Genomic DNA, 144,179 nt, shown 5'->3' with positions numbered 1-144,179 from the left:
GTTGAAGGTCTTGGCAGAGTTCGGTACCACAGCCTGGAGCATGTCGTCTCCGTAAACCACGATCCTGAGCAGAGACGTACAGAATATGTTTCACTTTTATTACCAAGTTCTTGAGATGTTCATGCAACACTTTCATGCAAAAAATCATACATATACATTTCGTAAGACAAAAAGTGCAAACAAATAATGGAACGACAAAAAGCTCTTAATTTAAAGCAAACAAACTAAAAGACACAAATTTAGAAACATAACCTTTAAAGTATGAAGGATTTTTTGACTGTTACTGTTGTCAGGATATAATGCAAAGAGTGTTTGAATATAAAGCAGTTAACGTTTCTGCAAACCACAAATACATCCAAGATCTGCGGAAATTTCCAGCCTTTTTTATGGCGACCACAACAGATATTTTAAGTCCAACGATGATGATTTTCTAACCAAGTGGGTTTTTTGTGCCTAAACCTTAACGGAGCATTAATAAAAGTCAAGTTGCAACAGAAAGAAACATTCAGTCTTAACTTGTCTAACAGGTCAAGACGGTCCAAACATTCTTATATACTCACTGATTACAAAACTATAGCAAGAAGACTTTCACTCAGTATAAAGACTGGAAACAGCTGTTTAGCTGGTTCCAGTCTGTCCAAATTGTCAAACTATTCATTTAAGCTTTATCTCGGGGTGAAAATTTAAAATCTTCTTGTCCTTTAATCTTATTTTATCCAGGCACATGTGAACTTGTGTCTTCATCTGTAGTTAAAGAGATTAAAATCCTCTGATCAAGTAAAAGAATATTCCCCCTCTTGTGTGTTTGTGTGCGTTACCTGTCGTATGTGTGGTCGTTTTTGTTGCTCGCCGTGGTGTCGACATCATCTCCGATCAGCCAGTGGAAGTTCTTGTCGGCCCGGATCCGGATGGTCTTCATCTCCTTCTTGGAGACGTACAAGCCGTCCGCGTTGAAGTCGCCCAGGATCATCACGTTCTAGGGCGAAAGAGGTGGAGGAACATCAGCAGGTGTGTCTACAGGGAGCCGACGACCAATCAGATCTGCTCTAAGGTAAAACAACACACATGTTAAATGTTCTTAATGATAATCAACACCACAGCTCAGGAGCAGCAGCTTGACTGGTGCACAGAAGCAAACAACCACGAGGCGTTTATTCTAGTTTTATCGAAATCACATTGTTTTTCTCCAAATTAGTTCAGCTGCTCCATCTCCTGATATACGAACTACTAATATACTACATTGATTGTACTGTTGCTCCGTCAGTGTCTGTGATGATGTCGTGTTCTTACATCAGTCCTCCACTTCTTCTTCACGTGCTGGAAGACATCGAAGAGTTCATCCAGCTCCTTGTCCGAGTCGTCCGGCTTGGTGTGAACTGGGATCATCACCAGGTCCTTCAGCACTGTGGTAGACACACACACACAGACACACACAGACACACACACCTTTACACAGCTGTAACTGGAAGAAAGCCCCCTGCAACCAAATCCAAACGTTAATCTAGTGAGTGAGTGATTGTTGTTGCGTTTTCCTAATTGTTGCATCGTTCTGAAAGTGTTTCCTCCTCTTTAAAAACACTCGAGCGTTCTCTGTGTGCACGACGGACGTCTTCTACCTGTAGTGAGGCATCTGAACCGCAGGATGTAAGGATCTCTGGAGAAAACGTCTCCGCACTCAGTCTCCTGGTCATCAAACTGATAGGAGCCCACCAAGTCGACCAGATCATCCCTGCACACACATACACACACACATACACACACACACACACACACACACACACACACACACACACACACACACACACACACACACACACACACACACACACACACACACACACATGTAAATCAACACATCATACTGATTGTGCAGTTTCAGATCAGATCAGCTGAGTATTTCTGTCCATGTGATCAGAGATCTGTCGGTATGAGGGCCTTTTTCTTCCACGATGAATGAACAAGATCAAGATAATGAAAAGTTTGCCAGCTAACATGATAAATATATTTAATACGGTACATATTAGTATTAATCCAGCTGCCTGAGTTGTTTGAGGGCTGCTGAGCCGCAGGAGTTAATTTAAAGTTGACCCTCTGTGAGGCTCGAAAACGCCACCAAGAAATGAGCATTTACTGGTATTTTGGACAGTCGGATATTAGGACCAGCCTTAACCAGGAGAGACATGCAGGCTTTGTGTCAAATCGCTTCTCTAATCAAGCAAAATCAGGAATCTCCAAGCTGCTGGAGTTGGTGTGAATCTGCTGCAGGTGACCACTCACCTGTACAGGAACATGAACTGCTCCTTGTAGCGCGTTCGGCCCAGACGACTGCTGATCTTCAGTGTGTAGTGATGCTTCCTGTTGCTTCTGGAAGAGACAGATGTGATATTAATTTAATTCAGTTTCCTCTTATAGCTTCAACATTAACACACACACTGTCCTCTTGCACCACCGGGAGGTTGATGTTTGTGGTTTTGAGTGAAAAACGTCTGACTGACTCTTTTGTTTGTATTATTTTCCCATACATTGCAATACGTGATAGAAAATTGCAGGACTAGAAAACATACCTCCTGACGACAACAACAACAACAACAACAACAATGCAGTAAATATAGTAAAGACAGAAACAAACTGTCACTCACTTGTTGAGAGCCTCCAGGAAGGTTTTTACAGACTCTCCGCTGATGTCCACCACCTCCAGGATCACTATGATGTCATATCGGGACACGATCTGGGGGACAAGACAGAGAGAGTGACATCAGGGTGACATCAGAGTGACATCAGAGTGACATTAGTGCCCAACAAGCTTACTGTGTGTTTCAGTAGTCTCATCAGCTGCAACACTTTAAGATCAGATTGGCTCGTTATCAGGTGCAGATCAATCAAAAAGTCTAAAAGTGTGTGTGTGTGTGTGTGTGTGTGTGTGTGTGTGTGTGTGTGTGTGTGTGTGTGTGTGTGTGTGTGTGTGTGTGTGTGTGTGTGTGTTACCTTAGTCAGGATATTCAGCACATCTGGGTCAGACACTTTGTTTCTTCCAAACTTCTGGATGTTAAAAGATGCTATTTTCATGTTGGCTGCAGAGAAAAGGAGAGAAAGAGGCTGCTCAGGCATGTGTGGTATTACATCAAACAAGCTGTCGTGTGTGTGTGTGTGTGTGTGTGTGTGTGTGTGTGTGTGTGTGTGTTTTAACAGCGCCTCACAAAACTCGACAGCTCCTTAAGCTCTCCTCGCCTGAGGCCCGTCTGACAGGCTACAGTATTCACACTGTGCACAATGAAAACACGCTTGTTATAGTGATAAGTACACGCTATGAAAACATTGGCACCGTGTTTCATTGAGGCCGACTTTACACAGCAGATGTGTGTGTGTTCATTACTTCAGGGTAAGAAACAAACCGCGCTGACGACGCTGTTCATGTGAAAATAAGCACGAGGAAATATGAAGACGTTCAAAGACAGTTTGATTACATTAGAGGTGTTTTTAATGAAGAACAGTTTTTGGGGTAATTTCTCTCATTAATTGTTTAAAAAGCTAAATTATCATCAGAGAAGAAGAAGCCAGGAACAGCTGAAGATAAAAGATGAGGGTGAAAAATTATAATGGATCACAGGAACATATGAGAAACTGGTTTAGTGTGATTTTGGAAAATGAAATGGAGAGGTTCATGTTAAATTAGTAGTTATTAGTGTGTGTTCATCTCTCATCTCAGCAGCGAGCTCGTGTTCGGTTTGTCCGTTCTGGGCTACTGTAGAAATATGGCAGCGTAAGTAACATGTTGGACTATATATCATGAATAATCAGAACAAAATACAGAAGTAGATAAATGAATACAATTGTTAGTAATTACAGTAATTAGCTTCTTTCTAAATGAACTCCTGTTGAGATGCTTCAACAAACAGCTGAGGGGACGGTTCAGGACTTGTTCTAACAGGTCACCGTGTATTCAAGGGGCCTCTTCTCAAATCCCCCCCATCATCAGCCGGTCTCCTGTGATCTTTGTTCAGCCATCTGCTTTATGTTAACACACGATATGCTGCACTGAAACACTGTATATTGAGCTTTAAGCACCAGTCTGTCCCCTATAGACTCGACCCACCCTGGTATGTAGCTTTCATCTCTAAAAAAAAGTCTGTGTTGGTGAAAAAAACCCACACAGATGTACAAATAACAACCTTCAGTCTGTGAATACATGTGTTTCAGGACTGTTAAAAAAATGAAATTAAAGTAAAACTGGAAGAAAAAGAAGTCATACCTGAGTAAAAGTAAAGATATCGTGTCCAAATATTAATTTTGTGAAAGTGAAAGTCAACCAGAAGAAAAGTTCTTCAGTGAAAGTCTAAAAGTTTCTGATGTTAAACGTTCTGAAGTGTCAAATTTTGTATGAAAACTGAAAACTTTTTTAACGAGGGACCACTGTTGGAGATGATATTTTAACATTTGTAAGCATGAAACCACTGGATTTTTTTTTTAAAAAAAGAGGGACCAGTAGTCGACAGTGGTTCAATATTGGTAAGCATGAAACCACTGGATATTTTCTTAGCAAGTCCACTGTTCAAGATGCAGTTTTAACATCTGTGAAACCACTGGATATCTGTTTCAACGAGAACCCCTGTGAAAGATGCTTTCAACATTTGTGAGCGTGAAACCTCTGGAGAGGAACCACAGTTCAAGGCAGTATTTAAATATTTGCTTTTGCAGAGAGGCGACTGTTTGAGACGGCATTTCAACATTTGTGAGCATGAAACCACTGGATTTTTTTTTTGTTGGGACAAATCTGTCTGTGGCGTCAGAGCCGGTTATCTTTTCCGAACCCTAACCAAGTAAGTTTCAGTATATTTGTGGTTTGCATTATTGTAAATTCGAAAATATATTCTGGTGTTTGAGTTGAGATTGATTTAGAATAAACTTTAATTAATGCTGCAGATTAACAAATACTGAAAGTAAGTCTTAGCTGCAGCCTTGAAGCTACACGTCCGTTGTTTTTCCCTCCCTGTTGTCCCTCCCTGGTTGCTTGTTGCGGTTTGACACGTGAAAACTTATGAAAACAACAAAATGCCCTGTGGCGGCGTGTTTGCATGTGTGTTGCAGAGGTCGTCAGACTGGTTTGTATTTGTCCTGCTCCTCAGACGGGTGATTAGGAGCCTAATACTGCAGCTGACTCCAGCCACAACATGTCAACACACACAAAGTCAGATGACGTTTTTACAACACCGGGATCAGATTTCAGTGTCCGCCTGACCAGTTTAACCTCTTGTGTTAACTCAAGACTGTTGCAGCCGATTCTTTTCATTCGCCGGTGATTCACACACGAGTGACGTCCTGCAGGCTGAAACTGTGAACGTGATGTCTGAATTTTGATCTCTCTCCGGCTGGAGGAGGAACAGAACCAGTTTCAGGTTGTACTTTCAAGTATAGGTAGAGGTGAAACCAAAACCTGAAGACTGTTACGACTTGTGCAAAGCATTCCTTCAGCCTCTAAACAAACAAGGATTGGTTGGATCAGTATCAACATAAATAACTGGGAGAGTTTCTCAGAGCTGATGGTGTTGACTGATGACTCTTTCTGAAATGTTTTGTGACTTCAGGGAACCATCATTTTCCTCAGTCTGACGTCTAATTGTGACCCTTAAATCAATGTAATGGTCTGATCGTGTTTCTGTTGGTAAACCCACGATGAACAGCTCCAGAAATTCTTCTTTTTATGATCGATATTAACCAATCTGGATGTCTAAGTATGTTGGTATTTTAAAAGTCGGTCTTCATGATCCCCCGAGGCTGAATCCACATTATTTTAGCGATCCGTTGGCTTTTCCTCCAAACTAAACAATAAAATATAATTATTGTTGTTCTCTTCTGTAAAGGACTTTACACATGTTAAGTCTTAAGTCTCTTAAATTTGTCGGTAAACATCTCTCGCTCTGCTCCCCCGGGAGGTGAACTTATTCGGAAATATAAAATTCTGTTAAATAGTTGCAGACCGGGAAGTGTCTGGCAGACCTGGTGTGATTTTACACAGTGTTACTACAATTTATCAACACCTTCAGAATCAATATTGCAATTTCTGGCACTTTCATCCTCAGGAAAACAAGTAAAAATCAGTGTTTAAAGTGTTCAGTTTCTGATTTGACACTGTTAAGGTTTGGTTTGGTTTTGGCTAAAGAAACATAGTTAGTGTAAAAGAAACCAATGTTGACTGTTGGTAGGAAACACACGGCGGCCTCAGACACTTTGTGGTCTCCTCTGTCTCACACCTCCTCCTCGTTTGCACTTTGAGGCTCTGTAACGTCACACAACTTCTTCCTTCACTCCTGACGGACAAAAGTCAGGATTTGAACGGCGGCTAAAGAGATTTGTTAGCGACAGTCATAACATAAGTCATTTGTGATAAATCTCCACATTTCTACTCGTCCAGCAGCTCATCTGTCTGCCCTGCACAGTACGTTGATGATGATGTTAACAAGCTAACATGTTAAACATTACATTAACAATGGGCACTATGAGGATAAACCCTTCAATCAGACCTTTCCTCTGGCACCATTCTCAGGACAAACACACTAATATTTGGGATCAACGGATCTCTGAACTCCAAAGTTGTCTCTCCATTTTTAATCCACCTGTTTTCACAATGTAGTGACGTAAACATCTGATCGTCTGCCTGTCGCCAGCAGTAAAACTCAAATATCTGAACAAAGAAACACAGTCTGTGAAACGCTGCATACTGCAGCTCACCGGAGCTTCAGGTTTCACTGTTATTATCTCTTACTGTCGACCACATTCATTCAGCGGGTGAAGAAGAACTCAGGTCTTCAACAGTGAAGAAATACTTAAATCCTTCTTTGAATATTTTACTGTACTAAAAGTAAAAGTACTCGTACTGTGGATGGCAGATTTCAGAATATATATAATAGAACAGGATAATTATTTATAATTAAAGGGGAAGTTGGGTTCATTTTAACTGCTTTAAATACTGCAGGGTACTTTAAAGTATGAAATTACTTCATAATTTACGTTTTATTATATTCTGATTATTTACGGCAGCAGCAGTTTCTCCTTTTTGCAGTATGAATTTGACAGTTCTCACATATTGCACCAGAGACAGAGAGACCGCAGGCTGGATCCTGATGAGTGAAGTCACTCTGTCAGATTTTAGTGTATTTTCATTTTGAAAGACTTTCAACTTTTTACTTCACAGCTTTTATTTGATGGAGATTGAGGTCGAATTTTAACATTTGACACCAGATGAGCTCATTAAACATGTTGTTATATCTCCAAAACGTCTGAACTCAGAGAAAACAGCATCACTGACCCAACAACTCTGTCTCAGCTCGTCAAGACAAATCGTAATAATAATAATAATAATTCTTCAACTTTTTTTCTGTTATCTCCAAGTTGATTTGTATTATTGACACTGTACCACATCGATCAATTCACTCTGACACCCTTCTTAACAGTATCCGTGATGACTTTCTTTCTTTTAGTCCTTTGTTTTTTAAATTTACCTTCAACAGTTGAGGCACAAACTCAAATGTCTGACCCGAACAACAGCTGACTGCAACAATCAGACTAACAGACGCAAAAACAACCAGACAACAACACAAACATGAATCTTTATCCTCCACAGAAATGTTAATGAACACTTTAATATGATTTCAGCCTCGTCATCTCCTTTTAAATCTATAACGGGGCTCCCTGCAGAGGAAAACCCACTCACGCCTCTTTAAGAAGGCATGTGTGAGCCTCAATGGGAGAAGCTGTCGAACACAATAAAGACGATTTGAAACAGATGTCGTCATCTTCAACTCACGGTGCCACAGAAGATCCTCTGACAGTTTATCCGTTGAGTTCAGGTGAGGCAGCGTGTACGTCACAGATACTTTCCAGAGGATTAAACTCAAAAGGAAAATGTAATCTAGATGATACCTGGTTAATGATCTCATCTACCTGTGTGTGAATTTCTGGACTGAGCCACATTAAATGCACATAAGTACCTACGTGCTTTATGTTTAATTTCACAGCTGAGACACCTGAAGTTGGACTTTCCACTGCTGACGCTGAGTCACATTTTATTTCCACACGTTCAGTTTTACTCTCCATGTTTTAGTTTGTTAAATTAAGCATTTAAATCCTTCTTCCATGTCATGAAAAAAGCTGGTAAACTTCCACCACCTCACACCTGTACCTGAATGACTTCACTGCGATTGTTGTTGTTTTAGGCCCACAGAGGGATCTAAGCTGTTTCATTGTCTTGTAGACGTGGAAAGCCTCTCTGGTATGCAGCTCAGCGTGAGGACAAGAAAACAAGAGGACGGGTTGTTTCTCACCTGCAGGAGGAGGAGATCTGCTGCTGCTGCTGCTGCTGCTGACAGGACCGGCGATCAGGTGAGTCTGTGAGTCTCACTGAGGATTCAATGAAGTAGAGAAGAAGAGAGGACTTCACACTGAAGTCACTGCTCAGGGGGCAAAACATTGTATAGTGGGCGACCACAGGCAATATGATTGGTCGAGAGCCAACCAATAGTAGGGGCTGGACAGAGAGCGAGAGAGAGAGAGAGAGAGGCTAAAACAAAGTGAGGACACCGCCCTCCATGATGTTTGCATCTGTGAACATACCGTGTGTGTGTGTGTGTGTGTGTGTGTGTGTCAGAGGATGTCATGTGGTCTTTATGATCTCAAAACAACAAAACAACAAAAAGAGGCCATACATTGAAGCATTAAAACGTGTGTGTGTGTGTGTGTGTGTGTGTGTGTGTGTGTGTGTGTGTGTGTGTGTGTGTGTGTGTGTGTGTGTGTGTCTGTGTGTGTGTGTGTGTGTGTGTGTGTGTGTGTGTGAGAGGATGTTTGTCTGCTCTCGGTTGCTCAGCAGCGACCAAACAAGATAAACCAACAACACAGCGACACTTTATCACACCCACAGGAAATGTTTCCAAAAAACACATTAGACTCGTTTGACTTTGCTGCGACAATAAACAGTTTACGTTCCTCGGCCTTAAAGATATTAAGAAACAGTTGTGAAATAACTCAAAATGTGATATATTCTATATTAAATATGTTTATTAAACTGACTTTGCAGGGTAATTAACTTAAAGCTGCTACAGGAGACTTTCACGTTCTTGTTGTTTCTGGTGACACTTTGGACAAAAGACGACAAAGAAAGACGATGAAACAAATTAAACTTAGACTGCAGAGACAAATAAAATATGGGCCTCAAACACTGACTTTATGTGTTTTAATTACATGTACATCTTTCATCTACTTTTATTATATAGGCTCAACTTAAAGGTCAAAATGTCAAATAAATGTGACTGTAACTATCGTTATTTTAATGCCTTTATAAAATCCTCCTGCTGATGGTTTTGTTTGCTTTTTAACGTCATTAAGAGGCAACAATGATGAACTGAGACTGTTTCAGAACCATTTGAAAGTTCTTGGTAGTATGTTTAACTTATCAAATGAATGTAGTTGAGTATAAGGAGGAGTTAAATCAGTTAAATCAAAATGATCATTGAGATAATGAGATTTCATCAGTCGTTAACTGTAACAGAAAAGCTTTGATCAGAGTTGCTTGATCATCTGTCGGTTCGTGTTCTTCATCACCTGAGTTACTTTCACCTTCATCACCAACTTCTACTCTGCTCACAGTGAGTCTACTGAGATAAACCTGACTTTTACTCTCATATTTATTAAATTATTTTTACATTATTATGTGAAAACCCTTTAAACAAACCTTACAGTTCAATAAACACGGAGGGGAAGTGCAAAAGTTACCAGTAACACGTTTTCTTCATTCTTCACAGTAACTTTGAGAACTGAGACGCTCGTTACTTAATATTTTTGTGCCATTTCAATATTTGATTTATCCTAAAAAATAATTTATTAAGTGTTTGAGTAACAATTTCACAGTTTATTGACAATTAAGATTTTCTATCAAACATTAATCAGGATTTATGTGAAATCTCTCTGTTTCTTTCTTATTTTTGGACTGATTTGATTCTGATGGTTGAGAAAACTTCACATGGATTGAATTTGTAGTCATTTTAAAAAAGGAAGAAAATGTTCACGTTCCAGTGAAATAGCAGAAGGATACCAAGGAAGCGTGGAGAGGCCACAATCAACCAAACAGCCTGAGGTACGGGCGGAGAGACGCAGCACTGATGAGCCAAACCCGTTTTTTAACATAAGCGTCGCCTCCCCCGACCCCCGACCGCCCACACGTCTTATCTCACCATGAAACCACCCCGAGGGCTGAAAAACAACACTTATGTTGGTACTTGTTGGAGCTTTCTTACATCTTCATTCACCCATTCACCGCCTGAGATCCTCTGAAAAAGCTCTGTCACATGTTCCCAGGTCGAGGTTGAAGACCGAGGGTGACGGGGATTTTGCTGTTAGGGTCGTCTCTCAAAACTCACCTCCGTGTACAATATCAAACATGAATGTTGCCATGTGATGCAGTGCACCTCAGTTATCTCAGAGCTCATTTACATCTGCAGCCTGTCGGGAAGTCCCTTTTGTAACAGTTGTTTGGAAACGATACATTTTCCTGATCAGCCTCCCTGATGTCTCTCTGTCCTGGTGTTATGTGTTATTTCATGTCCTGTTTAAACAAGAAATTCATAATGTGGGAGTATGATTGACACGTGGAAACTTCAGGTGTGTCGCTGGTGTAGACGGGAAGAAGATGACTCTCAACCCAAAGGTGGAAGCTGAACAGCCAAAATAAACTCCAGCTTTTGTTTTCTCTAATGACTCCTCCTCACTTAGAGATTCACTGGATGTTGGGTTTGGTTCTGGGTCTGGATCTGGCCCAAGTCTGGCTCGCTCTTGGCTGACATGTGGCGGGTTTGGCCCGATTGGTGGCTCAGATACCAAACACCTATTATTAATGCACATGCAACATCCATCTCTACTCTGACCTTTCACAATCCACGTCAAACAATTTGCACTCCCACTTTTTTCTGTTTTTCATCTTTGTATTAATATTTGTATTATATCTTGTTTGTTGTTCTGCACCAACAGACCACAGAAAATTCCTCATATGTGTGAACTTGACATGAGCGAACGGCCCAATCGTTCCACACGGTGTGTTTGGTGGATGTGAGCCAGATCTGGGTCACAACAATTTTGCAGCCCACATGCCAGAACCTGCCATCTTTTTCTTGTGCCCTTCTCAGGAAAAGTATGTTGACATAATGAGGTGTGATAGATTGTATCCAGCTTGTTTATCGTTTGCTTTCATCGTAAATTCCCCATAAACTGTGACACACTGATGTCCCGACAAAGCTCCACCTCTCACCTGACATCATCTGAGACAAACAGGAAATAGAGTTTGGTTTCTGTTTTCTCCCTCAAAGGAGACACGGACACGCTGAGAAACACGATAGCATGAATCTGCATAACTGAGGGAAGAGAGGAACGTGGACGCAACACTGGAATACTGACTCCTTTCACTTCAACGTGCTGCTGACTGGAAAACAAACAGTGAAAGTAACTGAGGGAAGTTGTTACAGCAGAAGAGGAAACACAACTGTCTCTCTTCCTGCTCCGGCGTCCTGCACGGTGTGTAGTTTCTCGCTTCACACAAAGAGAAAATGGCTTCTTGTTCAGAGGAGGATTTCTCCTGTCCCGTCTGCCATGACATCTTTAAAGATCCTGTCGTCCTGATGTGCAGCCACAGCTTCTGTAGAGACTGTGTGCGGAGATGGTGGAGAGAGAAACAGATAAATGAGTGTCCGGTTTGTAAGGAGAGACCTTTAATGAGCGATCCACCTCGTAACCTGGTGTTAAAGAACCTGTGTGAGAGCTTCGTACTGCAGAGAGATCAGAGAGCTTCAGCTTCAGCAGAGGCTCTCTGCAGGCAGCACAGAGAGAAACTCAAACTCTTCTGTCTGGACCATCAGCAGCCGGTGTGTGTCGTCTGCAGGGACTCAAAAACACACAACAACCACAGATTCAGACCCGTCGATGAAGCTGCACATGATCACAAAGAGGAGCTCCAAAAATCCTTGAAGCCCTTACAGGAGAAACTGAAGGTCTACAGAGAAATTCAAGGAAACATTGATCAGACAGCAAAACACATTAAGTTTCAGGCCCGACACACAGAGAAGCAGATTAAAGGGCAGTTTAAGAAGCTTCATCAGTTTCTAGAAGAGGAAGAGGAGGCCAGGATCTCTGCTCTGAGGGGGGAGGAGAAGCAAAAAAGTAAAGTGATCAGGAAGAAGTATGAAGCTCTGAGTAAAGACATAGCAGCTCTCTCAGAAGCAATCAGAGCCACAGAGGAGGAGCTGAGAGCTGAAGACGTCTCATTCCTGCAGAACTACAAGGCTGCAGTGAAGAGAGTCCAGCAGCGCCCCCTGCTGGAGGATCCACAGCTGCTCTCAGGAGCTCTGATAGACGTGGCCAAACACCTGGGCAACCTGAGCTTCAACATCTGGAACAAGATGAAGGAGACGGTCTCCTACGCTCCTGTGATTCTGGATCCAAACTCTGCTCATCCAGAACTCCTCCTGTCTGAAGATCTGACCAGTGTGAGACGTGGAGAGAGACAGAAGCTTCCTGATAATCCAGAGAGGTTTGACTTTTATTGCATCGTCCTCGGCTCTGAGGGCTTTGACTCAGGGACTCACAGCTGGGATGTCGAGGTTGGAGACAGCACAGACTGGGTCCTGGGTGTGGCAGCAGAGTCTGCCCAGAGGAAGGGAGACATCAAGTCCGGGTTGTGGCGATTAGAGTTATCTGATGGTGAATATGCAGCCGTCTCCCCATCAGATCACTCCACCGTCCTCCCAGTGAGGAAGAAGCTCCAGAGGATCAGAGTTCATCTGGACTGGGACAAAGGAAAACTGTGGTTCTCCGATCCTGATGCAAACACACACATACACACCTTCACACACACCTTCACTGACAGACTGTTTCCATACATTAGTAATAAGAGTGAACACCAACTGAAAATATTACCATCGAACGTCTCTGTGACAACAAAACAAGCCAGTCGGTGAAGATGATGTGATATGAATATAACCAATCTGTAAAAAGAAAATACAGAAAAGCTTCTGGTTGTTGTTGTTTCTATGTTCAGTATATTGTTTCGACTGTGTAGCTACATTTTTACTCTTCATATATCAAATACTCGCCCCCTCTCTTCTTACAATGTGATGCCTGTAAGAGATTTCAATGTTACAGCAAGAACGTCGTCTTCTCAAACCTCCCGTGCAACTTCATCAGCTTCTCCACTGTTGACTTGTGTTTTTCGGAGCTGTGGTCGACTCAAGAAATGTTCACTGAGGCAAAAAAAATAAAAAAATTCACTTACATATTTAATTGACAGCATATTATTCAATTATTAAATCATGGGTTCAATCAGAGTAGGGCATGACCCGCCCTACTCTGCCTCTGATTGGCTGCATCCTGCCCGTTAAGTAACGTGCAACTCTCACCAAAGATTGAACAGAGGTGAGATGTCTCACTCTGCAGCTAAAACAGAGCGTTCAATACACAGTGTGAACATGTATGCTGCAGCAGCGATGCACCATGTGAGAAAATAACGTGTTTTTTGAAAATTAAAGTATGTAAAGCTTCTCTACTAGGACCCACAAATAAAAGTATGAACCTAAAAAATTTGCATAAAATGACCTCTTTAAAAAGGACTTTTCCACAGAAAACCCACTGAGGCAACATGATTGTGATTTTGGGCTATAAAAATAAAATTGACTTGATTTGATTTGAATGTTGAGGAATAACAGTGATGATGTTATAGTATGATGTCTATGTATTAGCCTATGTTGAAGAGATATTTACTAAAGTTAGCGTGCGACCCGGCCAGACCCGGCCCGTCCTGGTCCAAAGCTTCTTTGCTCGCAGCTTCAGCATTGGTTGGAAGCTACATGGCTCACAAGGGAACTTTCTACTGGTCAAGTTAATTTGGTAACTTTACCAAAACAAGCGACTTTATCTAATATACACCTCCTTCCTGGTTTTCTTTGATGCATGTGTTGCCTATTTGTATTTGAGACCCTACTGTGATTGTTAACTTTTTTAGAAGTTGTAACCTTATTTACCAAACAACAGCATTAGACTGTCTTTTTTTTATTATTATTATTACTTTCTTTATGAGTTAAATCCTGTCTGGCTGTAGGACTAGAACTGTGTCCTCTATAACAACATTACCCAGGAGGCAAGTGCATAAAAATACAAGTGCATAGTGTTTTACTGCCGTCCTTGATGAATAAAAAATCCTAAAATAGAGCTGTGAAAGGAAACTCATGCCTTATTCATTCCTTAATGGTTCTGCGTTTGACTTTGATTGCCAGACAAAGCTCCACCTCCAACTCACACGAGACAAACCAGGAAACAGATTATTTTTCCTCCACCAGGAAGCAACACGGACACACTGAGAGACGGACAATGAGAATCTCTTTCTCAACAGACTCATAACATCCCCTGAGGGAGGAAAGCTTCAGACGGGAAATACTGGGAGTTTTGCACCTTCAACACGCTGCTGGCTGTGAGTTTAAGGGCGGGGGGGAGACGACGACTCCCAGTTTATGTAAGTTTATTTCAGGGAGCTCTCTGGAGCCACGATAGACGACTTCCTGTTTACCATTCAGCCTGGTATGTTCAGCCTCACTCAGGGAGAAAATGTCTTTCCGATCAGAGGAGGATCTGTCTTGTCCCGTGTGCCAGGACATCTTTAAAGACCCTGTTGTCCTGACGTGCAGCCACAGCTTCTGTAGAGACTGTCTGCAGACATGGTGGAGAGGGAAACCTGTCCAGGAGTGTCCAGTTTGTAAGAGGAGATCATCGAGGAGTGATCCACCTCGTAACCTGGCGTTAAAGAACCTGTGTGAGAGCTTCTTACAGGAGAGACATCAGAGAGCTTCAGCAGAGTTTGAGCCTCTCTGCAGTCTGCACGCTGAGAAACTCTTCTGTCTGGACCATCAGCAGCCGATGTGTGTCGCCTGTAGAGACTCAAAAACACATGGATTCAGACCCATCCATGAGTTTGCACAAGATCACAAAGAGGAGCTCCAGAAGTCCCTGAAGCCCCTAAAAGAGAAACTGAAGGTCTTTGAACAAGTTAAAGGAAACTGCGATCAAACAGCAAAACACATCAAGGTCCAGGCCCGACATACAGAGAAGCAGATTAAGGAGCAGTTTAAGAAGCTTCATCAGTTTCTACAAGAAGAAGAGGATGCCAGGATCTCTGCTCTGAGGGAGGAAGAGGAGCAGAAGAGTCAGATGATGAAGGAGAAGACTGAAGCTCTGAGTAAAGACATAGCAGCTCTCTCAGACACAATCAGAGCCACAGAGGAGGAGCTGAGAGCTGAAGACGTCTCATTCCTGCAGAACTACAAGGCTGCAGTGAAGAGAGTCCAGCAGCGCCCCCTGCTGGAGGATCCACAGCTGCTCTCAGGAGCTCTGATAGACGTGGCCAAACACCTGGGCAACCTGAGCTTCAACATCTGGAACAAGATGAAGGAGACGGTCTCCTACGCTCCTGTGATTCTGGATCCAAACTCTGCTCATCCAGATTTTATCCTGTCTGAAGATCTGACCAGTGTGAGACGTGGAGAGAGACAGAAGCTTCCTGAAAACCCAGAGAGGAACGACTACCATCGCTCCGTCTGGGGTCGTGAGGGCTTTGACTCAGGGACTCACAGCTGGGATGTTGAAGTTGGAGACAATGCAGCCTGGTTCGTTGGTGCGGCAGCAGAGTCTCTCCACAAGAAGGGACGCATTAAATCTGGGTTTTGGCAAATAGAGTTCTTCAACGGTAAATACAGCGCACGCTCGTTAGGATGTCTCCTCGCTGATCTCCCAGTGAAGAAGGAGCTGCAGAGGATCAGAGTTCGTCTGTACTGGAGCAGAGGAAAACTGTCCTTCTCTGATCCTGATACTGACACACACATATACACCTTCACACACACGTTCACCGACCAGCTGTTTCCATGCATGGGCACTTTGAATGAACTCCCGCTGAAGGTATCACAAGGAAAGATCTACGTAGTCAAAGAATAACTCAGGTAGACGTGATGATGAGAAGAACGCACAGAGGTGAAAAACATTAAAGATAAACGCATGTGTGAAAAACAGCAGTCCACGACAGTAGAAACACTGACAGGTGAAGTGAACAACGCTGATCGTCTTGTTGCAACACAGTGTTCTGCTGTGAAACCTTTGGTCCCGGCACCGTCCGAACACCTGATGACGCCGACTTGGCTTCCCTCGATCCGAATCTGATCAAGCATATGTGTGATGCACTGGAACGAGTCTAATTCCTGGAGGCCTCACATCAAAACCCTCAGGACCCAAAGAATCCACCTCTAACATCTCGGTGCCAGCTGAAGCCAACTTTTTCTCATAAGCTTACATTGTGAAAGAAGCAAAAATGGTGAATACATTTTTTAAGCGCCACAACCACCGAGAAATGACTCGTTGACTAAAATAATTTGAGCCATTCGGTCCAATAAAATCTGTAAAGTTTAGAAGAGCCCCACGATTCAATCAGTTTCTCATTATTCAAGTTAGTTAGTCGGTCGTCTTGAGCTCAAACTCCACAACGCAGAAGATCCGGGTAATTTTTAAAGCCGGGAAGTCGAGCTTTTTTTTTTATTTTTTACTTCATGCACCTCCAACACTGTATCCAGTTTTTTAAAGGAGTAGTCTGTAGTTTTGGGGAAGAAATGTATTCAGAAGAGAAAGATCTTCATTGGCTGATTTTTTTTTTTCTGTCTAAACAAACTAGCAGTGAGGTGTGATGGGAGGGCTAAACTTGAAGCCACAAATAGGTACAAATAGCATCTCTACCTCTCAGTTCTTTTAATGTTCTGGCTGATCGGTGTATAATTTACCATTATAAAGGTGTTATATTACCACACAGTCGCCTATTTACACCTTCATCAAAGACATATCCTATATACGTAACATATCAGTCCAGTGGAGTGAATTTAAGTCCAATATTTATCTCCTTTTAGAGAAAGATCTGGCTTTTTAGCAACAAACATAACACTTGAACTTAAACCTCCAAAGTTTGGACGAAGAATTAAAAGTAGACTGTACTGTAAACTTAAACAAAAGTGAGTATAATGCAATATGAATGTAATTTAAATAAAAGTTATTTAAGCCGTGTTCTGTATTTACAGACTTCTTTATGTATCAGCCTGCTGCACTTGTGTCATACGACCACATGATGGCGCCACAGACTCACAGATGAGCAGCAGGTAAATGAAAATACAGAAAATTCCTTTTTTTAAAATGCCTGATTAAAATCTGTCTTTTTAATTCAAAATGTGAATCCAGCTATTTATTTCTCTTTTTGAACAACAGTTGTATTATTTACAAATTCATTAATGTATTTTTAAATGATCTTCTTATCGACTGTGAAATGTTGTTTTTAAAATTTGAACTATTTATTGATGGATTAATGTTTCATTTGTAATTCCTCTTTTTATTGCCCATTAAAATATCAAACAATGAATGACTTTGTAATCTAGTGTATTTATTAATAGATAAACAAATTAATTTGTAAACTCATTTACTAGTGTCTATTTTTATTGTACAATTAGTTAAATGCTTTATTACTATTTCCGTGACACTTGTGGTCCTCCATAGACTGAGGCCAATGCTCAGGTGTAGCTGAGCAGGATTAAAGTCCAGGTGTGAAGGGAGATAGTCACACACTTGGAGCTACATTATAAAAAATGCTTTAATAAATGACCAAAGTCTCAACAACACAGTATTTTTCAGGGTGCAACATACAACAAACATACAGAGAAAACACAGCCAGGAGTCGACAAGAGCAGCAAAGTCAGACTCAGGATATTTTCCTCTCTTCTGTCCATCAAATCTGTTTTCTCTTCTCATTACTCAGCACAACATCCTGAAATAAATCACAGCTTATGAGCCACGTGTTGCTCTTTACTGTAAGATGTAGTTGTGACTGGTCAACAGGTGTCACTGGATGTTACCATGGCAACAGGGCAGTAAGGTAGCCTGACTGCAGGGTGGATCATTTTTAGGATTTAGGTAAAATTAAAACACTACAGCCTGATCAGAAATATCAAACTGGTCACACATTTAAGAAAAAAGTCAGATCAGGAGTTTCGTTTCCCTGCTGTGTGTGTGTGTGTGTGTGTGTGTGTGCGTGTGTGTGTGTGTGTGTGTCATGTAAGATTTCTCGATCTGTTCACTAAAAGAGGAAATCCCGTCCGTTCATCGCTGCTCAGGATCTCAGCCGGTGAGACATAAAAACTCGTCTGGTGAGTAAAAATCATCAACGTTCGTTTCATGCTGACAGCTTTGTGTTTTGTTTATGTTGTTCTGTCAACATTACAACAACATGACACAAACATTTTGTCGTTTAAAGGTAATTTAACTAGAAGTCTGTGTCACGGATTATTTTTCTGCAGCGATCTTCAAACATCTTCCGTTGAAAAGGATGAAAATCTGTATAAAAGATTAATCGACGTGATTCCAGATGTGTTTATCAAAGATGCTTCACACAGATGTGTCTCAGATTGTGTTAAATTTTAGCTTTTGTGGTGTTGGCCACTGTTATTCAGTAACTGATGCTGGGTCTCAACTTGTTAACACACATTTTGTATTTTTAGATTGTAGTGAATTCTGTATATTTTGCAAACCAGACGAATAATCACAGGCGTCAGAGTTGAAATAAGATTGTTTTTCTGGTTTCTGCGACAGAAATTATATTGTGAAAAACAACGTGGCTTTGGGTGATTATCTGCTTACTTTTATCTTTAAATTATGTAACGTTTGAGTTATGTTTTGCCGTTAACGCTTCCTCGTTACAAAATCTGTAATTTCACTACTCCATTTCTTACATTTTAAGAATCTAGAATGAGATTATTACGTTTTCACCCTTGTTATGTTGGTTTGTCAGCAGGATTACTAAAAAACTACTCAACAGATTTCAACAAAACTTGGACAGAGGACGTGTCTCTGCCCAGAATAGACCTCACTGACTTTTGGTGTGGATCCGGATTAAGAGACGGATCCAGGAATGTTTTCTCACTTTCTTTAACATTGTGAGAACAATGCATGGACCTTGATGGTGTATTTAGGTGGCTGGTATGAGAAAAGTGTGACATTCTAGTTTAAAATTATTATAGATTTTTAATTGTCAAAAGTCCCGTCAACGACCACAACGCCAACAATTAACATTTTCATATTTTATCTGTTCAGTTAACGATTTTTATAATATTCACTTGTAAAATTGCCTCTTAACATGAAGATTTAATGATGTTTCCAAGAGTTCACTGTCTCCTCAATGAGAAATACTAAGTGCTCTTCTCCTCCTCCTCCTCCTCCTCCTCCTCCTCCTCCTCCTCCTCCTCCTCCTCCTCCTCCTTCTTCTCCTCCTCCTTCTTCTTCTTCTTCTTCTTCTTCTTCTTCTTCTTCTTCTTCTTCTATCACCGACAGTTCAATCCACTGTTTTGGACCATGGGAGGTTATTATGGGCTGTTGGTTCTGGTGGGCGTTGCCTTGCTTCTGACGACCGGCCAATGTGATGTGAGCTGCACGGGGACGGACGGCCGAGCGGGAGAAGCAGGAATCCCCGGGAGAAATGGACGGGCTGGAGCCAAGGGAGAGAAAGGAGAGCCAGGTAAAGGTCAAACACAGATCGACCGCCTGCTCTGACCTGCAGGTTCTGTTGTTCAGACGGCTTCTGCGTCGGACAGAACTTGATTTTGTTTAAGGTGTATGTGTTGGTTTGTTTGCTTCGTCCTTTATAGTGAGTTTCGGCTCATTGTTTTGCTGTTCAGCGCAAAACTTCACGGTTGTAGATCACTATCGCCATATCCACTTGTGTCTGCTGCCCACAAGTGGCCAAAAAAGTCAGTTATTCATTAATATTAATCATCCGTCTGTTCCTCCAGCTGTGATGGCCAGCGGTCCGGTGGATCCAGCCGTCCTGCTGAGGTTGAAGGGGGAGAGGGGGAGTCGGGGCAGGCAAGGGCTCATGGGTCCTAAAGGTTACCAAGGAGAAGTGGGACCAGCGGGTCACCCCGGACTCCCCGGTCGCCCTGGTCCAGAAGGGAAGAACATCGGGCAAGGTAATGATACGAGCCTACAGCGTAGTTTAAATAAATACAGGTCCTGTAAGTTACTGATTTTTTTTTTCAGAAAACATTTTTGTTTTCTCTGCACAGTTTCACAGTTGAAAAATAAGTTAAGGAACTTTGAACGATTATCCTGGCAAAACTTTTTTCCCACCAGATCTCAACTCAGAGGGGAAGAAAATTTAGACCAGACTTTGAAAATGGATCAGAGAAAAAAAATAATTCACTTGCCCCTCAGGGCTTCGTTATAAAACACTGCAAGACCGTGTCCACACGTACACAGGCATTTCTTAAAACAAAGCTTTTTCTATGTGTTTTTTTGGGCCTTCCGTACACACGTATAGATTTCTTGGAAAACTCCTGCCAGGGTGAAGATATTCAGAAACGAGGCTGGCTGGCCTCCACTGGGTGCATTTCCTTTGGCGGTGCATGGTGACCGGCTCTAGGTCGGCCTGGAAAGGCTCGGGGTGCCATCCCTCTGTGCCTCACTGCTTTGGTGTGCGCTTGACAGCCAACTTTTGCACGTTATACCGTTGGTGTGAATACCCGTGTACGTGTGGAGAAGGTCGAAAACTGTTGCATGACACCTCGAGCTGCAGCCAAGGTCAACTATCACTGCTTGTATTAGGTATTTTCAAACCATGAAGGTTTTTTAGACATTACTGCACATGTCCAGTTGGCTGAACACCTTTTGGGCTCGTGCACTCAGTGAGCAAGTTTCACCACAGTGTGAGGGAGACATCTTTGAGTCCAGCATCTAGTTCTTATGATACATCCATGATTTAAACATTACTAGTTACACAATGAGCACAAACGAGAGCAGACCTACGGCCCTTTAACAACCTCAGTTTTGGAAGCCCTATATGGTTATTTATGTCCAAATCACAGGATAACAAATGTTAATATTTCTTTTTCAATTGTGAAAACTAATAAACGAAGTGGAATGAATGGTGCATTGCCTCCTTGACGTTGAATAGGCCTGTACTAGAAACCTCTGGTCAGGTAATGATTATGAGAAAAAGACACCTGAAACAACAGATATGTGTCCCTGTGTGTCCTCTCTCCTCTCAGGTGTACACTCCCCTCAGCAGGCCCGTTCAGCCTTCTCAGTGATGAGGACTGATTCCAGTTATCCTGCATTCAACCAGGTTCAGTCTGTCGTCCATCACACGCTCTGTCGCTCAGCTGTTTCGTTCTGAAATGCTTTCAAATCTGTAATATGTTGTGTGTGTGTCTGTGTGTGTGTGTGTGTGTGAATCAGATCGTAACCTACCAGACTACTGTGGTCAACACAGGCGGGGTCTTTAGCGCAGCCACGGGTCACTTCACCTGCAAAGTTTCTGGTGTTTATTACTTCACCTTCAACTCTGTCGCCAAGGTGAGACGCCGCTGTCCGTCCTCCCGCTGCACTGCTTCATAATGTGATGTTTTTGCAAAGATATCTCCGTACATGTTTTGTGTTTGTGTATCATTATCAGTCTGCATCACAGTTGTTTTGTGTGTTTTAGGTCAGCATCTGTCTGCGTATAGCCAGTGACCCTCCGTTCGACAAGCTGGGCTTCTGTGATTACAAAGGGAACGGAGATCAGGTGATTTTTGTTTTTGATTAGTAACTCTGGATTGGTTAAGACTTCTGGTGCCCTTTTGACAGGAGAAAGAGCTCATCAAGAGCTTTCGTTTGATATATAACTCATCGCACTTGCGCCCCTCTGGTGAAAAAGCCCTCTAGTGGCAATAGCTAGTATGACGAGAAAACAGGAGTCAGGCCACATTATAGGGACAAAATCTGCACTTTGACATCGCAAGTATCCGAATTTCTCTTGACACCTTCAATTGTCTGTGAGGAAGCTTCATACTGAATATATCTTGAGACTTGGCTGTTGTATCCTGACACTGTTTACTGCCAGATGTTCCAGTTGTTCTTACTTTATGATTTTAGCTTAAAATACCTGTTTTGGTATTGCGCCACTATCACAGATGAAGACAGTCCAACTTCCAGTGAAAACTAGCCGGATTGTCACAAAAACAGCCGACACGTCCACAAGTCTCCTTAAAAAAAAAATGGGTCACAGTGGGGTGACTCAAACTGCAGTCGGTCTTTCTCTGCAGCCTTGTTGGCTTTTAGTAACGCCACAACAATCCCCCCGAACTGCAAACATTACATCCTGGCGTGGCGACTGGACTGGTTTTAGCTGCAGCACTCTTAAAAGTCTCAAGTTGAGAAAAAGTCAACGTGGTGTGAAGCAGCAACCTGCACAACGCGCCCTGCTAACAGCACACTGGCTGCTTTGGGACCACGTATGGTTCACAGGACATCATAATGTTTTAAAGTGATTTCTTTGATAGTATAGTAAGTTTACTGAAACCTCGTGTTGTGTTCCAGGTGCTGTCGGGCGGCGCGGTCTTACAACTCAGAGTCGGACAGAGGGTTTGGCTCGAGTCCTTCAAGGACCAGCAGAGAGACACTGACGCGAGGGACACCCAAGACAAGCAGATCATCTTCAGCGGCTTCCTGCTCTTCTCGGAGTAAAGTTCAGCCACAACAACATGGAGTCGGTGCTGAACACCTGAGACTGCACCCCCTTTATGTAACCGTCTTTGAATGTTGTTTTTGTCTGTGAGTGCAGCTAAAACAAAATGAAAGTTTTATCACTGAATGTGGGCATGTTTTGTAAGATTAAAGGAATGACACGCAGATTTTATAGGCATTCGCTGATTTTGTCGTAGCTCCCAGAACTCGAAACGCATCATCAAAGTTCACAGTTTCATAATGTAAAAACTAATGAATGTGTTTATTAAAGGTAAAGGTTTATCATTAGTTATATTTTTCATTGATATGATTGCAACATTAACAGAAATCAGCAAAAATAGAGTCGGGCTCAACTTTCTTGATGGAGCCTCCTGCTGTTGAAGTGTAAGCACACTTTATTGTGTTATTGTAGAATAATTGAGTTTAATTCAGTCAATTTCCTGTTAATTAAAATCTTTGCTTTCACCTGAATACACTCAGTGTTCATACTTCCCCCAAATAATCCTGAAAAGTATCTCTAAATGTTTTAATATAAATCTGGATCCAGATCTTAAGGAAGCTCATTTCTGCCAGAAAAAAGTAAAAGTAAAAAAAAATGCATTTAGTAAGAAAAGTTTGTAGTAAATCTGAACAATGGAATAAAAAATGTAACAATTTTGACTCAACAAAGGCATTTATATTGATTATTTTGATCTTTTTTTGTTTTTCTTTGCTTCCATGAGATCTAAATCTTAATATACATGAATTTAAATTACATGCCAGTTTATTTTTCAGTGCAACGGTTCAGAAGAAAGTGATCAAAAACTTAATGTGAAGAAACCTTAAAAAAACTTGTTCCTGACTTTTTTTTACCAAACTCGCTGAAGTCTTTTACACAAAGTGCACCTGAAACATTTGTTTTGACTCGGTTTGTGATTCTGTTATTTCCCGTTTTATTTTGAAATTATGCTCCCGTGTTGCTTCTTCAGTTCCTCCCATTGTTTGATTTCCTGCCCTTTACCTGTGCTCACCTGTGCCTTGTTTGTAATCAGCCCTTGTGTTTCCTCGTGTTGCGTTTCTGGTTTTTGTTCCTCTTGGTTTTTTTTCCTGAGTTGTACTTTGTTACTTTGTTTTAGCTTTTGTGTTTCTACTTTGTATTTTTGGGATTTACACTTTTGTCACTCAGCTTGTGTTAAATAAAGTTCCTTCGTTCTCTATCCTGACTGCCTCCCTCGTGTTTTGCATTTGAGTTCTCACCTTTTTTACACCAAACTGTAACAACATCTTTAAAAACCTTGAACAAACCAGGTCAAGACATCTCCTCACATCCACATGTGGAAAATACTAATAAAAGCAAACTGACATTTGGCCAATGGGTCAGGTCAGAATATCGACAGAGCTAGGCTAGCAGTTTCCCCCTGCATCCAGTCTTTATGCTAAGCTAGGCTAACGATGAAACAGATATTCATCCACAGTTTCCTCCCTGCACGAACCACTTTAAGTGTTTATCTCTCGTTCGTACTTATCATATCGATCACTTTAGCAGAGGATGGTAACATCGAGAAACATCTGTTGAGCTAAAGTTGCAAAATAAAGCTCGGCAGCAAGGCCAATATAAAACTGAGGTCCGGTTCTGCTGCTGCACCACCAGACTAAATGATGGGTTTCATTTTCAGAATCCTCCCAGGTGACAGGTGTTAACAATAACTACAGTATAAGCAGTCGTCTTGCTGATGGTGTTGTTGCTGATGTAGGTCATAAAGAGTTTTCCTGGTGGTGTTTAACGTGTACAGTTTTCAGATTTCTTCGTGCGACCCTCCTCTGAAGGATCTGGAAGTGAAACATTTCTTTGGCTCTTGCACTTCTTCTTTCCTCTACACTTCTGCCACTCTGGCACGTCCTCAGTTGACCTCTTCCTCTCATTAATGTGTGAGTTTTGGAAGTTTGTGTTATTTTTTGATCAAATTGCTGAAACCTGCTTCTTGTAAGAACACATCCTGTCATGAGTCAGAAGCTGAACTGCGATGGTCGGAGTTAAAGGTCGTGGACGCTCGGAGAGAAACTGTAGCTGGTGCACCATCGGCTCGCGGGGGGAGTTTCTGTAGCGGCAGTAAAAACAGCTTTCACAGAGATTTGATTGTGAAATACATTCACAATCTGGGAAAATACCAACATCATCAATGTTTTTATTCATTTCGCAATACTTTCTGGCTTCTTGAAGTTTCTCAAGTCCAATATTTCCTGTCATAAATCTTAATAACGGCTCACAAACATATCAAACTTTATTCATATTATTATAAAGCACCTTTTGAACAAATCAAAGTGTTTTACGAGTGACTGAAAAAAGACCATGGTATAAAAACAGGTTTGGAGACTCATGCACAACAATTGCAACAAAATGAAAAGTTAAATAAAAATAAAAATGTAAATAAAGAAATATCTTTACAGAAGTTTTGTTTATAAAAAGACTTTTTCATTATGTGTTTGTTTTCTGGGTTTTGTTGCGTCTTTGCCCCTTTATCCAGGACTCTGTCTCCCCTCCTGTGTTCTTGAGCTCCTCACCTGCCTGATTTCCCCTCCACACCTGCCCTGTATCAGTTTAATTAGCCCCGCCCTGTTACCTGAGCACTTCCTCAGTCTGCTCTCCCTCCACACCTGCACTACATCTCCCTCGTTAGCTCTTCACTCCTTCCAGTGTTTTTCCAGTTTTTTTTTCAGCCCCTTCTCTGTTTCTATTGTTTTTCTGTTCATGTCCCTCACCTGTGTTTCTCGGCCTCGCTCCACCTGCACCTCATCTCCTCGTGAGTTAAGTTTACGTTTCAGTCCAGTGTTTCTGTCAGTCATTGTCGAGTCATTAGCTGTGTTTCTGTGATCCTGCTGTTTGGTTTTCCATTTCCTGGTCTGTTCAGTTTCCTCATTAAACCTCATCCATCCATTTTGGTCCACCTTACCTGCTCCAGCGTGACGCCAACGGATGGAAATTGTTTATTTCTTGGGGACTATTTTCAGTGGCGGATGTACAAAGCCAACATATTATTCCTGTGACCGGGCTGAAGGAGTCGCTGGAAGGTCCAGGTGTTCAAACCCACTTTCCTGCAACCACAGACATGTTGCAACTTTATGTCTTAAGTTTTTCAATTTTATGTGGTGACAACGTTGTACTTATGTTCTGGTTTGGTTTGGGCACAAAAAACACTTGGTTCAGGTTTGGAAAAGAACTTGTTGTGGCCTGAAAAACCTGTTTTTGTCGCCACAATTGCCGTTTTTCCATCAGTTTGCTTTGAACTCACTGTGGTGGGTTTTTATTTACCTGTTAGTCTGTGCTCTCAGGTGAGTTTTAATCATTTCTTACATTTTTTTAAATGTATTACTCAAAGGAGCATTCTGTAGTTTAGGGGAAGAAATGTTAATGAGAAGAGAAAGATCTTCACTTCAAACTCTCTTTGTTTTCATGACCGAATAAACTGAATAAACAAACTGACCTTAAAGGTCAACACAATTTATACTGTTTTACTGTGTTTATATGTGGCGGACCCTGCCACCTTTCTAGCTTCAAACGGTGTTCTTTGACCTTATTTTCCTCTGAGAACAGCTTGTTTATTCACATATGGGAAAAAGTTTGAATTTCTCCTCCAAAAACTTTGATGGTACCGTGGAGATCGAGACAAACACGTCATTGTTTTTAAGACGCACCTTTTTAAGCAGGTAGCACAGTTGTGATGGGAATGCAAAACCCCGGCTGCTCCGGGAGAGCCAGGCCGGCAGGTGTGATGGAAAAACTCAAACTCAGTTACGCTTACAAATGTTGAAACCCTTGGACTCCACCTCCTGAGATGAAAGTAAGTAAACATGATGTGAACATGATGTTTTGTAGAAATGTCAATACAGTATGTAGCCGAAATATGAACTCATCAGCGGTTTTCAGAAATATGAACTGCCAACATTTGACCCTGGAGTCTGACCCGGGTGTCCACGTACTTTAGCTGATTTAAAAACTCCTCTAATGCTTCAGGATTTGTGTTCATCGTCTCTCTCTCTCTCTCTCTCTCTCTGTCTCAGTAACCTCCCAGATTTGCAGAACTACGTTCAGGCGGCTCAGAAAATCATTTCCGACTGAAAAGCTGCTGATTCGTTGGTTTCCGTGTCGCCTTCCTCCTCTGGCTGCTGCTGCTGCTGCAGGACTCGGAGCTTCACTTCAGTTTGCTTTGAACTCACCGTGGTGGGTTTTTTATTTACCTGTTAGTCTGTGCTCTCAGGTGAGTTTGAATCATTTCTTACATTTATTTTATTTATAACTTAAAGGAGCATTCTGTAGTTCAGAGGAAGAAGTTTTAATGAGAAGAGGAAGATCTTCACTTCAAACTCTTTGTTTTCATGACTGAATAAACAAATTGACCTCAAAGGACAACACAGCTTATACTGTTTTACTTTGTTTATATGTGGCGGACCCTGCCACCTTTCTAGCTTCAAACAGTGTTCTGGGACCTTATTTTCAAATGAGAACAGCTTGTTTATTCATTTATGGAAAAAAGTTTGTATTATTACCTCATTAATATTGTAAATATTAAAATTCTGAGTTAAATTTCTTCTCCAACACAGTGCCTCTTTAAATTTCTACATTTACAGTATGTGTAGTTTACAGCTGAATAAAGTGAATTCAGTTACATTTATTTGTGTAATTACGAATCTGCTTCTGTTCACTAAATGATCTCCTGTCACTCCGTTTATTGTGATTGTGTGTTTTAAATTAAATTTTGATATTTGATCAGGAGAATCTGACAGAATATTTAGTTTCATTTCCTGTCAGCAGATGATTCAGTTGTTCAGAGGAGATGTGGGAGATTTAAGTATTGTTACCAGAGACTGAACCAAAATATCAAGTCGCTTCTTTTCCTCGTTTCTCCTCGTCTTCCTCCATCTTTCTCTTCCCTCGCCTCCTCTTTCCTCCTGAAAATACTCCATTACACTCAAAACCTTACTTAAGTCATCAAAAGTAGTCAGATGTTGTATTTTAATGCTGGAGATGTTTCAGGTTGTTTGATCTACAGCAGTGTTTAATATGGCTGCTTCTCGTTTCCTTTCTGGTCTCCTCTTTTCCTTCCTCACCTCATTTTCTTCTTTCCATATCTAGTTTTAAACCTTTTTCTCCTCCTGTCCTCCCTTCACCCATTTCTGTCTTTCCTTCTCCTCTACCTCGTCTTCCTTCCCCAAATCATCCTCCCTACTTTTCTCATCTCCTCCTCCTCTGTTCTGTCCTCGTCTCGTCTCCTTCTCATCCCTCCTTGTTCATCAAGTCTTTTTCTTTCTTCTCCTGGTCACGACTTCTCTGTCCTTTCATCTCATTTCTATTTGTTTCTTCTCTCCTTCTACTTTCTTCTTTAATCTCCTTTCCTTTATCTCTTTTCTTCTCCTCATCCTCACTTATTTTCATTCTCTTGTTTCCTTGTTTCCTCTCTCCTCGTCTCCTCTCCACTTTCCTCTTGTCTATTCCTTCCTTTCCACGTCTCACCTCCTCTCCTCTCTCCTCGTCTCCCTGTCAGGTCCTCCATCATGCTCCATCACTGTTTCCTCGTGATCGGCGCCCTGCTCTCATTGGCCATACCCCTGCTGGTTGCCATGGAGACCTGCCCAGCATCAGGGATGCCAGGGATGCCAGGTTTGTACATGTCTACACATGCAGTATCTGTGCATGTGTTTATCTGTTGTTGTTGTTGTTGTTTGTTTACACTTCTCTCCATCCTCAGGTATTCCTGGGATGCCCGGCAAAGACGGTCGTGACGGAGACAAAGGAGACAAAGGACAGTCAGGTATCCGACACACAAAGTATTTGGCTCGCTTCAGCGGCTGCGTCCGTCGAAGGACGCTGCCTTTGCGGCCTCTGAAGGCGAGTCCTTCGGAGAGACCTTCGAAAGCCACGTCCACTGTTGTTAAATGGGACGGTCTATCCTTCGGAGTATTTCCTGGTTGCGTCACCAGGTGTTCCCGCCCTTACCTTTTAAGTAACGATTGTGACTGAAGAGATGCATTAAAGTCTGTTTTGGTGCAAATCTATCAAACGTGTACATTTATTTGCGTGTGTATCAAAATAACGACAAAATGTGTCAAATCTAAATTGAATTATCAACATTACAAAATAAACATTAACCCATTGGTGAATAACAACTATCAAAGCATTACCAGTGTCGCGTATTTTAACTGAATGCTACAATTTGGAGGGTTTATAGTCCCTTGAAGTTTAACATCTGCATCTACTTACTTTTGAATGTCACGTCTGCGCTGCTTGATGTTGCCATTTTCTCTTTCCCTTGATCTTGGGATATGGGAGGCCGCGAAGGATGGTAGCGGTGTGTCCTCCAAAAAGAGGGAAAAGAAGGGTGCATTTGAAGGAGCCTTTGAATTGGGACAGCCTTCGTGCCGCGTTGTGACGTTATTGGCCTTCGAAGGCTGCAGCCCCTGAATTGAGACACAGCTACATATTGTTAACAGTCAAACAGAGTTGTTTAGGTTCGGAGAGGCCATATTGATCCATCTAGAGATTGTTTGGATACAAACTAAATGATAATCAAGAGAATTGTATTGACTTTGCATTATGTGCCTTTAGTGTAAATTAAAAATGTTTTAATAAAAAGGGTTTAATTTTACTGCTTAAATTAATCTTTACGATAAAAATGCAACACGAGGACAAAACATCCAGTTTGATTCCAGCTGTTGACATTTGTTGATTGTCATGTCCCTCACTCCCTCGTTTCATGTTTTCCTCTTTAACAGTCAGCGTTTCAATTTAAAAAAAGACAAAATGCTAAAAAACAACCCACACAGAGCAAGTGTTGTTGATCATAGAAGAAAAACAAATCAGAAATATTTTTCATAAAGTCAACAGAAATACAGTGTATGCTTGAAAGCATGCTAACGAAGCTAAATATCAAACTATTAGCATGAAAAAATTGGCGTCAAAGGACGTAAAAAAGGTCTAAAATGGATCCGAGGGTGGCGGCCATTTCACTTTTCCTTGTGTGTGGATGAAACAAACTTAGCTTGAGGTTTAGGTCACCGTCCTGACTCCAGCTCCAAACACAGCACGAGACTGATGTTTGTCTTCTTATCTCACTCTAGGAAAGAAAATGTGTGTTTCTCTAAATGTTGAACTATTCCTTTAAACTGCACTGGATGGTCATTGTACACGATAACCAGCCTGTCGGTGCCATTGACAGGAACGCCGTGGGACGGCAGCCGCGGCCCTCAGAAGGGAGAGAAGGGGGAGTCGGGGGAGATGGGATGGCCCGGTAAACGAGGTCAGAGCGGGGAAACGGGGGTATCTGGGCTCCCAGGGACGCATGGTAATCCAGGAGCTCCAGGAGATCCAGGGTAGGTGATCAGACAAACCCTTGAGCAACCCTTGTGTGGCAGCTCATTTTTACTTGTACCACTTGTAGCTTTGAGCATCACACTGTGTTGTTTCTGCAGAACTGCCGGCGTCCAACTGAAAGCAGCCTTCAGCGTCGCCAGAGGAACCAACGAATACCCGGACAAGTCCAGCGTCATCCGATTCACCAACGTCATCACCAACCTCAACGATGACTACAACACAGAGACGGGACGCTTCAGGTGTGAAGCCACCAGTTATATGATCACATCGTACAGAAACGGATGATCGTGTTTGTCAGAGTCAGAATATTTGTTATTCTTGTTGAGGTCAAACTAAATTATTTTGGATAGATCGATAGACTTTTTTTTTATCCCACAATGGGTAAATTCACTTCCAAAATAATTTATAAAATTGCAGTTTTCGGGAGAATAAGTTCAGTTTGTGTGTCGCAGGTGTCGGGTTCCTGGGACGTACTTCTTTGTGTTTCACGCCTCTCTGGAGGACCGACTGTGCGTTCTGATGAAGCTGGACAACAATCTGCTGACACCGTTCTGCGATCACCGCCGCAACAGGAGACAGGTACAATAAAACAACACGACCAAATTCAGTAAAACTTCTTTAGTTCTGTTGAGCACAAAAAACAAATAAGACTCAGCACCTCAAAATCCAATTATTTTTGTTTTTTTACGTCTCTGGTTTTAAACGATGCATCCACTGATTCCAGGTGACGTCTGGCAGCCTGGCCGTCTACCTGTCGAGGGATCAGGAGGTCTGGCTGGAGACTAAAGACTACAGAGGGATGAGAGGGAAACCGGCCGGTTACAGCATCTTCTCTGGCTTCCTGCTGCACTCTCACTGACCGACAGGAGAAACACGTCTTCCTTCCTTCACACTGACCCTTTTTTTTAAACAAGTACATGTTGGTTACCTTTTTATTCTCACGCCATTTTACTTTATTTAACCAGGTAAAGTCTCATTGTTGTAATAATAAATACCAAACTGTCACATGCTACAAAATAGTAAAAGCATATTTTAACGATCGATATGAATCGATGTTTCCACTTTGCATCAGTGCTATTGGATCGTTGATCACTGACTTGATAAATCGATCCGGATCGATGTATCGTTACACCCCTACAAAATAATGTGTCCAATATCTGTGTGAGAAGTGAACAGATTTGTGTAAACTTTATGAAATGATGTCAAAACAATAAAAGTTAAAAGAAAAACACACATTGAGCAGGAGTTTTATTTTTCCACAATGTTTCTGATGGACAAACCAGTCCAGAGTCTCATCTTTTTTTTTTCTTTAGTGGCCACCACAGGGTGGGATGACACGAGGGATGTTCAGTTGGTTGCAATCTGTGAACACACTGCCAGATGCCACTAAAACAACAGCGTCACGTTTAAATACCATGAAGAGCAAAGAAAATAAAGATGACATTTCATTTAAAAAATGCTTCTGTATGAATGTAATCAGAAATATAATCCACGTCTCATAATAGTAAAGTAAAGTAACTTGATTACTTTGTTACCTTTGGATCGCCTCAATATCAAACGCATGCAAATAAAGACAAGAGAAAATAAACATCAATAAGACGACTTTTATTTCATCTTAACATGAGTGTCTTCTGTTTTAACACAAACTTGTTTGTTCAGTTTCACGTCAAGTTTATTTATTTAGTTTGTTTAGGCAGAAAAATTAAAATCTTATTAAAATTTCATCCCCAAAACTACAGACTGCTCCTTTAAAGACAGCTGAGGTGAATAGTTTTACATTGAGAATAAAGAAACAACTTTAACATCCCGATACTGGTTTAGTGTTTCTTAGACCAGAAATGATTTATCAGAAATGTAATTTTTAGAACGGGTTATTTTCGTTGTTTATTAATGAAAGTTTTTGTTTGTTTCGATGTTGAACAGCGTTAGTTTAAATGTGAAGCGGCTCCAGTGGGATGTCACGTTTGTATTAACGCAGCTCTGAAGGTATAAAGAGTGCAGAGACTGAACGGTGAGGTCATTAAAATCACTCTGGATGACCTGCCGCATTTTCAGAGGATCCCTCGAGTGTTTAAAGGCAACTTGAGCCCAGTGTGACAGTGGCGGACCCAGCCACTAACAACATAAACTATTACATAGAGAGGAAATTACAAAACATACAGTTTGTACATCAAATGGTTGTTGCATGTCATAAGTTTAATGAATGCATTAATTCACGAGGCCTGACAGCATCATACAGACGACCCCTAAAAAGTAATCATGGGAATCAAGTGTCTTAAAAACAGAACAAAGAAAAAGCTTCTTTTTGTTCTGGATATAAACAAACAAAAATACAAAACACAACATGGACAAAATGGAGGAAGAAATGGAAAGAGGATCTGAGAAAGTACAGAAAATGACAGGCTGGCATATTTAACAGGATGTAATGATTAAAAATGTACATCAGCTCTTTGTTGATAGATCCTGTTGAGGAAATTAAATATTTTGTGGAACAGATACTGACATCCAGACTGAGGTTAGGAGCCTCGGCCACACACTGCCAGGAAGCCAGTTTGTGTTTGAGGCAACGGCAGAGGAAGTTCACAGAAAAAAACAGAACAAAATGTTAATTTGGAGGAAAGATTTTTATAATCAGATACTTCAGTGATGCTTCGTCATCAGTTCTTCATCAGGTGGAGTTTTTCCTGACTTCTTGTGAAACGGTTTCACTTCCTCTGATGAGCGATTTGCTTTGTCAGATTAATGCAAGAAAAATAATTACAGATTTACAGGAAAAGGCAATGAACCCACAAAGATGAAAGATGGTGGAATGAGAAATTATGAATCATTTTTATTTAAACAAAACACCAAGAGTACAAGTGAGGCTCATGGAAACAAACAAAATCATATATTGAAAACAACCTACTTTAAAATGCTAAAAAATAAATCAAAGCATGATGGTTAAAAGTCCTGACTTCAGACTGTCACTGCACTAATATGGAAGTAAAATGTGCTTAAAGGATCCAAAGAAAAGTACTTATAATAAAGAAAAATGTCCCATGTGAGTGTTACACTATTCAATATTATTTACTGATGCATCATCTTTCTGCCACTGTCGTCACATGCTCGCTCGTTGGGTAAATGTTGGGTCTCTGTACATAAATCTGTCAGAGTTTGATCTACACCTGCTCAATATGCCACAATTTCAAACTGTTTCTGTGGCGAACATTTCCGACCGGGATCATGGCGACCAAAACAGGGATTTTACGCCAAACCATGATGTTTTTCTGACCCTGACCAGGTGGTTGGCGGTGACTCTGGTAACATGACCTCAGAAGACATTTAATCTAAAACAATGCAACTTTTTGTTTTTGAATCTAATATCTAACCTTCTCCAGCTGTTAGATAAAAGTCTGCACTTTGAACTTTATTCCCCCTCTGTCACAAGCAGAGTTTCTGTCTTGGCCCCCTGCTGTGGTGTCCTCACAGTGAACACCAATAGAGCAGCGGTCGTGCCGTCTTGAAGCGTTTCACTTCCTGTTTTCTCCTGACTGAGCTGCTGCTGCTGTCGCTGTGAAGCAGGACGGCTCTTCACCTCGACTCTCCGCCAGCTTATCTTTCATCCACGAGACGAGTGACCGCGTTACCTGCAAATGGTGAGACTTCTGTGTCCTACGTAACCAAAGAAACAGAGATAGAGAGAGAGAGAGGCGTTGTTGATGGTTTCTTGTTGCCTAATGCTTCTTGATGTCTATAATCTATATCTGTTTCATTTTGTGTAACCTTCAAACATTAAAGTTTTATTTGCCAGCTTGATCAGGATATTTAGTTGTTGCTGTCCAGGCTAAGTTGTCTGCGTGTCCGATCACATTCACATTACATGTTTATTAGCTGACTTTAATATCAGGGGATAGTTGTGGTGGTGTCTGCATTTCAACATTTGTAATTGCAAAACCACTGGATATCTTTAGAGAGACGTCAGGACATCCTCCAACAGAGTCTGTGGTGATTTCTTGAGAACAGAGGACTGAACACAGGAGAGAGCGGTCGTTTCTTTATTCTTTATTTATCCAACCATCAACATGAGATGCTCTGGCTGCAGGCGTGAAACACCTTCTTGTGGTTTGCTTTTATACATGCACACAACCCTAACTTACACTCACCAGGGTTATGTGTCCCAACACAACATAAGCAATATGAAGTCTGAACGTTTGTTCTTGCAATTGGGTCGATAATTGGCTCGAACATTGAAATTACAGATCAGATTTCTAATTATAATAGTTACACTCAGGATTATTGAGTTAGCAAAAGGAAAACCCTCCATTTCGGGACGAGCAGCCGGTCCCCGCAGAGCGGAGCGTTCAAACATGCACTGGTTAACTCAGAGTTATCTGTGTTCATTCAGGCCCCCCAGTGGCTGAGCTGCAGTACTGCAGTGTTTCTTCTCCTGGTTCACGTCGGCCCGGTCGCCTCACAGTCCTGTGGAGCCCCGGGGATTCCTGGGATACCCGGCACCCACGGGCTCAACGGGATAGACGGCCCCAAGGGAGAGAAGGGAGATGCAGGTGAGCTCATGTTGGACATGAAGACGTCAGATACATTTGAAATGTTTTGCCCACATTTTTCTTCGTGTTAACAACATTTCTGATTTGAGAAAATGTCAATCTGACTGCAACATGTGTCAGTTTAAGCAGTTGTTGATTAAATTAATGGTCATATTATTAAAATACGGAAGCCCTGAGGAGCAAGTGAGAATTATTTTTTTTCGGAGTTCAAATGTTTTTTTCATGAGTCAAGCCGAGTGAAAAAAAAAAGTTTTTCACAAGTGGGAGTTTTTTTCTGATGCTTCATTTTCTAAGTTCTAATTTCTAAACTTAGAAATCTAAACTCTAAATTCACTCAAGCATTAATTATTTTCCCCACTCTGTCAAAAAAATGACATTGTGAAAAATGTGTAACAGTGGAAAATCTTTTTCCCAATGTTACACACATGAAAAAATGTAGAACTTAAGAAATAAATCTACTACAAACAAAAAATGTTCATCAGTTTTTTTTTCACTCTGTTAAAATAATTTAGAACGTAGAAAATGGAGCGTCACAAAAAAATGTGAAAAATCTTTTTTTTTTCACACAAATTATTATTTTTTAAATTCTCATGAAAACTTATTTTCACTCTGTTTGACACAATTATTTCTTTAGAACTTACAAACTGGAGAGCCTGAAAAAACATTTCTTGTGAAAGCATTTTCCCCCCTCGGCTCGACACATTAAAAAACAAAAATCACACATGAAAAGTTTCTTCCCACTCTTTGACACAAAGAAAAAAACAAATCTTATAAAAAACAGTTTTCCTCTCGTTTTCAACATGAAAAAAAATATTTTGGAACTTACAAAATGGAGCACCAGAAAAGAAAAAAAACTTTTTCACTCGGCTCGACACATGAAAAAAAAATCCAGTGACAAAAAATGTTCCCACTCTGTTACACACATGAAAGAAAACGTAGAACTTAAATAATAAATAAATCTCCTACTACAGAAGCCCTTTCCTATGACGGAGTATTAGGGCCAGACTGAGAGAATTTTTTTTTTTTGGGAAATTACGAGAATGAAGTCATAATATTACGAGAATAAAGTTGTAACATTACGAGAATAAAGTCATAATATTACGAGAATAAAGTAGTAATTTTATGAGTTTATGAATCAAAATGACAAACATTCATACAGTTATAGAGAATCTGCAGGCTTAACTAGTTTTTTTACAACTTTATTCTCGTAATATTACGACTTTATTCCATAGACCTAATATTATGACTTTATTCTCGTAATTTCAAAAAATAAATAAAAAATTCTCTTAGTCTGGCCCTAATACTCCGTCGTACTTTCCATAGTTTCACACACAAAATATTATCATGAAAAACATTTTTTTGACTTGAAAGAAAAAAGTTTTTTCCCACTCTGTTACACAGAGAACAAAAATTCTCAAGAAATATTTTTTTTCACTGTTTCACACATGAAAAAAGAATTTAAACTTGGAAAATGGAGCATCACAAAAAAAGTCCGACTTGCCCCTCAGGGCTTCCGTAGCTTCACACACAATTATTTTTTTCACTCGGCTTGACACATGAAAAAAAAAGTGTCCACTCTGTTTCACGAATGACATTTATTTCCCCACTCTGTCAAAAAAGAATCGTTAATTTTTTTATTTTTTTTAATTCTCGTGAAAAACTTCTTTTCACTCTATTTTTGAAACTTACAAACTGGAGAACCAGAAAAAAAATTCTTGTGAAAACATTTTTTTCACATGGCTCGACAATGTCTCGTGAAAAAAAAAAATGCATGCGTGAAAATGTTCTTCCCACTCTGTTGACAGAGGAAAAACAACTTGTGAAAAACAGGTTTTTCCACTGTTTCACACATGAAAAAAATGTAGAACTTAAGAAATAAATCTACTACAAACAAAAAATGTTCATCAAATTTTTTTTTCACTGTTAAAATAATTTAGAACGTAGAAAATGGAGCGTCACAAAAAAATGTGAAAAATCTTTTTTTTTCACACAAATTTTTATTTTTTAAAATTCTCATGAAAAACTTATTTTCACTCTGTTTGACACAATTATTTCTTTAGAACTTACAAACTGGAGAGCCTGAAAAAACATTTCTTGTGAAAGAATTTTTTTCCCCCCGGCTCGACACATTAAAAAAAAAATCACACATGAAAAGTTTCTTCCCACTCTTTGACACAAAGAAAAAAACAAATCTTATAAAAAACAGTTTTCCTCTCGGTTTCAACATTAAAAAAAATATTTTGGAACTTACAAAATGGAGCACCAGAAAGAAAAAAAAACTTTTTCACTCGGCTCGACACATGAAAAAAAAATCCAGTGACAAAAAATGTTCCCACTCTGTTACACACATGAAAGAAAACGTAGAACTTAAATAATAAATAAATCTCCTACTACAGAAGCCCTTTCCTACGACGGAGTATTAGGGCCAGACTAAGAGAATTTTTTTTTTTTTTTTTTTGGAAATTATAAGAATAAAGTCATAATATTACGAGAATAAAGTCATAATATTACAAGAATAAAGTCATAATATTACGAGAATAAAGTCATAATATTACGAGAAAAAAGTCATAATATTACGAGAATAAAGTAGTAATTTTATGAGTTTATGAATCAAATGACAAACATTCATACAGTTATAGAGAATCTGCAGGCTTAACTAGCTTTTTACAACTTTATTCTCGTAATTTCAAAAAAAAAATTCTCTTAGTCTGGCCCTAATACTCCGTCGTACTTTCCATAGTTTCACACACAAAATATTAATATGAAAAACATTTTTTTGACTTGAAAGAAAAAAAAAGTTTTTTTCCCACTCTGTCACACAGAGAACACAAATTCTCAAGAAATATTTTTTTTCACTGTTTCACACATGAAAAAAGAATTTAAACTTGGAAAATGGAGCATCACAAAAAAAGTCTGACTTGCCCTCAGGGCTTCCGTAGTTTCACACACAACTATTTTTTTCACTCGGCTTGACACATGAAAAAAACTTTCACATTCACGAATGACATTTATTTCCCCACTCTGTCAAAAAAGAATCGTTAATTTTTTATTTTTTTAAATTCTCGTGAAAAACTTCTTTTCACTCTATTTTTGAAACTTACAAACTGGAGAACCAGAAAAAAAATTCTTGTGAAAACATTTTTTTCACATGGCTCGACAATGTCTCGTGAAAAAAAAAATGCATGCGTGAAAATGTTCTTCCCACTCTGTTGACAGAGGAAAAAAAACTTGTGAAAAACAGTTTTTTCCACTCGGTTTCACACATATATAAAAAAATAAATCTCCTACAAACAAAAAATGTTCATCAAATTTTTTTTTTCACTCTGTTAAAATAATTTAGAACGTAGAAAATGGAGCGTCACAAAAAAATGTGAAAAATCTTTTTTTTTCACATAATTTTTTATTTTTTTAAATTCTCATGAGCAACTTATTTTCACTCTGTTTGACACAATTATTTCTTCAGAACTTATAAACTGGAGAGCCTGAAAAAACATTTCTTGTGAAGCATTTTTTCCCCCCGGCTTCGACACATAAAAAAACAAAAATCACACATGAAAAGTTTCTTCCCACTCTTTTACACAAAGAAAAAAACAAATCTTATAAAAAAACAGTTTTCCTCTCGGTTTCAACATGAAAAAAAAATATTTAGAAACTTACAAAATGGAGCACCAGAAAAGAAAAATAACTTTTTCACTCGGCTCGACACATGAAAAAAAAATCCAGTGACAAAAAATGTTCCCACTCTGTTACACACATGAAAGAAAACGTAGAACTTAAATAATAAATAAATCTCCTACTACAGAAGCCCTTTCCTACGACGGAGTATTAGGGCCAGACTGAGAGAATTTTTTTTGTTTTTTTTTTGGAAATTATAAGAATAAAGGCATAATATTACGAGAATAAAGTTGTAACATTACGAGAATAAAGTCATAATATTACGAGAATAAAGTCATAATATTACGAGAATAAAGTAGTAATTTAATGAGTTTATGAATCAAAATGACAAACATTCATACAGTTATAGAGAATCTGCAGGCTTAACTAGTTTTTTTACAACTTTATTCTCGTAATTTAAAAAAAAAAAAAAAATTCTCTTAGTCTGGCCCTAATACTCTGTCGTACTTTCCATAGTTTCACACACAAAATATTATCATGAAAAACATTTTTTTGACTTGAAAGGAAAAAAATGTTTTTTTCCCACTCTGTTACACAGAGAACAAAAATTCTCAAGAAATATTTTTTTTTCACTGTTTCACACATGAAAAAAGAATTTAAACTTGGAAAATGGAGCACCACAAAAAAAAGTCCTACTTGCCCCTCAGGGCTTCCGCAGTTTCACACACAATTATTTTTTTCACTCGGCTTGACACATGAAAAAAACTTTCACATGAAAAAAAAAGTGTCCACTCTGTTTCACGAATGACATTTATTTCCCCACTCTGTCAAAAAAGAATCGTTAATTTTTTATTTTTTAAAAAATTCTCGTGAAAAACTTCTTTTCACTCTATTTTTGAAACTTACAAACTGGAGAACCAGAAAAAAAATTCTTGTGAAAACATTTTTTTTTCACATGGCTCGACAATGTCTCGTGAAAAAAAAAAAATGCATGCGTGAAAATGTTCTTCCCACTCTGTTGACAGAGGAAAAAAAACTTGTGAAAAACAGTTTTTTCCACTCGGTTTCACACATGAAAAAAATGTAGAACTTAAGAAATAAATCTCCTACTACAAACAAAAAATGTTCATCAAATTTTTTTTTTCACTCTGTTAAAATAATTTAGAACTTAGAAAATGGAGCGTCACAAAAAAATGTGAAAAATCTTTTTTTTCACACAAATTTTTATTTTTTTAAATTCTCATGAAAAACTTATTTTCACTCTGTTTGACACAATTATTTCTTCAGAACTTATAAACTGGAGAGCCTGAAAAAACATTTCTTGTGAAAGCATTTTCCCACCCTCGGCTCGACACATTAAAAAACAAAAATCACACATGAAAAGTTTCTTCCCACTCTTTGACACAAAGAAAAAAACAAATCTTATAAAAAACAGTTTTCCTCTCGTTTTCAACATTAAAAAAAATATTTTGGAACTCACAAAATGGAGCACCAGAAAAGAAAAAAAAACTTTTTCACTGGGCTCGACACATGAAAAAAAAATCCAGTGACAAAAAATGTTCCCACTCTGTTACACACATGAAAGAAAACGTAGAACTTAAATAATAAATAAATCTCCTACCACAGAAGCCCTTTCCTATGACGGAGTATTAGGGCCAGACTGAGAGAATTTTTTTTTTTTGGGAAATTACGAGAATGAAGTCATAATATTACGAGAATAAAGTTGTAACATTACGAGAAAAAAGTCATAATATTACGAGAATAAAGTAGTAATTTTATGAGTTTATGAATCAAAATGACAAACATTCATACAGTTATAGAGAATCTGCAGGCTTAACTAGCTTTTTTATGACTTTATTCTCGTAATATTACGACTTTATTCTCGTAATTTCAAAAAAAGAAAAAATTCTCTTAGTCTGGCCCTAATACTCCGTCGTACTTTCCATAGTTTCACACACAAAATATTATCATGAAAAACATTTTTTTGACTTGAAAGAAAAAAGTTTTTTTCCCACTCTGTTACACAGAGAACAAAAATTCTCAAGAAATATTTTTTTTTCACTGTTTCACACATGAAAAAATAATTTAAACTTGGAAAATGTAGCATCACAAAAAAAGTCCTACTTGCCCCTCAGGGCTTCCGTAGTTTCACACACAATTATTTTTTTCACTCGGCTTGACACATGAAAAAAAAAGTGTCCACTCTGTTTCACGAATGACATTTATTTCCCCACTCTGTCAAAAAAGAATCGTTAATTTTTTTTTTTTTTAATTCTCGTGAAAAACTTCTTTTCACTCTATTTTTGAAACTTACAAACTGGAGAACCAGAAAAAAAATTCTTGTGAAAACATTTTTTTCACATGGCTCGACAATGTCTCGTGAAAAAAAAAAATGCATGCGTGAAAATGTTCTTCCCACTCTGTTGACAGAGGAAAAACAACTTGTGAAAAACAGTTTTTTCCACTCGGTTTCACACATGAAAAAAATGTAGAACTTAAGAAATAAATCTCCTACTACAAACAAAAAATGTTCATCAATTTTTTTTCACTCTGTTAAAATAATTTAGAACTTAGAAAATGGAGCGTCACAAAAAAATGTGAAAAATCTTTTTTTTTCACACAACTTTTTTTTTTTAATTCTCATGAGAAACTTATTTTCACTCTGTTTGACACAATTATTTCTTCAGAACTTATAAACTGGAGAGCCTGAAAAAACATTTCTTGTGAAAGCATTTTTTCCCCCCTCGGCTCGACACATAAAAACAAAAATCACACATGAAAAGTTTCTTCCCACTCTTTTACACAAAGAAAAAACTAATCTTATAAAAAACAGTTTTCCTCTCGGTTTCAACATGAAAAAAAAATATTTAGAAACTTACAAAATGGAGCACCAGAAAAGAAAAAAAACTTTTTCACTCGGCTCGACACATGAAAAAAAATCCAGTGACAAAAAATGTTCCCACTCTGTTACACACATGAAAGAAAACGTAGAACTTAAATAATAAATAAATCTCCTACTACAGAAGCCCTTTCCTACGACGGAGTATTAGGGCCAGACTGAGAGATTTTTTTTTTTTTTTTTGTGGAAATTATAAGAATGAAGTCATAATATTACAAGAATAAAGTCGTAATATTACGAGAAAAAAGTCATAATATTACGAGAATAAAGTCGTAATATTATGAGAAAAAAGTCATAATATTACGAGAATAAAGTAGTAATTTTATGAGTTTATGAATCAAAATGACAAACATTCATACAGTTATAGAGAATCTGCAGGCTTAACTAGCTTTTTTACGACTTTATTCTCGTAGACCTAATATTACGACTTTATTCCGTAGACCTAATATTATGACTTTATTCTCGTAATATTATGACTTTATTCTCGTAATTTCAAAAAAAAAGAAAAAATTCTCTTAGTCTGGCCCTAATACTCCGTCGTACTTTCCATAGTTTCACACACAAAATATTATCATGAAAAACATTTTTTTGACTTGAAAGAAAAAAAAAGTTTTTTTCCCACTCTGTTACACAGAGAACAAAAATTCTCAAGAATTTTTTTTTTTCACTGTTTCACACATGAAAAAAGAATTTAAACTTGGAAAATGGAGCATCACAAAAAAAGTCCTACTTGCCCCTCAGGGCTTCCGTAGTTTCACACACAATTATTTTTTTCACTCGGCTTGACACATGAAAAAAACTTTCACATGAAAAAAAAAGTTCACTCTGTTTCACAAATGACATTTATTTCCCCACTCTGTCAAAAAAGAATCGTTAATATTTTTTTTTTAATTCTCGTGAAAAACTTCTTTTCACTCTATTTTTGAAACTTACAAACTGGAGAACCAGAAAAAAAATTCTTGTGAAAACATTTTTTTCACATGGCTCGACAATGTCTCGTGAAAAAAAAAAATTAATGCGTGAAAATGTTCTTCCCACTCTGTTGACAGAGGAAAAACAACTTGTGAAAAACTGTTTTTTCCACAGTTTCACACATGAAAACATTTATTTTAAAACTTGGAGCACCAGAAAAGAAAAAAAATCCTACTTGCCGTACGGAAGCCCTAAAGGGCCATACATTTTATTTCCTCCGTTTTCCCGTGATAACGAGTTAATTTCATTTGTTTTCTCGAGATCTCGAGTTATTATCTCGAAATAACAACTGCCGTTTTCCCGAGATAACGGGATCATTTTCTCGAGATAACGAAACTTTGTTTTCCCGAGATAACGATATAATTAATTCTAGATCTCGTAATTAACTACACAGCTGGTCAGCATGTAGAGAAAATTATCCTGTTATCTCGGGAAAACGGCAGTTGTTATTTCGAGATAATAACTCGAGATCTCGAGAAAACAAATGAAATTAACTCGTTTTCATGGGAAAACGGAGGAAATAAAATGTATGACTGCATGGCCCTTTACGGCTTCCGTATCTGTAGTTTCACACACAGAGAAAAAAAAACATTAAAAAAACTTTTTTTCCCACTCAGCTCGACACATGAAAAAAAAAATTCTCATGAATTATTTTTCACACACATTCTGTTACATACAGAACAACATTCTTGTGAAAAGATTGGGATAAAAAGTCAAAATGAGTGAAATACTTTTTTCATGTGTGAAAAAAGTATTTAGCCCCTCAGAGCTTCCACAGTTTCACAGACAAAGAGAAAAAAAATTAAGAATTCTCGTATAAAACATTTTTCACTCGGCTCGACACATAAAAAAAAGTTCTCATGAAAAAACAAAATGTTCACTCTGTTACACAGAGAAAAAATTAGAACAGAGGAAAAAAATTCTCATTAAAGTTAAATTTTTGGGAAAATAAATTTCATGCGTGAGTGAACTTTTTTTTTCATGTGAATTTTTTTTTTTTTTTTTCTCCGTGTGTGAAACTAAAAAACAAATCTCGTGAAAACATTTTTTTTTCACTCGGGTTGACACATGAAAAAAAAAATTTTAGAACTTAGAAAATGGAGCACCAGAAAAGAAAAATCCTATTTCCCTCTCAGGGCTTCCGTAGTTTCACACACACAGAGAAAATAAATAAAAAAATTCTAATAAAATATTTTTTTCACTGTTTCACGCATGAAAAAAGATTTTAGATTGTAGAAAATGGAGCACCCTCAGGGCTTCCACAGTTTAACACAAAGAGAAAAACAAACAAACAAAAAAAACCCAAAACTTTTGTTTTCACTGTAAAACAGTTTTTTTTACTGTTACACACAGAACAAAAATCCTCATGAAAAACATTTTTATTCACTTGGCTTGACACATGAAAAAAAAAAGTTCAGTCATGCATGAAATTTTTTTTCTCACTTTGTCAAAAACTATCGTGAAAAAACTCTTTTCCACTCGACTCACACATGAAAAAAAATCCAGTGACAAAAATTTTAAAAATATATTTTTTTGACAGAGTGGCAAAAAAAAAAGAATCATTCGTAAAACAGAGTGGACACTTTTATTTCATGTGTCAAGCCGAGTGAAAAAAAAGATTTTAAAGAGAATTTTATTTATTTATTCGTGTGTGTGTGTGAAACTACAGAAGCCCATTCTTTTCACTCCCAAGAAAGCCGGTGTCACAGAGGAGTTACATTCAAAGTAGCATTTATTTTTCTTCAGAGACCAACACAAACGAATCTGTTACCCTAACTTCCTGCCACAAATCAAAAATATAAACAAAAGACAAAATCTCACCTAACTCCTGAATCAGGATAAACAGGAGAAAAGGGGTTATCAAAGAAAAAGGCTTCTCCCTCCTTCTAAGCTAACTGTCTGTCTGTCTATTTACAAATGTACAGATTGTACTACAGCTGAGTCACTCAACTGGTAACATATCACAAACACAACACTAGTCACACTAGACACAGGTCCATGCTGGAAGTGGAAGATTGGTGAAGAGGGAGACTGCAGTCAGCCGGTGGTTCAGAAAGGGCTCCTCTCCTCCCTCTGACCAATCCCGTGTCAGCAATCAAGCTGAGTGAGCCAATCAGCAGGTCCAACCTGCTCTCAATCAGAAACACACACACACACACACACACACACACACACACACACACTGAGGAGGAGAGACAGATCAGCAGCAAATACGATAACACACAACAATGACTCAGAGTCATACCAGAGTGAAAAGTTTTGTTTGTTGGTTGTTTGTGAGATTTTTTTGTGTCGAGCCCAGTGAAAAAAAAAGTTTTTTACGAGAATTCATTTTTTTCTGTGTGTGTGTGTGTGTGTGTGTGTGTGAAAATACGGAAGCTGAGCAGGATTTTTTCTTTTTATGTGTGAAACCGGGTGGAAAAAATGCTTTCACAAGATTTTCTTTCTCTGCGTAACAGAGTGGGAAGAACATTTTCATGCGTGAATTTAAATTTTTTTCATGAGAAAATTTTTTTTATGTGTCGAGCCAAGTTAAGATCTTTGCTTTCAGGGGAATGTTTTATTTATTTTTTCTGTGTGTGTGAAACTACAGAAGCACTGACTGTTTATTTTTATTTTTATGATGATTAATTTTCTAAATTTTACATTGATTTTTCATGTGTGAAACAGAGTTTCTGTAGTTTCAACCACAGGGAAAAAAGTAAAGTAATCCTTGTGAAAAATCTTTTTTTTCCACTCGGCTCAACACATGAAAAAAACATCCAGTAAAAAAAAAAATGTCCCACTCTGTGAAAAACAAATCTTTGAAAATCTTTTTTAGTTTTTGTCTTGCAATAACACACAGCATCCATTTTTTTGTTTTATTCTCATGAAAAACTTCTTTTCACTCTGTTTGATACATGAAAACATTTTTTTTAGAACTTACAAACTGGAGAACCAGAAAAATAATTCTTGTGAAAGCATTTTTTTCCACTCGGCTCAACACATTAAAAAGTTTCTCATGAAAAACAATTTTCACCAGAAAAGACAAAATCATATTTGCCCCTCAGGGTTTCCGTAGTTTCACACACAGAGAAAAAAAACAAACCCCAACCCGTTTTTCCACTCAGCTCGACACATAAAAATTATTGATCATAAAGATTTTTTTTTATTTCAGTCTGTTACACACAGAACAAAAATTCTTGTGAAAAACATTTTTCTTCACTCGGAAAAAAAAGATTGGGTTCACAAGACAAAATGTTTTTTTTTCATGTGTGAAAAAAAATATTTCATGATCATTTTTTTATTTTTCTGTGTCTGTGAAACTACGGAGGCCCTGAGGGGCAGGTATGATTTTTCTTTTCTGGTGCTCCAGTTTCTAAGTTTTAAAATATTTTTTTATGTGTGAAACCGGGTGGAAACATTTCTGTCACTGGATTTTTTTTTTCACGTGTGAGCCGAGTGGGAAAAAGATTTTTCACGATTTTTTTTTTCTTTGACAGAGTGAGAAAAAAATGTCATGCGTGAGTCAATCTTTTTTTTGTTCTGTGTGTAACAGACTGAAATAAAAAACATTTCATGAAAAAAAATGTTTTCATGTGTCAAGCCCAGTGACTTCTAAAACATTTTTTTTCATGGGTCAAACAAAATGAAAACATTTTTTCCACCCGGTTTCACACGTGCAAAAAATATTTTAAAACATAGAAAATGGAGCACCAGAAAAGAAAAAATCATACTTGCCCCTCAGGGCTTCTGTAGTTTCACAGACAAAGAGAAAAAAATTAAGAATTCTCGTATAAAACATTTTTCACTCCGCTCGACACATAAAAAAAAAAGTTCTCATGAAAAAACAAAATGTTCACTCTGTTACACACAGAGAAAAAAATAGAACAGAGGAAAAAAAATCTCATTAAAGTTACATTTTTGGGAAAATAAATTTCATGCATGAGTGAACTTTTTTTTTTCATGTGAATTTTTTTTTTTTTTCTCCGTTTGTGAAACTAAAAAACAAATCTCGTGAAAGCATTTTTTTTACTCGGTTCGACACACACAAAAATTGTCATGAAAAAAACATTTTCGCGCATGAAAGTGTTCTTCCCGCTCTGTCACACACAGAAAAAAATCTTGTGAAAACCTTTTTTTTCTACTTGGTTTGACACATGAAAAAAAAGATTTTAGATCGTAGAAAATGGAGCACCCTCAGGGCTTCCACAGTTTCACACAAAGAGAAAAAAAACAAACAACGAAAACCAAAAACTTTTGTTTTCACTGTAAAACAGTTTTTTTACTCTGTTACACACAGAACAAAAATTCTCGTGAAAAACATTTTTATTCACTTGGCTTGACACATGAAAAAAAATTCCACATAAAAAAAAAAGTTCACTCATGCATGAAATTTTTTTTCTCACTCTGTCAAAAACTATCGTGAAAAATCTTTTTTCCACTCGACTCACACATGAAAAAAAATCCAGTGACAAAATGTTTCCCACTCTGTTACACATATGAAAAAACATAGAACTTAAGAAAAAGATCTCCTCCTACAGAAGCCCTCTCCGTAGCTTCACACACAAAAAATTCTCATTAAAAACATTTTTTCACTTTTTTCACTCGACACATGAAAAAAGAATCTAGAACTTAGAAAATGGATAATCATTAAAAAAACAGTCCTACTTGCCCCTCAGGGCTTCCGTAGTTTCACACACACAGAAAAAATAAATACAACAATTCTTGTGAAAGCATTTTTTTCACATGAAGAAAAATGTTCTCATGGAAAAAAAAGTCACTCTGTCACACATACATTTTCTCCCTACTCTGAAAATAACCAGAAAAGAAAGAAACTTGTGAAAAACATTTTTTTTAAAACAGAACACAGGCAGATTAAAAAAACATGTTCACCTTTCATTTTTTGTATTTATTTGTCTGTTTTGCTGCACGTGTTGTCAAATTGGTGAAAATGTTTTATTCATTTGATGGTGTTTCATCTATTTGTTTAATTTAGTCACAGCTTGATGTAAATTCTCTAAACAACTCCTTTTATTACAAAAACATTGTTGACATTCAATTTACAGTTACATATAACCCTGATGTTTCATCTTAGTGTCAGTTCACACGAACTCCCTCTTGACATGTAGTGAGTGTTTCTCTGTGTGAGCAGGTGAGGACGGTCAGCCTGTCAGGGGCCAGAAGGGGGAGGCAGGTCCGTTGGGCCCCCCGGGACGGCCTGGGATGAAGGGTGACGTGGGTCTACCGGGGCGTCCTGGTGAAAGAGGCCGGCCGGGGGAGAAGGGGAGACCCTTCAACCCTTCCAGCCAGCAGAAATCCTTCTTCTCCTACAAACGGATGATATCTCAAGTACCAGAGGTCGACACTGCCCTGAACTTCAACAGGTCAGTGCTGTGTAAACACTTCTCTGTTGTATCTAACATTCAGGACTACATCAGAAACACTCAGAGTGTGTTGGTGTTCTTCCCACAGGCAGATCTTGCCCGACCTGGATCAACAGTTTCAAGGGGAACTGCTGACGAACGGAACGTTCACATGTGTCGTCAAAGGCATCTATTTCTTCAGCTACCACGTTTCAGCACGGAGCAGAGTGAGTCTGAAGAGTTTGTTCTCGCTAACCTGATCTGTGGATCTGTCAGTCAGTGTCATCTTGTCTTCTAGAGCTGGATTTAACCAGCGGTCAATACTCTGAGGCACTTTCTGTAAAATACACTCGGACCCTCACCCCTCAGTGGATATCGATGTCTCATTGTGTGTTGAGGTACGACACTGAAAAACTGATACCTGCGCTTCTCGCTGTATTTGTTGTCTTATTCCAGGTGTGTCTGAGGCTGATGAAGGGCAGCGACGGTCACATGACGATGTGTGACACATCCGAAGGTTTCCTGGTCACCTCCGGCTCGGCGGTCCTGGACCTGGAGGTCGGAGACACGGTCTCACTGGAGGCAACCAGGTACAACAGCATCGTCACGAGCCAGAGCAGCACCAGCCACATCTTCACCGGCTTCCTGATCTTCCCCACCGCCTAAAGCCTCTGATCCATGACATCAGTGTTGCATAATGACATCATAACCCAACAGACTTTTTGAGGATATTTTAAGGTCGATTAAATGAAATATGTCTTCTGTAACAGTACAAAGATCAGCAGGATGGACCGTATATCAGTGTTTTTGAATGTTTTAGCCCATAAACAACAGAAAGTGTGTACTTTGACTTACTGATGTGCATTCTCCAAAAACTTCCAATAGATTTTTGGTTATTTTTGTACAATAAATCCATCACAGTGAACAATACATCAGCTTCATTCAACTGTTTTCATACATTTTAAAAGTATACAGAAGATCAGGGTGTTGGTGTCATCTTTTTTCCTGTTTTATTTTGAAGGTTTTATCCTCGTGTCATGTTTTGCGTTGTACTTCCTGTCGTTGTCTCCTCCCACCTTCTTTCTGTTTCATATGTTAATTCAGCTTGTTGAATAAAGTTTGCTTTCGTTTGGTCTTCTCACCTGTCTCAGGCCTAATCTACACGTACATGACTCATTTTTATAAACAGGGTTTGGAAAAAAAATCTCTGCCCAGACGAGCGTTTTAGCACCATTTCAGAAGTTATCTCTGTCCATACAACACACCTGAAAACACATATCTCATGGCCATTAACATTCGGCGTGCTCATGCTGTCGTTAACAGGAAGTAGATTGTCTAGACCGGCTGTAGCTCAGTGGGTAGAGCAGGTGACCAGCAACCACAAGGTCACTGGTTCGAACCCCGGTCCCCTGAGTAAGATACTGAACCCCGAAATTAGTGATATACCCTGGCCTCTGCCCATATGAAAACTGGGATTGGCTCCAGTAACCCCCTGAAAGGGGGGGATTAAGCGGTAACATCCCCGTAGCCCTCACGGTTAAAACGGTCAAGAAAATGAGATGAAAGATAAAACATATTTGTAGAACAACAATGCAGATATATCGGACCAGATGTCTAAAACATATGTAAATGACCAGCTGGAGATCTGTCACCAGAATCGCTTCAATGACAAAAATATCCTTTCATTACATATTTATCTTTGGTGAAGTGACACGCCCGGCACTACAACAGTGTCTGACACATATAGATGAGGAATCCACCAGGCGGAGTCACTTCACTGGTCACCTGAGATGGCAAATATCAAGTCATGCTCCCAGTGGGGGCAGATTTAGAGTCAATAGAGAGCCACAGAAATGAGTCTTAAAACCCCGATTGAGTTAAGATTTGTGTACTTCCTCTTCCCCCACCTCAAAGTCATTGGGTTTTTTTGAGTGGGTTTTCGGGTATTTGCCTGAAATAAGTTCTGTGGTTATTTCCAGTTTGTTCCAGAGCATGAAATACATCACTAAAGACCAAACACTTGAACTATAAAGTGTTTACATGTCTTAAAAACACCAGTTGTTAAGAAGAGTCTAAATGAGACTACAGAGGTTTGTACAGTGATGAGTTTATAGAAAACGTGTATAGTGTTGTGTATTAAGATGCTTTGTGTAGGTGACACTGAAGTCAAGCAACCGTGAACTTTAGCTTTTTACTTATGACAATCGTGTTTCATTTCAAAGATCAAAAAAGTGGTGTCCATCTGTAAGTATCAAAAACTTTTGTTAACCACAGAGCTTATTTTTAACATCCAATGGAAAAATCTCAAAGGCTTTTTGTCGAGGGACCCAGAGTAATGCTAACTTCTGGGTTAGCTTACAAAAACACATCATACCTGTAGCACTGCATTACGCCCAGCCTATGGATACGATCCACTTAGAAACTGGTTAATTTTGAAGTCACAGAGACAGTTGTGGGAAATGTTTTGTGTCCAGAGCAACTGTTTGGAGGAGATGACTCTCAGGCAAATTTTGTTTAGCTGAAAGGGATGAGGAGGAGGAGAAAACCCATCAATCATCACATAATTCATTAACTGTTGTGACGGACCAAATGTGAAAAGACAGATCCAAACAGGACAAGAAGAATTTGCAAATGTTTAAGAATCGTGTGTGGTTTGAAGCTCTGTGAGAAACCATGGTGTTTACTAAACTGAAGCAAATCTCAGTAGCATTTGTGATGCCTGGTTGTTGGATATATATTCATCTGTTACTGCTCTGTTCCACTGTCACACGGATCTCACATGGTAATATCTTCACTTCGCCCTCAGCGATAATGAAGGGAAACATCCTCTCAGTAAAAGTGTGTCTAAAGGTGTGTAGGTGTGTGTAAGTGTCAGGATCAGAGAACGACAACTGTCCTCTGTCCCAGTCCAGCTCCACTCTGACCCTCCGGAGGTTTTCCACTGAGACATGCGTGAGGTGACCTGGTCGTGACCGTGCCATGTATTTACCATTATGGAACATCAGTACCCATAATCCCGACTTTACTACTCCCTTCCTCTGGACAGACTTGGCTAACACACCCAGTGACCAGCAATGACCGTCTCCAACCTCGACATCCCAGCTGTGAGTCCCTGAGTTAAAGCCCTCAGAGCCCACGACATAAAAGGAAGAGTCAAACCTCTCTGGATTATCAGGAAGCTGCTGTTTCTCTACTTTTTTCAAACTGGTCAGATCTTCAGACAGGAGGAGTTCTGGATGAGCAGAGTTTGGGTCCAGAACCACAGGAGTGTAGGAGACAGTCTCCTTCATCTTGTTCCAGATGTTGAAGCTCAGGTTGCCCAGGTGTTTGGCCACGTCCATCAGAGCTCCTGAGACCAGCTGTGGATCCTCCAGCAGGGGGCGCTGCTGGACTCTCTTCACTGCAGCCTTGTAGTTGTGCAGGAATGAGACGTCTTCAGCCCTCAGCTCCTCCTCTGTGGCTCTGACTGTGTCTGAAAGAGCTGCTATGTCTCTGCTCAGAGCCTTCATCTTCTCCTTCATCGTCTGACTCTTCTGCTCCTCTTCCTCCCTCAGTGCAGCCATCCTGGCCTCCTCTTCATTAACAAGGAACTGGTGAAGCTTCTTAAACTGCTCCTTGATCTGACTCTCTCTGTGCGTCGGGCCTGGTGCTGAATGTGTTGTTCAAACTCCACCTTAACTTCTTCAAAAACCTTTAACTTGTTTCTCTCTCCACCAGTTCTTCAGACAGTCTTTACAGAAGCTGTGAGTACATGACAGAACAACAGGATGCTTAAAGATGTCGTGACAGACGGGACAGCAGAGGTCCTCCTCTAATCTGGAGGCCATTTTGTCTCCGTGTGAGGCTGAAACAACAGCAGACAGAACGTACAGTCAGTCATGTTCTGTTAATTTCACTTTATACTATAATACATTTTAGGTCACATACTATTTATATTCTCCACTTTTCCCCCAATTTAAACCATATCATGCCAACATGTTATACTGTTATTTCACCACTTTGTCACTAGAACTTATTTTGTCTTTAAGGTGCTGTAATGTTTATTTGTATAACACATTTAGACAACTCAAAGTGCTTTACAGGGGCATAACATTACACTAAAAGACCATAAATTAGCATTTTAAAGACATTAAAAACAAGTAGGAAGAAAACATCAATAAACAAACCAGTTTCCACTATTTCCCTCTGACAGTGACTTTCCACCATGTTCACTCCTCTCGTCTACTACCGAGATTATAGTAAAACAACACTTGTCTCTACTCCACGTACATTTCACCTCCTTCAGTATGAAACCAGCTCGTTGGAGTAGTTTGAGGAATGTAAACGTTACAGTACTTTTTATCCAGAAAGACGCAGCTCCCCCGTTTACTTTGATTTGTGTCCAGTCCAACATGGCGGCGGGAGCGTTACCGTGACGCAGCTAACTGCTCCGTCACTAACTGCTCCGTCACTGACCTCCAGTGTGAGCGTCCGCAGCAGATGTGGAGTTTTCAACTTCTCTCTGTTATTGATGAACTCACTCAGAAGACGTTTTTAGTCTGGTGAAGGTGAATATGATCGTGTTGTTGTTGTTCAGGCTACTTTCTTCTTCTTCTTCTTCTTCTTCTTCTTCTTCTTCTTCTTCTTCTTCTGCTGATTTTTCTTCTTCTGCTCTTTTGGTTGTATTGGCGGCTACAAACCGGACTGTGTCACAACACGATTTAATAAAGACGTTATCCTGTGAATATTAGACGACGACGTTATATTAATTATCATAAAAGTAATTATTATTCTATTATATAAGATACGTTTCAGTTAAATGTTTTATATGAGGCCGTTTGTACCGTTTTTACTCTTCTTATTTTCCTTCTTCTTCTTCTCCTTCTTCTTCTTCTTCTTCTTCTTCTGTGGTCAATAGCAAGAGTAAAATACACCTTTAATCCCGCTTGAACTGTGTCATGAACCACACAGATGATATTTGTCAATTAAAAAGATGTTTTTTCAAGTCATTAAAATCGCAGTTTGTTATTAATAAAGTAAAATCTCATGTGGTTTTGTGTTGAAGCGCTCAGTGAACTACATCGTCTCATCAACACACGTCACCAACACCAACATGGAGCCAACTGGGCCCAGAAAATATGTATGTATGTATGTGTGTGTGTGTGTGTGTATGTATATATATATATATACACACACACATTTTGTACTGGACTGAAACCTTCTGGATGTTGTTTTTCGGACTTTGGACTCGCTGAATAAACTAAAGTTGTTACTTTTTTTCGGGTCTTTGAAATCTTAATACATTTATATATGGTGTTGTTGAATCTGGGTCAGTTTGGTTTAGTTCTACTTCACCGCTCTTCTTCTTGTCGGCAGAAAGAACTGCACACATACACTACTACTGTGTAAAGGTTCAGCAGGTGTTGTTCCGTTTTCGTCTTTCTAGATGCAGGAATGTGTTTTATTATAATATATCAGAATAACAACAACAGACATAACCAGTGTTAGTGTGACATTAATTACAATAACTTTAATAATTCTAGCAATATTATATAATCTTACAAAACATAACTCAACAGTACTAAAAGTGATTTAGTCTCAGAGTGAGTTAAAATCTGTGATGATATTTAATGACTCATGTTGTTATTATCACTCATCATAACTCATCATTTCAGATCAGTGTCATGTCACATTATCTTCTGTTTCCTCTTCTACTCACTCAGCAGCTCATATTCTGTGGTTCTGTACTGATCCAGTTCTGTCAGTTGGTTCAGTCAGTGACTCAACAGTTACACCTCGTAGTTATTATGTGGTGAACAACAAGCTCAGCTGTGTGTGAGACTACATCCTGTACATACATACATACATATAACTAGGCTGAGTATAAAAAAGGACTTGGATAAGTGCTGACCTTTCAGTATTTGTTCTTTACGGTAAAATAAAGATTTGTGTATGTTGCAGTTTGATACTATGAGATTCATGATGCATAAAACTTCTCAATGAGCTTCATAACTGTCCTCAGATGTTTCCTCTGAAACATATTTACTGTAAAGAGAGTGAGTGTAACACTGGGAATCTAACTGCATCACATACAGCACATATAGTGTTAATAATTAATACAAGTTGTACATCAAAGACAATAATTAATGATGTTCATGCTTCTAAAAGGTGAATTCAGACTGAACACAAAGTTATTTTCTGTCTCTATTTAATCCTGAAAACTTGTTTATTCAACACAAACACCCAGTGAACCAACCATCAACGTGTGTGTGTTGTGTGTGTGTGTGTGTGACAGTTCAGACTGATTTTAAAATTAACCATCAAGTTTGTTCTGTTATTTATCAGCACTCGTCTAATTCTCTCTCTAATCTCTGGTGATTGATGAACCAACGTCAACATTTCTATAAAGGAATTTTTCACTCACTTTAAAACATTTGAAATTATTTACATATTAAATCACAACTAGAAAGAATCTAACTTTGGATATACACATAGGTCTCAGCAGCAATCTGATGGCTGATTTCCTCCTGTGTAGCTAGACAGCGATACTTGTCGGTCTTGGTCACAATAGTCTTGACAGTGATGTATGAACGACCTTCTCTTTCTGAGACCTGTCGCTCCTCAGCATCAAGAGTGTTGTTATCACTGTCCTTCCACTCTACTGTAGGAGGTGGATCACCATGAGCTTCACACTGCAGCAGCGCCCAGTCCTTTGTCTGATCAAGTGTAATGATAAATGGCCTTGGAGCTGCACCTGTGAACACATTATAAACAATAGATCATAAAGAGACAGTTTCAGCATTATTAATGTAATATTGGGATTTTGTTCATCCACACTCTGCTTGTATCCAGTTTACAGTGTGAAGAGAAAAACACAATAAAAGCCTCCAGCATCATTTTATGGGACGATATTTCAAACATTTTAAACTGTTTCCAGTTTGAGGCAGACACACAAATACAGTGAACATGTTAAACTGTACTATACTGAGCTTCACACTGCAGCAGGACCCTGTCCTTTGTTTGATCAAGTACTGTGACAAACGGCTTTGGAGCCACACCTGTCAACAGTGTGAATATTAGATTACAAAGGACAATTATAGCACCTTTATAACTTCTTCCAGTTTGAGGCGGATTCTGACTCCTGTCATGGCAGACACACATTTACTGTGAATTTCTGCTAATTGAGCTATAGTAAAAATTGTGACAAAATATCTTTGTCTTTTCAAAGGTATGCACACACATTGAGTCATAATTATGTTAGTGACAAATATTTTAATAATGCTGCCTCAATGAAAACTTAATCATGAAAATAGTTGAAGAGAGAAACGTTTCACTGTTGTGTTTTAATTTATTCTTAAACTGTTATTTTAGTGTCTAAAGTCAATGAGGGTAGACTAAATATCAGAAACATCTCTCAGTATCTGCACTCACAATACAATTCAAAGCACCAAGAGATGGGTGGATGATGCTGAAGCTCCAAAGCTTGTTTCAGTCCTGTGAAGAACTGTTTCAGTACATAGGCTGCAGTCAAATAGTCACAAAAAATTACATCCGGTCTTTTTCTAAATACTTTTGCTTGACTTTGGTGAAAAAAGAATCATGAGGTGAAGGAAAGATGTGAAGGAGAATTCATAAGGACTTAGGAAAAGACAACTGCAGCACTAAAGAGACACCGCCTGCACTTATAATAAGCTACAAGGCATCATGTGATGGTGAATGAATGTTGCGCTGCTTTAAATGTTTCTGCTGCAAGGACGTGTGGGACGGCATTATCTCCTTTCCTTTCGTAAAGGATGGTCCAATATTTCTAGGGCTGAGCAATATATACGATATACATAGCTGTCGTGATATGAGACCAGATACCGTCTGAGATGAGATGTGTATTCTGACCACTTAACAAAAGTCCATCTGGGACTCTTCAACCAGTCCCAGCAGTAAATGAGCGGACATCTTTAACTGTTTAATGAAAGCACTCACCAACAACAACAAGCTCAATGTAGAATGTTTGTCTCGGCTGAAGATTTAGAAAAATGCAGCTGTAGTTCCCGCTGTCTGCCACCTTCGTATTATTGATCTTTATGGAGGCGTTGCCGCTTGTCAGTTGATCTTCAAAATGTGAGACTCGACCTCTGAACTGCTGATCTTGACTTATGAAGATGCCTGAATTATAATAGAACACCTCCTGCCGTCTTTCATCTTTCCTCCAGACAAAGGTCTGTCTTGTGATGTCCCCCTTGGGTCTGAGCGAACAGGGTAAAACAGCATCACTGCCTTCTTCCACGACCACTCTGACACCTGGAAGATAAAAACATGTGTTACTCAGTATGTTAACATGCAGAGTCACCAGGAAACAAACTCAGATAACAACTTTACACACCACAACAATAACTCACACACCTGTTTCCTCTATAATAGTTCTAGTTGTGTCGTGCTTGTACTGACATATTTTTAGGTGTATTTAAAGCTTATAGTTAATGAGATTAAACCCTTTTTGTTATCGAGCCTTTGAGATTGTTTGATTTCTATTGAGCTGTAGAAACACTTCATAACACCAGGAGAAGTTGCAGTTCTATTCATTTCAGATCTAGATTTATCAAACTGGATTCAAAGACACAACCACCAAACTGTCCTGTTCCACAGCTGCAACAGTTGTTTTTTTTAACTTTGTAATTCAAATGTGTTCACTGTACTTTCTAAGGACATCAAATTAAAGCTTCACATGGCAGAGGAATTCTGTTTCAACAGAAACATGTTCACTGATGTTTCTCAGATTTATCATTGGAGAAATCTGAAAGTCTTCAGCTAAGCTAACGGCTCTGAGAGGCTTAGCACCCTAACTAGAGTAAATAGTAAATGGATTTGCATTTCTGCAGCCCTTCTTCCAGTCTACTGACCGCTACTTGTCACATTCATACACTGATGGCAGAGGCTGCCATGCAAGGTGCCACCTGCTCATTAGGAGCAATTTGGGGCTCAGTATCTTGCTCAAGGATACTTCGGCAGCAGCAGGATCCAGGACATCGAACCAGCTACCTTCCAATTTCTGGACGACCCCCTCAACCTCCTGAGGGCTCTTCAGGGCTGGGCTATATCTTGACCTCGACCTGACCGCTGTGTTTGTGGTGTTTCAGTTAAATTTACATGCAAATATCAGATAATTATTATGGCTTGCTGTGCAGTAATGGGACTAACAGACCACAGTGCAGGAGACAACTGTGGGCAGTGCTAATAAGTCGTTTATAACACATGTTACTGCTTGTTAACAGTGAAATAACTGTTAAATAAAGTTTAATTAACCATGAATTTGCCATTTTTAATTATATATATAATTGTTTATTTTAAAGATTTGATAGATTTTATGGAGTCTTACCAAATATATAAATGTATTAAGATTTCAAAGACCCGAAAAAAAGTAACAACTTTAGTTTATTCAGCGAGTCCAAAGTCCGAAAAACAACATCCAGAAGGTTTCAGTCCAGTACAAAAGTTAATCAGAAACCACTAGTGTCTGCATACACACACACACACACACACACACACACACACACACACACACACACACACACACACAGCAGTGATGACGACATCATTACAGAGCATTTCGAGATTAAAACTCAGCATCATCCAGCTGTGATTCTCCTGTAATCGATCCAATCAATACTATCGATGTGTGCTGATGATCAGGGTACGTGTGTGACGTCACAGCGCGCTGAGCAGGTGTCTTGTACGCACTAAAGCAGGAAGCAGCTGATGAACATCCCGCATGTTTCCGCATTGTTCCGCTGCTCAGATGAAACAAAGTGAGAATTAAAGACTGTCAGTGAGTGATGATCAGTTTTCTTACCGTCTCCAGCAGCAGACGTTTCTCCAGAGCAGCTCAGCAGACAGAGACACACGAGAGGAAGAAGCTCCATAGTTGTGATGTCCTCTGAGGACTTCACCACACTGATGGTGTCTCTATATGACGGAGCTTCACACACTCCTCAACACCCTGACTGGTTCATCACAACCTGTTTCTGCTCCTCAGCCTGAAGCTAAGGCACTTCCGGTACTAATATTTCAGAATAAAAGCGCCATCACCAGGCCTGCAGCTGCCATCGCATTTTGTCTGGGTGTTGGCCACTGAGAGGAGGGAAGTAACGAAGTACAAATACTTTGTTACTGTGCTTGAGTAGATTTTTCCGGTTTCTGTACTTTATTTTAGGTATTTATTGTTCTGACAACTTTTGACTGACACAAATATCTGCAGGTGACATTTGTGATGTCAATCTAACACACTCAACACACGATACCTTTCTGAAACCCTGAAGATGTTTTAAGATCACACCAGAAGAAATAATGTAGATATCATAGCTATTGTCATATTTTCATCACCACCATGACGTCATGTTCTGTGTTTCAGCTAACATCACCCTTCTTCTCCAGAAGAGAGCTGTGTGAGGCACAAACACCAAACACACACTCAGACACACACATCTGCAGCAGCAATGATGCCACAACAACACACATCACAATCAGTTCTCCATAAAAGTGTAAAACAGCCTCACTGAGTGTGTTTGTCCTCCTGAGATTCATGTCATCATTCAACCTGACACACAAACAGAAGGAGCTCAAAACACTTCAGTCAAACAGCAGCAGGTGGCGCTAACGTCTCTGACAGATTTCACTTCCTATGGCTGCTGATGAAACAACACACCTGGTGCAGGTGCATGAACAGTTAACGCTCCAGCTGTGAGAATAAATAAATGAGAGTAAATAAAACATGGAGCTGTTTCTCTCTCAGATGCTTTGACCTCATCAGCAGCTGTTTCCTCCGGCAGCAGAAGATCAAGTCCCTGTTCTCAATCCTGCTGACAAAGTCCTGAGAAGAAACAGCCGTCAGCAGGTCTGGATCATGTTGTCTCCTCACAGACTCAGGCCTCGTTACACAGACATGAGGATTTCTTTACATTCAGCTGTAATCTCCATTCATGAAGCTGTCAGTGAGGTAAACTGTCTCTAGAAACCTTGTTTTAAAGAGGATTTATCTGCTCTGTTGTCTCTTTGGTTTCCTGACAGCTGCTGTAAAACACAGATCATCTCAGAATCACACCCATAAATTAAAATCACTTTTATTTCTTTGATCACAGTTTGAACACAGAAACATCAGAAACAGTCACAACACACAGTTTTGACATTTTTCATGTTTTATTCAAACGTTAATATAGAAATGATGAAGCGCTGCCTGAAGTGACATGAAACACTACAAGTGCATCATCAGTGAACAACAGAAACATACATGAACTCTGAGAGCCACAATTCAGATATCAGACACCAACAGTAAACACTCAGTGTCCAGTTTATTAGGGACACCCGGCTCAAACTAAAATAAGAATAATAAAAACAGCTGCCAGAATAAGACACAACAGTTCAACAGCTGCACAAACTGCAGCCTGCAAACTGATCATGAAGTCGAATCTTTGAACAACAAACTGAACATTAAACCTTCATGAAGGAGGATTTACTGCACGACTGTTGTATCAGACTGCATCAGCTTCAGCTCGCTGTACCTAATAAACTGGACACTGAGTGTAGAGTTCAGTGTGTAACTGGACCTGACAGACTCTGGATCAGAACCGCAACAAATACAAAGAAGCAGGACAGGCTTTCTGACAGCTGAAGACAATAAATAATGAAAACCAAGCATTCATAAAAATAAAATACTCCCATGGTAAATCATAATTATGAGAGAAATCATAATTGTGAGATTAAGTGATTACTATGAGACAAAAAGTCAAATTTATCTCACAATTAGATTTATCTTTATTTTTATCTATCATTTATGAATTTTTATTTACCAGTCCGACTTTTTTATCTCAAAATTAACATTTTTTAATGCGTAATTTTGACCTTTTTCAATTTTCTTTCATATTTATGAATTTTTATCTGAAAATTCTCACTTTTTAACTCATAATTTAGATTTTTTGAATCTCACAATTTTTTGAATCTCATATAATGAATTTGTTTACTATTGACTTTTAAACCTCATAATTTCAAGATTTTATCAAATAATTATGACTTTTTCCTAATAATTCAGATTTTAATCCATAATTTATCTCATATTTGACTTTTTTCTCACAATTTTGACCTTTTCATTGACTAATTTCATTTTTTAATCCAATAATTTCGATGTTTTATGTAATAATCTTCACTTTTTAATCTCATAATTGTGATTTATCATGGAAATATTTTGGGGGGCTTCCATAAGCAATAACACAAATATTATTGGTTTATTGGTTTTGAAGCACATGTGGAGCTCAGTCACTCAGTCACTCACTCAGTCACTCACTCACTCACTCACTCACCGATGGCAGTGAGCTACCATACAAGGTGCTGGTCTGACCATCGGGAGCAGTTTGGGCTTCAGCCTGTTGCTCAAGGACACTTGGACATGTGGACGGGAGGAGCCCGGGATCGAACCAAAGTGTGACGGCACTTTTTTGGTCCGAGCCCCTCGGCTCTGAACACGTATATAAAACTTGGACGGTCTTGTTCTGGTTTCATTAAGTCCCTAATGACAGGATGTATATCTTGTATATTAATTGTGAGTTAGCTCGTTAGTTGAGGGAGCAGACAAGCTGTGATCTTACTGTCTATGATCTGGATGAGGTTCAGGACATGAGGATGGTTCAGGGAGAGACTGTTGCCGTGGTAATGGGACATAGTGATGAAAGCAGAATGAGCTACATGCACATCGTCACCCAAACAACCTTCCTTGCTGCCATCACAACTATCTGCTTTAACACAACCCCAATCCTAACCTGAACCTCAGATTCATTTAAATGTTAAAACCAGGTTTTACTCCTCCAACTGAAATAAGTGACCAGACAAAATGCGCCGTCATCCAGCATGGTCTCAGACTCAAACTGGTCCTGAACCTGGATCAGAAGGAAACAAAACAAAGTTATACTCAAGAAAATCCCAAATGTTTTGATCCTACTCTGAGTGTTAATACACACAGAATGATTAATGTCAGAGAGGATAAAACAACTGTCAAGACTCTGAACATGAGATACATACAAAGAATTAGTTCTGGTGTCCGTTCATCATTAATATGTTGAAACAATATTTAATCTTACCTTTCTTACAATTTAGTTTGATGCGACCCTTGCATGTAAGCACAACTAGAAGAATAACAGCAACATGTAAAAGGAGGCTGACAACTACAAAACCAGCAAACCATCTATTGGACCCTGAAACAGATACAAAGTGAGTGCATCAGTCAGAAGGTCAGTGCAGATGATAAACAGCAGACTGGACCTCACAGCTCACACAGAACAACTAAAGGTGAGTCTGCTCCTGAAATCTGAACTTGTTTCACATGAAAACTCCACTGGGATGAATGTGAGCAGGAACAGTGATGTGAGCTCTGATCTCAGGTCCAGTTTCCTCCTGCTGGGCTCCACAGCTCAGAGGCTGCTTCTGGTTCTGGTCCCAGCAGTGAAGAAATAAATGGACTTAGTTACAGTCCATCACTTTGATCTGACAGTAAAAACACAGGATCATCTGATAAAATATAAAACTTCTTCACAACACTTTTACTGATACTTTTACACTTTTACTCAGGTGGACTTTTACTTGTAACAGAGTATTTTTACTTTGTGTTTCTGCTTCTTTCACTTCAGTAAAGTATCCGAGTACTTCTTCCACCACTGACTACTGTCCAGCAACATGAAGGTTAAAATCACTGTGAGCTTCTTGGTGCTGGTCGGCTCCACAGTTATTGGGCCTGATGGGAGCAGATCAACACACAGTCACAGGTTTTATGAAGCGTGAGTCTGTTGAAGCTCCGACTATTAAACATAAATATACTTTAACTCATTAATAAAAGAACAGAATCAATATTTAGAGATTCTTACAGACACATATAGACTGAGACACAGTTTCACATCTCTCCACACAGATTCTTAAATAATATAATCAGAACAATTCTTCTGTCTCAGCCAACAAAAGCTCACTAAAGATCACAGCAGGATCCATATTTTATTTTAGGAACATGTTGAAGAGTTGGATCATTTATGTTGCTGTGAAACATCAGGTTTGCTCATGATTTCTGAATCTGAATTCATCCTTCAGCATCAGATCCTTCAGGAGATCTCTGATCAGCTTCTGCTGCTTTAATAGTCACAATGACTACAATTATAAACTGATAATTAATGTTGGAGACTCGTAGTTACAGCCTGAATACAATGGTACTAATGACAAGTGTTAACTGTCCAGTAAAAACTCAGTTCAAAGCCTCCATGATCTCATATTATTACAGGAACTATCATTGTGTATATTCAGAGGTAAAGTTTGCTCCTAGTTTTCAGTGAGTAAACTCTTCTCTTCCTGTCTGAGTGTCTTCATGTTGTCCTCGTTACATTGTTAGATAGAACAAGACGAGTAAAACTTTTCTAACTTCTCCTTAAAGAGTTTGTAACTATTTACAACTAAAACACTTTTTCTGACTCACATCATGACAGAAACACATCAACAGTGAAGACTTTACAGCAGCTCCTGAACTTTTACACATTTGTTGTGCTTAAAAAAAACATTAAAGGACGTCATGTGAACTTTGTTGTCTATTTACATTAAAGTAATAAAGAAAATGTGTTATGAAATGTGAAACACAGGGTCATTAAGAGCTTGTCCCCTTCTGTTAACAGGGCTCGGGTGTGGCCACTTTAATAGGAACACCTGTACAATCTAAAGCAGGGCTGAGCAACATATACAATATATACTGTTGTCATGATGTGAGACTATATATTGTCTTAGATATTTGATATTCTCACATGGTGATATATCATAACTGTTGTCTGTTCCTGGGTTTAAAGGCTCATTACAGTAAAGTGACGTCATGTTCTGAACTCACCAGACTGTTCGACTTGTTCTGATACTTTCTTTACCCACTGAGTCATTATATCCACATTAATGATGATTATTATCAGAAATCTCATCGTGTTAATGTTTTGTGAAAGTAACAATCGTCATCCCTACAATATTATCACAGTAGGGCCTGTTTGGTCAAACATATTGAGATATTTGATTTTGTGGCCCCGTCCTAACATTTATGAAGCGCTTTTGAGAAGATTTAAAATATCGAGTTACATATTGTATATCACGACCACTTTCAGTCTGAGCTCCTCAGTGGACCTGAGCTGGTACCAACATCGTTCTTTCATGTCACTGAGACAAAGATTTAGTGATGAAGATCCTGTGGCATCAGAACCAGAAGCAGCACCAGTGTGACTTGAGGAGACAGAGCTCAAATGTGTTTCAGGACTAAGAGTTTCTCTCTCAGTGAACACAGTTTCTCTGATTAATTAACTAAATGAACACATGAATCAAGTGTATGTGCTCATATTGTAGTCATGTATCATCACACACAGACTAACAAACACACTGTGGCCACTTTATTAGGCCCACATTAATGATCTGATGCAATCCAACACAACTGTCCTGACTCAAACTTCACTTTTATGATGAAATATAAAGTAAAATAAAGATTTGTGGATGTTGCAGTTTGATACTATGAGATTCATGATGCACAAAACTTCTCAATGAGCTTCATAACTGTCCTCAGATGTTTCCTCTGAAACATATTTACTGTAAAGAGAGTGAGTGTAACACTGGGAATCTAACTGCATCACATACAGCACATATAGTGTTAATAATTAATGAAAGTTCATTCTCTCTCTAATCTCTGGTGACTGATGAACCAACGTCATCATTTCTATAAAGGAATTTTTCACTCAGTTTGAAACATTCAAAATTATTTACATATTAAATCACAACTAGGAAGAATCTCACCTTGGGTATACACAGGGATCACAGCAGCAATCTGATGCCTGATTTCCTCCTGCGTAGCTACACAGCGATAGTTGCCAGTCTTGGTCACAAGAATGTTGACAGTGATGTATGAACGACCTTCACTTTCTGAGATCTGTGGCTCCTCAGCATGAAGAGTGTTACCAGCTCTGTCCTTCCACTCTACTGTAGGAAGTGGATCACCATGAGCTTCACACTGCAGCAGGATCCCGTCCTTTGTATCATCAAGTATATCGATAATTGGCTTTGGAGCTTCACCTGTGAACACATTATAAACAATAGATTATAAAGAGACAGTTTCAGCATTATTAATGTAATATTAGGATTTTGTTCATCCACACTCTGCTTGTATCCAGTTTACAGTGTGAAGAGAAAAACACAATAAAAGCCTCCAGCATCATTTTATGGGACGATATTTCAAACATTTTAAACTGTTTCCAGTTTGAGGCAGAAGCACAAATACAGTCAACTTGTTAAACTGAACTATAAAGATTGTAATAAAATATAAAACATAGTGTTCAAAGGTAAACACACCTGATGTGTCACATGTTAGTGAGAACTACTTTAATTATGCTGCCTGAAAGAAAAATTAACCATAAAGTTAGTTGAACTTCTGCCAAGAGAAGGTTGTGAAAGATTTAACTGGGTTGTTTCATTTATTTTTACAATTATATTTATTTAAACATGAGTGTTTAATGTCAACGAGGGCAGACTAATTATTAGAAACTCTTCTCAGCATCTACACAAACAACACAGTTCAGAAGCACCAAGAGATGAGCAGATGATACTGAAGCTCCAAAGCTTGTTTGACTCTGTGACGTGAACTTTTCCAACAGAAACAACTGTTTCTAACAGAATCCAGCTGCACTTACATTTGACTCTACGTACGTATGATTGGTGCATCGCTTTAATGTTTTTAAATGAAATGATCTTTTCCTTCCCTAAAGGTTGGTCCAGTGAAGGGACAGGAGGATGAAGACTTTGATTGTGGTTTGCTATAAAAACTCTAGTTGATAAGTTGATAATGGTGAATTACCATTATTGGGATAAATGTGAGTTTCCAAACCAGTGACATAAAAAGATGTTTAGCTCAATAACGTACAGTCATATTGATTCTGATTTATTTTGAATTGTCACAAGATGAGCCTGCATCTTTCCTGTGATACTAAAATATCTGTGATGCAATAAATAAATATAAACATTGTTACATAAATATTAAACATGAAGTTAAAATTCATGAACCCAGAATGAACCTGGGACTAAACTACATTAATAAAGTAGATGACATTATTCTGTCACGTCAGTAAAAAGACTTTATATGGAGGCTTTTTGGGAAATGCAGTAATTAATTATTTGACTGTAGCATATTGCACAATAACTTCTTCATGTAATTAGACAATCTGAATAAAAGTATTAGATTTAATAACACGCAGGCTTCTTGGATTAAAAGATGTTGTTGTATAACTATAATATAATAAACGTGTCCACCTTTAAGTGACGAGTGATCCCAGTCAGTTCAACACAGAGAGGTTCAGGCCCACAGATGTTAGTGTTTAGACTGACAGGCCTGAGAAGACATTTACAGAAACACCTGCAGAGGTGGAGAGTGACGTCATCAGAATCAGGACTCACCTGACTTTTCACCTGTTCTGTCTCTTAAGACTTGATCTGAAAGGCAAAACAAACACACGTTAGATTGTTTTGAAACAGACAGGTAATACTGTGTAAAAGTCATATTTCATCTACTATAGACGGCTGAAATTTCATTGCACAGAGACATAATCTGCAGTGTGTCTCTGATATCAGGCATGTTTGATACAGAGGTCATCTCTCCAGATGTGGCTGCAGCTCTGTGGGCTCGAGGCCCTGCCAGATGTGTATTCTGACCACAACAAAAGTCCATCTGGGACTCTTGAACCAGTCGCAGCAGTAAATGAGCGGACATCTTTAACTGTTTAATGAAAGCACTCACCAACAACAACAAGCTCAATGTTGAATGTTTGTCTCGGCTGAAGACTTGGAAAATCGCAGCTGTAGTTCCCGCTGTCGTCCTTCTTTGTATTATTGATCTTTATGGAGGCGTTGCCGTTCTTCAGTTGATCTTGAAAATGTGAGACTCGACCTGTGAACTGCTCATCTTGACCTGTGAAGATGCCTGAATTATAAAAGAACACCTTATGCCGTCTTTCATCTTTCTTCCATTCAAAGGTCTGTCTTGTGATGTCCTCCTTGTTGCTGAGCGAACAGGGTAAAACAGCATCACTGCCTTCTTCCACGAACACTTTGACACCTGGAAGATAAAAACATGTGTTACTCAGTATGTTAACATGCAGAGTCATCAGGAAACAAAGTCAGATAACAACTTTACACACCACAACAATAACTCAACACCTGTTTCCTCTAACATAATAGTTTTGGTTGTGTCGTGCTTGTACTGACATATTTTAAGTATATTTAAGCTACAATTCACTCGCATTTGCCCCTAAAAAAATGTATGTGCGAACCGGTAAAATGAAGGTCACAAGTTACCATCACAACCACAAGTTACCATCACAACCACAAGTTACCATCACAACCACAAGTTACCAGCCCTTTTCACACAGAGTTGCCGCATTATTGCTGCAGCAGCGGTTCGCAAATACTCCTCCGTTGGTTGTTCACACAGAGCCGAGCAGCTCCGGCTTAAAGACGAACCAGAGTAATTCACACAGCAAGCCGGCGCTGCGGGTCCAGAAGAGGCGTGACGGTACACGTCATGATGATGACGTATGTGTTTTTTTCAAGGTGTTCCCTGGTGTCCTGTTAATCTAAACATGTACCTGCTGACTGTTTATAATCATATGGATGCTGTTATAATGTGCTGTGGTGGAGATCCTGACCCACCAAACATCCTGGAAAGTGACAAAGTTACGTTTTTCTCTAAATGACATAATCGCCATCAGTCAACAGGACGCTGTCTGACTCTTTCACTCGCGGGGAGGGAGGCTGTTTTCTGGGGGAAAGTTCACTAAGTCTCGGTGGAGGACTGACCGTCGTGGTGATTTGTTTCACCGTGAGTTAAAGTTTTTTGACGGGGACAGACGCTGTTTTTCGGGCAGAAATGTGACCAAGAGTCGTCGGACAGACAGGAGGACAGAGGCTTTTCCTCATATAAGTTTCCAAAGAGACGACCAGTTACTACGTTACAGTTGTTTGGTCATGTGACGTTGCTTGTGGGACATTTCTCTATATTTTGTTGAGTGATGGACCTGTTTAGTTACCAAAACCATTGTTTTACTGCCTGAAATGAAAAAAAAATGAAATCAAACACTGTCAAAATTTTGTTTGTGCTGCCTCTTTAAATGTGAATTGTTAAGCATCAATAAATACATATTTTTTGTGCTCCCAGATATTTTACTTTAGGATAGGGCTGGGCGATTAATTGAATTTTAATTTCGATTTCGATTTTGGCTTCCCTCGATCATGAAAACAAGATAATCGTAATAAAACGATCATTCTGCCGCGCGCCGTGTCTTGTGTGGTAAATGCAGCGAACCCTTCCATCTCCACCTGTGCACTCCGCTCCGCCCCGCCCCCGCCTGAACAGTTTCGCTTTCAGCCACGCCGGTGCGTGTTTGGAAAAAATGTGTAGAAGAAGACGGTAGAAGATGGCAGAAAGGAGCCTTTGGTCGGGAAGAAAGATAAAGCGAATTCTGTGGTGTGGAAACACTTCGGTTTCGAGGAGTCTGACTCGGAACAAACGAAGATATTGTGCAAGATAGGCACATCCACCCGGCTCCCGCAGGCATGAAGAAATAACGGATGCCGTCACATACATGACTGCCAAAGACATGAGCCCTATCAACACCGTTAGCGAGCCGGGGTTCAATTAACTGATTAACACAATGGACAAGCGGTAGTCAGTGTTACCATCACGTCACCATTTCAGCAGAATTGCGCTGCCTGCCCTTTATGACGAATGTCGCGGAAAAGTTGCAAGAGAAGTGTCAACAGCATTATATTTTGCCACCACAACGGACCTATGGTTTTTTATTTTTACATATTATTTAATTCATTTTATTAAAATATTTTTCTTATTTATTTGCATTTTTCAGTTCAAACTTATCGTGTTAAAAGAAATACCAGAGTTAAAAGTTCAATAAATGCTTGTTCTCAAATCAATGAATAATCGTCTTTAATAATCGTGATTACAATATCAATCAAAATAATCGTGATTATGATTTTTGCCATAATCGAGCAGCCCTACTTTAGGAGCACATGTGCTCGTTGGGAAATATGTCAGCGTAGAGCCCTGTTACAGTATAGTTTATTAGGTTTGTTATTGAGCCTTGTGTTTGAATGTTACAAAATGTATTCAGCTGGAAACTCTTCAGCTTTATAACACCAGGAGAAGTTGTAGTTTTATTCATGTCAGATCTTGATTTATTGGACTGGATTCAAAGACACAACTAACCACCAAACTATCCTGTTCCTCAGCTGCAACACACAGGTTGTTTTTTACTTTGTAATTCAAATATGTTGACTGTACTTTCTAAGGACATCAGATTAAAGCTTCACATGTCAGAGGAATTATGTTTTTTAAACAGAATTATGTTCACTGATGTTTCTCTGATTTATTAATGGAGAAATCTGAAAGTCTTCAGCTAAGCTAACAGCTCTGTGAGGCTAACATGCTAACTAGCGCCGGGCTACATCTCAGTTTTATATTGTTATTGTGATATGAGACTAAACTGTATATCATCAGATGATGATGTCATTATATCATGATATGTCATAAGAGCTTTTAAAGGCCGTATTACAGTAAAGTGATGTAGTTTTCTGTTTGTTCTAATACTTTAGTCATTATATCCACTTTACTGGTGATTATTGATCAGAAATCTCATTGTCTTCATATTTGTCCAAGTATCAATAGTCATCTCTACAATATTGTCACAATACTGATATCACTGTAGGGCTTATTTGGTCAAAAATATTGTGATATTTGATTTTGTGGCCCCGTCCTAACATTTATGAAGCACTTTTGAGAAGATTTAAAATATCCAGTTACATATCGTATATCAGGATGTGGCAGAAAAATATCATGATATAATTTTCAGGCCGTACCTCGCAGCTCTAATCTAAAACAATCCAACACAACTGTTCTGACTTTAACTTCACTTTTATGATGAATTAATGTTCAGTTTCTGTCGACACTGTCATCGAGGTGTTAATGAAATAAAATCTTTATCACTGAGCTCGTAGTTAGTGACGTGTTGAACTGGACTGTATTATATTCAGACGTGTTTCTAATATTCTGACCCGTCATGTTTGTAAACAGGGAGGACAAAAAAACAGAAACACCTCTCAGTGTGATGTAGTTCAGTACAACACCACCTTTAACTGTGACCTCAGTAATAAACACACTTTCATTTACACATTTCAGACAAAGTCGACACAAACTGAACATTATAAAGTTCATAAAAACAGAATTAGTGGCAGAGCTGCTGTATTAAATTACAATATATACATAAACATATTTATACTACTGTACATACTGTATATATGTGATCTATAGTGTGAACACTGTGTTCATATCAAACCTCCAGCTGTTTATTCTCTATATAACGTCTCACTGACGTTACTTTGCTCTGATACCTGCATTGTATATTTTGCCTTCTGTGCTGCTGCACGTGTTCACACTGTTTATATCTTAGTGTCTTCATCCCTCACAGTTTATTCTCTTTATTACACCTGAACATACTGTATGTACACAATCTGCTCACAGCTGCTTTTTACACCTCTGGTTGGACTTTAAACTGAATTTCTTTGTCTCTTTGTTAATTTACTCAGTGTAAATAAAGATGTATTGAATCTGATGTAATTAATAGATTGTACAGGTGAACCTAATAAAGTGTCCACTGAGTGGGTCCGTACTCTGCTTGTATATACAGTTTAAATTGTGAGGATAAAAATACAGAGGAACAAAGAAATAGAAAAGCACAATATAAACCTCCAGCACTGTTTGACAGGATGAAAGTTCAAACATTTTTAACTTCTTCCAGTTTGAGGCAGATTCTGACTGAAGGAAAGACTGGATGGTCAAAGGTAACACACCTGATGTGTTATCGGGACTGAACTGTGTTACTAAGAAATATTTTAATCGAGCTCAATCAATTCTTTCAAATTAGGGTGGACTTAATATTAGAAACACCTCTCAGTATCCCAACACACTACACCGACAATGCAATTTAAAACTAACACAAACTACAGACTCCAGACTGACAATAACACTGAATCAACATCTCTCCAGATGTGGCTGCAGCTCTGTGGGCTCGAGGCCCTGCCAGATGTGTATTCTGACCACAACAAAAGTCCATCTGGGACTCTTGAACCAGTCGCAGCAGTAAATGAGTGGACATCTTTAACTGTTTAATGAAAGCACTCACCAACAACAACAAGCTCAATGATGAATGTTTGTCTCGGCTGAAGACGTGGAAAATTGCAGCTGTAGTTCCCGCTGTCTGCCTTCTTCGGATTATTGATCTTTATGGAGGCGTTGCTGTTCTTCAGTTGATCTGGAAAATATGAGACTCGACCTGTGAACTGCTGATCTTGACTTGTGGAGATGCCTGAATTATAAAAGAACACCTCCTGCCGACTTTCATCTTTCTTCCAGTCAAAGGCCTTTCTTGTGATGTCCTCCTTGGTGCTGGGGGAACAGGGTAAAACAGCATCACTGCCTTCTTCCACGACCACTTTGACACCTGGAAGATAAAAACATGTGTTACTCAGTATGTTAACATGCAGAGTCATCAGGAAACAAAGTCAGATAACAACTTTACACACCACAACAATAACTCAAACACCTGTTTCCTCTAACATAATAGTTTTGGTTGTGTCCTGCTTGTACTGACATATTTGAAGTATATTTAAGCTACACTTCACTCGCATTTGCCCCTAAAAAAATGTATGTGCGAACCGGTAAAATGACTTCGGCGCACAGTGTGCGAGCAAAGGTCACAAGTTACCATCACAACCACAAGTCACCATCACAACCACAAGTTACCAGCCCTTTTCACACAGAGTTGTCGCATTATTGCTGCAGCAGCGGTTCGCCATTTCTCCGCCGCTGGTTGTTCACACAGAGCCGAGCAGCTCCGGCTTAAAGACGAACCAGAGTTATTCACACAGCAAGCCAGCACTGCGGGTCCAGAAGAGGCGTGACGGTACACGTCATGGTGATGACGTATGTGTTTTTTTCAAGGTGTTCCCCGGTGTCCTCCTGTTAATCTAAACATGTACCTGCTGACTGTTTATAATCATATGGATGCTGTTATAATGTGCTGTGGTTGAGATCCTGACCCACCAAACATCCTGGAAAGTGACAAAGTTACGTTTTTCTCTAAATGACATAATCGCCATCAGTCAACAGGACGCTGTCTGACTCTTTCACTCGCTGGGAGGGAGGCTGTTTTCTGGGGGGAAAGTTCACTAAGTCTCGGTGGAGGGCTGACCGTCGTGGTGATTTTTTTCACCGTGAGTTAAAGTTTTTTGACGGGGACAGACGCTGTTTTTCGGGCAGAAATGTGACGAAGAGTTGTTGGACAGACAGGAGGACAGAGGCTTTTCCTCATATAAGTTTCCAAAGAGACGACCAGTTACTACGTTACAGTTGTTTGGTCATGTGACGTTGCTTGTGGGACATTTCTCTATATTTTGTTGAGTGATGGACCTGTTTAGTTACCAAAACCATTGTTTTGCTGCCTGAAATGAAAAAAAAATGAAATCAAACACTGTAAATCAAAATGTTGTTTGTGCTGCCTATTTAAATGTGAATTGTTAATTGTTATTGTTGTTAATTGTTGTAAGCATCGATAAATACATATTTTTTGTGCTCCCAGATATTTTACTTTAGGAGCACATGTGCTCGTTGGGAAAAATGTCAGCGTAGAGCCCTGTTACAGTATAGTTTATTAGGTTTTTTTATCGAGCTTTGTGTTTGAATGTTACAAAATGTATTCAGCTGGAAACTCTTCAGCTTTATAACACCAGGAGAAGTTGTAGTTTTATTCATGTCAGATCTTGATTTATTGGACTGGATTCAAAGACACAACTAACCACCAAACTATCCTGTTCCTCAACTGCAACACACAGGTTGTTTTTAACTTTGTAATTCAAATATGTTCACTGTACTTTCTAAGGACATCAGATTAAAGCTTCACATGTCAGAGGAATTATGTTTTTTAAACAGAATTATGTTCACTGATGTTTCTCAGATTTATTATTGAAGAAATCTGAAAGTCTTCAGCTAAGCTAACAGCTCTGTGAGGCTTAGCATGCTAACTAGCGCCGGGCTACATCTCAGTTTTATATTGTTATTGTGATATGAGACTAAACTGTATATCATCAGATCAGTATATCCTGTTCCTCAGCTGCAACACACAGGTTGTTTTTTACTTTGTGTAGGAGCCAGATTGCTCATTTTCTTTGTTCATGAGTGATGTACACATTTGTGCCAGTAGGTGGCAGTATCTCTTTAGGCCATTGCTTTTGTTTCTTTATAGGCAGGTGGGTTAATCATCGCGGGTGCGCATGCTGGGGAATCCGTGCGGTTTTTGACCGTGCCATGGCGTGTAACGCTGCAGGTCAGAATATTAGGTGTTATTGTGATAGTGAGTATTATATTTCTTGAGCCGGCTGTGTGTAGCCTAATAAATCTGCAACAAAAGAGAAGTAATGCTTGGACATTTGCTGTGTTATGCACTTACACCGGAATGCGCCTACACCTACACTGGCACGCGTACAAGCCCTTTAAACCACCAGCATGCGCGGACAGTGACAAATGGCCACTATACTTTGTAATTCAAATATGTTCACTGTACTTTCTAAGGACATCAGTTTAAAGCTTCACATGTCAGAGGAATTATGTTTTTTAAACAGAATTATGTTCACTGACGTTTCTCTGATTTATTATTGGAGAAATCTGAAAGTCTTCAGCTAAGCTAACGGCTCTGTGAGGCTTCACCTCCCGGCCTGATTGTGGTGTTGATGTGGTTTAGATCTTTTTTTTTTTCTTTCAAAATTATTTTTTTGAATTTTCCTTGAATGCATATTTATAACAACTGTCAGGACAGAAAGGATTTAAACCAATACATCAAAGAAAAAAAAGGAAAAAAATCGGTAAATAGGCTACAAAAGTAACAACAATACCAAGATTATATAGAATCAAAATATACCAAAACAAGGCAAGTAGAACACAATAACCATGTGAGAAAAATAGAAAAAATAAAGTGGAATTGAAATAGGAGTAAAACAGAAAACAAGAAAAGAGACAAAAACAAAAAAAGGGGACAATGAGACACATATACAAACACACAGGAAGGGACAACATAAAGACACTTTATGACTTTAAGACACAAGGAGGGGAAGGATTGGGGGGTGGGGGGTCCAGTTGCGCATTTATTTAATCGTCCTCAGCCAGGGTACAGTTATAGTGGGTCAGCCGGAAGTTTATCACTCTAATTGAAGCCCATCTAATTGCTTTACGAATTCAATAAAGTAATCCCACGTCTTATGAAAGTTCTGAAGAGCACCATTAACTGTATACCTGATCTTTTCTAATTTGAGATTACACATGATACTCTTGATGAGATGTGTGTGGGTGGGTGGAGCAGCATTCTTCCAGTTTAGTAAAATCAACCGCCGCACTAGTAAGGAGGAGAATGCCGAAGCCTTGCGCTGACAGGAGGTCATAGATATGTTTTCTTAGGTTACACCAACAATGGCCATAAGGGGTCAGGGTGTAACAGGTTTTTAAAATATTTTAGAGAATAAATCAAAGAAAGAGGACCAGAATCGATCTAATTCAGGGCAACCCCAGAACATATGATATAAAGTCGCAGGAAGCATTTTGCATCTGTCACAGAGGGGGTCAATGTGTGGGTACATTTTTGTCAAGGCAGTCTTACAATAATGTGACGGTGCAAAACCTTGAACTGGATAAGACTGTGATGTGCACATATGGATGAGGAGTGTACACGATCCAAGGCTGCATCCCAAATGTCATCCAAGAGGACAAAGCCAAGCTCCTCTTCGCAGTGCTGTTTTATAACAGTTACAGAAGGCATATTAATTGAAATGATGTATTCATAAACTTTGGCCAGCCTCCCCCTTTGAGAGTGTAAAAGCATGTTATTAATATGATCAAGATGAGTTTTAGGTGGGAGAGAGGGAAAAATCTGGGAACTTCTTCCTAATAAAATCCCTCACCTGCAAAAACTGAAAAAAAGGAGACCGTGGCAGATCAAGTTTTTCTTTAAGTTGTGTGAAATTGGCGAAGACACCATCTATGTACAAGTGCTCCAGTGTTTGGATGCCCTTGGCATCCCACGTTTCAAAAACAGAGGAATGGCTAGAGGGGGGGAATAAGGAGTTGTAAGAGAGCGGGGAGAAGAGAGAGATGCTCTGCAGGCCAAAGGAAAGTTTAAATTGTTTCAGACTTCTTAAAGAATGCCACACAATTTATGTTTGGGGATTGAAACTGGGAGCGGGAGCGATGCCCGTAAGAGAGCAGAGAGGGAGTATGGATGGCAAAGGGACGTTTAGATCATTTTTAATGCAAACATCAGACAAATAATTTGGCTTGCTGTGCAGTTAATTGCACAAACAGACAAGAGGAGAGCAGGGACAGATGCTGGTGTTTCAGATCAGTGACAGACTGCAGACAGCAGCTGGAGCTGTGGAGCTCTGGAGGAGACAGCTGTGGGCAGAGCACAGAGCTTCTGGAGGAATAAACCCCGGACTCAAGGACAGCACAGAGTTTGTTTTATAAACTTTTCAGATTAAAGAAGTGGATTTATCTTCACTCTCGCCACTGTTCTGTACTGTAACTCTCTTCTTTGACTGCTGAATGAAGGAAATGTACTTTACTTTATAAACGTGTAGAATAGAGATGGAAAAAAGAGAAGATACTGCAGGATTAAACTGTAGTCCAGATCTGATGAGTCTAACTGAGTGGTTTTTGATCTGGACCTGGTCTAATGTGGTCTGGATGTGTAAAAAGCAGTGAAATTGCCCTTTTTTTCCACAAATAGAATATCTTTAGGTGAACAGGAGATAAATGCTACAGTACAAATAAATAAAAGTCAGGATAATCAAACCCTGTGATGTCCCCTGTCATACTGGAGTGTTGGTTTCTTGAGACTTTTTAATACTGAGCAGGTCGAACCACAGCAAATAGGTAGGAATAGAAATTAGACTGAAAATCAGTTCACCATGAGCAAGGACAATTAGGAAAAAATGCTAGAGTTGAAAATGATCAAAACTTTGATTGTGAACCAATTACAGACCGTGTCATTGTATAATTCATTCTCACTTCATCTCCTCCATATTTATCACGTTTGTCCATGAACTGGCTTGAAAATGACTGAACGGCGCCATCTGCAGGCTTCTTACTGAATATTTCAATAAGAAGCTGTGGATCAGACGCAGCTTCAGCTTCACTATACAGATTCCCGGGTCCACAGCTCTTCACCCCGGAACATGAATGACACAGAACTACAGAAGACAGTCCAGTGTCTGTTACTAAACCACAGAGCGGACGGTGAAAGCTCATAGACATATATAATATATATACTCATAGACATATATAATATATATGCTCATAGACATATAATATATATACTCATAGGCATATATAATATATATACGCATAGACATATATAATATATATGCTCATAGACATATATAATATATATACGCATAGACATATAGACATAGACGCCTCATTGAGCGCTGGACCGTACTTGGATATACGTACTTGATATTGGAGGAGGCAGCTCTGCCCCGTGAACTGATACAAGTGAACTTTACAAAGCTCCTTCTACAAAGTGCTGTAAGTTAATGTCTGTGTCTATAATAACCAGATCCTGACATGTAAATGTGACATCTGTCTACCATACTGTCAACTTAAATATGGACAACTGACTGCATAATATATTAATCAGAATCAGAAATACTTCATTAATCCCCGACGGGAAATTGCTTGCGTTACAGTTGCTCCCATTCAAAGTCAAGAATATGCAGAAAAATGGTAATAATAACAATAACAACAATAATAATAATAATACAAACTATATATATAGTGCATATTTATAAAAGTAGCCTACTGCAACTTTACTTTTTTTTACCATGTAATGTTATTTTATACAATATCATATTTTATAATGTTCTGTCATGGAGTTTATCACTTCACTGCTAAAAGAAAAGAAAGCAGGCTCACTGCCAGTCGCAGTTTCTTATCTTGATTTGCGGACTTTTTAATTATTTGTCTCCATGATTGTTAATTTTATTACTTAGATTATCAGAAATCACTGTGTAAAAACGACGTTGGTGCTTTTTATTCCCACAGACATCACATTTACATGTCAGGATCTGGTTATTATAGACACAGATTCAATATTTAACCGTCATGTATCATCACAGTAGCAGCGTTACAGACGTTGGCAGCTGTAAACACATAAAAACATTATAAAAATACATCCGGTGGTTTGGTGCCACCTGTTTACTGAACATATGAGGAGCAGTTAACGTTTATAATCATCAGAGGACGTTACAGACGTTGTTTTTGGTTCCTGTCTGTTTCCTGAATATATTCGTTCGTGTGTGAATGTGTAAATGAGACATTAACTTACAGCACTTTGCAGAAGGAGCTTTGTAAAGTTCACTTGTATCAGTTCACAGGGCTGAGCTCTCTCCTCCAATATGGCGGCGACGCATCGCAGCAGCGGGCCAACCCGCTCAATGAGGCCTCTATGTGTATATGTGTCTGTATATGTCTATATGTGTCTATATATGTCTATATGTGTCTATGGTTACACTCGTTACTTTATTAACTACACGGTTACATGTGCGTCGCACTCAAAACGCTCCCCGGAGCAACAAACTTAATGTTACAGGAACCACTTTAGTTTCTAACACACACGTTTAATTTCACCACCGAGAAAAGAGTCCAACAATATCACGACATCCGGAAGATTTCAGTTCATCAGAAGAGTTTATGAGAAACGTTTAGTGTCGCAGCAGGAAGGAGACGAGACACACACGCACACGCACACACACACGCACACACCCCCCCCACACACACCCACACACACAGCAGTGATGACGTCATATTGTTAGAGACTTTCTCGAGATAAAACTCAGCATAATTCAGCTGTAATTGATCCGAAGCATTCTGTAATCGATCCAATCAATACTATCGATCTGTGCTGATTATCAGGGTACATGTGTGACGTCACAGCGCTGCGCAGGTGTCTTGTACGCACTAAAGCTGGAAGCAGCTGATGAACATCCCGCATGTTTCCACATTGTTCCGCTGCTCAGATGAAACAAAGTGAGAATTAAAAACTGTCAGTGAGTGATGATCAGTTTTCTTACCGTCTCCAGCAGCAGACGTTTCTCCAGAGCAGCTCAGCAGACAGAGACACACGAGAGGAAGAAGCTCCATAGTTGTGATGTCGTCTGAGGACTTCACCACACTGATGGTGTCTCTAAAATAACGGAACTTCACACAAAGGACAACACCCTTAGTAGTTCATCACAAAACAGTTTCGGTTTCACAGGACGAAGCAGCGAAGCTTCCGGTACAGACCTTTCAGAATAAAGGCGTCATCAACAGACCCGCATAGCCACAGATACATAGGGTCCATCCATGTCTCTTATTTGTGGATACAGAGGAAATAATGAATTAATATATGAACTCATTCTGCGCATTGAAATGGATCCTGTGCCTCTGAGCAGGACACAGTACAGAGTATAAATACACAGTACAGAGTATTAAATACACAGTACAGAGTATAAATACACAGTACAAAGTATTAAATACACAGTACACAGTATAAATACACAGTACATAAAGGCTGCCACATGAAAAATACACACACTTGGTGCAGTAACAGACATAAATGTCAGCATGTTTCCATGTGTGTGAGCAGCAAACACTGAGGACAGGCTCCTTCAGGACCCCTCCCAGGCTCTGGTACCAGTGTTTGAGTGGCTCCCCGCGGGACGCCGGCTCCGCTGCCCGGCCTGCAGGACACAGAGGGGGAGAGCAACCTTTGTTCAGAGGCTGTTCAGCTCCTAAACTCCCATACCCCCCCCCCCCCCCCCCCCCACACACACACACACACACACACACTGGACAACACCAAAACAGACAATAAGTGACTTGTTGATGGTCACAGCATTTCCCAGTTCCCCTCCCTCTGCTGCATTGTTCACACTTGCACTAACTGCTGCTGCCTCCTCGTGCACAACCCAACCTACCTCAATGCTGCCTTGCACATCATGTAAATACTGTAAATATCCTTTAGTTTAGTCTACTTATTCTATCTTACTTGTTTCTTGTCAGAGTACTTAACCTGCTGTGTACTTAACCTGCTGTGTACTTACCGTGCTGACTGGTTTGTATCTGTGTACAGCTACTCCACGTGCCTTGAATTGCCCGCCAGGGACAAATAAAGTATTTTGAATTGAATTGAATGTTTAAAGGACCAGACCAGTGTTACTACATGTCACTGTCTACTGTCAGCTTGTTTCATTTAATTTAACTTTAAATATGGACAACTGACTTCCACAATAGGCTACATGCTGCATATTTATAATACTAGCAATATATAACAGTAGTAGTAATATAACATTTATTAAGTAAAGGTTAGAAACATCAGCTGCAATTCATCCAAATGATGTTTATAAATGAACCATACAGTATTTATTATTAACATCAATTACAATAAGTCGTTTATAAAGCATTTCATTGCTCGTTAACAGTGAAATAACTGTTAAATAAAGTTTAATTAACTATGTATTTGCCGTTTTTAATTATATATAATTGTTTATTTTAATGATGTGATAGATTTTATAAAGTTTTACCAAATAAATAAATGTATTAAGATTTCAAAGACCCAGAAAAGGACACGACCTCAGTGACCTCGATGGGAGCTTCAGCCCTGTATGTAATATCTCATCAAACATGAAGCCCTGCTCCACCCACCACAACCCAACTGAAGAAACTAGAGCTGCTACGATTATTCGATTACTTCTATAACTATTATATTAATCATCAATTATTTTTATAATCGACTCGAGTTCAGACAGAAAGTCAGAATTCTGATTCCAGCTTCTGAAGGAGGAGGAAGGAGACAACACACACACACAGACACACGCACACAGACACAATAGTGAAGAGGCCACATCATTATAGAGCATCAACGAGAGGAAGAAGCTCCATAGTTGTGATGTCCTCTGAGGACTTCACCACACTGATGGTGTCTCTATATGACGGAGCTTCACACACTCCTCAACACCCTGACTGGTTCATCACAACCTGTTTCTGCTCCTCAGCCTGAAGCTGCGGCACTTCCGGTACTAATATTTCAGAATAAAAGCATCATCACCAGGCCTGCAGCTGCCATCGTATTTTGTCTGGGTGTTGGCCACTGAGAGGAGGGAAGTAACGAAGTACAAATACTTTGTTACTGTACTTGAGTATATTTTCAGGTGTCCGTTTTATTTTTCTGACAACTTTTGACTTTTACTCCATTAATAACAAATATCTGCAGATGAATTTTGGTAATCTGGGACATTATTTTTGAACTTCTGACTCTAGGGACATATTGTGATATCAATCTAACACACTAAACACACACGATACCTTTCTGAAACCCTTAACATGTTTTAAGATCACACCAGAAGAAATAATGTAGATATCAAACCCAGAGGAGATTTGCCTCATCTATCAGTGAGCATTGTGCAAAGAAAACTAAAAAATGTGTCTGAATTTGGTTTGATAATCTGGAACACTTAAAATTTAGGTTTGCTAAACTCAATATCACAATATTTAAAGCATTATAAAAAATGACATGGACTGAAAGCTAAATTTAACTAAACTACACCAGAATCAAAGGATGTTAAAGACCTTTTAAGAACTAATGTGAATTGTTCTTGGAATTAAAGGAGCAATTTGTATTAAAGAAAAGTATATTTTTGTTTTACACAATATGCAAATCACCCGTAACTTTCCTAAAACAATACTTAATAGTTTTATAACAATCATCACATAACTAATAATGTTTGAGAATGAATAAGTTCCATATTGGAATAAGTCAATATGAGCAGATTTATTGTGATTTTCATCTTTCTTAGACCTTTTCTGGGCCCAGTTGGCTCCATGTTGGTGTTGGTGACGTGTGTTGATGAGACGATGTAGTTCACTGAGCGCTTCAACACAAAACCACATGAGATTTTACTTTAATTACAAAGAATTGTGACTTTCATGACTTCACAAGAGAGACACAAGGCAAAGTGCTTTACAGGGGCATAACATTACATTAAAAGACATTAAAACAGTTTCCACTATTTCCCTCTGACAGTGACTTTCCACCATGTTCACTCCTCTCGTCTACTACCGAGATTATAGTAAAACAACACTTGTCTCTACTCCACGTACATTTCACCTCCTTCAGTATGAAACCAGCTCGTTGGAGTAGTTTGAGGAATATAAACGTTACAGTACTTTTTATCCAGAAAGACGCAGCTCCCCCGTTTACTTTGATTTGTGTCCAGTCCAACATGGCGGCGGGAGCGTTAACGTGACGCAGCTAACTGCTCCGTCACTAACTGCTCCGTCACTAACTGCTCCGTCACTGACCTCCAGTGTGAGCGTCCGCAGCAGATGTGGAGTTTTCAACTTCTCTCTGTTATTGATGAACTCACTCAGAAGACGTGTTCAGGCTGGTGAAGGTGAATATGATCGTTTGTTGTTGTTCAGGCTACTTTCTTCTTCTTCTTCTTCTTCTTCTTCTTCTTCTTCTTCTTCTTCTTCTTCTTCTTCTTCTTCTTCTTCTTCTTCATCTTCTTCTTCTTCTGCTGATTCTTCTTCTGCTGATTTTTCTTCTTCTGCTCTTTTGGTTGTATTGGCGGCTACAAACCGGACTGTGTCACAACACGACTTAATAAAGACGTTATCCTGTGAATATTAGACAGCGACGTTATATTAATTATCATAATAGTAATTATTATTGTATTATATTAGATACGTTTCAGTTAAATGTTTTATATGAGGCCGTTTGTACCGTTTTTACTCTTCTTCTTATTTTCCTTCTTCTTCTTCTTCTTCTTCTTCTTCTTCTTCTTCTTCTGTGGTCAATGGCAAGAGTAAAATACACCTTTAATCTTGAACTGTGTCATGAACAACACATATGATATTTGTCAATTAAAAACATATTTCAAGTCATTAAAATCGCAGTTTGTTATTAATAAAGTAAAATCTCATGTGGTTTTGTGTTGAAGCGCTCAGTGAACTACATCGTCTCACTCAACACACGTCACCAACACCAACATGGAGCCAACTGGGCCCAGAAAAGGTCGTAAGAAAGAGAGAGTTGGTTCTGGTTCAGTTCTGTGAGCTGCTAATATACAGGAGCAGCTCTACCATGTTTAAGTTACGAGACGACGTCACTAACGACACTGTTGGCTGTGTAGTCTTTATAATGACGTCTGATATTTAATTAGTTTAATGACAAACTGAAACTTTATTGACTTGGAAAATTATCTTTTAAACTGAAAAACATCATATGTGACATTCATGACACAATTCAAACAGGATCAGTGAATTATTTGTCAAATTTATCTGTTGAAGTCTTCTGAAAGCAGCCTTTGTTTGTCAGAGTATTTCATCAGCCAGAGTTATTCAGTCAGTTCTGTTTCAGCTAACATCACCCTTCTTCTCCAGAAGAGAGCTGTGTGAGGCACAAACACCAAACACACACTCAGACACACACATCTGCAGCAGCAATGATGCCACAACAACACACATCACAATCAGTTCTCCATAAAAGTGTAAAACAGCCTCACTGAGTGTGTTTGTCCTCCTGAGATTCATGTCATCATTCAACCTGACACACAAACAGAAGGAGCTCAAAACACTTCAGTCAAACAGCAGCAGGTGGCGCTAACGTCTCTGACAGATTTCACTTCCTGTGGCTGCTCCATGAAACAACACACCTGGTGCAGGTGCATGAACAGTTAACGCTCCAGCTGTGAGAATAAATAAATGAGAGTAAATAAAACATGGAGCTGTTTCTCTCTCAGATGCTTTGACCTCATCAGCAGCTGTTTCCTCCGGCAGCAGAAGATCAAGTCCCTGTTCTCAATCCTGCTGACAAAGTCCTGAGAAGAAACAGCCGTCAGCAGGTCTGGATCATGTTGTCTCCTCACAGACTCAGGCCTCGTTACACAGACATGAGGATTTCTTTACATTCAGCTGTAATCTCCATTCATGAAGCTGTCAGTGAGGTAAACTGTCTCTAGAAACCTTGTTTTAAAGAGGATTTATCTGCTCTGTTGTCTCTTTGGTGTCCTGACAGCTGCTGTAAAACACAGATCATCTCAGAATCACACCCATAAATTAAAATCACTTTTATTTCTTTGATCACAGTTTGAACACAGAAACATCAGAAACAGTCACAACACACAGTTTTGACATTTTTCATGTTTTATTCAAACGTTTGTATAGAAATGATGAAGCGCTGCCTGAAGTGACATGATACACTACGTGGCTCCATCTTATTCATCAGCTGCTACAGTATCAGGTCCTTAACAACAGTCCAGTGGGCAGTTTGATTATGACTAAAATGTAGCAAGTAAAAATGAGACGCATCAGATAATCAGAGTATAAAAATAAAAGAATAAAAGCAACATAGAACAGAGTGAAAGAGCTCGTCTTTGTCCTCAACAACATTAATAACAGAGTCAAAGTTTGTTTGGTCATTTTTTCTCTTAAAGCTTCACAAGAGTGGAACTGAATCTCACCAAATATCAGAATTCAACACAAACTTTTCATTTAATTCTCACTGAACAGAATGATTCATTAATAATCAGCTCTGTCAGCATTAAAGGCCACCTGCTCTCTTCTGTTGTCACCTCGTTAACTCCAATCTGTCTGATAACATTAAACTACTTTAACAACTCCTGACACACAACGACCTCATCAACGACCACGTTCACACAATCTTTCCTGGAAGTTGCACTCTGTTGTACACGAGAAGTGAAAGAAGATTAAAAATACAGCTTGAGAGAGAAGTTCAAACCCTGCAGACTTCCTGTTTTGGCCAATCACTGCTTGAAGTGGATGTGACAGTTGGTTTGTCGGTTTCAGGAAGTGAGTCGGACTGATGCCTTTTTACTTTGACAGGATTCTGGGTCCTACACTTGACTTGGACACTTTTTGTGATTGAGTGCTGGAAGATAAAGGCGAGGACTGTATATGTGTATATTTTGTATATTAATTGTAAGTTAGCTCTGTAGTTGAGGGAGCAGATATGCTGTGATCTTACTGTCTATGATCCTGGTAAGGTTCAGATTATGAGGACATCTTATAAAAACAGTTGGTTTAGTTCAGGGACAGATTGAGGTCGTGTTAATGAGAAACATGCACATCGACAAACAGCCTTCCATCTCAATTACTTGCCTCAACACAACCTTAACCCTAAACCTGAAATTAATTTAAACTTTAAAACCAATTTTAATCCTCAAACTGCCTGAAATAAGAGAAGACCAGACAAAACGTCCTCACCATCATCCAGCATGGTGGAAACACACACAGTAGAAAACTTCACAGCACACGTAGAGCAAATTACTTTTCTGGATCAGGTGAACTCTGGTAAATGGTGTTGTTGAATCTGGGTCAGTTCTGGTGCCGCTCTTCTTCTTGTCTGCAGGAAACAAAACGTACTTACAGTGAAGAAAGTCCCACCTGACCTGATCCTACTCAGTGTCAATACACAGAATAATTAATGTCAGAGACAATAAAACAGTGTCGAGACTCTGAACATGAGATCCATGTAAAGAATGAGTTGTGGTGTCTGTTAATTATGAACATGTTGATAAAATACATAATTTAAACTTACCTGTCCGACAATTGAGTTTCCAAAGCAGCAAAGCTAGAACAGCAACAGCAACACTAAGAACCACAACGTAACCAATCCAGCAGACGACCCTGAAACAGATGAACAGTGAAGGCATCAGTCAGAATGTCAGTGCAGATGATAAACAGCAGACTGTTCTGATACTTTCTTTACCCACTGAGTCATTATATCCACATTAATGATGATTATTGATCAGAAATCTCATCGTGTTAATGTTTTGTGAAAGTAACAATTTCAAAATACCGAGTTACATATCATATATCATCAGACCTTCAGAGCAGAATGTAGATGTTGATCTATTGTCTGAAAATGCATCAGTGTGAATCACTTTGTTGCCTTTTCTTGCTTTCACCTGAACTGGAAGAACTGGGAGTTTTCCATTACTACCTGCCGCTGTTTGGCTTCTAAAGGCTTGAGACGACACAAGTGTTGTTGTTAAAGTCGGTTCCATCCACACAGGAATAAAGTGTAATCCTGGAGCAAGAAACATTTTCAGCCTTAACAGCAGGCCAGCTGAGAACCTTTTCCATGTAAGCTGCTGTGATCTTTGTTTCACTGCTAAAATGCTCTTGTAGGAGGGTTTCAGCTGTTTCAAAGCCTCTCAGGACTCATGTGTAAACAACTCTGTACCATGTCTCGTGGCCGCCCTCTGGTGTGTCTTTCCAGAAAATACATGCAGTCCCCTTCAGTTGCACTTTTCTCCTCCACAGTGTTTACAGGCTTGCATGAAAACTTTGAGTTTTTAAAGGGTCACCTTCCAAAACAGGTGTATCTCTTGGTGAAAAGTTGGCTTGCCCTTTGTTGTTGTATCAGCAGTTCAGGTATTTCATTTTGTCTTTGAAGAATTTGTAGTGTAGAAACATCATAAATTGCAGGTGAAGCATTTTCAGTCCTTTTTACTTTTGTGACAGGTCAGTTTTTATTTCCCCTCGATGTTCTGGACTCGTTGAGCTTTGCATCAGGGATGACAACAGTTATTTCTTTTGGCCTGTGCTCCTCAAAACAGGATTTTGTTCCATCTTGATGTGAAAATGTTTGTAAAACTGTTGTTTCTGCACCTGCAGCTTCAATCTCAGCATCAGTTCCCATTTGCTCCGTTTGATGAACTTGACTCTCCTTGTGTAAACCTTTACGTGTTAATTGTCTCTTACTTTGAACTAAGACACCAGTGCATCAGGATTTCCCCGTTAGTTCTTTTGTGCACACAGTTTTAATGGCCGTGGACTTTTTATGGCAGCGCTTTACCTCCTTCTCCTGGTTCGGTCCAGAGGAAACTTTCTCTTGGCTCCAGCACCGCGTCCAGCCGACCACACTGTCCAGTGCGTGGTCTCACTGCCCAGTTCCGTTCTCCTCGGGTCTCTGGCTCCGTGTTCTGGTCGGTGTCGGTTCTGGTTCTGCTCTCCGCCGCTTCCTTATGCAGTCAACTCCCATCCCGATCCGTGTTGTTGGACAGCGAACAGCAGATCAAACGAATATAAATCACTGAATATAAAAACGAGCCATCAAAATCAGTTCAATGTGAACGTTCATGCTTTTTATTCAGAAGTTTTCAAAAACTGAAACTTTATTGAGTGAAAATTATCTTTTAAACTGACAAACATCGTGTGTGACTCATGACACAATTCAAACAGGATCAATAAATTATCTGTCTCTCTTCAATCACTAACAGACAAATGTTTTATTAAATAAGGTCCCATGAGGGAAACCGGAAGGGGCGTGGCTTCTGCTCTCTATTGATCATAAACTGTCTCTAGAAACCTTGTTTTAAAGAGGATTTATCTGCTCTGTTGTCTCTTTGGTATCCTGACAGCTGCTGTAAAACACAGATCATCTCAGAATCACACCCATAATTTAAAATCACTTTTATTTCTTTGATCACAGTTTGAACACAGAAACATCAGAAACAGTCACAACACACAGTTTTGACATTTTTCATGTTTTATTCAAACGTTTGTATAGAAATGATGAAGCGCTGCCTGAAGTGACATGAAACACTACAAGTGCATCATCAGTCAACAACAGAAACATACATGAACTCTGAGAGCCACAATTCAGATATCAGACACCAACAGTAAACACTCAGTGTCCAGTTTATTAGGGACACCCGGCTCAAACTAAAATAAGAATAATAAAAACAGCTGCCAGAATGAGACACAACAGTTCAACAGCTGCACAAACTGCAGCCTGCAAACTGATCATGAAGTCGAATCTTTGAACAACAAACTGAACATTAAACCTTCATGAAGGAGGATTTACTGCACGACTGTTGTATCAGACTGCATCAGCTTCAGCTCGCTGTACCTAATAAACTGGACACTGAGTGTAGAGTTCAGTGTGTAACTGGACCTGACAGACTCTGGATCAGAACCGCAACAAATACAAAGAAGCATACAAATATAAAAATAAAATAAGCCTTCATAAAAAATAAAATAAGCCTTCATAGAAAATAAAATAAGCCTTCATAGAAAATAAAATAAGCCTTCATAGAAAATAAAATAAGCCTTCATAAAAAATAAAATACTCCCATGGTAAATCATAATTATGAGATAAATCATAATTGTGAGATTAAGTGATTACTATGAGACAAAAAGTCAAATTTATCTCACAATTAGGATTTATCTTTATTTTTATCTATCATTTATGAATTTTTATTTACCAGTCCGACTCTTTTATCTCAAAATTATCATTTTTAATGCGTAATTTTGACCTTTTTCAATTTTCTCTCATATTTATGAATTTTTATCTGAAAATTCTCACTTTTTAACTCATAATTTAGATTTTTTGAATGTCACATTTTTTTGAATCTCCTATAATGAATTTGTTTACTATTGACTTTTAAACCTCATAATTTCAAGATTTTATCAAATAATTCTGACTTTTTCCTCATAATTCAGATTTTAATCTATAATTTCGATCATTTTTATCTCATATTTGACTTTTTTCTCACAATTTTGACCTTTTCATTGACTAATTTCATTTTTTAATCCAATAATTTCGATGTTTTATGTAATAATCTTTACTTTTAAATCTCATAATTGTGATTTAACATGGGAATATTTTGGAGGGCTTCCATAAGTCCCAAATAATACCAACACAAATATTATTGGTTTATTGGTTTTGAAGCACATGTGGAGCTCAGTCAGGAGCTTTAAGCACATCAAGCAGTCTGATAATATTTGGTCAATAGATGGCATTTATACAGCACTGCTGCCCTCATTCATCCATTCACTCACTCACTCACTCACTCACTCACTCACTCACTCACTCACTCACTCACTCACCGATGGCAGTGAGCTACCATACAAGGTGCTGGTCTGACCATCGGGAGCAGTTTGGGCTTCAGCCTGTTGCTCGAGGACACTTGGACATGTGGACGGGAGGAGCCGGGGATCGAACCAGCGACGTGTGACGGCACTTTTTTGGTCCGAGCCCCTCGGCTCTGAACACGTATATAAAACTTGGACGGCCTTGTTCTGGTTTCATTAAGTCCCTAATGACAGGATTCTGGGTCCTACACTTGACTTGGACACTATTTGTGACTGAGTGCTGTGAGATAAAGTCGAGGACTGTATATGTGTATATTTTGTATATTAATTGTGAGTCAGCTCTGTAGATCATCGAGCAGACATGCTGTTATAATACTCTCCTCAATACTTCTGATAAGGTTCAGATTGTGAGGTCAGAGTATAAAAACAGTTGGTTTAGTTCAGGGACAGATTGAGGTCGTGTTAATGAGAAACATGCACATCGACAAACAGCCTTCATTTTTTTTTATCTTGCTTCCATCTCAACTATCTGCCTCAACACAACCTGAAATTAATTTAAACTTTGAAAACCAAGTTTTAATCCTCAAACTGCCTGAAATAAAAGAAGACCAAACAAAATGTCTTCACCATCATCCAGCATGGTGGAAACACACACAGCAGAAAACGTCACAGCACATGTAGAGCTGGTTACTTTTCTGGATCAGTTGGATTCAGTGGTGTTGCTGAACTGAGTTGAGACTGCAGTCGTCTTATCTCCTCATCTGAGGAAAGAAAACAAAGTTATATTCAAGAAAATCACAAATGTAAATACCAACAAGATGATTAATGTCTGAGAAAATAAGAAAACTGTCAAGACTCTAAACATGAGATAAATGTAAATAATGAGTTGTGTTGTTGCTCATCATGAATCTGTTGATACAATATTTAAACTTACCTTTCTTACGATGGTTGATGTAAAGCCCACCACCAACAGCAACAACAACTAAAAGGAGGCTGACAGCTACAAGAGCAATAACCAATCCAGCAGACGACCCTGAAACAGATACAAAGTGAGTGCATCAGTCAGAACGTCAGTGCAGATGATAAACAGCAGACTGGACCTCACAGCTCACACAGAACAACTAAAGGTGAGTCTGCTCCTGAAATCTGAACTTGTTTCACATGAAAACTCCACTGGGATGAATGTGAGCAGGAACAGTGATGTGAGCTCTGATCTCAGGTCCAGTTTCCTCCTGCTGGGCTCCACAGCTCAGAGGCTGCTTCTGGTTCTGGTCCCAGCAGTGAAGAAATAAATGGACTTAGTTACAGTCCATCACTTTGATCTGACAGTAAAAACACAGGATCATCTGATAAAATATAAAACTTCTTCACAATACTTTTACTGATACTTTTACACTTTTACTCAAGTGGACTTTTACTTGTAACAGAGTATTTTTACTTTGTGTTTCTGCTACTTTCACTTCAGTAAAGTATCCGAGTACTTCTTCCACCACTGACTACTGTCCAGAAACATGAAGGTTAAAATCACTGTGAGCTTCTTGGTGCTGGTCGGCTCCACAGTTATTGGGCCTGATGGGAGCAGATCAACACACAGTCACAGGTTTTATGAAGCGTGAGTCTGTTGAAGCTCCGACTATTAAACATAAATATACTTTAACTCATTAATAAAAGAACAGAATCAATATTTAGAGATTCTTACAGACACATATAGACTGAGACACAGTTTCACATCTCTCCACACAGATTCTTAAATAATATAATCAGCCAACAAAAGCTCACTAAAGATCACAGCAGGATCCATATTTGATTTCAGGAACATGTTGAAGAGTTGGATCATTTATGTTGCTGTGAAACATCAGGTTTGCTCATGATTTCTGAATCTGAATTCATCCTTCAGCATCAAATCCTTCAGGAGATCTCTGATCAGCTTCTGCTGCTTTAATAGTCACAATGACTACAATTATAAACTGATAATTAATGTTGGAGACTTGTAGTTACAGCCTGAATACAATGGTACTAATGACAAGTGTTACCTGTCCAGTAAAAGCTCAGTTCAAAGCCTCCATGATCTCATATTATTACAGGAACTATCATTGTGTATATTCAGAGGTAAAGTTTGCTCCTAGTTTTCAGTCTGAGTTCAGTTTGTAGTTGAGAAATAAAATAATAAAGTCATCAGTGAGTAAACTCTTCTCTTCCTGTCTGAGTGTCTTCATGGTGTTTGTTGTGTGATTCATGTGTAACTCGGCTGCTGTAACGCTGCAGTTTGTCATTGGGATTAATAAAGTCTCTCTCTAATCTCTCTAATCTAAACAGAGCTCACAGTGACGGCCTCTCTGACGGCTTCACTCTGCTGTTGCTGTGCTTTCTGTCTCCAGGGCTGCAGACCTGTTGGGAGCTTCATCAGCAGCAGGGGACACACCTGGGCCTGATGTGCTCCATGTATAGAAATCCTTCAGAACATCTGCTCACACATCTTTGTGTCGGGGCTTTTGGTTTCCTTTGGTTTGTTTTTACAGCTCAACATCCACACAGCACATCTTCACTCATCCACTGCTACACTACTGACTGCACTCACTCCTCCAGCTGTTTGTGAAACAACACGACTAGAACAGAATCTCACCTGGTTCTGACACATAAGTTATAAAGAACAATTACAGGATTATAAATGAAACGTGGTGATGTTTCCTGTTCATCACTTCTCTGCTTGTACATGAGGATTACAGTGTGTTTAAGAAGGAGAGAAACATGAAGAACAGAGAAACAGAAACCTTAATTACACCTCGTTACATTGTTAGATAGAACAAGACCAGTAAAACTTTTCTAACTTCTCTTTAAAAATCAACTATTTACAACTAAAACACTTTTTCTGACTCACATCATGACAGAAACACATCAACAGTGAAGACTTTACAGCAGCTCCTGAACTTTTACACATTTGTTGTGCTTAAAAAAACATTAAAGGACGTCATGTGAACTTTGTTGTCTATTTACATTAAAGTAATAAAGAAAATGTGTTATGAAATGTGAAACACAGGGTCATTAAAAGCTTGTCCCCTTCTGTTAACAGGGCTCGGGTGTGGCCACTTTAATAGGAACACCTGTACAATCTAAAGCAGGGCTGAGCAACATATACAATATATACTGTTGTCATGATGTGAGACTATATATTGTCTTAGATATTTGATATTCTCACATGGTGATATATCATAACTGTTGTCTGTTCCTGGTTTTAAAGGCTCATTACAGTAAAGTGACGTCATGTTCTGAACTCACCAGACTGTTCGACTTGTTCTGATACTTTCTTTACCCACTGACTCATTATATCCACATTAATGATGATTATTGATCAGAAATCTCATCGTGTTAATGTTTTGTGAAAGTAACAATCATCATCCCTACAATATTATCACAGTAGGGCCTGTTTGGTCAAACATATTGAGATATTTGATTTTGTGTCCCGTCCTAACATTTATGAAGCGCTTTTGAGAAAAATTCAAAATATCGAGTTACATAATGTATATCACGACGACTTTCAGTCTGAGCTCCTCAGTGGACCTGAGCTGGTACCAACATCATTCTTTCATGTCACTGAGACAAAGATTTAGTGATGAAGATCCTGTGGCATCAGAACCAGAAGCAGCACCAGTGTGACTTGAGGAGACAGAGCTCAAATGTGTTTCAGGACTGAGAGTTTCTCTCTCAGTGAACACAGTTTCTCTGATTAATGAACTAAATGAACACATGAATCAAGTGTATGTGCTCATATTGTAGTCATGTATCATCACACACAGAATAACAAACACACTGTGGCCACTTTATTAGGCCCACATTAATGATCTGATGCAATCCAACACAACTGTTCTGACTCAAACTTCACTTTTATGATGAAATATGAAGTAAAATAAAGATTTGTGTGTGTTGCAGTTTGATACTATGAGATTCATGATGCACAAAACTTCTCAATGAGCTTCATAACTGTCCTCAGATGTTTCCTCTGAAACATATTTACTGTAAAGAGAGTGAGTGTGATACTGGGAATCTAACTGCATCACATACAGCACATATAGTGTTAATAATTAATAAACGTTCATTCTCTCTCTAATCTCTGGTGACTGATGAACCAACGTCATCATTTCTATGAAGACATTTTTCACTCAGTTTGAAACATTCAAAATTATTTACATATTAAATCACAACTAGGAAGAATCTCACCTTGGATATACACAGAGGTCTCAGCAGATATCTGATGGCTGATTTCCTTCTGCGTAGCTACACAGCGGTAGTTGCCGGTCTTGGTCACAGTAGTCTTGACAGTGATGTATGGACGACCTCCTCTTTCTGAGATCTGTGGCTCATCAGCATGAAGAGTTTTACCAGCACTGTCCTTCCACTCTACTGTAAGAGGTGGAAAACCACGAGCTTCACACTGCAGCAGGATCCCGTCCTTTGTAACATGAAGTGTCTTGATATTTGGCTCTGGAGCTGCACCTGTGAACACATTATAAACAATAGATTATAAAGAGACAGTTTCAGCATTATTAATGTAATATTGGGATTTTGTTCATCCACACTCTGCTTGTATCCAGTTTACAGTGTGAAGAGAAAAACACAATAAAAGCCTCCAGCATCATTTTATGGGACGATATTTCAAACATTTTAAACTGTTTCCAGTTTGAGGCAGACACACAAATACAGTCAACTTGTTAAACTGAACTATAAAGATCGTAATAAAATATAAAACATAGTGTTCAAAGGTAAACACACCTGATGTGTCACATGTTAGTGAGAACTACTTTAATTATGCTGCCTGAAAGAAAAATTAACCATAAAGTTAGTTGAAATTCTGCCAAGAGAAGGTTGTGAAAGATTTAACTGGGTTGTTTCATTTATTTTTACAATTATATTTATTTAAACATAAGAGTGTTTAATGTCAACGAGGGCAGACTGAATATTAGAAACTCTTCTCAGCATCTACACAAACAACACAGTTCAGAAGCACCAAGAGATGAGCAGATGATACTGAAGCTCCAAAGCTTGTTTGACTCTGTGACGTGAACTTTTCCAACAGAAACAACTGTTTCTAACAGAATCCAGCTGCACTTACATTTGACTCTACGTACGTATGATTGGTGCATCGCTTCAATGTTTTTAAATTAAATGATCTTTTCCTTCCCTAAAGGTTGGTCCAGTGAAGGGACGGGAGGATGAAGACTTTGATTGTCTTTTGCTATAAAAACACTAGTTGATAAGTTGATGATGGTGAATTACCATTATTGGGATAAATGTGAATATACATTTTTTTTTTTTTAAATTTTAGGAGTAAAATTGTCCACAGCTGATGCAGAGATCCTGATTCATGCCTTTGTTTCGTCTAGGCTGGATAATTACAATGCCTTATTTTAGGGTCTGCAGTGTGAGAGCACTGAAAGCTTCGGATGGTTCAGAGTGCTGCAGTTAGAGTCTGAACAGGTGCTCAGGGCTCCTGGTGGTTCACAGGGTTAAGAAGTCAGCTGGCTGCAGGGCTTTTTCCTATCGTGCCCCCTTCCTCTAGAATAACCTCCCAGCTGACATCAGACAATCTGGCTCTATTGACGCCTTTAAATCTAAACTCAAACTCACTTCTTTGACTTAACCTTTAATTAGTCATTGACTTCCATTGCTCGCTTCTTCAATGGGTCGGTCTCAGTCTCCATGAGTCACCTTTAGTATTAGAATTCACACTGTCCTGCCGATGAGAAACAATCTGTTTATCTCGATTAACATCGCATTTCTCTAACTTTTGTTTTCGTTTTCTGTTCCCACAAGCTGCAAGCTGTGTCACTCTCTCACTCTCTGTAGCTTCCTCCTCCTCCTCCTCTTCCTCCTCCTCTCTTTTCACTCAGGCTCCCTTCTGATGGACCTTGGGCCCCTGGGACCATCTACCTCTCCTGGCTCCTGCTGCCTCACATATTGATGGATCTGGATCGTCAAACCCTGGGCTCTGCTGGATCATTGCTCTCTTCTCCTTATATCTGTATTTCTGTGAAATTGGATGCCTCTTCACTCTGATCTTCTCTGTTTTACTGCTAATTATCTTGTGTGTCCTCTTCCAGGTCACCACGGTGGAGAGGAGGTCATGTGGCTCGTGCTGCTCAGTCGTCTCCTGGATCCACACACTTTACAAATATTATCTGTATATTATTTGTATCGGATATTCTGTCAGTGCAACTTGTAAACTGTGATTTTGTTGTTCTGTTCTGTACATGCAACATCTATAACATGTCTGTCCGTCCTGAGAGAGGATCCTCCTCTGTGGCTCCTCCTGAGGTTTCTAACATGTTGTTTAAAGGTTTTTTTTTTCTCAATATGTGAAGTTTTTCCTCACTTGAATCGAGGGTCTGAGGACAGAGGATGTCCTTCACTGTACAGATTGTAAAGCCCACTGAGGCAATGTGACTGTGATTTTGGGTTATATGAATAAAATGTATTTATTTGAAGATGTCTAGCCCAATAACGTACAGTCATATTGATTTCCTGATTCATTCTGAATGCCACAAGATGAGCCTGCATCTTTCCTGTGATACTAAAATATCTGGGATGCAATAAAAATATTTTTTCTGAACAAAAATATAAGGAAAAGTTATTCCAGTCTGTTTTTAGAGCCAATTTAAAAGTTTTAAGCATATTTTAATGGTAAGAAAAATAAAATTATGAATTGTCATTTTTTTCTGGATAATACTGACAAACCTAGTTCAGTGTATTTTCACACTAAAGGAGGAAACAAAAGGCAACATTGAAGCATTCAGCATTTCCCTGATGGAACCTGATGAAGGTCTTTGTACCAAAACATTATTAAATTAATTCCTGATTGAGGTCAACAGTGTGCAGGAGTTGTTGTCCTGAGTTAGGAACCTCAAAAAGACCATATGATGGCTGCCGCTGTGTCAGAGCTTGTGTCAGGTGAAGAATATCAGGTGAAGTTTGATGATGACGAGTATATTGATGATGTCAGAGGCTTCAAATGTCACTGCTGCTTCAGAAAGAGCTTCTTTCAGCTACAGCGAAACTATTTGATCATTACTGAGATAAAAGAAGAATAAAAGGAATATTGTGATGTTGGGACTCAGAAGGACTGTGACATAAATATTAAACATGAAGTTAAAATTCATGAACCCAGAATGAACCTGGGACTAAACTGCATTAATAAAGTAGATTACATTATTCTGTCACGTCAGTAAAAAAACTTTATATGGAGACTTTTTGGGAAATGCAGTAATTAATTATTTGACTGTAGTTTATTGCACAATAACTTCTTCATGTAATTAGACAATCTGAATGAAAGTATTAGATTTAATAACACGCAGGCTTCTTGGATTAAAAGATGTTGTTGTATAACTATAATATAATAAACGTGTCCACCTTTAAGTGACGAGTGATCCCAGTCAGTTCAACACAGAGAGGTTCAGGCCCACAGATGTTAGTGTTTAGACTGACAGGCCTGAGAAGACATTTACAGAAACACCTGCAGAGGTGGAGAGTGACGTCATCAGAATCACGACTCACCTGGGATGTTTTCACCTGTTCTGTCTCTTAAGACTCGATCTGAAAGGAAAAACAAACACATGTTAGATTGTTTTGAAACAGACAGGTAATACTGTGTAAAAGTCATGTTTCATCTACTATAGACGGCTGAAATTTCATTGCACAGAGAGACATAATCTGCAGCGTGTCTCTGATATCAGGCATGTTTGATACAGAGGTCATCTCTCCAGATGTGGCTGCAGCTCTGTGGGCTCGAGGCCCTGCCAGATGTGTATTCTGACCACAACAAAAGTCCATCTGGGACTCTTGAACCAGTCGCAGCAGTAAATGAGCGGACATCTTTAACTGTTTAATGAAAGCACTCACCAACAACAAGCTCAATGTTGAATGTTTGTCTCGGCTGAAGATTTGGAAAAATGCAGCTGTAGGTCCCACTGTCGGCCATCTTTGTATTATGGATCTTTATGGAGGCGTTGCCGTTCTTCAGTTGATCTTGAAAATGTGAGACTCGACCTGTGAACTGCTGATCTTGACCTGTGTTGCTGTTAATAGAATGAATGCCTGAATTATACATGAACACCTCCTGCCGTCTTTCATCTTTCTTCCAGTCAAAGGCCTTTCCTGTGATGTCCTCCTTGGTGCTGGGGGAACAGGGTAAAACAGCATCATCGTCTTCTTTCACGACCACTCTGACACCTGGAAGATAAAAACATGTGTTACTCAGTATGTTAACATGCAGAGTCATCAGGAAACAAAGTCAGATAACAACTTTACACACCACAACAATAACTCAACACCTGTTTCCTCTAACATCATAGTTTTGGTTGTGTTGTGCTTGTACTGACATATTTTAAGTATATTTAAGCTACACTTCACTCGCATTTGCCCCTAAAAAAATGTATGTGCGAACCGGTAAAATGAAGGTCACAAGTTACCATCACAACCACAAGTTACCATCACAACCACAAGTTACCATCACAGCCACAAGTTATCATCACAACCACAAGTTACCATCACAGCCACAAGTTATCATCACAACCACAAGTCACCATCACAACCACAAGTTACCATCACAACCACAAGTTACTATCACAACCACAAGTTACCATCACAACCACAAGTCACCATCACAGCCACAAGTTACCATCACAACCACAAGTTACCATCACAACCACAAGTTACTATCACAACCACAAGTTACCATCACAACCACAAGTCACCAGCCCTTTTCACACAGAGTTGCCGCATTATTGCCGCAGCAGCCGTTCGCCAATTCTCCGCCGCTGGTTGTTCACACAGAGCCGAGCAGCTCCGGCTTAAAGACGAACCAGAGTAATTCACACAGCAAGCCGGCGCTGCGGGTCCAGAAGAGGCGTGGCGGTACACGTCATGGTGATGACGTATGTGTTTTTTTCAAGGTGTTCCCCGGTGTCCTCCTGTTAATCTAAACATGTGTTACTCAGTATGTTAACATGCAGAGTCATCAGGAAACAAAGTCAGATAACAACTTTACACACCACAACAATAACTCAACACCTGTTTCCTCTAACATCATAGTTTTGGTTGTGTTGTGCTTGTACTGACATATTTTAAGTATATTTAAGCTACACTTCACTCGCATTTGCCCCTAAAAAAATGTATGTGCGAACCGGTAAAATGAAGGTCACAAGTTACCATCACAACCACAAGTTACCATCACAGCCACAAGTTATCATCACAACCACAAGTTACCATCACAGCCACAAGTTATCATCACAACCACAAGTCACCATCACAACCACAAGTTACCATCACAACCACAAGTTACCATCACAACCACAAGTCACCAGCCCTTTTCACACAGAGTTGCCGCATTATTGCCGCAGCAGCCGTTCGCCAATTCTCCGCCGCTGGTTGTTCACACAGAGCCGAGCAGCTCCGGCTTAAAGACGAACCAGAGTAATTCACACAGCAAGCCGGCGCTGCGGGTCCAGAAGAGGCGTGGCGGTACACGTCATGGTGATGACGTATGTGTTTTTTTCAAGGTGTTCCCCGGTGTCCTCCTGTTAATCTAAACATGTACCTGCTGACTGTTTATAATCATATGGATGCTGTTATAATGTGTTGTGGTTGAGATCCTGACCCACCAAACATCCTGGAAAGTGACAAAGTTACGTTTTTCTCTAAATTACATAATCGGCATCAGTCAACAGGACGCTGTCTGACTCTTCACTCGCGGGGAGGGAGGCTGTTTTCTGGGGGAAAGTTCACTAAGTCTCGGTGGAGGACTGACCGTTGTGGTGATTTTTTTCACCGTGAGTTAAAGTTTTTTGACGGGGACAGACGCTGTTTTTCGGGCAGAAATGTGACGAAGAGTCGTCGGACAGACAGGAGGACAGAGGCTTTTCCTCATATAAGTTTCCAAAGAGACGACCAGTTTCTACGTTACAGTTGTTTGGTCATGTGACGTTGCTTGTGGGACATTTCTCTATATTTTGTTGAGTGATGGACCTGTTTAGTTACCAAAACCATTGTTTTGCTGCCTGAAATGAAAAAAAAAAAAATGAAATCAAACACTGTAAATCAAAATTTTGCTTGTGCTGCCTATTTAAATGTGAACTGTTAAGCATCGATAAATACATATTTTTTGTGCTCCCAGATATTTTACTTTAGGAGCACATGTGCTCGTTGGGAAAAATGTCAGCGTAGAGCCCTGTTACAGTATAGTTTATTAGGTTTGTTATTGAGCTTTGTGTTTGAATGTTACAAAATGTATTGAGCTGGAAACTCTTCAGCTTTATAACACCAGGAGAAGTTGTAGTTTTATTCATGTCAGATCTTGATTTATTGGACTGGATTCAAAGACACAACTAACCACCAAACTATCCTGTTCCTCAGCTGCAACACACAGGTTGTTTTTAACTTTGTGTAGGAGCCAGATTGGTCATTTTCTTTGTTCATTCTTTCTTTGTAAGAAGGAGAGAAACATGAAGAACAGAGAAACAGAAGCCTTAATTACACCTCGTTAGATAAAACATGACACATCAAACATTTTTAAAATCAACATCCACACAGCACATCTTCACTCATCCACTGCTACACTACTGACTGCACTCACTCCTCCAGCTGTTTGTGAAACAACACGACTAGAACAGAATCTCACCTGGTTCTGGAGGTGGATCTGTGAAGATAACAAGACATGTAGTGAGACATCAGTTATAAAGAACAATTACAGGATTATAAATGAAACGTGGTGATGTTTCCTGTTCATCACTTCTCTGCTTGTACATGAGGATTACAGTGTGATTAAGAAGGACAGAAACATGAAGAACAGAGAAACAGAAGCCTTAATTACACCTCGTTAGATAAAACATGACACATCAAACATTTTTAAAATCTTCCAAAAGTTTGGTAACATTTACACCTGCAAACACAATCATGCCAGCAGCACATGTGATCGTCTGGACAACCCTCCAATGTTTACGCTGAAAAAATGATCTTGAAATGACGTCACATGAAATTTGGTGTCTGATGACTAAACAATATTTTCTGTTACACTGAACTAACATAAAAACGTGTTATAAAATAATGAACATGTGCACCTCTTGTGTTATCAGAGTTCAATTGTGTCGATACAAACACATGTATTATGTGGTGAACAACAAGCTCAACTGTGTGTGAGACTACATCCTGTACAGTCATACATACATATAACTAGGCTGAGTATAAAAAAGGACTTGGATAAGTGCTGACCTTTCAGAATTTGTTCTTTATGGTAAAATAAAGATTTGTGTGTGTTGCAGTTTGATATTATGAGATTCATGATGCACAAAACTTCTCAATGAGCTTCATAACTGTCCTCAGATGTTTCCTCTGAAACATATTTAGTGTAAAGAGAGTGAGTGTAACACTGGGAATCTAACTGCATCACATACAGCACATATAGTGTTAATAATTAATAAACGCTGTACATCAAAGACAATAATTAATGATGTTCATGCTTCTAAAAGGTGAATTCAGACTGAACACAAAGTTATTTTCTGTCTCTATTTTATCCTGAAAACTTGTTTATTCAACACAAACACCCAGTGAACCAACCATCAACACGTGTGTGTGTGTGTGTGTGTGATGTAAAAATTAAAAAATTATTTACGTATTAAATCACAACTAGGAAGAATCTCACCATGGATATACACAGGGATCACAGCAGATATCTGATGGTTGATTTCCTTCTGCGTAGCTACACAGCGGTAGATGTCGGTCTTGGTCACAGTAATGTTGACAGTGATGTTTGAACAACCTTCACTTTCTGATTCCTGTCGCTCATCAGCAGGAAGAGTTTTACCAGCTCTGTCCTTCCACTCTACTGTAAGAGGTGGATCACCGTGAGCTTTACACTGCAGCAGGATCCCGTCCTTTGTCATTTTAAGTATATCGATATTTGGCCTTGGAGCTGCACCTGTGAACACATTATAAACAATAGATTATAAAGAGACAGTTTCAGCATTATTAATGTAACATTGGGATTTTGTTCATCCACACTCTGCTTGTATCCAGTTTACAGTGTGAAGAGAAAAACACAATAAAAGCCTCCAGCATCATTTTATGGGACGATATTTCAAACATTTTAAACTGTTTCCAGTTTGAGGCAGACACACAAATACAGTCAACTTGTTAAACTGAACTATAAAGATTGTAATAAAATATAAAACATAGTGTTCAAAGGTAAACACACCTGATGTGTCACATGTTAGTGAGAACTACTTTAATTATGCTGCCTGAAAGAAAAATTAACCATAAAGTTAGTTGAAATTCTGCCGAGAAGGTTGTGAAAGATTTAACTGGGTTGTTTTATTTATTTTTACAATTATATTTATTTAAACATGAGTGTTTAATGTCAACGAGGGCAGACTGAATATGAGAAACTCTTCTCATCATCTACACAAACAACACAGTTCAGAAGCACCAAGAGATGAGCAGATGATACTGAAGCTCCAAAGCTTGTTTGACTCTGTGACGTGAACTTTTCCAACAGAAACAACTGTTTCTAACAGAATCCAGCTGCACTTACATTTGACTCTACGTACGTATGATTGGTGCATCGCTTCAATGTTTTTAAATTAAATGATCTTTTCCTTCCCTAAAGGTTGGTCCAGTGAAGGGACGGGAGGATGAAGACTTTGATTGTGGTTTGCTATAAAAACACTAGTTGATAAGTTGATGATGGTGAATTACCATTATTGGGATAAATGTGAGTTTCCACACCAGTGACATAAAAAGCTGTTTAGCTCAATAACGTACAGTCATATTGATTCTGATTCATTCTGAATTGTCACAAGATGAGCCTGCATCTTTCCTGTGATACTAAAATATCTGTGATGCAATACATAAATATAAACATTGTTACATAAACATTAAACATAAAGTTAAAATTCATGAACCCAGAATGAACCTGGGACTGAACTACATTAATAAAGTAGATTACATTATTCTGTCACGTCAGTAAAAAGACTTTATATGGAGGCTTTTTGGGAAATGCAGTAATTAATTATTTGACTGTAGTTTATTGCACAATAACTTCTTCATGTAATTAGACAATCTGAATAAAAGTATTAGATTTAATAACACACAGGCTTCTTGGATTAAAAGATGTTGTTGTATAACTATAATATAATAAACGTGTCCACCTTTAAGTGACGAGTGATCCCAGTCAGTTCAACACAGAGAGGTTCAGGCCCACAGATGTTAGTGTTTAGACTGACAGGCCTGAGAAGACATTTACAGAAACACCTGCAGAGGTGGAGAGTGACGTCATCAGAATCAGGACTCACCTGGGATGTTTCTGACTTTTAAGTCTCGATCTGAAAGGCAAAACAAACACACGTTAGATTGTTTTGAAACAGATAGGTAATACTGTGTAAAAGTCATATTTCATCTACTATAGACGGCTGAAATTTCATTGTACAGAGACATAATCTGCAGCGTGTCTCTGATATCAGGCATGTTTGATACAGAGGTCATCTCTCCAGATGTGGCTGCAGCTCTGTGGGCTCGAGGCCCTGCCAGATGTGTATTCTGACCACAACAAAAGTCCATCTGGGACTCTTGAACCAGTCGCAGCAGTAAATGAGCGGACATCTTTAACTGTTTAATGAAAGCACTCACCAACAACAACAAGCTCAATGATGAATGCTTGTCTCGGCTGAAGATTTGGAAAATCGCAGCTGTAGGTCCCCCTGTCGGCCTTCTTTGTTTTTGTGATCTTTATGGAGGCGTTGCCGTTCTTCAGTTGATCTGGAAAATGTGAGACTCGACCTGTGAACTGCTCATCTTGACTTGTGAAGATGCCTGAATTATAAAAAAACACCTGCTGCCGACTTTCATCTTTCTTCCATTCAAAGGTCTTTCTTGTGATGTCCTCCTTGGGGCTGAGGGAACAGGATAAAACAGCATCATCATCTTCTTCCACGACCACTCTGACACCTGGAAGATAAAAACATGTGTTACTCAGTATGTTAACATGCAGAGTCATCAGGAAACAAAGTCAGATAACAACTTTACACACCACAACAATAACTCACACACCTGTTTCCTCTAACATCATAGTTTTGGTTGTGTTGTGCTTGTACTGACATATTTTAAGTATATTTAAGCGAACACTTCACTCGCATTTGCCCCTAAAAAATGTATGTGCGACCCGGTAAAATGATTTCGGCGCACAGTGTGCGAGCAAAGGTCACAAGTTACCATCACAACCACAAGTCACCAGCCCTTTTCACACAGAGTTGCCGCATTATCGCCGCAGCAGCGGTTCGCCAATTCTCCGCCGTTGGTTGTTCACACAGAGCCGAGCAGCTCCGGCTTAAAGACGAACCAGAGTATAATTCACACAGCAAGCCGGCGCTGCGGGTCCAGAAGAGGCGTGGCGGTACACGTCATGGTGATGACGTATGTGTTTTTTTCAAGGTGTTCCCCAGTGTCCTCCTGTTAATCTAAACATGTACCTGCTGACTGTTTATAATCATACGGATGCTGTTATAATGTGTTGTGGTTGAGATCCTGACCCACCAAACATCCTGGAAAGTGACAAAGTTACGTTTTTCTCTAAATTACATAATCGCCATCAGTCAACAGGACGCTGTCTGACTCTTTCACTCGCGGGGAGGGAGGCTGTTTTCTGGGGGAAAGTTCACTAAGTCTTGGTGGAGGACTGACCGTCGTGGTGATTTTTTTCACCGTGAGTTAAAGTTTTTTGACGGGGACAGACGCTGTTTTTCGGGCAGAAATGTGACGAAGAGTCGTCGGACAGACAGGAGGACAGAGGCTTTTCCTCATATAAGTTTCCAAAGAGACGACCAGTTACTACGTTACAGTTGTTTGGTCATGTGACGTTGCTTGTGGGACATTTCTCTATATTTTGTTGAGTGATGGACCTGTTTAGTTACCAAAACCATTGTTTTACTGCCTGAAATGAAAAAAAAAAAAATGAAATCAAACACTGTAAATCAAAATTTTGTTTGTGCTGCCTATTTAAATGTGAATTGTTCAGTATCGATAAATACATATTTTTCGTGCTCCCAGATATTTTACTTTAGGAGCACATGTGCTCGTTGGGAAAAATGTCAGCGTAGAGCCCTGTTACAGTATAGTTTATTAGGTTTTTGTTATTGAGCCTTGTGTTTGAATGTTACAAAAGTATTCAGCTGGAAACTCTTCAGCTTTATAACACCAGGAGAAGTTGTAGTTTTATTCATGTCAGATCTTGATTTATTGGACTGGATTCAAAGACACAACTAACCACCAAACTATCCTGTTCCTCAGCTGCAACACACAGGTTGTTTTTTACTTTGTGTAGGAGCCAGATTGGTCATTTTCTTTGTTCATGAGTGATGTACACATTTGTGCCAGTAGGTGGCAGTATCTGTTTAGGCCATTGCTTTTGTTTCAATATAAGTAGGTGGGTTAATCAGCGCAGGTGCGCACGCTGGGGAATCCATGCGGTTTTTGACCGTGTCATGACGTGTAACGCCGCAGGTCAGAATATTAGGTGTTATTGTGACAGTGAGTATTATATTTCTTGAGCCGGCTGTGTGTAGCCTAATAAATCTGCAACAAAAGAGAAGTAATGCTTGGACATTTGCTGTGTTATGCACTTACACCGGAATGCGCCTACACCTACACTGGCACGCGTACAAGCCCTTTAAACCACCAGCATGCGCGGACAGTGACAAATGGCCACTATACTTTGTAATTCAAATATGTTCACTGTACTTTCTAAGGACATCAGATTAAAGCTTCACATGTCAGAGGAATTATGTTTTTTAAACAGAATTATGTTCACTGACGTTTCTCTGATTTATTATTGGAGAAACCTGAAAGTCTTCAGCTAACGGCTCTGTGAGGCTTCACCTCCCGGCCTGATTGTGGTGTTGATGTGGTTTAGATCTTTTTTTTTTCTTTCAAAATTATTTTATTGAATTTTCCTTGAATGCATGTTTATAACAACTGTCAGGACACAAAGGATTTAAACCAATACATCAAAGAAAAAAAAACAAGAAAAGAGACAAAAACAAAAAAAGTGGGACAATGAGACACATATACAAACACACAGGAAGGGACAACATAAAGACACTTTATGACACTTTATAACTTTAAGACACAAGGAGGGGAAGGATTGGGGGGGTGGGGGGGTCCAGTTGTGCATTTAATTAATCGTCCTCAGCCAGGGTACAGTTATAGTGGGTCAGCCGGAAGTTTATCACTCTAATTGAAGCCTATCTAATTGCTTTAAAGTAATCCCATGTCTTATGAAAGTTCTGAAGGGCACCATTAACTGTATACCTGATCTTTTCTAATTTGAGATTACACATGATACTCTTGATGAGATGTGTGTGGGTGGGTGGAGCAGCATTCTTCCAGTTTAGTAAAATCAACCGCCGCACTAGTAAGGAGGAGAATGCCGAAGCCTTGCGCTGACAGGAGGTCATAGATATGTTTTCTTAGGTTACACCAACAATGGCCATAAGGGGTCAGGGTGTAACAGGTTTTTAAAATGTTTTAGAGAATAAATCAAAGAAAGAGGACCAGAATCGATGTAACTGATTTTAATACTGAGCAGGTCGAACCACAGCAAATAGGTAGGAATAGAAATAAGACTGAAAATCAGTTCACCATGAGCAAGGACAATTAGGAAAAAATGCTAGAGTTGAAAATGATCAAAACTTTGATTGTGAACCAATTACAGACCGTGTCATTGTATAATTCATTCTCACTTCATCTCCTCCATATTTATCACATTTGTCAATGAACTGGCTTGAAAATGACTGAACGGCGCCATCTGCAGGCTTCTTACTGAATATTTGACATGAATGACACAGAACTACAGAAGACAGTTCAGTGTCCGTTACTAAACCACAGAGCGGACGGTGAAAGCTCATAGACATATATAATATATATGTACTCATAGACATATATAATATATATACTCATAGACATATAATATATATACTCATAGACATATATAATATATATACTCATAGACATATATAATATATATACTCATAGACATATATAATATATATACTCATAGACATATATAATATATATACTCATAGACATATATAATATATAATCCCCGACGGGAAATTGCTTGCGTTACAGCTGCTCCCATTCAAAGTCAAGAATATGCAGAAAAATAGTAATAACAACAATAACAATAATAATAATACAAACTATATATATAGTGCATATTTATAAAAGTAGCCTACTGCAACTTCATTTTTTTAATTATTTGTCTCCATGATTGTTAATTTTATTACTTAGATGATCAGAAATCACTGTGTAAAAACGACGTTGGTGCTTTTTATTCCAACAGATGTCACATTTACATGTCAGGATCTGGATCATGTCAGTTCACGGGGCAGAGCTGCCTCCTCCAATATGGCGGCGACGCATCGCAGCAGCGGGTCGACGCAGCGAGGCGTCTGTGTGTATATGTCTATATATGTCTATATATGTCTATATGTGTCTATATGTGTCTATATATGTCTATATGCGTCTATATGTGTCTATATGTGTCTATATATGTCTATATATGTCTATATATGTCTATATGTGTCTATATGTGTCTATATATGTCTATATATGTCTATATGTGTCTATATGTGTCTATATATGTCTATGTGTATATGTGTCTATATGTGTCTATATGTGTCTATATATGTTTATATATGTCTATGGTTACACTCGTTACTTTATTAACTACACGGTTACATGTGCGTCACACTCAAAACGCTCCCCGGAACAACAAACTTAATGTTACAGGAACTACTTTAGTTTCTTCAGGAGGCTTCAGACACACACACGTTTAATTTCACCACCGAGAAAAGAGTCCAACAATATCACGACATCCGGAAGTTTTCAGTTCATCAGAAGAGTTTATGAGAAACGTTTAGTGTCGCAGCAGGAAGGAGACGACACCCACACCCACACGCACACGCACACACACACACACACACACACACACACAGCAGTGATGACGTCATATTGTTAGAGACTTTCTCGAGATAAAACTCAGCATAATTCTTCTGTAATCGATCCAATCAATAGTATCGATCTGTGCTGATTATCAGGGTACGTGTGTGACGTCACACGCTGCGCAGGTGTCTTGTACGCACTAAAGCAGGAAGCAACTGATGAACATCCCGCATGTTTCCACATTGTTTCCGCTGTTCAGATGAAATAAAGTGAGAATTAAAAACTGTCAGTGAGTGATGATCAGTTTTCTTACCGTCTCCAGCAGCAGACGTTTCTCCAGAGCAGCTCAGCAGACAGAGACACACGAGAGGAAGAAGCTCCATAGTTGTGATGTCCTCTGAGGACTTCACCACACTGATGGTGTCTCTAAATAACGGAACTTCACACAAAGGACAACACCCTTAGTGGTTCATCACAAAACAGTTTCGGTTTCACAGGACGAAGCAGCGACACTTCCGGTACAGACCTTTCAGAATAAAGGCGTCATCACCAGACCCGCATAGCCACAGATACATAGGGTCCATCCATGTCTCTTATTTGTGGATACAGAGGAAATAATGAATTAATATATGAACTCATTCTGCGCATTGAAATGGATCCTGTGCCTCTGAGCAGGACACAGTACAGAGTATAAATACACAGTACAGAGTATAAATACACAGTACACAGTATAAATACACAGTGCACAGTATAAATACACAGTACAAAGTATTAAATACACAGTACACAGTATAAATACACAGTACATAAAGGCTGCCACATGAAAAATACACACACTTGGTGCAGTAACAGACATAAATGTCAGCATGTTTCCATGTGTGTGAGCAGCAAACACTGAGGACAGCGCGCAGGCTCCTTCAGGACCCCTCCCAGGCTCTGGTACCAGTGTTTGAGTGGCTCCCCGCGGGACGCCGGCTCCGCTGCCCGGCCTGCAGGACACAGAGGGGGAGAGCAACCTTTGTTCAGAGGCTGTTCAGCTCCTAAACTCCCATACACCCCCCCCCCCCCCCCCCCCCCCCCCCCCCACACACACACACACACACACACACACTGGACACACCAAAACAGACAATAAGTGACTTGTTGATGGTCACAGCATTTCCCAGTTCCCCTCCCTCTCTGCTGCATTGTTCACACTTGCACTAACTGCTGCTGCCTCCTCGTGCACAACCCAACCTACCTCAATGCTGCCTTGCACATCATGTAAATACTGTAAATATCCTTTAGTTTAGTCTACTTATTCTATCTTACTTGTTTCTTGTCAGAGTACTTAACCTGCTGTGTATTTAACCTGCTGTGTACTTACCGTGCTGACTGGTTTGTATCTGTGTACAGCTACTCCAGGTGCCTTGAATTGCCCGCCAGGGACAAATAAAGTATTTTGAATTGAATTGAATGTTTAAAGGACCAGACCAGTGTTACTACATGTCACTGTCTACTGTCAGCTTGTTTCATTTAATTTAACTTTAAATATGGACAACTGACTTCCACAATAGGCTACATGCTGCATATTTATAATACTAGCAATATATAACAGTAGTAGTAATATAACATTTATTAAGTAAAGGTTAGAAACATCAGCTGCAATTCATCCAAATGATGTTTATAAATGAACCATACAGTATTTATTATTAACATCAATTACAATAAGTCGTTTATAAAGCATTTCATTGCTCGTTAACAGTGAAATAACTGTTAAATAAAGTTTAATTAACTATGTATTTGCCGTTTTTAATTATATATAATTGTTTATTTTAATGATGTGATAGATTTTATAAAGTTTTACCAAATAAATAAATGTATTAAGATTTCAAAGACCCAGAAAAGGACACGACCTCAGTGACCTCGATGGTAGCTTCAGCCCTGTATGTAATATCTCATCAAACATGAAGCCCTGCTCCACCCACCACAACCCAACTGAAGTAACTAGAGCTGCTACGATTATTCGATTACTTCTATAAACATTATATTAATCATCAATTATTTTTATAATCGACTCGAGTTCAGACAGAAAGTCAGAATTCTGATTCCAGCTTCTGAAGGAGGAAGGAGACAACACACACACACAGACACACGCACGCACACAGACACAATAGTGAAGAGGCCACATCATTATAGAGCATCAACGAGAGGAAGAAGCTCCATAGTTGTGATGTCCTCTGAGGACTTCACCACACTGATGGTGTCTCTATATGACGGAGCTTCACACACTCCTCAACACCCTGACTGGTTCATCACAACCTGTTTCTGCTCCTCAGCCTGAAGCTGCGGCACTTCCGGTACTAATATTTCAGAATAAAAGCATCATCACCAGGCCTGCAGCTGCCATCGTATTTTGTCTGGGTGTTGGCCACTGAGAGGAGGGAAGTAACGAAGTACAAGTACTTTGTTACTGTACTTGAGTATATTTTCAGGTGTCCGTTTTATTTTTCTGACAACTTTTGACTTTTACTCCATTAATAACAAATATCTGCAGGTGAATTTTGGTAATCTGGGACATTATTTTTGAACTTTTGACTGTAGAAACATTTGTGATATCAATCTAACACACTAAACACACATGATACCTTTCTGAAACCCTTAACATGTTTTAAGATCACACCAGAAGAAATATTTTAGATATCATACCCAGAGGAGATTTGCCTCATCTATCAGTGAGCATTGTGCAAAGAAAAATAAAAAATGTGTCTGAATTTGGTTTGATAATCTGGAACACTTAAAATTTAGGTTTGCTAAACTCAATATCACAATATTTAAAGCATTATAAAAAATGACATGGACTGAAAGCTAAATTTAACTAAACTACACCAGAATCAAAGGATGTTAAAGACCTTTTAAGAACTAATGTGAATTGTTCATGGAATTAAAGGAGCAATTTTTATTAAAGAAAAGTATATTTTTGTTTTACACAATATGCAAATCACCCATAACTTTCCTAAAACAATACTTAATAGTTTTATAACAATCATCACATAACTAATAATGTTTGAGAATGAATAAGTTCCATATTGGAATAAGTCAATATGAGCAGATTTATTGTGATTTTCATCTTTCTTACGACCTTTTCTGGGCCCAGTTGGCTCCATGTTGGTGTTGGTGACGTGTGTTGATGAGACGATGTAGTTCACTGAGCGCTTCAACACAAAACCACATGAGATTTTACTTTAATTACAAAGAATTGTGACTTTCATGATTTCACAAGAGAGACACAAGGCAAAGTGCTTTACAAGGGCATAAAATTACATTAAAAGACATTAAAATTCGCATTTTAAAGACATTTAAAACAAGTAGGAAGAAGACATGAAGAAACAAACCAGTTTCCACTTTTTCCCTCTGACAGTGACTTTCCACCATGTTCACTTCTCTCGTCTACTACCGAGATTATAGTAAAACAACACTTGTCTCTACTCCACGTACATTTCACCTCCTTCAGTATGAAACCAGCTCGTTGGAGTAGTTTGAGGAATGTAAACGTCACAGTACTTTTTATCCAGAAAGACGCAGCTCCCCCGTTTACTTTGATTTGTGTCCAGTCCAACATGGCGGCGGGAGCGTTAACGTGACGCAGCTAACTGCTCCGTCACTAACTGCTCCGTCACTGACCTCCAGTGTGAGCGTCCGCAGCAGATGTGGAGTTTTCAACTTCTCTCTGTTATTGATGAACTCACTCAGAAGACGTGTTTAGTCTGGTGAAGGTGAATATGATCGTGTTGTTGTTGTTCAGGCTACTTTCTTCTTCTTCTTCTTCTTCTTCTTCTTCTTCTTCTGCTGATTCTTCTTCTTCTGCTCTTTTGGTTGTATTGGCGGCTACAAACCGGAGTGTGTCACAACAACACGACTTAATAAAGACGTTATCCTGTGAATATTAGACAGCGACGTTATATTAATTATCATAAAAGTAATTATTATTCTATTATATTAGATACGTTTCAGTTAAATGTTTTATATGAGGCCGTTTGTACCGTTTTTACTCTTCTTCTTCTTCTTCTTCTCCTCCTTCTTCTTCTGTGGTCAATAGCAAGAGTAAAATACACCTTTAATCTTGAACTGTGTCATGAACCACACAGATGATATTTGTCAATTAAATAGTTATTTTAAGTCATTAAAATCGCAGTTTGTTATTAATAAAGTAAAATCTCATGTAGTTTTGTGTTGAAGTGCTCAGTGAACTACATCGTCTCACTCAACACACGTCACCAACACCAACATGGAGCCAACTGGGCCCAGAAAAGGTCGTAAGAAAGAGAGAGTTGGTTCTGGTTCAGTTCTGTGAGCTGCTAATATACAGGAGCAGCTCTACCATGTTTAAGTTACGAGACGACGTCACTAACGACACTGTTGGCTGTGTAGTCTTTATAATGACGTCTGATATTTAATTAGTTTAATGACAAACTGAAACTTTATTGACTTGGAAAATTATCTTTTAAACTGAAAAACATCATGTGTGACATTCATGACACAATTCAAACAGGATCAATGAATTATTTGTCAAATGTATCTGTTGAAGTCTTCTGAAAGCAGCCTTTGTTTGTCAGAGTATTTCATCAGCCAGAGTTATTCAGTCAGTTCTGTGTTTCAGCTAACATCACCCTTCTTCTCCAGAAGAGAGCTGTGTGAGGCACAAACACCAAACACACACTCAGACACACACATCTGCAGCAGCAATGATGCCACGACAACACACATCACAATCAGTTCTCCATAAAAGTGTAAAACAGCCTCACTGAGTGTGTTTGTCCTCCTGAGATTCATGTCATCATTCAACCTGACACACAAACAGAAGGAGCTCAAAACACTTCAGTCAAACAGCAGCAGGTGGCGCTAACGTCTCTGACAGATTTCACTTCCTGTGGCTGCTCGATGAAACAACACACCTGGTGCAGGTGCATGAACAGTTAACGCTCCAGCTGTGAGAATAAATAAATGAGAGTAAATAAAACATGGAGCTGTTTCTCTCTCAGATGCTTTGACCTCATCAGCAGCTGTTTCCTCCGGCAGCAGAAGATCAAGTCCCTGTTCTCAATCCTGCTGACAAAGTCCTGAGAAGAAACAGCCGTCAGCAGGTCTGGATCATGTTGTCTCCTCACAGACTCAGGCCTCGTTACACAGACATGAGGATTTCTTTACATTCAGCTGTAATCTCCATTCATGAAGCTGTCAGTGAGGTAAACTGTCTCTAGAAACCTTGTTTTAAAGAGGATTTATCTGCTCTGTTGTCTCTTTGGTGTCCTGACAGCTGCTGTAAAACACAGATCATCTCAGAATCACACCCATAAATTAAAATCACTTTTATTTCTTTGATCACAGTTTGAACACAGAAACATCAGAAACAGTCACAACACACAGCTTTGACATTTTTCATGTTTTATTCAATCGTTTGTATAGAAATGATGAAGCGCTGCCTGAAGTGACATGAAACACTACAAGTGCATCATCAGTCAACAACAGAAACATACATGAACTCTGAGAGCCACAATTCAGATATCAGACACCAACAGTAAACACTCAGTGTCCAGTTTATTAGGGACACCCGGCTCAAACTAAAATAAGAATAATAAAAACAGCTGCCAGAATAAGACACAACAGTTCAACAGCTGCACAAACTGCAGCCTGCAAACTGATCATGAAGTCAAATCTTTGAACAACAAACTGAACATTAAACCTTCATGAAGGAGGATTTACTGCACGACTGTTGTATCAGACTGCATCAGCTTCAGCTCGCTGTACCTAATAAACTGGACACTGAGTGTAGAGTTCAGTGTGTAACTGGACCTGACAGACTCTGGATCAGAACCTTAACAAATACAAAGAAGCATACAAATATAAAAATAAAATAGCCTTCATAGAAAATAAAATACTCCCATGGTAAATCATAATTATGAGATTAAGTCATTACTATGAGACAAAAAGTCAAATTTATCTCACAATTAGGATTTATCTTTATTTTTATCTATCATTTATGAATTTTTATTTACCAGTCCGACTCTTTTATCTCAAAATTATCATTTTTTAATGCGTAATTTTGACCTTTTTCAATTTTTTTTCATATTTATGAATTTTTATCTGAAAATTCTCTTTTTAACTCATAATTTAGATTTTTTGAATGTCACATTTTTTAAAATCTCCTATAATGAATTTGTTTACTATTGACTTTTAAACCTCGTAATTTCAAGATTTTATCAAATAATTCTGACTTTTTCCTCATAATTCAGATTTTAATCTATAATTTCGATAATTTTTATCTCATATTTGACTTTTTTCTCACAATTTTGACCTTTTCATTGACTAATTTCATTTTTTAATCCAATAATTTCGATGTTTTATGTAATAATCTTTACTTTTTAATCTCATAATTATGATTTAACATGGGAATATTTTGGGGGGCTTCCATAAGTCCCAAATAATACCAACACAAATATTATTGGTTTTAAAGCACATGTGGAGCTCAGTCAGGAGCTTTAAGCACATCAAGCAGTCTGATAATATTTGGTCAATAGACGGCATTTATACAGCACTGCTGCCCTCATTCATCCATTCACTCACTCACTCACTCACTCACTCACTCACTCACTCACTCACTCACTCACTCACTCACTCACTCACTCACCGATGGCAGTGAGCTACCATGCAAGGTGCTGGTCTGACCATCGGGAGCAGTTTGGGCTTCAGCCTGTTGCTCGAGGACACTTGGACATGTGGACGGGAGGAGCCGGGGATCGAACCACCAACATGTGACGGCAGTTTTTTGGTCCGAGTCGAGGACTGTGTATGTGTATATTTTGTATATTAATTGTAAGTTTGCTCTGTAGATCATCGAGCAGACATGCTGTTATAATACTCTCCTCAATACTTCTGATAAGGTTCAGATTGTGAGGTCAGAGTATAAAAACAGTTGGTTTAGTTCAGGGACAGATTGAGGTCGTGTTCATGAGAAACATGCCAACATTTTTTTATCTTGCTTCCATCTCAACTATCTGCCTCAACACAACCTGAACCCTAAACCTCAACCTGAAATTAATTTTAACTTTAAAACCAAATTTTAATCCTCAAACTGCCTGAAATAAGAGAAGACCAGACAAAATGTCCTCACCATCATCCAGCATGGTGGAAACACACACAACAGAAAACTTCACAGCACATGTAGAGCTGGTTACTCTTATGGATCAGTTGGATTCAGTGGTGTTGCTGAACTGAGTTGAGACCGTAGTCGTCTTATCTTCTAATCTGCAGGAAAGAAAACAAAGTTTTATTCAAGAAAATCACAAATGTAAATACCAACAAGATGATTAATGAGAAAATAAGAAAACTGTCAACACTCTAAACATGAGATAAATGTAAATAATGAGTTGTGTTGTTGCTCATCATGAATCTGTTGATACAATATTTAAACTTACTTTTCTTACGATTGTTGATGCAAAGCCAAACAACACCACCAACTAAAACGAGGCAGACAACTCCACCAAAAATCCATCCAGCAGACGACCCTGAAACAGATACAAAGTGAGTGCATCAGTCAGAAGGTCAGTGCAGATGATAAACAGCAGACTGGACCTCACAGCTCACACAGAACAACTAAAGGTGAGTCTGCTCCTGAAATCTGAACTTGTTTCACATGAAAACTCCACTGGGATGAATGTGAGCAGGAACAGTGATGTGAGCTCTGATCTCAGGTCCAGTTTCCTCCTGCTGGGCTCCACAGCTCAGAGGCTGCTTCTGGTTCTGGTCCCAGCAGTGAAGAAATAAATGGACCACTGACTACTGTCCAGAAACATGAAGGTTAAAATCACTGTGAGCTTCTTGGTGCTGGTCGGCTCCACAGTTATTGGGCCTGATGGGAGCAGATCAACACAGTCACAGGTTTTATGAAGCGTGAGTCTGTTGAAGCTCCGACTATTAAACATAAATATACTTTAACTCATTAATAAAAGAACAGAATCAATATTTAGAGATTCTTATAGACACATATAGACTGAGACACAGTTTCACATCTCTCCACACAGATTCTTAAATAATATAATCAGAACAATTCTTCTGTCTCAGCCAACAAAAGCTCACTAAAGATCACAGCAGGATCCATATTTGATTTCAGGAACATGTTGAAGAGTCGGATCATTTATGTTGCTGTGAAACATCAGGTTTGCTCATGATTTCTGAATCTGAATTCATCCTTCAGCATCAAATCCTTCAGGAGATCTCTGATCAGCTTCTGCTGCTTTAATAGTCACAATGACTACAATTATAAACTGATATTTAATGTTGGAGACTTGTAGTTACAGCCTGAATACAATGGTACTAATGACAAGTGTTAACTGTCCAGTAAAAACTCAGTTCAAAGCCTCCATGATCTCATATTATTACAGGAACTATCATTGTTTAATTCAGAGGTAAAGTTTGCTCCTAGTTTTCAGTCTGAGTTCAGTTTGTAGTTGAGAAATAAAATAATAAAGTCATCAGTGAGTAAACTCTTCTCTTCCTGTCTGAGTGTCTTCATGGTGTTTGTTGTGTGATTCATGTGTAACTCGGCTGCTGTAACGCTGCAGTTTGTCATTGGGATTAATAAAGTCTCTCTCTAATCTCTCTAATCTAAACAGAGCTCACAGTGACGCCTCTCTGACGGCTTCACTCTGCTGTTGCTGTGCTTTCTGTCTCCAGGGCTGCAGACCTGTTGGGAGCTTCAGCAGCAGCAGGGGACACACCTGGGCCTGATGTGCTCCATGTATAGAAATCCTTCAGAACATCTGCTCACACATCTTTGTGTCGGGGCTTTTGGTTTCCTTTGGTTTGTTTTTACAGCTCAACATCCACACAGCACATCTTCACTCATCCACTGCTACACTACTGACTGCACTCACTCCTCCAGCTGTTTGTGAAACAACACGACTAGAACAGAATCTCACCTGGTTCTGTGACATCTGGAGCTGGACCTGTGAAGATAACAAGACATGTAGTGAGACATCAGTTATAAAGAACAATTACAGGATTATAACTGAAACGTGGTGATGTTTCCTGTTCATCACTTCTCTGCTTGTACATGAGGATTACAGTGTGTTTAAGAAGGAGAGAAACATGAAGAACAGAGAAACAGGAACCTTAATTACACCTCGTTACATTGTTAGATAGAACAAGACAAGTAAAACTTCTCTAACTTCTTTTTTCATCAACTAAAACACTTTTTCTGACTCACATCATGACAGAAACACATCAACAGTGAAGACTTTACAGCAGCTCCTGAACTTTTACACATTTGTTTTGCTTAAAAAAACATTAAAGGACGTCATGTGAACTTTGTTGTCTATTTACATTAAAGTTATAAAGAAAATGTGTTATGAAATGTGAAACACAGGGTCATTAAAAGCTTGTCCCCTTCTGTTAACAGGGCTCGGGTGTGGCCACTTTAATAGGAACACCTGTACAATCTAAAGCAGGGCTGAGCAACATATACAATATATACTGTTGTCATGATGTGAGACTATATATTGTCTTAGATATTTGATATTCTCACATGGTGATATATCATAACTGTTGTCTGTTCCTGGGTTTAAAGGCTCATTACAGTAAAGTGACGTCATGTTCTGAACTCACCAGACTGTTCGACTTGTTCTGATACTTTCTTTACCCACTGAGTCATTATATCCACATTAATGATGATTATTATCAGAAATCTCATCGTGTTAATGTTTTGTGAAAGTAACAATCGTCATCCCTACAATATTATCACAGTAGGGCCTGTTTGGTCAAACATATTGAGATATTTGATTTTGTGGCCCATCCTCACATTTATGAAGCGCTTTTGAGAAAATTTAAAATATCGAGTTACATATTGTATATCACGACCACTTTCAGTCTGAGCTCCTCAGTGGACCTGAGCTGGTACCAACATCATTCTTTAATGTCACTGAGACAAAGATTTAGTGATGAAGATCCTGTGGCATCAGAACCAGAAGCAGCACCAGTGTGACTTGAGGAGACAGAGCTCAGATGTGTTTCAGGACCAAGAGTTTCTCTCTCAGTGAACACAGTTTCTCTGATTAATTAACTAAATGAACACATGAATCAAGTGTATGTGCTCATATTGTAGTCATGTATCATCACACACAGAATAACAAACACACTGTGGCCACTTTATTAGGCCCACATTAATGATCTGATGCAATCCAACACAACTGTGCTGACTCAAACTTCACTTTCATGATGAAATATGAAGTAAAATAAAGATTTGTGTATGTTGCAGTTTGATACTATGAGATTCATGATGAACAAAACTTCTCAATGAGCTTCATAACTGTCCTCAGATGTTTCCTCTGAAACATATTTACTGTAAAGAGAGTGAGTGTAACACTGGGAATCTAACTGCATCACATACAGCACATATAGTGTTAATAATTAATAAACGTTGTACATCGTCACAAAGACAATAATTAATGATGTTCATGCTCCTAAAAGGTGAATTCAGACTGAACACAAAGTTATTTTCTGTCTCTATCAAATCCTGAAAACTTTTTTATTCAACACAAACACCCAGTGAACCAACCATCAATACCTGTGTGTGTGTGTGTGTGTGTGTGTGTGTGTGTGTGTGTGTGTATGACAGTTCAGACTGAATTTAAAATTAACCATCATGTTTGTTCTGTTATATATCAGCAGACTCGTCTAATTCTCTATCCAATCTCTGTTGATTGATGAACCAACGTCATCATTTCTATAAAGGAATTTTTAAAGTTAAATTTTCAGTTTGAAACATTCGAAATTATTTACATATTAAATCACAACTAGGAAGAATCTCACCTTGGATATACACAGGGATCACAGCAGCAATCTGATGGCTGAATTTCTTCTGCGTAGCTACACAGCTGTAGGTGTCGGTCTTGGTCACAGTAATGTTGAGAGTGATGTCTGAACGACCTCCTCTTTCTGATTTCAGAATCGACTCATTTTTGAGGGTGTTACCAGCACTGTCCTTCCACTCTACTGTAAGAGGTGGAACACCATGAGCTTCACACTGCAGCAGGATCCCGTCCTTTGTATGATCAAGTGTATCAATATTTGGTTTTGGGGCTAAACCTGTGAACACATTATGAACAATAGATTATAAAGAGACAGTTTCAGCATTATTAATGTAATATTGGGATTTTGTTCATCCACACTCTGCTTGTATCCAGTTTACAGTGTGAAGAGAAAAACACAATAAAAGCCTCCAGCATCATTTTATGGGACGATATTTCAAACATTTTAAACTGTTTCCAGTTTGAGGCAGACACACAAATACAGTGAACTTGTTAAACTGAACTATAAAGATTGTAATAAAATATAAAACATGGTGTTCAAAGGTAAACACACCTGATGTGTCACATGTTAGTGAGAACTACTTTAATTATGCTGCCTGAAAGAAAAATTAACCATAAAGTTAGTTGAACTTCTGCCAAGAGAAGGTTGTGAAAGATTTAACTGGGTTGTTTCATTTATTTTTACAATTATATTTATTTAAACATGAGTGTTTAATGTCAACGAGGGCAGACTGAATATTAGAAACTCTTCTCAGCATCTACACAAACAACACAGTTCAGAAGCACCAAGAGATGAGCAGATGATACTGAAGCTCCAAAGCTTGTTTGACTCTGTGACGTGAACTTTTCCAACAGAAACAACTGTTTCTAACAGAATCCAGCTGCACTTACATTTGACTCTACGTACGTATGATTGGTGCATCGCTTCAATGTTTTTAAATTAAATGATCTTTTCCTTCCCTAAAGGTTGGTCCAGTGAAGGGACGGGAGGATGAAGACTTTGATTGTGGTTTGCTATAAAAACTCTAGTTGATAAGTTGATGATGATGAATTACCATTATTGGGATAAATGTGAGTTTCCACACCAGTGACAGAAAAAGCTGTTTAGCTCAATAACGTACAGTCATATTGATTCTGATTTATTTTGAATTGTCTCAAGATGAGCCTGCATCTTTCCTGTGATACTAAAATATCTGTGATGCAATACATAAATATAAACATTGTTACATAAATATTAAACATGAAGTTAAAATTCATGAACCCAAAATGAACCTGGGACTAAACTACATTAATAAAGTAGATTACATTATTCTGTCACGTCAGTAAAAAGACTTTATATGGAGACTTTTTGGGAAATGCAGTAATTAATTATTTGACTGCAGCATATTGCACAATAACTTCTTCATGTAATTAGACAATCTGAATAAAAGTATTAGATTTAATAACACACAGGCTTCTTGGATTAAAAGATGTTGTTGTATAACTATAATATAATAAACGTGTCCACCTTTAAGTGACGAGTGATCCCAGTCAGTTCAACACAGAGAGGTTCAGGCCCACAGATGTTAGTGTTTAGACTGACAGGCCTGAGAAGACATTTACAGAAACACCTGCAGAGGTGGAGAGTGACGTCATCAGAATCACGACTCACCTGACTTTTCACCTGTTCTGTCTCTTAATGTTATAAGGTGCGGAGGATGCACGCGACCCGATATTTACGTGTAAAATTAATAAACAAACATAAAAGATATTTTCATGTTGACGACAGAAGTCAACACACACATATTACACCTCATCTGAAAGCTGACATGTTCGTTTTTATCAACACATTTAGGAACCTAAAATAAAGATTTACGACATCACAACAGCAGCGTCTCACTTTACGGCAGTAAACAGTTAGCTGCTTACTAGCTAGCCTGTGTAGCCGCAGTTAAAATGTGTTTATAGGTGTAAAAACAGACATTTATAGACGAACAGCGGCTCGTTTTAAACACAAAAGTCCACCCGTTAAATCCAGCGCGTTTAAACGGAAGCGGAAGTTAAAACCACCACAATAAAAGTCGATTGTGTCCCTCGTTTATTTTTAGCGCCGCTCGTCAAACTTTCCGAACAACTTCATTTTAATCAATTTAAAGTATCGACAACAGATTTGACCAATGATGTTCAGTATCTCTGAAATCAGTAAACGCCCCGGAACAAAACCAACCAATCAGCATCTTTCTACGACCTAAAGGGACGAACCTAACGGGCTTTTAACTGCATCAGCCAATCACAGGACAGCATCTTTGCCTCAGCGCCACATGTGTGTTATTGACAGCTGCTCTCATCCAATGGTAAGTCAGCACCGTGAAAACACTCTGAGTCAGCAGCCAATTAAATTACCTGTGTGACCATATATGGAAGTGACTGTTGTCGGACTTCCTGTGGTCGCGGGACACCCACATAACAGAGAAACTTTATTGATCTGTTTAAGGAGACATGATTCAATGATAATAAATATGTAAATCTTTATTTAAACACTCACAACATCTTTTTACCGTCAACTTTAACACTGAGGGACATTTTCCAGCATCTTAAAGGGATTTATTATCATCATTTGGTAACTTTGGAGAAGTTTTAGAGAGCTCTGTGGACATCTGCTGGAGATAATCTGTACTGCACTTTCTAAAATATCTCAGAGCCTCTTCTGTCTGTCAGCCTAAAATTTGGTTCAGACATTTTAGACAAGTTGAGGGAGAGATCCTGTGAATTTCAGCCTGATGGCCCAGATTATAACTTATTCATTTAATTTAAAAAATCAAATGAAACAAACAAACAAAATAAAACTTTTACTTTTTCTCTGTTTAATCATTCACCAGTTCAACTGTCTCTGAGCTTTAAATAAGATCAACACAGCTGATAAACCTCAGAGTGTTTGCTTTACAGTGATGTAGTGGACATGTATCAGCTCCTCATGGTCTTTGTATTATACTGTTTAAAATGAGTAAATATTAAGAGGCAGAGACGCACAAAATCAAAATGAACCCCAAGAGGTTAAGACTTGACCTGAAAGGAAAAACAAACACATGTTAGATTGTTTTGAAACAGACAGGTAATACTGTGTAAAAGTCATGTTTCATCTACTATAGACAGCTGAAATTTCATTGCACAGAGACATAATCTGCAGCGTGTCTCTGATATCTGCATGTTTGATACAGAGGTCATCTCTCCAGATGTGGCTGCAGCTCTGTGGGCTCGAGGCCCTGCCAGATGTGTATTCTGACCACAACAAAAGTCCATCTGGGACTCTTGAACCAGTCGCAGCAGTAAATGAGCGGACATCTTTAACTGTTTAATGAAAGCACTCACCAACAACAAGCTCAATGTTGAATGTTTGTCTCTGAAGACGTGGAAAAATGCAGCTGTAGTTCCCGCTGTCGGCCATCTTTGTTTTTCTGATCTTTATGGAGGCGTTGCCGTTCTTCAGTTGATCTTGAAAATGTGAGACTCGACCTCTGAACTGCTCATCTTCACTTCTGAAGATGCCTGAATCATAAAAGAACACCTCCTGCCGACTTTCATCTTTCCTCCAGTCAAAGGTCTTTCCTGTGATGTCCTCCTTGGTGCTGAGCGAACAGGGTAAAACAGCATCATCATCTTCTTTCACGACCACTTTGACACCTGGAAGATAAAAACATGTGTTACTCAGTATGTTAACATGCAGAGTCATCAGGAAACAAACTCAGATAACAACTTTACACACCACAACAATAACTCAACACCTGTTTCCTCTAACATAATAGTTTTGGTTGTGACATATTTTAAGTATATTTAAGCTGTACAGTATAGTTTATTAAGTTTTTGTTACTGAGCTTTGTGTTTGAATGTTACAAAATGTATTCAGCTGGAAACTCTTCAGCTTTAAAACACCAGGAGAAGTTGTAGTTTTATTCATGTCAGATCTTGATTTATTGGACTGGATTCAAAGACACAACTAACCACCAAACTGTCCTGTTCCTCAGCTGCAACACACAGGTTGTTTTTAACTTTGTAATTCAAATATCTTTTATCTATCTGTTTATTCTAATACTTTAGTCATTATATCCACATTACTGGTGATTATTGATAAGATTGATTGTCAAAGTATCAATAGTCATCTCTACAATATTGTCACAGTATTTATATAGAGATATTCAGTCAAAAATATCAAGATATATCCTGAAAATACTGCAATATTATTTTATGGCCAAATCGTGTGTTAGCATGCTAACATGTTGCTAACAAGCACCAACCTCCAGGGCTGAGAAATGAAGCACCAAAACTGCAGTTTCTCAAATGACCACTTGAGGCTCCAAAAGTGAGTCAATCCCCATAAGAGCTCATGTTACAATGTCCGACTTTACAGCAGAAATAAACGTGTAAAAAAACAGTTTTGGTCTCTATACTTAATTTATCCCTTCATGACAACTGTGTGGAGGAGAATCTTTATATAACTCACTCATTTAAATGATATTAAGGCTTAAAGTTATGCATAATCAGGGGTGTGGCCTCTTTGAGTGACAGGTACCCACGAGCTGCACCTCAGCTAACTGCAGTCACTGATCTTCACCTCCCGCCTGATTGTGGTGTTGATGTCGTTCACATCATTTTTAATGCAAACATCAGACAAATAATTTGGCTTGCTGAGCGGTTAATTGCACAAACAGACCAGAGGAGAGCAGGGACAGATGCTGGTGTTTCAGATCAGTGACAGACTGCAGACAGCAGCTGGAGCTGTGGAGCTCTGGAGGAATAAACCCCCCGGACTCAAGGACAGCACAGAGTTTGTTTTATAACCTTTTCAGATTAAAGAAGTGGATTTATCTTCACTTCACTGTTCTGTACTGTAACTCTCTTCTTTGACTGCTGAATGAAGGAAATGTTCTTTACTTTATGAACGTGTAGAATAGAGATGGAAAAAAGAGAAGATGCTGCAGGATCACGGAAAGAACCAGAGTATCTGGTGAGTGCTGACTTTTGTCAGAAGCTAAACTGAACACACACACACACACACACATATACACACACACACACACACTTGGTGCAGGTTGTTAATCTTGAGGCTGATGTACAGTTAAGTTTTCTGTCTGTTTGGGTGAATAAACCTGCGATCAGACTCAAGTGAATAACGTGAGCTGAAAGTTGCTTCTCTGTTTGTGTGAAGTCTGACAGCTCGATCTCTGAGTTCACTGCTCTCCAGTGATCATGAAGGAAACAAAAACCAGGAAACATTTTAAGAAAAATGTCGGAGCTGCTGCTGTAAAAACACTCGGGTAGAGGACACACTCAGATAATCTGCTGCCGTCTACGACTGCAATATCTCTGACATAAAGCCCTGCTCCACCCACCACATCCACCACATCCACCCGACCACACACTAACTGAAGAAACTCGAGCTGCTACGCTTCATCGATTACTTCTATAACTATTATATTAATCATCAATTATTTTTATAATCGACTGGAGTTCAGACAGAAAGTCAGAATTCTGATTCCAGCCTCTTAAATGTGAATATTTCCTGTTTCTTTCCAACAGACATCCAGAAGGTTTCAGTTCAGAACAAGAGATGATCAGAAACCACCAGTGTCTGCAGCAGGAAGGAGGTGACGCACACACACACACACACAAAGTACACACACACACACACACACACTACACTTACACAAAATACACACACTACACATACACACACTAAATACCCACACACACTACACGTACACAAAATACACACACACACACTACACGTACACAAAATACACACACACAAAATACACACACACACGCACACACAAAATACACACACTACACATACACGCACACACTACACGTACACAAAATACACACACTACACATACACACACAAAATACACACACACACTACACGTACACAAAATACACACACAAAATACACACACACATGCACACACACTACACGTACACAAAATACACACACACAAAATACACACACACATACACAAAATACAGACACTACACACACACTGCACACTGTGCACACACTACACACACACGCACACACACAAAATACACACACACACTACACGTACACAAAATACACACACAAAATACACACACACACTACACGTACACAAAATACACACACACAAATACGCACATTTTTTTCTGCAATTTTCTTTTTCAGTTTACTGTTTTGTGAGCACATTTTTGTTCACTCCAATGTAAATATATCTGCTGTGCACTGTTGCACTGACTTGTTTGGTGAAAAATAAAAAAATAAATGTTTCAACAGCATGTGTGTGCATCTGCAAATATTTCTGTGCATGTGAACAATCTGAAGAATTCTCTACAATTTGAACTATTTTAGTATTATGGCAAAGCATACTAAAGATGAGAGTGCGTTTCATTTTGCCCAACAGTTTGTAGTTGGTTAGACAAGAATCTGGTAATATGAATGAAGTGTGTGCCATTTGGTGCAAAAGTTTGATTTTGATGATGCTATATGTAGTTTTGGCTGCAGTGCTTCATTTTGCAGGATATATGAGGTATTTTGCAGTTTGGGTGTGTGGTTTTGTGAATTGTGTTAAGTATTTTGATAAAACCAGCCTAGTTTGCAAAATTGTGTTTTAGCAATTGGAAAAAACTGTAACATCCAGCATGTTTCCACATTGTTCCACTGCTCAGATGAAACAAAGTGAGAATTAAAGACTGTCAGTGAGTGATGATCAGTTTTCTTACCGTCTCCAGCAGCAGACGTTTCTCCAGAGCAGCTCAGCAGACAGAGACACACGAGAGGAAGAAGCTCCATAGTTGTCGATGTCTTCTGAGGACTTCACCACACTGATGGTGTCTCTATATGACGGAGCTTCAGACACTCCTCAACACCCTGACTGGTTCATCACAACCTGTTTCTGCTCCTCAGCCTGCAGCTGCAACACTTCCGGTACAAACCACATATTTCACTATGACTCGTGAACTGCACTTTGTCTTCACACTAACATTAAAGCTGTGTATATAAAAAACAACTTTATAGCCTCAAATTCAGCTTCAGCTTCTCTGTTAATGTGTCAAAGCTGCTTCTCTTCCTGACCTGTTGCGACCTGATCAGCAGCAGTGAAACATCTCTGCAGTTCCTCCAACACAAGCAAATAAAAGATCCGCTCCAGACGTGTTGAAAGAAACAGGCTGTAATGAAGAGTGTAACTCAGCCCCAAGTCTCACAGTCCACAAAACATTTCACACAAAAACACTGATGTAGAAGAAATTCCCAGTTTCCCTCCTCATATTCAGGCAACACAAACATCACAGTGGTTTGTTGGAAATACAGTTAAAGGAACAGTTCACTCAAACAAAACAAAAACTCAGTCATCATCTCCTCCCTCATGCTGATGTAAAGTCAGGTGAAGTTTCATAGTCCACAAAACATTTCTGGAGCTTCACAGTAAAACTCTCCTCAACTGAAGTAGCTGGAGACTTGTTTTAAAACAGAAAAGCAACAGAAATAAAACTCCATTAAAACTTTGCTGAATTAGCTGTTAGTAGTTCCTGTTTACAGTGAACCTGTTGATGAACAGACAACTATCAGTGGATTACTTTGAGACTGAAGGAAACTTAAAAACAGGAGATTTCTCAGGCAAGTTCTGCACATGTAAGAAGCGTCTGTTTTCAGGATTTGTCAGCAAATTTCTGGAGTCATTATCTCCCCCAGTTCAGCTTGATGATGTTTTATATCGAGTGTCAGATGTAAAAAATTTGACTGCAGTTTTCACATCTGAGACAAATTGTTCATAAAAATGTTTATATGTAAACAAAAACAGTTAAGTTTCAAATCTAAATGTTAGATTTTGATTTAACGTTTTGTTTTTTACATACAAACATGTTGAATCTAAATATTACAGGTGACCCATTTAGATGTAACATTTAACTAACAAATCTAACAATTATGCCTCAGATTTGAGGAAAATGAGCTAAATATTGAAAATATATCAGTGAGAAAACTGCAATCACAACTGACCAGCTGCTAGAGACACGTCAGATAATCAGAATATAAAAATAAAAGAATAAAGCAACATAGAACAGAGTGAAAGAGCTCGTCTTTGTCCTCAACAACATTAATAACAGAGTCAAAGTTTGTTTGGTCATTTTTTTCTCTTAAAGCTTCACAAGAGTGGAACTGAATCTCACCAAATATCAGAATTCAACACAAACTTTTCATTTAATTCTCACTGAACAGAATGATTCATTAATTAATAATCAGCTCTGTCAGCATTAAAGGCCACCTGCTCTCTTCTGTTGTCACCTCGTTAACTCCAATCTGTCTGATAACATTAAACTACTTTAACAACTCCTGACACACAACGACCTCAAAACCACACTGAATATTTATATTTATATTAGACCATTCTGCAAAATCACACATTATATTTAATTATGATGTTTTGAACATTTTATGATTATTGCAACAACATCTGTCCAGGAAGTACAGCATCGTTAACATTTAGATCAGATTTGTGGGAAAGATCAAATAAACTCTGGTGAATGTGCTGTTAGTGTTACAGAACTACTGTTAAACGTTTTAGCTTTGTTTGATGCATATTTAACATCAGGAGACTAAACTAAGCTCAGCTCTGGACGAACTAGTTTGTACGACGTCTTGTCGAACCAAATCTGAAGACAAAAGATTTTAACGTTTAAACAGAATTTGTGGAAAAACAACAAAAGAAAATGCAAAGTGACGACATTATGTGAATATAATGAGTAGGTTCACGGAGATAAACAGTTAATTCTCCAGTCAGATGCTTTCAAACTGCAGCAGAAGACACAACGTTATAATTAAAAGAGCTCCAGTCAAAGTCTGTTTCCTTTGTTTCATTTTCTTCTTATCTATACGACAAATTTCTCCTGACAGTCATGCCAAGAAAATGTCTCAGGTGTTTCCACTACGTTCATACAATCTTTCCTGGCAGTTGTACTCTGTTGTACACGAGACGTGAAAGAAGAAGTTGTGTGAAGAATTAAAGAGAATTTCAAACCCTGCAGACTTCCTGTCACTGCTTGAAGTGGATGTCAACGTTGGTCTGTTGGTTTCAGGAAGTTAGTCGGGTTCAGATGTTGTTCAACCATCAGACAAATGTGTCAGAGCGGACTTTTTTTTTTTTTTTTTTTTTTTACATATAAACATATTTCTATGTATATCTCAAATGTGAAGAAAATGAGCTAGATATTGAAAATATATCAGTGAGAAAACTGCAGTCAACTTTTTACATTTGGTTTTATGTCCCAGACAACTGTACTCTCCAACTTTAGGCCCATTTCCAAATTGCCCTTTCTGTCCAAAGTCATGGAGAAAGTTGTTTCATCGCAGCTTCAAGATTTTTTAGATCAACATGGTATCCATGAAAAATTTCAATCTGGTTTTAAACAGCTTCATAGCACTGAGACAGCTCTTTTAAAGATTTTTAATGATTTGATCCTAGCAGTCGACTCCGGTCACTCGGCAGTCCTTGTTCTCCTCGACTTAACAGCTGCTTTTCGACACAGTCGACCACAATATCCTCCTGTCCTGCTTGGAGAGCTCTGTTGGGATCAGGGGTACTGCTCTAAAATGGTTTAACTCCTACCTGACGGACAGGACTTTTTCAGTTTGCCTGGGAGATTATTCATCTGGACATGCTCCGCTCCTATGTGGCGTCCCCCAGGGTTCGGTTCTGGGCCCCACCCTATTTTCATTATATATGTTGCCCCTAGGTTCTATATTTGAAAAGCATAATGTCTCGTTCCACTGCTTTGCTGATGATGTTCAGATATACATGCCCTTAAAAATCAAAAGCAAAGGTGCATTGCAACCTCTGCTTGATTGTCTGGACGAAGTTAAAGGAACTTGTGGCAGGATCTGTGAAATTATAAATATGCATTTTAAAATTTTTAATGCTAATGGGTGATGAAGCGTTCAAAACCAAAAAGAATGAGTCCACCCACGTATCTCTCCATTGCCTTGAACAGGCTGTGTGCTGCATAATGTACTGCAATTCGGGCGCAAATTTCCCGCGCAGTCCTGCGGACGTGACGTCGGATGACACTGAATGCGCGTCCTCGACCGGCTTTCGACTTGGATACAGGAAGTAAACAAACGCGGCGGACCCAAACTAGTGTTTGGGTAGTAATGGATTCTGCTACAGCCAGCAAACGACCCACCACCACACAAAGTCCACTAAAAAGTCAGACTAAGAAGAAAACAAAGGTTTTATCAGGTTTTTTATTTAAAAGTTAAGTGTTAAATCTAAATGTTAAAGTTCACCCATTTAGCTGCAACATGAGATTTAACGTGTGACTTTTTTTTTTACATAAACATATTTCTAACAATTTATATCTCAAATGTGAAGAAAATGAGCTAAATATTGAAAATATATCAGTGAGAAAACTGCAGTCAACTTTCTACATTTGGTTTTATGTCCCAGACAACCTCTGTTTCGTGTTCGCTCCTTTTTAATACACATAAGTGTTTTTTTAATCCAAATGTTATTTACTGATGTATTTTATGTCGTGGAACAAAACATACAGATCTCTTAAGCCCATGTGTTAACCACAGAGGATGTTTGACAAGAACTGGAGAATAGCAGCCTTCTTAAAAGGATGTGACACTCACCACACCTGTCACGCACACACACACACACGCATTATCATCTATATCTTCTAACAGTGCAACCATGAGAGAATGTTTGCAGGAGACGAGTTTCTCAGAAAGTAGCAGCCTTCTCAAAAGAGGATATGACCCCCCTAAACTCACCCACCCAACCCCCTGAGTCCATGTAGAAACATCCTTTACACAATCATGTGTTTCACGAAGAGTTGAACCTCACAACAACCTGACTGAGCCTTTCAACGTGACACTATCACCTGTTACCAATGAATCTGTTCACCTGCAGAGTCTTTTGTTGCCACTATCCCAAACTTGTTTGAAGCGTGTTGCTGCCATCAGATTAACAAGGAGCAAATATTTACAGAAATCAACATAGTTTATTAGTTTGAAACTTAAATATCTCGTCTTTGTACAGTATTTAATTAAATATAGAACAAAAATACATGCAAATGATTGTATTCTGTTTTATTCACGTTGTAACTGTCTGTTGACAGAGACGCACACACCTGACCTATAGAGCAATACATGTTTATATGTAAACAAAAAAAGTTAAGTGTTAAATCTAAATGTTAAAGTTCACCCATTTAGCTGCAACATGAGATTTAACGTGTGACTTTTTTTTTTACATAAACATATTTCTAACAATTTATATCTCAAACGTGAACAAAATCAGCTAAATATTGAAAATATATCAGTGAGAAAACTGCAGTCAACTTTCTACATTTGGTTTTATGTCCCAGACAACCTCCGTTTAGTGTTCGCTCCTTTTTAATACACATAGGTAAGTGGTTTTTAATCCAAATGTTATTTACTGATGTATTTTATGTCGTGGAACAAAACTTAAAAATGTGCCCAAAAGCCCATGTGTTAACCACAGAAGATGTTTGACAAGAAACGGAAAATAGCAGCCTTCTTAAAAGGATGTGACACTCACCACACCTGTCACGCACACACACACACACACACACCTGTCACGCACAGTCTTGCTGCCAGAATGAAGCAAACAGAGAATGAAACGAAGCTTGAAAGCCACTTTGTCAGGAACAATATAATTACAAAGACTCTAACTCTGAGTTGTCAGGTGTGTAACACCTGAATAAAACCAGAGTGCAGTCATTTACAAACAAACTGTTTACTGACAACAGTTTTATGAAGTGTTCCTGAGTCCATGTAGAAACATCCTTTACACAATCACGTGTTTCACGAAGAGTTGAACCTCACAACAACCTGACTGAGCCTTTCAACGTGACACTATCACCTGTTACCAATGAACCTGTTCACCTGCAGAGTCTTTTGTTGCCACTATCCCAAACTTGTTTGAAGCGTGTTGCTGCCATCAGATTAACAAGGAGCAAATATTTACAGAAATCAACATAGTTTATTAGTTTGAACCTGAAATATTTCGTCTTTGTACAGTATTTAAATAAATACAGGACAAAAAATACATGCAAATGATTGTATTCTGTTTTATTCACGTTTACACAAGCTCCATGTGAGATCTGATCATTTTAAACACACACACACACACACACACACACACACACACACCTGCACCGTCAGACCTTTCTGTTCCACACATCGAGGCTGGTTTTAGGACAGAAGAGGGCGCCACAGTCTTGAAAATGGACGCTAAGATAAACACCTCAGATTTCAGGTAAAGAGGGAAAACTTCTCTTTTTGTTTCTAACTTGTGGTTTAAATACTTGAATCCCAACTAACCCAGACAGACCGAGCAGGAACAGCAGCTGGGCTCGATGCTTCAGGAGGCTCCAACAGAGTCTGCATCTGAATACAGTCCAATGTATGATGAGTGGTGGATTTACAAATAACCTAGTTATCTAGTTAACTGGAGGATGTCCAAAGACTGAAGAGAAAGTCAGAGGAACACCTGGACACACGGACATGATGATAAATAATGTACTGTCTTTTGTTGTGAAATGCAGTGATGGAAGGTAACTAAGTACATTTAAAAAGAAATGATGAGTCCAATAATCAGAGAAATGCTGAATATCAGTTCAGATAATTGGCCCGGCTGATAATCGGTCGACCCACAGTGAACAGCTTATACTTAATGTTAATGTGAAAATATGCATGATTTACTTTTACTTGTACTTTTGATATTTAAGTACATTTATTGCTAAATATTATCTTCTATACTTACCTAGATTTAGATGCATACTTCTTTCTGCACATTGATACAGAAAGAAAATAGTTCCTACATGAAACTGTTCACAACAAGCTCTGTGGATCATCTTCAGTTACTGAGTCGTGTTTCTGTACAGATTGGTCATCTAGTTTCATAATATTAGAGAGAAGGCAGACATCTCTGCAAAACCAAAACAAATCTCGATGGATAAATATCAGAGTAAGACAATATATATATATATATATATATATATATATGTATATATATATATATATATATATATATATATATATATATATACATATATATATATATATATACATATATATATATATATATATATATATATACATATATATATATATATATACATACATATATATATGTATATATTAAATTTTGGGGCGGACTGTCCCTTTAAGTATGTAAAATGTTCAATGTGTAATAATCAGCCACCTGTAAAATGTATACTCAAACATATATATACTCTTAAAATCAAACCTGTTATTTCTCCACATTTTGATGATTTTTGAATGATTAAAACTAAAATTGTCACATATTGCACCTTTCAAAAAATATAAAAATAACTTTAATTTCTATTAAATATATTAATTCCAGCACTTTCAATAACCTGTGTCTATTTTCAAAAACTTTCAATGCCTTGATATTTTCCTTAAATTCTCAAACTTTAAAGCATTTCAAGGACACGTAGGAGCCTCGTCTTAGAAACGGACCAACAGGGTCAAATCACTTTTATTCACTTCATGCAAACTGAACACGCAGAACACAGAGCAGACAGTAAAAACAGTGTTAATGTTTTGTAACATGAACACAAGTCACACTTGTGTAACCATTTCACAACTCTTCAGACTTTATCTGGTCATCATGAAAGAAAAAGTGTGACATTTTATAAAAGTCTCCTGTTGAGAGTTAAATGAGCAGATTGATACCACGCTCACATCTGCCCCTTACAGATGAGGCTACAGCCCTCAGCTGGTTAGCTTAGCATACAGACTGGAAACAGGGGGAAACGGCTAGCCTGGCGCTGTCCACTGTAAAAATCACAAAGTGTACGACAACATTATGGGGTGCTCTGTGGACGGACTATCTTGCTTCTGTCCAGAGGTTTAAAAAAAAAAAATCAGCGTTGGCAAAACTCAGCCGCCTTTTAGTCTCTCGTGCAGCGATGACCAGACCTCCAGATGGAGCCAGGCGAGCCGTTTCCACGTTTTTCCAGTGTTTATGCTAAGCTAAGCTAAGCTAAGCTAACTGTCTCCTGGTCTCATATTAAACACACAGACATGAGAGTGATGTCAATCTTCTCATTTCTAAATTTCTTAAAACATAAACTATTCTTTAAAAATACATAAGAAGCATTGTCTCACGAGAAAACAATTCTAATAGCACACAATATAAAAATGTAAAAAAACGTAATCAATTATTTTTAAACTTGTAACAGCATCATGGCACGCTTCAGATGAAGTCTGGTAGTTTTGTCTGAATGTAACAATATACCATCACATTGTCCCGACACACTCTGCTGTAAACACACGTCTGTAACAGGAACACTGTTCAACGAGTCGCACCAACAGTTCAGATTACACACAAAAACAAGATCTGTTAACACGTCAGGGTCACAGCTTCACATACATACATACCTACTGTGTGAAGCGTCCTTGGGTCTCCTGAAAGGTGCATTATAAATTCAAGCTATTATTATTATTATTATTATTGTTATTATTAAAAACAAAAAAGCCTAAAACAAACGTGATCTGTCAAAGGAATGATTTAGGCCTTAATGTTTAGTTCGGACTGTGACGTGCGATCTCGTTACCTTTAGCTGCTGTTTGGTCAAAAGGATTTAATTTACATCTTTTAATGTAAATTTCTATTTAAGGATTTTTAACTTGCAGCACTTTCTCTTACTACGCTGAAACATTATGCACCAAAACACAAAGCTAAGTTTCTTGTATGTGAAAACCTCCCTGACAGTAAATTCGATTGTGAAACAGGTGAAAAGTAGTTTGTATATTAGAGATGTTAACTTTGTGACACGTGGTGTCTGTTTTTCTACTTATCACCTTTCCATTATTTTATTCTTTAACTGCTATTCAAACAGGATCTTTGTGTAAAACATCACGATAAAGGAAACAGTAATGTCACAGTATCTCTGCAGCGATGCACAGGATTAACCTCCCCTCTCCTCTTCTAATGCAGGTCAACGACCCGCTATCAGCTTCATTTCAGTTTTGCAGAGTGGCGTTGAAGATGTGGCGTTGTTTCGTCGTGGGCTGTTGTTGGTTTCATTATTGTCACAGGGCCATTGTTGGCTCCGGAGTTGAACCTGCAGCAAATAACACAAAATAATGATGAGAATCTGTGTTTTCTTTCAACGTGTTTCCAATCTAAACATTTTACACTGATTTTTCTCCTCGTACAAGACGCTGAAGACACGACCTGCTACTGCATTACTATTGTTTGGTCTTGTAACGTCGCTTTGTGGGTTGAAGTCTGGATCATTTCTCTCTTATTTGATGAGTGAAGGATCTGTTTAGTTGTCAGACTGAACGGCATCATACCGACACACTTCTGCCGGCTTCTCCATTCACACAGACGCTCTCTCGCCTCTGTTGCGGCTCTGTTACCACCTCCGCTGGCCAATCAGAGGCTGAAGGAAACTGTCCCCACTCTACACCTCTGTAACTTTCATTCATTCATTCATTCATTCATTCATTCATTCCTGCCTAGAAAAGCAGCGTGAACGGGGCTTCTGCAGGTACAAGGTCTCAAGAAAAAGTCTTGGTACCAAAATAAAGTTAACACTTGTGAGATTTGTGCAGAGCTGTAAGCACCAGTGCAGATCTCACTGGGTCGGAGTAAAATGAAGCTGGAACACAGCATAAATAAAATACCTGAGTTCTGCCTGACAACTTTCAGCATTTGTAGAGTCACAGCTCAAAACATTTAGAAAACCACAGCACAACATCTGAACGATCCCTCTGACAGGACTGATGCTAATAAAGTGCAGCAGGCAAAGTTACAGAGATTTCAGTGGAGACGTGATGAAGTGTTCGACTTGCAAATCTGCAGTCTCAGCTTTTATCTGGCATATCGTTTGTATTGTTAGCATGAAACGCTGTGACCGCTAGCGTCAGCTTTGTGGGCATGCACCACTTCTGTTACTCGTGCTTTAGTTGCTGAGCGGTGGGATTAATGGGATTAATGGGATTAATGGTCCTAATGCGCTTTGAGCCGAGTCTTCTTGCAAAACCAGAGTGACAATCTTGAATCTATTATCACACAAATGAACTACAGATAAGATTTCGTGTTGAGTCATCAGTCATCATGAAGGGTTTTGGTCTCTAACATCTGTGACTGAGTGCGTCCTGTTTGTTTGACAAAAACAGATTTAGCGATAACGACAAACTTTCTTCAACGACTCGGTGAAAAGGAGGAATTGAGGCCCACTGCAGAGCTCTCTTTACAGGAACATAATTAACATTCACATCTTTATTTACATTTTATTTATTCATTATTAGACCCAGAAGCCTCTTATATAAATATATTGTCACTGAATTTTCTATAAATCTAAACAAAGACCAAACACTGTCGTAGACTCTGGAAATGACAGTCACAGTATCTTTTATATTGATGCCGGCACATTATGGATATATTGATTAAAAATATTCAAACTTACCTTCGTTCCTTCTTTTGATGTAGATATAAACGAGCACTATGAGCACTGTAACTGCCAAAATTACTCCAACAACTATAGGTATAATTACAAGGGCTTGAAAACGAGTTTCTTTTCCAAGTGTTTCCAGCTTGTTACCTGAAACAAAATGCAGAAAAAGCGAATGTAACACTCATGTACAGCAGACTGAACACAGAGTTAACACAGAGAACAGTTAATATGAAAACAACACACATGAAAATCACAAAAACAGAGACTCACTTCTTATAAATGCAAAGATCCCAGAAACAGACAGTTGACGAGTTTCTTCCAGTCTGGCTACACAGTGGTAGAGGCCGCTCTTGCTCACAGTAGTTTCAAGGACGATGGAGTAGCTGCCTTCTCCTTCTGTGACCTCTGTGGTCTTAACAGGGAGGATGTCTCCACTCAGGGTCTGCCACACTACTTTAGGCTTTGGGAAAGTACCTTGAACCTCACACTGCAGCAGCATCTTGTCTTCTTTTTGATCAAGTATTTTGACGTTTGGTTTTGGAGGTGCACCTGTGAACATATTAACAAGAGCTTTTTAAAAGCACCACGAGGAACTTTTAACTGGTCGTGAAACTCGTCTCTAGAGTCAAAAGTCCTGGTCAGAGTCGCTGTAAATCACCTCTGTACCGTCTCCTCGGTCTTCAAACTGACCTCGGTCGGTCTCAGAGATCGCTGAGCCCAGCTGCCCACGGTCCAGGCAAACTGTCAGCTAATGGGGCCACTAAGCTGTATGGCTAACTAGGCAAATAAGCTATCAGCAGCTAGTCGCTACAGCCGAAGATATCTACAGCGAAGACCATAGTGAGCAGCAGTTAGCAAGTACTCTAGTGATTTCCTATTGGAGCTGCCTTCGACAGGTGCCCACATCTTACGTGTTACACCTTTAAGTGAAGGTGGTCATCAGTACGAGAGTTAATCAGTCCGGCCTCACCACCTTTCAGCAGGACATGACGTCAGTAAAGAGCCACTACCTGAGTGTAAGCTGCAGTATTAACATCGATAAGCATCCGAGAAACGAAGATAAAATAATGTTCAGTCTGAACTGAGAAGGGACGTCTGAACCAGTCACTGTTGAAGAGCTGCAACATGGTGTGATAAATTAAATGCTGTACTCTGCAGCCACGCTAGCAGCTCTGAGAGGCTGTACTTAGAAGCTAACTGCTTTGAGCTAAATGCTAACATGCTCAGGAAGACAGATGTGTTCCAGCACGGATACTAAAGGTCCTTTTTGTAAGAAAAGTTTATGTGACATCTTCCAACTCGACGACACTTTGGGGTGACGACCATCCAACTTAACATGAAACTTATTTTTCATCATCTTTTTTTTTTTTAGTAACTGGCAGGAGTGGGAACACTGTTTGAAGCTAGAAAGGTGGCAGGGTCCGCCACATATAAACAAAGTAAAACAGTATAAACTGTGTTGTCCTTTAAGGTCAGTTTGTTTATTCAGTCATGAAAACAAAGAGAGTTTCTTTATTTAGTTTGTTTAGACAGAAAAATGAAGATCTTTCTCTTCTCATTAACATTTCTTCATCAAAACTACGGAGCGCTCCTTTAATCATCATGAAAAACTGTCTCAAATACTAAAACATTCACAATTTTTATCTTTATTTTGTTCTTCTGTGTCAGCCGACTGTGTGTCAGAGATAAGAGCCCAGAGTCAGAGAGGTGGCTGCTACCGTTAGGTTTCATTTCACAGGAACACACACACACACACACACACACACACACACACACACACACACACACACACACACACACATTATATACCCGCATAGCATGACATGACTCCCCCCCCCCCCCCCCCAAAAAAAAAAACACAAAAAAACCCCAAACATCATATGCACTTGTATGTTCCTAACTCTAGCACTTACATCGTAGCACTTATGAAAGGTATCCTTGTTAAATAGCAGCTACTTTGCTCAGAAGAGGCTTAAATATTGTTTCTATCTTTTCTACTTTATCAACGGTGACATGTTGTGTTTTCTTTCTTGTGACAAATGTACTTATTTGTAAGTCACTTTGGACAAAAGCGTCTGCTAAATGCCCTAAATGTAAATGTAAATACATATGAAATAAAGTTAAAACTGTCAGTGAGTGATGATCAGTTTTCTTACCGTCTCCAGCAGCAGACGTTTCTCCAGAGCAGCTCAGCAGACAGAGACACACGAGAGGAAGAAGCTCCATAGTTGTGATGTCCTCTGAGGACTTCACCACACTGATGGTGTCTCTATATGACGGAGCTTCACACACTCCTCAACACCCTGACTGGTTCATCACAACCTGTTTCTGCTTCAGGCTGAGAAACAGAAACAAACACTTGAGACAGAAAGTTTTCAGGAACATCCTCTACACACCTGTAACTCATGAAATCTGCAGTTTGTTTGTTAAAGTGAGAAACACTTTATAAAAAAGTATAAAAGTAAATATAGAAAAACAAACTGCAGCTCCTCAAACATTCACTTTTTCAGCAGAAATGAAACTTTGTCACCAGCTGAGACTTGTCTTTGTTGCAGGTCCTGACATGTCACAGCTTCATCAGGAACATCAGCAGCTAACGTTGTGAAATCAGGTGGCTGAAGTAGAAATAATCACATTTCATGAGAACAGAGCTCAGAAACAGAAGTAACAGCTCATTTGTTTCAGATATTGGATTATTGTACAAATAAACAAGGGGAAAAGGAAAACATGATGATGATTAATATATATTCCTCTGGTAAATCATAATTATGGGATTAAAACAATTTTAAACTCAATTTTTTTATCTCATTATTATGACTTACGATGAGAATATTTTCTTCATCAAGCTGAATTTTTTATCTTTTCTTATCTCTAGCTGGCAGACGTGAGAAGAAATGAAACTTAACTTTCTCTGGTTTTTATTTAAATGTGGTCACTTAAGTAAAAGCCTGACAAACTTATTTCCACTTCATGAAGTTTATAACATTGTTTCTGTTGACAGTATCAAAAGTGTGGAAATTCAGTTGTGTGTTTTTGACGTGAGGTCGCAGTCAAAGACGTGTTTTACTGGACAGATTATTAAAAACACCTCTGAATATGATGCATGTGATGAAAAACCTCTGACACCATGTTCCCTGAGTGCACAGGAGACCCAGATATGAAACATTAAATGATGATCAGTATTTCAGCTTTCAGTGTCAGTCTGAGGCCAGCAGGGGGCGCCACGTCATCGAGCACAGAGCCTCAAACAAACCTCTCACTTCTACAAATGACACCGACTTTGATCAGAGGAGGAAACGTTCACATGTGATTGAGTTTGATTTTTACATTTTCTAACCTAATCTGATTCAACGCTGATAAATTAAAAAATCATTCTGGGTCGCAGCGAGGCAGGAAGTGTAGTTTCCAAGCTGAGGTCCAGGGACACCCGAGGGTCCTTACAGGGTCCTTACAGAGGTTTCTCTGCTACATGTTGAATAATCTCAGTGGTAATTCTTTGTTTCTTTGGTTTATCCTAACGCAAGCTGCATCTTCAGTGTGACGGACACTCGAACAAAATCGTGATAGTGACTTTTCATTTTGTCTCAGTTGACTGAAGGACGTCAAGAGACTGACTGTCTGCCTGTCGTTCTCTGGAGGCCCGTGACTTCCAGGCTGATAACTGGTCCACATGTACACAGGTGTTTGTTAAAACAAAGCTTTGTCTCTTCTGTACACTCAGCCAGGGTGAACATCTGTTTCCTTTGTTTGACGTCAGAGTGTTTGTGGTGACGATGGTCCTGTTATATCCTCCTTGTGATGAGGAAACTTGATCCTGATCAGGATGTCGCTGTACTTTGATTAACAAAGACTCCCAGTCGACATTTTCTTGGATTTTGTTGACTTTATATTCAAGTGTGACACTGAGCAGTAACTCCACTGTCCACACAGATGATTCTCCTCTGCGAGGCGCCGTTGTTGTTGTTGTGCCTTTTTCCGGTCATGACTTCATGACAGTAGAGGTTATATCGCCACCTGTTGCTTTGGCGTGCGATGGACAGCCTGCGTTTGTGTTTTCATGTGGACAGAGATTTTTTTAAATGGTGTGGAAGGGAATTCCTTTGAAACCGGAGGAGGAAATAAATGCTTGTACGTGTGGACGAGGCCTAAATCTGACGGCTCGGCTGTATGACTGCAGATCCAGTGACGCTGGAAGAGGCAGTGTTTCAGTATTTGTAAGCGTGAAACCGGCGGACATTTTTAATGAGGCGTCAGGACATTTCAAACTGCGTTTGAAACGACAGAACCGGGTATTTTAAGGCAAAACATTTTATTTTCCTGAGCCTGACCAGACCAGAAACACAGACCGCATGTGACAACATTTAACATAAAGAAATACAAAGTCGCTGTATTGTTCCTGTGAAAAATGAGTGTTGAAGCTGTTTCAAATATTCAGAGTCTGTATTGATATACTGATATTTTTGATTAAGTCTTTCTCTCTAAAACAGCCAGAATTTTCATTTATATTCAGTTTTGACACAAGTGAAATGTTTCTTCTTCACTTGACTTCAGTTTTATTCCTGAATCTGATTTTAGAATAATAAAACGACTCCCTGAACATTAAATACGACCTGTTGGTTTTGGCCTTTCAGGCGAGCTCAGCAGCAGATTGAATTAAAGGCCAACGTGCTCAGTCAGTATATGTTGTGCTTTGTGCGTTATTGTATCGGTATGCAGCTCCTGAGTGTGTTACATAACCTCCTCTGGTCCCTGTTGGTCGGTCGGGGACACTCGCAGCATTGTCGGCAGCTCGCTCTCCCACAGTTTCTGCTCATATCTGCAGGGGGAGCCGCTGCAGAGCCAAACACAACAAACCGGAGCTCCAGAGACGTTGACCTGACTCCAGCTACTGAGACACGAGCACTGCCAACCCTCCGGCTCTATAAGCTTCACTCTCCCTGCTGCACGCGTAAAGGAATTCACTAAATCTTGATGTGTTGGTCGACTACGCTGTTTAAACACAGAGAAATGACTCCAAAATCATATGTGAACTGTAATTTATGCTCGTTGAGGGGCAGCTGCTGGTGAGAACATGGTTTATAGCAGCTCCACAGCTAATAACTAACTCTGATATGTAGCTCAGAAAGCCTGACGTCTTTATGTGGGAGATTTACAAGAGTCATGATGTAATAAACCTTTTTTTTTACTACCAGAGATCTACATGACTTGTTTCTATAGAAAAGGAACAGAGTGTGAAAATCAGCAGCAGTGGATTCCTGACATTTACAAATAAAACTCAAACATCAGCTGATTCTTGGAGCTTTTAGGAGCGATGAAAATATGGAGTCAAATTCCTTAAAACTGCGAACATAACCGGCCAGCGAAGGCGATTCTGATCCTTTTCAACCAGCGTTTCATATTTCTGCAAACCAAGTCGAACACGCTCACATTACATGTTTGTGAGCTGACTTTCCCGTTCAGAGGAGCTGGTAGACGACCATGTAAGAGACCGCTGTTCAAGACTGTGTTCAACATTTATGAGCTTAAGACCACTGGGTGTTTTTGACCAGACGTCAAGACACGACAGAACTGGATCATTTAAGCCAAAACGTGATGTTTTCCAAAGTAGTTTAGTGCCTAAAAGTAACCAGAGCACAACTTCAGCACTGTCACAACAGAAAATAGGAAACTGAACCCATAGAAATGTGGATTATCTGTAGTTTGCAGAAATGTACGTTTAGTATCGGTTGATATACTGAAATCATCCGATATTGCAGTGACAGTTTAAAAATGAAGCGTGATGAAGTGTTTTTATTGTCTAAAACAAATTAATGTCTTAAACAATGAGAGTAACTTCTTCTAGAAATTATTTCTCATCATGTGTAGAATTTAAAAATGTCTAACTTCAGTGCCCCCTGGTGGTGAAGTCAACAATAACACTGTGTTAATGCCCCTCACGGCTGCAGATCCAAAATGAGTTGAAAACAAAACTTAATGCATCACAATAAGATGAAAGATATTATAATCGACTGTGTTCGACAGCTTGTCTCTTACTCTGCAGGTCGTGTTCGCTGGATTCATCACAGTGTTTTCTGTCTGCTGCAGGAAACATTACTGATGAGAGAGAAACGATGAGGACATGGATGTGAAGGAGAAGCTCAGCATCAGGTGATACATCTTTCAAACATGTGTTCATTTGATACGTTGTAATTAAAAATATCTGTCTGTGCAGCTTTGACGGACACCAGCCTGAAACAAGAAGGTGACCCCTGTTCCTTCCACACTCACCTCGACATCGTCTCCTGCAGCTCTCTAATCTTTCAAATCTCTCACCAGGTGAGTTTGACCTTTTCACTCACCTGGCAGCAGAGCAGAGCAGAGCGGCTTCACCAAACATGTGTTTAAACTCTGGGATGAGTGTCTGCAGTGACGGATGATAATGGATTCTGTTCATATGGAAAGAAACAGAGAATAAACTGTTCAGAGGTGCTGATTGAAGCTTATTGTCATTTTTTGAGAACAGCTTCAGATTAAACAAAAAATACTTGCAGTTTTCTGACTTTAATGTTTATTTTTAAAGGCATCACAGAGTAGATAAAACTCTCCCCGCCCGTCTGTCTTCACGTCTGTCACTGTGCTCTCATTAGATGAAATGTCATCCGTCTGCAGACCTCCGACGTTTGGATTTAATTTCCTTTAGGTTCTCAGAGTCAGCACGGATTAAAGTTTCACTCCCGACGTCCTGATTATGGAGAACGTTACAGATATAGGATAAAGAGTTGGACTGAAAAACATGTACATGCACATTTTTCATCCAAATTAATTCCTAAAGGATCAGTTCACCCAGTATATCTCCTCCCTGATGGAAAGTTAGGTGAAGTTTCATCGTCCACAAAACATTTCTGGAGCTTTACAGCAAAACAGCGTCCAAAACTCCACAAAATCCACGTCTGAGTTTTCCACCAGCACCTAAATGCAACATATACACAACATACACACACACACACAGATTTGAGGGTCTGCAAACACAAGTCAGACCCAGTTGGAAATAATGAAACATCTGACATTTATTCATGTTGGATTGTTTTTATTGGTAAAACTGGTTGTCGTCTGTTCAAGTCAGCTGTTTATTTATGTATTTGTTTTTTTGATTGATTGTTGAGTTACATTTCTAATTAAATGCACATCTGTACACACTGCAGTCACTCGCACTGGATCATTTCTTTCCATTCGAGGTGTTTAACATATCGACTCACCTGAAGCTGATATTTTGAGGATTTTGCTGATTCTGTGTTCAGTTCAGAAACAGATTGGGATGGAAGCTCTGGGAATTGAACCTTTAACCTTTGAGCCATCAGGGATAATCAGCATAAACAGTGCTGCTCCTGTACGTACTCATATCCTAAGCTGACCTGCTCGTACTGTCTTTGAACTCGTCTTTTAATCGAGCCGTTGGCTGTTGCGTGAGTGGAAACACTTCCTCCTCTCTCTGACTGCTGCTGTGGAAAAAGGCCACGCAGGCCTGACCACAGCTGGAGGCTGCGGTGGAGGTGGAGCACCACCGAACCATACGTTATTGTGTAATGAGATAATGTGGAGGAGAAATTATATCACAGCAGGAAGCAGAACTCTGATTTGGTCGATGCCTTGAGGTCTTTGTCAGGACCAGAGTTTTCCCAGATGAACACTGCGCTGTAACGAGATGATCACTGTTAATCACTTCACCTCTCTGTTGTGGCTGTTTGGTGTGTTTGAGGTGAAAAAAGTGGGATGCAGCTGGTGAATCATGCTTGATTTGATATCAAGCCGGACTTATTGTAGCAAAAGCACATTTGGTGTTCAGCTGAAAAGTTAAAATCCTTTGAACCAAAGTCAGTCAGATGTTTCCGTGTTGAAATGATCCGTTACAGGAAACAAACACGGATTTCACAGACGTCTGTTCGATTCTGCAGAAGAGTCAAAGATGGAAAGTGTTACAGCAGAACACAACATGTGTGAAGACGAGCAGCAGCTGATCACACACACAGACACACAGACACACACACACACACACACACACAGACACACGATGAGACGGCCGATCTGTTGGCCCTTTAGCTCGGTCACATACATTTATTTGGCCCTTCAATCCGGTCAGATAGAGCAGCATCAGGGCGGTCATGTGAGCTAAATCTCCTACAGACAGCCAGCTTGTGTGTGTGTGTGTGTCGTGGGAAAGGACAGAGTCCGAGGTGTGTTCAGGGTCGGGGTTCACCACACAGCATCACTTCTCATCTCAGACAGATAAAATCACAGTTGGTTTCTCTGTGCTCTCCTCATGTGAGCGGGCGGTGGAGGTTCGTGTGAAGCAGGTGATGCTCATCATAAAATCACATCAGATCACAACCGTTCACACCTCTTTTGGCAGAGTCGAGTGGAAACACAGAGCGGGTCTGAACCGCAGTGGTAATGATTTGTTTACTGTAAAGGTATCAGGGAATTTCCCTCCAGATAGTCTGATAGCCTCCCTGGCTGTATGCAAAGGAGCAGTCGCTGCTTAATCCAGTAAATCAACAAGCTCTCTTCGCTTTTAGTTTAATAAATGAACAAAATAAATCACAAAATGTCCAGAAAGGAAATATTTTGACACCTGTTGTCCTCACTGAACAGAAAAATACAACTGAACACTGTCTGAACAGACATGTTATATTGTTTTACCTCGTTATCTTCTGTCATGTCAGCTAATTACATTATTCTAGATCAAGATCATGAATCAGCAGTGAGGTGTGACTCCTTCTCAGTGCTTCTACATGTCTGATGCTTTCTAATAAATCAAGCCTCCCTCAGAGTGTTTAAATATTTGCAGCCGAACACAAACACGGCCCGGTTCTGCCTGGACGCTGCCGCACCACAGACCACCTCAAACTCTCCATCAGAGCCAGGACCAGGACGTCAAAGACCTCTTTCAAAAGTCTGAGTTTAATGACTCACACTCAGTCTTATTTGCTCAGTACTTCAACAGCCTCAGAGCGTTAATCATCAGTGTAATCTACAGCAGAGATCTCCTACGACAAATGAGCCGCGATGTTAGAGAGCCAGCGTTCACACGACGTCGTGATGTGAGAGGATGAGACCGTCTCTGGATCGAAGCTGCTCGTACAGGAGCAAACAAATTAATAATAATACAATATTCAAGACAAATAATCAGCCAGGGAACGACCGTATACTGCAGGTCGACTGTGACAGCAGGCGGTGACCTCTAGTGGCCGCAGTGATTAAAACAGTCTACAAAAGGAGGAGGTCAGGGTGCAGTTGTGTTAGAGATGTGACTGCTCTTCAGGGAAGGCTGCCTATTCCAGCGCTCCTTGAATAGATAGTCCACCAGGAACGTCACAGCTACATTATTTTTGTGATACGGCTACGAAATAATGAAATAAACACATTATTTTTCACAAAGGCTGAACATGGAGCAGTAAAAGTCCTCCTGAGCGGCCGCAGACCCCTGAGACTGATAAAACAGTCGAGCTGAGAGGAACTGCAGAGTGATTCTTCTTTGTAGACTTACTCTACAGCAGGGTCCAGCAGTATTAAATATGTATATATATATATATATATATATATATATATATATATATATATATATACCCACACAGAGAGCGAACACTGAGTCAGGCTTCACAGCAGTAAAGTGGTACGAGGTCGTACCCTCCACACAGGCACCTCCTGGCAGGCCTCTCTCTCTCTGAGCCCTCTGCTGGCCTCAGCCCTCCCTCTCCCCTCAGCACCACCTCGTCCTCTCCTGCTCAGACCAGCCCACCCTGAATTTAACTCCTCCCTGCTGTCCAGCACCAGTCAGCCTCCTCCACCTCCTCCACCTCCTTCACCTCTAACCCACAGTCACTGGTGAACCTCTCCTCCTTCAACATGAACCCCACAGAGCAGATCCTCTGACTTCTGCTGAACACTTTTATACAATCTGGATTCAGGTGTGTCACCTGGAGCAGATGAAACAAGAAGATTAACACTTTGTTAATAGAATTTAATACAAAGCGTTAATCTTTCTTTTTTCATCTATTCCAGGTGACACACTTGAAAAAACTCAAAAATCAGTATCTTTGCACATCTGCTTCCCTCGTCTCAAAGTCTGTGAGTTTCTTTCATTGGTTTTTGGTTTAATGTCTGAATTAAGGTGTGTGGTTACCACAGGCTGAAGACATTTACACATTTTGTTCTCTGATATAAAATACATCATTAAATGTCCCACAGTTTAATTAGAAAGCTTGGCGGTTGCTAACAAGCGTCTAAATGAGACTACAGAGGTTGTCGGGGACATTAAGTAGACTCATCTACTCACTAGTCCGTCTTTACAGGTCCACTTTAGTTAAAAACTATTCTAACTCTGACTTTACGACTTGTACATTGATCAGTTTCACCTGGATAGTAATTGTGTAGTAAGACGCTCAGTGGTGGTGACGTTTGTGACCGTGATGTTTAATTTATGAGTGGAGTTCATCTGTGAAGATTATCTTGATGATCAAAATGTTTAAGTATCATAAACTTGTGTTTGTCACAGAGATTATTTTCAGCGATAATTCAAAAATCTCACAGGCTTCTTGTGGAGGGAACCAGGGCGATGCTAACTTCAGGGTTTAACTGTAAAAGATAAACAGTTAAAGCAGCCATACATCATGCAGAACGTGGTGTGTTGCAGGCTAATGAACCGAGCGGCTGCCCTCTCTGCTCTGGTCATCTCGCTGGCTGAGTTACACCTGCAGAGCCGTGCTGCGAACTGACACAACACGACTGTGATCACACATCTGCAGGTGGCTGCGAGCCGCCTGCCAAGTAGGAGAGGAACTGAGAAACTGTGCTGCCTCAATAAAAGACGGGAAAAAGAGACAGACACTGATGTGTGTGTGTGTGTGTGTGTGTGTGTGTGTGTGTGTGTGTGTGTGTGTGTGTGTGTGTGTGTGTGTGTGTGTGACTAACCGTCCTGGGCTGTACTCCTGTGGGTAAACGCTTCCTGCCAGGAAACAGGTTTGCTTTCAGTGTAAAAAAAACAAAACAAGACACCACACACGCTTCATTATTTCCTCACCGCCACTAAAGGTTATAAACAGCTGATCCTCACACTGTTCATTTGACTTCAGCGCTCTGATATCCTGATTAAAGAACTTCCTGCATTTTGAAGTCAGTTTATTCACCGTGTGGACAAACTGAACCTCCAGAATAAATGTTAAAGTACGTTTCTGACAGAAACCACAGACAGACAAGTTCAAACTAAACGTTTGTTGAGGTTGAACTTTCTGTTTCTCTCTCGTCACAGCACTGTGTTTACGCTCTGGTTAGGTTTCGGCACAGAAACCACCTGGTAAGGGTTTGGAAAAACATCATGGTTTGGATTAAAATGCCTGTTTTGGTTGCCACGATCACAGATGGAGACGTCTGACTTCCTGTGAAAAACAGCCGATTTTGGTGACCACAGAAACCTCTGGAAACGTCTCCAGGTGTCCTTTAAGATATCCAGTGGTGTGAACCGAACTTTGGTTTGCTGTTTGGTCGTTATCAAAGGCCTCCTGCGACGGCAGCTTTAGAGAAGTGCACCTAATAAAATGTCATCTGAGCACATTTCCTTCATCGCCTCCATCACATCCATCAGTCAGGTCAGTTTGAGGAGAGTGATGGATAGTTTCACTTCCACTGTTGCAAGCTGACACCGGATCGTTATTTTCCAACTGGCCAGCCGGACACACTATGTTCTTCTGTATGTGTGTGTGTGTATGTGTGTGTGTGTGTGTGTGTGTGTCTGTGATTGAGCCTTTTTCACAGTTGCTGTCTCGGTGTAAAACAAATCTGTTTTAACGTTCATGCTGTTCCTCCACTTGTGGGTGTCTGTGTTCGTATGTGGTGATGCATGTGTGTCTTTGATCGTGCGTGCATGTGTGTGTGTATGTGTGTGTGTGTGTGTGTGTGTGTGTGTGGATTTGTGTGTCCTCCCAGGGGTGCTGTGGCATTCAGTTCACAGGTTGGCAGGAGGATGTGAAGGTCAGGAAGCGACACTGCAGGTCAACAGTCATTAAAACACACATGTTACACACACACACACACACACACACACACACACACACACAGAGTTTTGTGTACTTTCCTCTCACAGTGGTCCGTAGTTAGAGATGTGTGTCATGAATACAGTGTATCTAAAATGTGAACACATCTGGATTAAAGTGACGTATAAAAGCCTAAAATGACTTTAAATGTTTGGGTGAATCAGAGAGCAGTGTTGTTGAACTTAACAGGAGTAACTTCCTCTTACTTTTGTAGTTTTCACTCTTCATGCAGGATTATTTCATCAAAACAAAAACATGTGCATGTTCAGAAAATGTCAGAGACTGCTGAGAAAAACAGAAACTTTTTCTAACCTGCTATTTTTTGCACATTTCTGATGGTGAGAACACATTTTTACAGCAACACATCGGCAAATTCTCCTCTCTGTTGATGTTAAAGTCTAAAGTTTAACCTAAACCTCGAGTCAATTAACATCACCATGACACACA

The 144,179-nt window shown here is 39.2% G+C and overlaps 10 protein-coding genes and 1 long non-coding RNA gene across 13 annotated transcripts in view; 5 read left to right on the top strand and 6 right to left on the bottom strand.

The window, feature by feature from the left end:
• LOC140998422 (deoxyribonuclease-1-like) overlaps positions 1 to 8,375 on the bottom strand; it is a 9,471-nt gene extending 1,096 nt beyond the window's left edge. The window contains exons 1-8 of the mRNA XM_073468715.1: positions 8,319 to 8,375; positions 2,986 to 3,071; positions 2,640 to 2,728; positions 2,278 to 2,364; positions 1,617 to 1,729; positions 1,291 to 1,403; positions 819 to 976; positions 1 to 64 (exon numbers count right to left, since the gene is read on the bottom strand). The exon at positions 1 to 64 is cut by the window's left edge and continues 33 nt beyond it. Coding sequence (XP_073324816.1) covers positions 1 to 64; positions 819 to 976; positions 1,291 to 1,403; positions 1,617 to 1,729; positions 2,278 to 2,364; positions 2,640 to 2,728; positions 2,986 to 3,066 — 705 coding nt within the window. The 5' untranslated portion in view covers positions 3,067 to 3,071; positions 8,319 to 8,375. The remainder of the gene's footprint in view (positions 65 to 818; positions 977 to 1,290; positions 1,404 to 1,616; positions 1,730 to 2,277; positions 2,365 to 2,639; positions 2,729 to 2,985; positions 3,072 to 8,318) is intronic.
• A 3,210-nt stretch (positions 8,376 to 11,585) lies between these two features.
• On the top strand, positions 11,586 to 13,007 carry LOC140998531 (zinc-binding protein A33-like). The gene has a single exon (XM_073468847.1). The coding sequence runs from the start codon at positions 11,586 to 11,588 to the stop codon at positions 12,990 to 12,992; it is 1,407 nt and encodes a 468-aa protein (XP_073324948.1). The 3' UTR covers positions 12,993 to 13,007.
• A 1,467-nt stretch (positions 13,008 to 14,474) lies between these two features.
• LOC140998402 (E3 ubiquitin-protein ligase TRIM35-like) lies at positions 14,475 to 16,084 on the top strand. The gene has a single exon (XM_073468686.1). It carries the CDS (start codon positions 14,632 to 14,634, stop codon positions 16,009 to 16,011), a length of 1,380 nt encoding a protein of 459 aa, XP_073324787.1. The 5' UTR covers positions 14,475 to 14,631; the 3' UTR covers positions 16,012 to 16,084.
• Positions 16,085 to 18,174: 2,090 nt separating this feature from the next.
• On the top strand, positions 18,175 to 23,798 carry LOC140998111 (complement C1q subcomponent subunit A-like). Its single transcript, XM_073468264.1, has 7 exons — positions 18,175 to 18,251; positions 19,432 to 19,615; positions 19,890 to 20,066; positions 21,144 to 21,220; positions 21,334 to 21,450; positions 21,581 to 21,661; positions 22,456 to 23,798. The coding sequence occupies exons 2-7, from the start codon at positions 19,453 to 19,455 to the stop codon at positions 22,600 to 22,602; spliced, it is 762 nt and encodes a 253-aa protein (XP_073324365.1). The 5' UTR covers positions 18,175 to 18,251; positions 19,432 to 19,452; the 3' UTR covers positions 22,603 to 23,798.
• A 2,931-nt stretch (positions 23,799 to 26,729) lies between these two features.
• On the top strand, positions 26,730 to 31,178 carry LOC140998112 (complement C1q subcomponent subunit C-like). Its single transcript, XM_073468265.1, has 7 exons — positions 26,730 to 26,837; positions 28,122 to 28,237; positions 28,326 to 28,388; positions 29,793 to 29,946; positions 30,046 to 30,186; positions 30,400 to 30,526; positions 30,672 to 31,178. The coding sequence occupies exons 2-7, from the start codon at positions 28,132 to 28,134 to the stop codon at positions 30,804 to 30,806; spliced, it is 726 nt and encodes a 241-aa protein (XP_073324366.1). The 5' UTR covers positions 26,730 to 26,837; positions 28,122 to 28,131; the 3' UTR covers positions 30,807 to 31,178.
• Positions 31,179 to 33,439: 2,261 nt separating this feature from the next.
• On the top strand, positions 33,440 to 48,463 carry c1qb (complement component 1, q subcomponent, B chain). The gene is made up of 5 exons (XM_073468583.1): positions 33,440 to 33,582; positions 34,332 to 34,491; positions 47,112 to 47,343; positions 47,432 to 47,549; positions 47,779 to 48,463. The coding sequence occupies exons 1-5, from the start codon at positions 33,580 to 33,582 to the stop codon at positions 47,986 to 47,988; spliced, it is 723 nt and encodes a 240-aa protein (XP_073324684.1). The 5' UTR covers positions 33,440 to 33,579; the 3' UTR covers positions 47,989 to 48,463.
• Positions 48,464 to 48,979: 516 nt separating this feature from the next.
• On the bottom strand, positions 48,980 to 51,946 carry LOC140998320 (nuclear factor 7, ovary-like). Of its 3 annotated transcripts, none has more exons than XM_073468579.1 (2): positions 51,592 to 51,946; positions 48,980 to 51,166 (listed from the first exon to the last, which is right to left on the bottom strand). In XM_073468579.1, the coding sequence occupies exon 2, from the start codon at positions 50,883 to 50,885 to the stop codon at positions 50,061 to 50,063; it is 825 nt and encodes a 274-aa protein (XP_073324680.1). In that variant the 5' UTR covers positions 50,886 to 51,166; positions 51,592 to 51,946; the 3' UTR covers positions 48,980 to 50,060. The 3 variants fall into 3 exon arrangements, with proteins under 3 accessions (XP_073324680.1, XP_073324681.1, XP_073324682.1); XM_073468580.1 differs by having other exon boundaries at positions 51,658 to 51,946; XM_073468581.1 differs by having other exon boundaries at positions 51,778 to 51,946.
• Positions 51,947 to 53,492: 1,546 nt separating this feature from the next.
• Positions 53,493 to 57,316, bottom strand: LOC140998322 (V-set domain-containing T-cell activation inhibitor 1-like). The gene is made up of 3 exons (XM_073468584.1): positions 57,146 to 57,316; positions 55,279 to 55,596; positions 53,493 to 54,055 (listed from the first exon to the last, which is right to left on the bottom strand). Exons 1-3 carry the CDS (start codon positions 57,213 to 57,215, stop codon positions 53,775 to 53,777), a joined length of 669 nt encoding a protein of 222 aa, XP_073324685.1. The 5' UTR covers positions 57,216 to 57,316; the 3' UTR covers positions 53,493 to 53,774.
• Positions 57,317 to 58,396: 1,080 nt separating this feature from the next.
• LOC140998319 (hemicentin-1-like) lies at positions 58,397 to 104,782 on the bottom strand. Its single transcript, XM_073468578.1, has 13 exons — positions 104,673 to 104,782; positions 100,049 to 100,366; positions 98,067 to 98,342; positions 97,047 to 97,064; positions 94,271 to 94,600; positions 93,926 to 93,964; positions 90,596 to 90,871; positions 69,576 to 69,893; positions 65,123 to 65,440; positions 64,783 to 64,818; positions 63,133 to 63,408; positions 60,420 to 60,533; positions 58,397 to 60,218 (listed from the first exon to the last, which is right to left on the bottom strand). Exons 1-13 carry the CDS (start codon positions 104,740 to 104,742, stop codon positions 60,202 to 60,204), a joined length of 2,406 nt encoding a protein of 801 aa, XP_073324679.1. The 5' UTR covers positions 104,743 to 104,782; the 3' UTR covers positions 58,397 to 60,201.
• LOC140998556 (uncharacterized) lies at positions 81,592 to 83,181 on the bottom strand. The gene is made up of 2 exons (XR_012179441.1): positions 83,097 to 83,181; positions 81,592 to 82,901 (listed from the first exon to the last, which is right to left on the bottom strand). It is a non-coding gene; the product is annotated as an uncharacterized lncRNA (long non-coding RNA).
• A 13,241-nt stretch (positions 104,783 to 118,023) lies between the features above and the next one.
• Positions 118,024 to 122,005, bottom strand: LOC140998272 (myelin-oligodendrocyte glycoprotein-like). Its single transcript, XM_073468496.1, has 3 exons — positions 121,936 to 122,005; positions 118,552 to 118,863; positions 118,024 to 118,248 (listed from the first exon to the last, which is right to left on the bottom strand). The coding sequence occupies exons 1-3, from the start codon at positions 122,003 to 122,005 to the stop codon at positions 118,217 to 118,219; spliced, it is 414 nt and encodes a 137-aa protein (XP_073324597.1). The 3' UTR covers positions 118,024 to 118,216.
• Positions 122,006 to 144,179: the final 22,174 nt, after the last annotated feature.

This window comes from Pagrus major, chromosome 6 (assembly GCF_040436345.1).
Source record: "Pagrus major chromosome 6, Pma_NU_1.0".
Classification (NCBI taxonomy): Eukaryota; Metazoa; Chordata; class Actinopteri; order Spariformes; family Sparidae; genus Pagrus; species Pagrus major.
This window is presented reverse-complemented; position numbering and strand designations above follow the sequence as displayed.

Bases quoted from the DNA above. Each gene is read 5' to 3' on its own strand.
- LOC140998320 (XM_073468579.1), bottom strand. From the start codon at position 50,885: ATGGCTGCACTGAGGGAGGAAGAGGAGCAGAAGAGTCAGACGATGAAG.
- LOC140998112 (XM_073468265.1), top strand. From the start codon at position 28,132: ATGCTCCATCACTGTTTCCTCGTGATCGGCGCCCTGCTCTCATTGGCC. The intron at 29,947-30,045 runs GTAGGTGATCAG...TTGTTTCTGCAG, and splicing joins GGAGCTCCAGGAGATCCAGG to AACTGCCGGCGTCCAACTGA. The intron at 30,187-30,399 runs GTGTGAAGCCAC...TGTGTGTCGCAG, and splicing joins ACAGAGACGGGACGCTTCAG to GTGTCGGGTTCCTGGGACGT.
- c1qb (XM_073468583.1), top strand. The intron at 47,344-47,431 runs GTCAGTGCTGTG...TTCTTCCCACAG, and splicing joins ACTGCCCTGAACTTCAACAG to GCAGATCTTGCCCGACCTGG. The intron at 47,550-47,778 runs GTGAGTCTGAAG...GTCTTATTCCAG, and splicing joins ACGTTTCAGCACGGAGCAGA to GTGTGTCTGAGGCTGATGAA.
- LOC140998531 (XM_073468847.1), top strand. From the start codon at position 11,586: ATGGCTTCTTGTTCAGAGGAGGATTTCTCCTGTCCCGTCTGCCATGAC.
- LOC140998111 (XM_073468264.1), top strand. From the start codon at position 19,453: ATGGGAGGTTATTATGGGCTGTTGGTTCTGGTGGGCGTTGCCTTGCTT. The intron at 19,616-19,889 runs GTAAAGGTCAAA...CTGTTCCTCCAG, and splicing joins GGGAGAGAAAGGAGAGCCAG to CTGTGATGGCCAGCGGTCCG. The intron at 21,451-21,580 runs GTGAGACGCCGC...TGTGTGTTTTAG, and splicing joins CCTTCAACTCTGTCGCCAAG to GTCAGCATCTGTCTGCGTAT.
- LOC140998402 (XM_073468686.1), top strand. From the start codon at position 14,632: ATGTCTTTCCGATCAGAGGAGGATCTGTCTTGTCCCGTGTGCCAGGAC.
- LOC140998322 (XM_073468584.1), bottom strand. From the start codon at position 57,215: ATGGAGCTTCTTCCTCTCGTGTGTCTCTGTCTGCTGAGCTGCTCTGGA. The intron at 55,597-57,145 runs GTAAGAAAACTG...TTTATCTTCCAG, and splicing joins AACGTCTGCTGCTGGAGACG to GTGTCAGAGTGGTCGTGGAA. The intron at 54,056-55,278 runs GTGAGTGCTTTC...ATGTGTTCACAG, and splicing joins CATTGAGCTTGTTGTTGTTG to GTGCAGCTCCAAGGCCATTT.
- LOC140998272 (XM_073468496.1), bottom strand. From the start codon at position 122,005: ATGGAGCTTCTTCCTCTCGTGTGTCTCTGTCTGCTGAGCTGCTCTGGA. The intron at 118,864-121,935 runs GTAAGAAAACTG...TTTATCTTCCAG, and splicing joins AACGTCTGCTGCTGGAGACG to GTGTCAAAGTGGTCGTGAAA. The intron at 118,249-118,551 runs GTGAGTGCTTTC...TTTTCCTTTCAG, and splicing joins CAACATTGAGCTTGTTGTTG to GTCAAGTCTTAACCTCTTGG.
- LOC140998319 (XM_073468578.1), bottom strand. From the start codon at position 104,742: ATGGAGCTTCTTCCTCTCGTGTGTCTCTGTCTGCTGAGCTGCTCTGGA. The intron at 90,872-93,925 runs GTGAGTCGTGAT...ATGTGTTCACAG, and splicing joins AACAGGTGAAAACATCCCAG to GTGCAGCTCCAGAGCCAAAT. The intron at 64,819-65,122 runs GTGAGTGCTTTC...TTTGCCTTTCAG, and splicing joins CATTGAGCTTGTTGTTGTTG to ATCAAGTCTTAAGAGACAGA.